This window comes from Phoenix dactylifera, chromosome 3 (genome assembly GCF_009389715.1).
Source record: "Phoenix dactylifera cultivar Barhee BC4 chromosome 3, palm_55x_up_171113_PBpolish2nd_filt_p, whole genome shotgun sequence".
Taxonomy (NCBI): Eukaryota; Viridiplantae; Streptophyta; class Magnoliopsida; order Arecales; family Arecaceae; genus Phoenix; species Phoenix dactylifera.
Window position 1 is genome coordinate 17,933,237 of NC_052394.1, and position 140,643 is coordinate 18,073,879.

At 39.4% G+C, this 140,643-nt stretch overlaps 14 protein-coding genes and 2 long non-coding RNA genes across 26 annotated transcripts in view; 10 read left to right on the forward strand and 6 right to left on the reverse strand.

The window, feature by feature from the left end:
* Positions 1-2,263: 2,263 nt before the first annotated feature.
* Positions 2,264-8,224, forward strand: LOC103709100 (60S ribosomal protein L24). Its single transcript, XM_008794296.4, has 6 exons — positions 2,264-2,404; positions 3,773-3,816; positions 4,088-4,163; positions 4,264-4,365; positions 7,147-7,295; positions 7,794-8,224. Exons 2-6 carry the CDS (start codon positions 3,806-3,808, stop codon positions 7,945-7,947), a joined length of 492 nt encoding a protein of 163 aa, XP_008792518.2. The 5' UTR covers positions 2,264-2,404; positions 3,773-3,805; the 3' UTR covers positions 7,948-8,224.
* Positions 8,225-11,879: 3,655 nt separating this feature from the next.
* LOC103709101 lies at positions 11,880-18,032 on the forward strand. 2 transcript variants are annotated; one of them, XM_008794298.4, is made up of 9 exons: positions 11,880-12,035; positions 12,518-12,639; positions 15,498-15,600; positions 15,737-15,796; positions 16,242-16,304; positions 16,421-16,624; positions 16,715-16,817; positions 16,905-17,122; positions 17,610-18,032. In XM_008794298.4, the coding sequence occupies exons 2-9, from the start codon at positions 12,524-12,526 to the stop codon at positions 17,700-17,702; spliced, it is 960 nt and encodes a 319-aa protein (XP_008792520.2). In that variant the 5' UTR covers positions 11,880-12,035; positions 12,518-12,523; the 3' UTR covers positions 17,703-18,032. The 2 variants fall into 2 exon arrangements, with proteins under 2 accessions (XP_008792520.2, XP_008792519.2); XM_008794297.4 differs by lacking the exon at positions 11,880-12,035 and having other exon boundaries at positions 12,042-12,639.
* A 4,951-nt stretch (positions 18,033-22,983) lies between these two features.
* On the forward strand, positions 22,984-29,694 carry LOC103709102 (transcription factor Pur-alpha 1-like). Its single transcript, XM_039124855.1, has 5 exons — positions 22,984-23,502; positions 23,601-23,648; positions 28,675-28,818; positions 28,918-29,160; positions 29,238-29,694. The coding sequence occupies exons 1-5, from the start codon at positions 23,245-23,247 to the stop codon at positions 29,388-29,390; spliced, it is 846 nt and encodes a 281-aa protein (XP_038980783.1). The 5' UTR covers positions 22,984-23,244; the 3' UTR covers positions 29,391-29,694.
* Positions 29,695-33,394: 3,700 nt separating this feature from the next.
* LOC103709103 (protein SLOW WALKER 1) lies at positions 33,395-35,526 on the forward strand. The gene has a single exon (XM_008794299.4). It carries the CDS (start codon positions 33,492-33,494, stop codon positions 35,109-35,111), a length of 1,620 nt encoding a protein of 539 aa, XP_008792521.2. The 5' UTR covers positions 33,395-33,491; the 3' UTR covers positions 35,112-35,526.
* A 3,513-nt stretch (positions 35,527-39,039) lies between these two features.
* LOC103709124 lies at positions 39,040-45,724 on the forward strand. 3 transcript variants are annotated; one of them, XR_005511154.1, is made up of 5 exons: positions 39,040-40,995; positions 41,867-41,963; positions 43,172-43,394; positions 44,141-44,354; positions 44,467-45,724. XR_005511154.1 is itself a non-coding variant. In XM_039124856.1 (3 exons), exons 1-2 carry the CDS (start codon positions 39,299-39,301, stop codon positions 41,958-41,960), a joined length of 1,791 nt encoding a protein of 596 aa, XP_038980784.1. In that variant the 5' UTR covers positions 39,040-39,298; the 3' UTR covers positions 41,961-41,963; positions 43,172-43,635. The 3 variants fall into 3 exon arrangements, 1 of the variants encoding a protein (XP_038980784.1); XR_005511153.1 differs by lacking the exons at positions 44,141-44,354; positions 44,467-45,724 and adding an exon at positions 43,521-43,635 and having other exon boundaries at positions 43,172-43,422; XM_039124856.1 differs by lacking the exons at positions 44,141-44,354; positions 44,467-45,724 and having other exon boundaries at positions 43,172-43,635.
* Positions 45,725-47,084: 1,360 nt separating this feature from the next.
* Positions 47,085-48,806, reverse strand: LOC103709104 (pentatricopeptide repeat-containing protein At1g09220, mitochondrial). Its single transcript, XM_026805416.2, has 2 exons — positions 48,560-48,806; positions 47,085-48,448 (listed from the first exon to the last, which is right to left on the reverse strand). Exons 1-2 carry the CDS (start codon positions 48,719-48,721, stop codon positions 47,240-47,242), a joined length of 1,371 nt encoding a protein of 456 aa, XP_026661217.2. The 5' UTR covers positions 48,722-48,806; the 3' UTR covers positions 47,085-47,239.
* An 8,441-nt stretch (positions 48,807-57,247) lies between these two features.
* Positions 57,248-59,030, reverse strand: LOC103709105 (NAC domain-containing protein 100-like). The gene is made up of 3 exons (XM_008794301.4): positions 58,662-59,030; positions 58,285-58,565; positions 57,248-58,212 (listed from the first exon to the last, which is right to left on the reverse strand). Exons 1-3 carry the CDS (start codon positions 58,843-58,845, stop codon positions 57,577-57,579), a joined length of 1,101 nt encoding a protein of 366 aa, XP_008792523.1. The 5' UTR covers positions 58,846-59,030; the 3' UTR covers positions 57,248-57,576.
* Positions 59,031-62,085: 3,055 nt separating this feature from the next.
* Positions 62,086-63,679, reverse strand: LOC120110090. Its single transcript, XR_005510842.1, has 2 exons — positions 63,326-63,679; positions 62,086-62,137 (listed from the first exon to the last, which is right to left on the reverse strand). It is a non-coding gene; the product is annotated as an uncharacterized LOC120110090 (long non-coding RNA).
* Positions 63,680-72,192: 8,513 nt separating this feature from the next.
* Positions 72,193-75,878, forward strand: LOC120110290. Its single transcript, XM_039124857.1, has 2 exons — positions 72,193-75,125; positions 75,207-75,878. Exons 1-2 carry the CDS (start codon positions 72,832-72,834, stop codon positions 75,520-75,522), a joined length of 2,610 nt encoding a protein of 869 aa, XP_038980785.1. The 5' UTR covers positions 72,193-72,831; the 3' UTR covers positions 75,523-75,878.
* A 704-nt stretch (positions 75,879-76,582) lies between these two features.
* On the forward strand, positions 76,583-77,832 carry LOC120110120. Its single transcript, XM_039124057.1, has 4 exons — positions 76,583-76,610; positions 76,692-77,040; positions 77,142-77,265; positions 77,353-77,832. Exons 1-4 carry the CDS (start codon positions 76,583-76,585, stop codon positions 77,737-77,739), a joined length of 888 nt encoding a protein of 295 aa, XP_038979985.1. The 3' UTR covers positions 77,740-77,832.
* Positions 77,833-82,575: 4,743 nt separating this feature from the next.
* LOC103709125 (gibberellic acid methyltransferase 2) lies at positions 82,576-85,245 on the forward strand. Its single transcript, XM_026805359.2, has 3 exons — positions 82,576-83,214; positions 83,615-83,908; positions 84,740-85,245. Exons 1-3 carry the CDS (start codon positions 82,669-82,671, stop codon positions 85,100-85,102), a joined length of 1,203 nt encoding a protein of 400 aa, XP_026661160.2. The 5' UTR covers positions 82,576-82,668; the 3' UTR covers positions 85,103-85,245.
* Positions 85,246-92,540: 7,295 nt separating this feature from the next.
* LOC103709106 (NAC domain-containing protein 2-like) lies at positions 92,541-94,506 on the reverse strand. The gene is made up of 3 exons (XM_008794302.4): positions 94,247-94,506; positions 93,835-94,136; positions 92,541-93,460 (listed from the first exon to the last, which is right to left on the reverse strand). The coding sequence occupies exons 1-3, from the start codon at positions 94,407-94,409 to the stop codon at positions 92,900-92,902; spliced, it is 1,026 nt and encodes a 341-aa protein (XP_008792524.1). The 5' UTR covers positions 94,410-94,506; the 3' UTR covers positions 92,541-92,899.
* Positions 94,507-109,799: 15,293 nt separating this feature from the next.
* LOC103709109 (NAC domain-containing protein 68-like) lies at positions 109,800-111,298 on the forward strand. The gene is made up of 3 exons (XM_008794309.4): positions 109,800-110,072; positions 110,169-110,452; positions 110,547-111,298. Exons 1-3 carry the CDS (start codon positions 109,886-109,888, stop codon positions 110,991-110,993), a joined length of 918 nt encoding a protein of 305 aa, XP_008792531.2. The 5' UTR covers positions 109,800-109,885; the 3' UTR covers positions 110,994-111,298.
* On the reverse strand, positions 111,158-121,200 carry LOC103709108 (pentatricopeptide repeat-containing protein At5g15010, mitochondrial). Of its 5 annotated transcripts, none has more exons than XM_008794303.4 (2): positions 118,882-121,200; positions 111,158-111,589 (listed from the first exon to the last, which is right to left on the reverse strand). In XM_008794303.4, exon 1 carries the CDS (start codon positions 120,780-120,782, stop codon positions 118,995-118,997), a length of 1,788 nt encoding a protein of 595 aa, XP_008792525.1. In that variant the 5' UTR covers positions 120,783-121,200; the 3' UTR covers positions 111,158-111,589; positions 118,882-118,994. The 5 variants fall into 5 exon arrangements, with proteins under 5 accessions (XP_008792525.1, XP_026661218.1, XP_038980786.1 ...); XM_026805417.2 differs by lacking the exon at positions 111,158-111,589 and adding an exon at positions 111,596-112,522; XM_039124858.1 differs by lacking the exon at positions 111,158-111,589 and adding an exon at positions 112,529-113,919.
* Positions 121,201-123,293: 2,093 nt separating this feature from the next.
* On the reverse strand, positions 123,294-130,148 carry LOC103709110 (probable apyrase 2). Of its 4 annotated transcripts, XM_039124859.1 has the most exons (11): positions 130,029-130,145; positions 129,183-129,229; positions 127,453-127,861; positions 125,890-126,018; positions 125,708-125,764; positions 125,405-125,497; positions 125,015-125,220; positions 124,759-124,850; positions 124,010-124,224; positions 123,746-123,935; positions 123,294-123,657 (listed from the first exon to the last, which is right to left on the reverse strand). In XM_039124859.1, the coding sequence occupies exons 3-11, from the start codon at positions 127,684-127,686 to the stop codon at positions 123,494-123,496; spliced, it is 1,380 nt and encodes a 459-aa protein (XP_038980787.1). In that variant the 5' UTR covers positions 127,687-127,861; positions 129,183-129,229; positions 130,029-130,145; the 3' UTR covers positions 123,294-123,493. The 4 variants fall into 4 exon arrangements, with proteins under 4 accessions (XP_038980787.1, XP_008792533.2, XP_026661219.2 ...); XM_008794311.4 differs by lacking the exon at positions 129,183-129,229 and having other exon boundaries at positions 130,029-130,148; XM_026805418.2 differs by lacking the exon at positions 129,183-129,229 and having other exon boundaries at positions 127,453-127,831.
* A 4,746-nt stretch (positions 130,149-134,894) lies between these two features.
* The window catches only part of LOC103709111, a 10,110-nt gene continuing 4,361 nt past the window's right edge, over positions 134,895-140,643 (forward strand). The window contains exon 1 of the long non-coding RNA XR_604400.4: positions 134,895-135,086. This is a non-coding gene — a long non-coding RNA (uncharacterized LOC103709111). The remainder of the gene's footprint in view (positions 135,087-140,643) is intronic.

The following is a 140,643-nucleotide window of genomic DNA, read 5'->3' on the forward strand; positions in this document are numbered from 1 at the left end:
GATAAAATTATGTCTATTACTTTTGATAATGCATCTAATAATAATTCTGCTGTTGCATTATTAAAAGACTCATTGCATCCCATATTAGATGGAAATTTACTGCATATTAGATGTGCATGTCATATCTTAAATCTTTCTGTTCAAGCTGGCATGGGCATGATTCAAGATGTGATTTCAAAAATTAGAAATGCAGTTTCTTTTATTCATGCTTCAAGATCAAGACTTCAAGAATTTAAGGAATTATGCATAAATCATGGCAAACGTTTTAAAAAATTTAAACTTGATGTAATTACTCGTTGGAACTCCACATATAGCATGATACATGATGCATACCCATATAAAAACTTATTAAGTGCATATATTAATGATCGTGGATTAGGCTTTACATTGTCTGAAACTGATTGGAATAAAGGAAAAATTTTGGAAGATTTTTTGCTTAGTTTTTATAATGCTACCAATGTTCTTTCTGGTATTTATTACCCTACTTCATGTTCATTTTTACAACAAGCATATATAATTAGTCAAAAATTTGCAGAACATAGATATGATGATGTTTTAATGCCTATTATTGACCTAATGGAATCTAAATGGAATGAGTATTGGGACAAGATATGTCCTATGCATAACTTAGCTGCTGTATTTGATCCTAGAGTTAAATTAAATGGCGTGCTAATTTTACTTGATGCATATTCTGAAAATATGAATCAAGATTCTGAATCTGCTAAAGATGAGGTAAAACAACTTCTTTATGATATTTATGCTATATATGATGAAAAAATTCGTGGATCTAGAACACAAATACAAACCTCTATTTCTTCTTCTAGTAGTTCTCGTTCGTCATCTATTTTTTCATTCATTGCACAGAGAAGACACACACATGCTTCAAGTTCCTCTTCATCTTCTTCATCTTTAAGTAGTGAACTAGAATTTTATTTACGAAATGATCTTCAGTCTGCATATGATGAAAATCAAATAGAGAATCTAGATGTATTATCTTGGTGGAAGAGTGTTAGAAATCAATATCCTGTTATGTCTGCAATTGCACGCGATATTTTAGCTGTGCCGATGTCCACGGTAGCATCGGAATCCGCTTTTAGTGCAGGTCGGCGTGTTCTTGACGAAAAGAGAAGTAGGATGACGGGCGAAACGGTGGAGATGCTTCTCTGCTTCAAGGATTGGTTGGATGCTGAGGCAAGACTTCAAGATAAAGGTGGACATAATACAATATCCTCTGATGATGATGATACAAACACTACTGAAGACTGAAGACTGAAGACTGAAGAATGAATACTGATTCACTGAATCACTGATGATTAGTAAGATTTCTTATTTTTTTATAATTGTACATTTTTATTGTATTCTGGAGGTCAGACCAAGGTTCAAACCTCGGCCCTTTCTTAGTTTCTTATTGTATTCTAGAGGTCAGACCAAGGTCCAAACCTCCCTTCATGTACCATTTTGATTTAAATTAATAAACTGGTAGGGGTCTATGCCAAACCTCCCACCATTAAGGTGGCTTTATATTCATAAATCCTTAGTTTTCAATATTTATTATTTTTTTTAGGAAATTTATGAAGCATTAATTTTTATCGGGCCGGGCCGGGCCCAGGCCCGAACCGTGCCAGGCCCACGGGCCAGCCCGGCCCAAGCCCTTATGGGTCGTGCCGGGCTGGCCCGCGGGCCTAGAGCGGGCCGTGCCGGGCTCGGCCCGCGGGCTAGTACCCTGTGACCCAGCATGGCCCTCTCAAATGGGCCGTGCCAGGCACGGCCCGGCACTCTAGCAAGCGGGCCGTGCCCGTGCCAGGCACGGCCCGCTTCGTGCCGGGCCGTGCCGGGCCGTGGGCGGCTCGGCCCAGTGCCCAACTCTACTCATATACATCAAAGTTTCCATGTGTATTATAAACTTTAGTTACATTCCATATTTATTTATTTATTTATATTTTTTTTGAACCAGCTATCTCACAAAGTTTTTGAATAAATAGATGGAAATGCATTGGCTGCCAAAAAAAAAACTCCATACTTCATGACATAAAAAGTAGCCCAATCAGCTGCTTCGTTGGTTCCTAAAAAAACATATATTTTGTAGTATATAAAGTTATACTCGATTTGGGTTGATCATGAATGGATGTTTTATATTATTTATTTATAGAAAAATGTTTGTAGCCAAAAAAAAAAAAAGTACAACAGGCAGAAATTTTGATATCCTATGTCGTATTTCAATCTCAGGCACATTGCTTATATGCACGTGGATCCAAGGGCCTCATTTAACGGACCGTTCTGATTCATCCGCGGTTCCGTCGCAGCAACTCCAGTGTCGCCTAAAAACCCTAACGAGCGGCAAGTCCTTAAACCTCGTTCTGAGACTTTCCTCCGCCGTCTCTCTCCGCGGCCGGGGTTCCTTCAGGTACGTCTTGGACACTCATCGATCCGTTCTTCTCCGTATTTGTCATCTCATGTCCCAATCTAATTATCGAGTTGCTCGGATTTCTCTTTTTCTTGGAGAATACTATGTCCTATGTATCTTATAGATTCCTGGGTTTCGGTTGATTTATTTTGCTCGAGAAATCGTTAGGGTTTAATCGCATTTTGGTTCCCAATGCTTGTGGCATTTGAGTCTGGGTATTGTCTCGGAGCTTTTGAACTTCTTGTTCATCTTCTTGGCTCAGATCTGCAATTCTGAGACCCACGCGAGTTTAGATCCTATTCTTCTTAGATGCATTTCTCAAAAATCACCGCTCTTTTTTAGATAATTTATATTTTTTCCGAAGAAATATCGGCATATAATGTTAATGGCATTCTTGTCAGGAAATGATTAACTCCCGAAGTCTCGTATTTTATTGGATGAAGTCGATTTCTCAAAGTTTTTTGATTTATTCCTTTTCCTCTTTTCCTTTTAGAGATATTCCTTTTTGATGGATATGAAGTGTTGCGGAACTTGTTTCTGATGATATTGTGTAAGATTTTTGGTAGTCTCGTTAGCGAGGTTTTGATGGAGGCTAAGTTTGTATTTCTTTTGGATGGAACTCGGTATACGCTTGCTAATGAACTTATATAAGTTGGATCACATTTCATATCGACCTTCTATAAGTTTTTTGGGGACTTGCCGGAGGCCGTTTAGCCCAAGAACTGTCCTCCATCTGGTCTTGGTAACAGTAGTGCATTCTAATGGATGATATGTGTCATGTTGAATATTTGTTGGGGATCTCCATCCTTATGCAGACAATCTTTATGAGTTTAATTGAACATGGTAGTATCTTGAGCCACATAAAGCAGCCATTTTATTCTAAAATTTTGCAAATTATTATGCTCAGGTTGATTTGTTACTTTACTAATATTAACATGTTATGTGTCTTATAGGCATATTGGCCTTTGTGTTACTTTCTTTGTTCTAACTTGCATTGCTGGTATATTTGTGGGTTGAAATTCTGCACATGTACTGAGGCTCCATTTCATCATGATTGAATGGTTGCCTAATCTTTTATGTGCAAGAACAACATGGGGGCCCGCTTTGCAGAATGAGCTAATTGTGTTTTTTCTGCCAGTATAGACCCAACAATATTTCAGTTTCTAAGAACATTTCTATGTTGTAACTGTTATACCTAAATTCTGGCAGATGCTGCCCATGTTTTGTGATGCCTACCTATGGTTTCAAAGTAACTTTTGTTAATATTATTTTACCAGTGTTATCAGTTTTAACTTTGAAAATTCTCTTGCAATTTGTTTCGCTTGGTTACTGACATTCTGATTGCTTATTATTATTAACTGTCTTCAGGAAAAGTGGTGAAGTCATCTGAAGGTGAAAAAGATGGTTCTGAAGTATGTGACATCATCCTGATGCATGGATTTATTTTGTGCTTTATGTTCTGCAGAAACAACTGATCTAATTCCACGAATATATCATGGACCTTTTCTTCTTCCTTTTGTGCTTATGTAGTCATAATTTCATTCATCTTGTGACTGGTAGCAGATCCAGTCTCCATAATTCTATTAGTTGCTCAAATTTAAAAAAATACATGTTTGTTTTGGAAGTCTTATATTATGTGGGCGCTGGTATGTTAACTTTTAAAGAGTGTGCTTGAAATTGCAGGACAGAACTTTGCCGTTTTAGTGGTGGTAAGATATATCCAGGAAAGGGTATCAGATTTGTTCGATCTGACTCCCAGGTAAAAAAAAATTCAGATTTTATAGGAGAAAAGAACTGCAACATTAGAACACAATTATATATGATTTTGTGTTGACAACAATCGTTATTCTTATTTTTAGGTTTTTCTTTTTGCCAACTCAAAATGTAAGCGCTACTTCCACAACCGTCTGAAACCTGCGAAGCTTACCTGGACAGCTATGTACAGGAAGCAACACAAGAAGGTACTTTCATCAATTAATGTTTCTACATTTGGTCTAACATATATGCCCCTAGAATAAGTGACCAAAGGCATCAGCTAACAGTGTTCATGCTAAGATTAAAAAATTTTCTTGCGCATAGGGGTCCATCGTATTGTCTATATTGATTTGACATTTTTATTACAATGAACATTTCAAGTTGAAGAGTTCTGGGGAAGTAAATGGGACTGCTTAAGTAGATGGTATAGAGTTTCGTAATTTAGGATGAACAACTCTGCTTGGCCATTAATTAAATTTTTCGGATAATTTGTTATATATTTTCATTGATCAAGTGGTAATCTTTGCATGACAACTAGTGGATGATTCTAATTGTGTTTGGAATGTTGATCGTATATTTGTTTCTTCTGTTGACTTCTGCTAGTACTCTTTATTTCTATTGATTGATTAATATGTAGTTGTGTTATTGGGATATTGCAGAGTTATAAGTTTAAATAGGTTGTGCTTATTTGATGTTTATGCATCTATTTGCTGAAAACGATCTGCCAGCTCCATTAGAAACTGTAATGTCTTGAGGAAGTAGTTGGTTTTCTTTCATCAGTTGCATTATGAGCATCCAAGGAAAGAGTATGAGGAGCTACTTATATTCTTGCAAGCTTCTGTAGGGACATACATGTTGCAGAAGTATTGTACTATTCTACTATCTGATTTATTATTTTCTTATAATATGGTAGGGATACTGTAGTTTCATCTGAAGTAGTTAATTTTAAAAGTTTCTGCCTGCCTGGTTTCTTGAATCAAGTAAATGTCAACTCACCACTTTCCGATGCTGAAATTGTTTGTAGTTCTTTTCAGCATCTGGGGGCAGTTTCTCTCTCTGTCTCTCTCTGTTTTCCATTTTGGCCCTCACCATGCATGAAAACACATCTATAATGAAAGGACCTATAAAAAGAAATATTGATATAAATATTCTATCTTAATTGAAAATTAATCTGATTTTAGTAAAATAATCAGAATAAATTCAACTGGCAAAATTGGTTGAGGGTTGGTAGATATAAGAAAGATGATTTTGAAAAATGATACTCTTCATGTCTGCACTAGTCTTTTGTGAGCTATTGGAAAAGGTTATTGAGGTGCAGTATATTGATTTTGCATTATCTTATTTTTAACTATTTCCATGTTGCTATATGTGTGATGTAAAACTGAATAGAACAATGGATTTCACATTATGAATGATCTGAAATTGTTTTAAGATCTCAATAAAAAATTAAAAGTAGACTTCTAATTTTCTCTGTTTTGCGGTCTAAAGTCTAAAATTTTGTACTGTCAGTAGTTTTTTTTTTTTTTTTTTTTTGCTTAAACGGGTTCTTCATACAATACGTGTACGAATATATCCAATAAAGTCAAAAAACACCAACTCGCGGAGTGCCTGTGGCAGCTCCCTCTCCTCTGACCAGAGGGTGTATTCTGAGTGGTGAGCCGTATAGGCAGCCACCCAGTCGGCCGTCCCATTGGCTTCTCTTAATACATGTTTGGCCTGAAAGGCCACCCTATCCCTCATCATCATCCCTATGTCCCGGATCAGGGGATGGTCTGTGCTCTCACCCCTATGTACTGCTAGTAGTTCATTAAATTACAGTGATGCAACCTTTTATTTATTAGAAAAAAATAATGCCTTTCCTATTCTTTTAAATTGTTGCACTTAATACCTATTAAAGGAATTCTTCTCTGTTTTCTGCAAAAGAAAGAGAAAAGAAATTTAAAAATTTTTGTATTTGAGACAGTTGCTCAAATATGAGTGAGTCATATGGTCCAGCTAACTAGAAATTTCTCTTTGGTCATCCCCAAGAATTATCCTTCCCTTTACTAAATATTGCCAGCCAAATAAAGGCTTCTAATGGTGTCTAGTCCCCTCAATCCTTTCACAACTAAATGGGCCCTGTAATCTGGCTTCTCCTTTGACCTAAAAAACTGGGAGTAGCATAGAAAGAACTACCGAATCATATGATGTCATTTCATGATCAACTAACGGACTCTCGAATGAGAGTGAGTCATATGGTCCAAGCCACCTAGAATTTTCTCTCTTTGGTCATAACTAAGAAATAGCCATCCTCCACTAAATATTGCCAGGCAAATAAAGGCTTCTAATAATGTCTAGCCCCCCTTATCCTTTCACAACTAAGTGTCCCCATAATTCTTTACGCAAGCTGTTTCTTCAATAGCTTGTAAAGTGGCTATCAATAATGTAGAAATATCTTCATTACTATATTAACAGTGTAAGTAGGTAAATGCCTTTCCTCGCAAGAAAAAAGGTAAATGCCAATAGGATCATTTCGGGTGCCACGTCAAATGCTAGGTGGTGCTTGACTGGTTGTTGTCTAGGTGGCCATAGAGAAATTCAGGTGTTGGCTGTAATTACACTGTTCTAGGGAAGGTGTCAGTGGTTCTCCCTAATACCTAAGCAAATTGAGCAGGCAGCATCTGTCACATAAAATTTATATCATATTCATACCCTTTGCAACTGAGCCAGCATGGACAAACTTTTGTTTTGAAAAAAAAAATATTTCTGCTGGAGCAGCGTGGGCCTGCAACACACAGTATGTATTCTTGCTTTTTTCTGCCTTCCTTTTTAAATGTTACTCTTGAGAATGGGAAAGCTCTTTTTAAATTGAGTTTGCATCCTGTGAATCAACATACTATGTTCAATGTTAGTATTGCTGCTGCTGTTATTTTGATAAGCTCAATAATTAACTTTATGTTTAGGTCTGTTAAAGAATTAAAAAAATATTCATCTGGTTGTGTCTGCAGGACCTTCATGCTGAAACTATTAAAAAGAGACGTCGTACAACAAAGAAGCCATATTCCAGATCAATTGTTGGTGCTACCCTGGAAGTTATTCAGAAGAGGAGAACTGAGAAATCTGAGGTTCGCGATGCTGCCAGAGAAGCAGCTCTTCGGTATATTTCTTCCCCAGCTGGTTGCTGTGTATCGTAGATGGGTGTACTGTAAGCTACGTGGGAAATTCTGGCTTCTCTACCCTGCTCAATAAATTTAACAGAATGTTAATACCTGGGAAAATCAATTTTGTTGTCAAGTTGGCCTTCTGTTCCCTTCATAATAACTGATTATCTTATTTCCATATTAGCTTTATTTGCTTAACTTTTCTTTTTTGCCCTTTCTGTTTGCTCTTAAATCTTTAAGTTTGCTTTCATTTTTTTCTGTTCTTCATATGTCAAGCTTTCTTCTGCATAGAACCCTATTTTATGTACTTCGCTAATGCTGTTTGCTTATATTAAAACAATTTTAATTGATAAAAAATTGTTCAGGCATTAGGATCATTATATTGGCAATATTTCCTAGAATATGTATCTTGAATGGATGTTATCTATCTATATTTAGACGAGCACTTGCACATTATCCTAGCATGTAAGTGATATTGGTTCTGCTGTTTGCAGGGAGATTAAGGAGCGTATAAAGAAGACCAAGGATGAAAAGAAAGCTAAGAAGGCAGAACTGATGGCTAAAACCCAGAAGATCCAGACAAAGGGCGGTAGCATGGCTAAGGCTTCTAAAGGCCCAAAGCTTGGTGGTGGTGGTGGGAAGCGATGAAGTTCGCAACTTTGCTTGGAGTTTGCAAAACTAACTCAAATTGATTTTTCTTCTCAATCCCATGAGAAACATGATTGAGACACTTTGTTTTGTTGCTATTTCATTGCCTACAATTTTCGTCCATACTAGTGATTTTTTCTGCAAAGCAGCAGGGGCTGGTTGAGCCATTAGGCTGATGAGGGATTTGGCTGTTGATATTAATTTGTCCTGTAGTTCGTACTACACATTTATTTCCTTCAGAATTGATGTTGCTGAATGGAGTAACATCTTGGCTACAGTTTAGACGACCCCAAGCTCATGCAGACAGAAAATCTGCAGCTTTGGATCACTACTGACATCTAAAAACTGATGCAGACGTAGAGCAGTACCATCAAGACAATGCTGCAAAGTTGGGCAAATTTGGTTTGGACTTTTTGCACTTTGTAGGGTATTAGTGTGGTTCCATGAAGCGATTCTCATTGATTTTGGTCTTTTATGATTTTAAAGCAGTTGCGGAAGAATCATACGTGCTCGCTGGCAACCTGCTTCATTCAAGGCTGAATTGATCGATTGCTTAATGTTACAGCGTTTTGGTGAGGGCATTGCAGTGCGTTAATAGAACAATCTTGAGATCTATGTTAAGACTGTTGAAATGACAAAAACATGCTTGTAGATAGACGGCTGCAGTTGATAAGTATGGTACGTGAATTCAGCTGGGAAAAGGTGAGGCTGGGTTGCTTTTAGGTTTGATTCAGTTTTTTTGGATTATTTGCAACCTAGATCCATTTATAAAGTTCGTCAGGCAGTGGATTATAGATTCGAGGCATGTTTGCGGTACTGTCGTTTAGGTGGCAACATGTATAATCCGTATTTTTTCATATGCTTGAACGATTCTAGTGTAGAAGCCTTTCTTTGTCATCCATGATAGCACTTGCATTTGAGCAAAACCGGAGGTGATGTTGACTAGGTTATTAATTATTTTCATTGTTGCAAGAATTGTCACCTAATGATTTAGGAATTGTTCATAACAAAAATAGCTGATAAATAAGAATAGAAAATTGACCATAAATATATAGTGGTTAATGTGACAGATGATTCTGTTTTATTGAACAGCTCCAATGTTAAAGATCTTATTATTAGAATTATAGAAATTTTCAAGATAGAGTAAGCAAAATAACTGAAAATAGCTCAGGGGAGCCATTGTGGTGGTCTGATGAAACATAATCGAAAATGATGGTAAATGATAACAGGAGAAGGCTTATCCGATGTTGAAAGTTGGGACTTGATGGATATGGATCGGAAATATTTTTTCTACTTGTCATTGCACTTAATTCTTGGGTTGAATACAAGTGACATCAAGCTCTTATGTGGTTGTTTATACGATACTCAATCATAAGAGGAAGGAGTTCTGTGCAATTAATCGAGTCTTGTGACCCATTAACTACATGAACAGGCTTGCAATGTGCCGGCTATTGCGTTCGGCTTCAGCTGTCTATGAGAGGTTGGCTTCATTTGCTTGAGTCTCTCTCCTCGGAAGCAAGTGACAAAAAAACCGAGAAAAATCGTGCCCGCATTGAACTTTTCTATTGCCGTTCGATCGCACTGCCATAGTCATGGCCTGTACTTGACCACACCAATCCATCTCATGCGACCGACCCCTGGCCCTCATGTAATCAGCCATTCTCGTGCCGCCCAGGTAGGCATATCTTTCGAGAGATGGATTAAACTGTTGATTTGCTTGTCTTATTTGTTGCTCATCATTCTAAAAAGCTTCTCTGAACTCAGCAGTTCTCTGCTTCTTCTACTTCGTGTAGTCTTCTTACTAGTGATATAGTTGACTGTATCCATGCAAGAGCTATATGACCAGCTGATGTACCAAAAAAAAATAATTATAATCAGCCGTTCGGAGGGAGAGGATCCATTTACCTACTATCATGTTTTTTTTTTGCTAAACCAGGTGATTCATACAACATATGTATGGACGCACCTAATAAAATCAGAAAACAAAAATATCATAGAGTTTCCGAGGCAGCTCCCCATCTTCTGCCTACAGAGTGCTACTGGAGCCACGTAGGTAGCTATCCAATCTGCAGCCCCGTTGGCTTCTCTTAACATATGCTTCACCTGAATAACCCCTCCGTCCCTCATCATTATTCAGATATCGCAAAGTAAGGAATGGTCAGCAGCAGCGACTCTCAAACCCCCCTGGATCCAGCTAATGACCATAGCCGAGTCACTCTCCAAGATAATTGAAACAACTGAGAGCACACACTGAACGTGTCGAAGACCCATCCATACAACCCTCAGCTCCGCATTAGGAACCGTGCAGTCAAATAACTGACAGCCTTCCGCTGCCACGATCCTGGAGTTCAGGTTCCTAATGGCGAAATCCGCTCCATCCTTTATGCCTCCATCCAGCACCGACCCATCAAAATTAACTTTAAGAAAGCTTGGGGATGAGGGCTTCCAGGTGAAGAATATGGTACGAGAAACTGCCGAGGTAGAATGAAAATCTCAGATATTCCGAGCTGTCAAAAGTCCTTCTAAGAAGGAAGCAAGACTACTTAGGCCCGTTTGGGGGAGCTTTTGGAGGGCCAAAAAGCACTTTCTGGCCCTCCAAAAGTACTTTTAGGTAAAAAATGGTGTTTGGTAAAATTTTGGAAAAGCTGTTTCAGCTTTTCGAAAGCTGAAAATAACTTTTAGGCAGAAGCTCCATTTTGGAGCTTTCCGAAAACGTTGTTTTCAGCTTTATCGGAAAGCTGTATTTTTGACCAAAATACCCTCATTTAAAAGTTTATTTTTCCTCCCAAAAATCTCAATCCCACCGCCTCTTTTTCTCTCACCATTCCCCCCCTCTCTCTCTCTCCCTCTCTATCTCCTTCTCCTTAATGCCGCCGGCCCTCCTTTTTTTTTTTTGGGGAGGCAGCTCGTAGCTGCCCACGGTGGTAGCCACCACGCCGGCCACCCGCTGCGGCCGCACTCCCCAGCCCCCGCTGCGGCCTGTCGCCCTGGCCGCTGCGACCCACCACAGCAAAAAAAAAAAAAGGAAGGGGAGGAAGGGGCTGCCATGGCCGCCGTCTCCTCGGCAGGCGCTGCGGCTCGCCGTCCCAGGCCCCTCCCGAGCCCCCCTCCCCCTGCGATCGTCGGGGCCCGCCGTCCCAGTCCCCTCCCGGGCCTCCTCCCACGGCCGTCGCGGCCCACCATCCTGGCCCCCTCCTGCGGCCGTTGCAGCCTAGCCCCCTTCCGGCGCCGTCGGCCTCGCGGGAGAAGAAGAAAGGAGAAGAAGGAAAGAGGGGAAGGAAGGAGAAGAAGAGAAGAAAAAAGAAAAAAAAAGAAAAAAAGAAAAGGAAAGAAAAAAAGAGAAGAAAAAAAAGAAAAGGAAAGAAAAAGAAAAATAAATAAATAAATAAATAAATAAATAAAATAATAAATAAATATATTTTAATGAAATAAAATAATAAATAAATAAAAATATTAGTAATTATTTAACTAATTTTTTCATGTAGCTAGAAAATTTGTTAGAGAAATAAATGGTCATCAAAAGAGTGAAAAATTAATTTATACTAATAATTATAATATTTTATATATTTATTATTATATTATACTATAAATCTAATATAATATAATATTATGTTAATATTAAATTATTACCCTATAGTATACAATATTATAGTACTATATTATAATAATATTGTATTACATTACATTAATATACTATATCATATATTTATGTATTAATATATATTATATTTTATTATGTATTATTGTATAATACTAGTAATGTACTTTATGGTTATTTTGTCATACAAAAGTAATTTTTCAGTTTGTTTACCTAATAAATTTTAAAGCGCCACGGCACTTTAGAAATATAGCTACGAAACAGCAAACAGTTTTTATAAACAGCTCACAGGGCCTCCTATACCATGCACATTTATGAGGACGCCAGAACACCGTTCTTCCGCTGTTTCCGAAACCGGATCCTCGCCTGTCGAGGGAGACGAGTCCGATCCAGTTAGGGGAAAAGAAAGGCCTATCGGAGCGAAGAGAAGCTTCGAACCCCTGGGCCCTGAAAACGCTAATTCTAGATAAGAAGATCGCCTCCTCTTCAGGTGACATCTCGATGGATATATCTTGATCTCATCTTACTCTCCAATCGGCGTGGAGATCCCTCGATCTTGCCTTCTCTCCTCAAGGATCTTTTGAATTTTCATTTTTCTAAGTTTTTTTAATCAATTATGCGGTTTCGAGAACCCTAATTTCTAATAGGCACGCATATCTTTTGAAAAAATCGTCTTTTTTTGCGATTATAACGATCGATTCATGTCAGCTTACAGTTTTAGTTCCCTGTAGAGATCTTGCCACTGATATGATTTAAATCTGCACGTCTCCGGATTTTATTCATGGCTAACATAAATCAGTTTTTTTTTAAAAAATTTCTTTGGAATGGATTTGGGATTTAGGGATATCTTTATGTCTGTCTTGGTTTCACTTTTGTTTTCTGAAGTTTATTTAGTTATTCCGTTTTCATTCTGTGGGAATTATGGCCTCTCTTTGTCATCATTTGGTTAGCATTAATCTGAATGCTGTGCAGGAAGAGATGAAGGGAGTGAAGGCACTTCTATTAGGAATTATGTTTACAGCTGCACAATTGCCACATATTGTTTCCTTTCCCACCACGGCACCTGCGTTTCTGTGGTCTCCGCACCATCTGAGGTATAAATTCATTCTCTTTGTTGTTTTAGGCTTCGGTAATATGTATGTCTCACTAGGTGGAGAGTCTATGATATGATCTTTGCTAGTTCATTGCAATGGTATTGAGTGATTAGCAGATTAGCTTTGGCTTTTTTTTTTGGAGGAATGTCTTTAATTGATTGAGATCTTGTCTCGACTAGTTAATTTCTGCCTCTTCGTAATTATTTACTCATCTAATGTTGAAAGTCCTACTGCTTGCAACAATTGGTGCTTTATACCTCTATTTTATTAATCTGCCTCTCCTAGCTCTAGTTCTCCATCCTTCCATGTATTATCTCTTCACTTCATGTGTTATTTGATGAGGCTAGATAATCCACTTCCCAACAATGTCATTTCCAGTTTTTCCATTTGAACCAAATATGAAAGAATTCTTAATTTCCCTTCTTTACTTCTGTCCGTTTGCTTGTCTTTCTTTCATTTTCTTTGTAAACTGAAGAAGCCTTGCAATTTTACCCATCAAACATGAGTTGCCAAACTATATAGAGTCCTTGAAGAGGAGGTACATGTGAGGTCCCCAAGAGGTGCTTCTGAGGTAAGTAAGCAAAAAGATGCCAGAAATGCTCTCAAACATTTAACATAGGTATCACTTGACAATTTTTTATGTTTTCATGGCGGATTATAGCTACAAAATGTGCTAGGAAAATTGTATAACTTTTTGTAAATATCAAGATTTTTTATGTGCAGTCTAGGTTGGTGGTTTTTGGAAATGACAATGATTAATTTTTGGGTTTCATTAAGAAATCTTTAAAGAACCTTTTATTACAGCAGTTGGATGCGGAGAATAGTAACTTGCTAATGGATTATTTCTGCCTATATTTGGGGCTGCTAACAAGCCATCCTGCAGGCCTGATTTATATCTTTTTCATGCTGGTTCCTTAGTCCAGGCGTTCTAGAAATTTTGGATTTGCTCACCAAAGGATCCGCCTGATGACAGTGTAAAAAGCATCTGGTGGGTAATTTGATGTACTTGGCAATTAGAATGCTTTATGTGCCTTATGCCTCTTGAGAGGTCTACCAGTTCATGCACTCTCCAGGGATATATAATTTACTTGTTGAATCATTATGAGTTGTGTTGTTTCCAACACTTCTGATATGTCCTTTAAGTTCCATATACATTGCATAATCATGGGACAATACAATACCAACAATTCACGATCATGCGATTGAAACTTTGATTGTGGATCTTAGAAAAATAAAAATCAGATGTTGAGGAAAAAGGTCTGTTTTAGTTTTTGCACACAGACCAATTGCGTGATCTGCTTTTGAACCAATATTGGACATATTGGTTACTTGTAGTATTAGATCCAAGTGTAAGCAGTATGTTGTTGAAATGGAATAATTGAACAGCATATACTTGGCTGAAAGTCTCATGTTTCATGAGTGAATTAAGCTTGTAAGAGTGGATTCCGTCCTTTTTGAGATAAGTTTGCAAGATTTTTTTTTTTTAAATTTTTAGCAAATACCTGGTGTCTTCACCAAACTACTCAAACATTTTTAGAGTTATGGACAAGCATAACAAGTTGGAGTGGGGCACAAATACAATCTTGCATGTATTTAATGGGAAATATTAGAGGGTCAGAAGGTCATTATTGGTATACTTTGAATATCCGTAGTTTTGTAACTTCTTTGCATTAATAGCCTTATTTATACATGGTCTTAGGTGAAAAGTCCCATGTTGCCTTTATCTACTATGTATAAAGAAAACTCTTAAAAGTTGGACTTGCAAAATCGGACTCCTAAAAAAGAAGCCTCTTTATGTTACTGTGCGCATGTGCCCAAACACAGAGAAAGAGAGCAGCTAAAACGAAAAGTCTCTCACGAGCCTGCACCACGAGAATCCCCACATATTATGTCTATCATGTGCATTGCATGTGACAAAGTCTAGCTCTAATGTAATCATAACTGGCCACCTGTTGAGGAAATTATTGCTACTCAACTTGGTTGCTGAATTAATATGTGAGACAGAACTACGTATGCAGCACTGAACCATGCAACCTCCTCTTCTCTCCTTTCTCATTTTTCCCTTCCCTCATTCTCATCTTTGTAATTTTCTTCTCCTTCACTGTATCTTCTTTATGTCTTTATTTTTCCTTTTACCCTCTAAGGGCTGTCTTAAATGCAGTGATCTTCATATTAATGTATAATAGCAGAAAACTCACCTCACCGCACAGTTATTTTGTCTACTGTTGTTGATTTTCTGTTGAAGTCAGATGTTGCTAGTATCATATGAAATAATAAAATGGACAACAGTGATCAGTGATGTTATATTTCCAAAATCCTAAGGTTCACAGTGTCGGTACTAGACCTCCTATTGGTGCCATGCTTATACAGTGTCGGTATGCCCTACTATGGGATCAGTTCGGAGTATCAAGCCTCGCTAGGAGACTAAGTACACCCCTCGTACCGAGTCTCAGTTCGGTATGGTATGCCCAATGTGGGCAGTATGCACAATATGGTGTTAGTCTTTCCCATATTATATGATATTTCATACTTGCCTTTCTGCACATTAGAAGATATCTAGTTCTGGTATTATAGAATGCTTGGCTGTTTGAAGCTCATACTTTTCTGTTTTGATAGCTTTAGTTCTTCCAAACAGAAGGTGAGCTTAGGTGTAATGGTAAAGTTGCTCAATTGAGATCGTGAGGTCACGGGTTTGAAACATGGAAACAGTCTCTCCAGACATGGGGGTAAGGCTGTGCACATCTGACCCTCTCCATACCTTGCAATGGCGAGAGCCTCGCATGTTGGACCACCCTTTAGTTTTAGTTAAAATAGCTTCAATACAAGATACTATAGAACTATACTCTATGCTTCTGCAGTTCGTCTCATTTTGGTGTTAAAGAAGTTGTTGAATACCGCACAATCTCCTCAAAGAATTTAGCCAAATCAGTTCTGTCTGAGGGTGGTTGGTCAAATTTGGTGGTAAGTTTTCCACTTGATAATTGGCTATCCTTACAATTTGATGCACTATGATTTCCTCTTGCTTCATCTGCTATGCGAGATAATGCAGTGCTTAATACTGAAGGTTTTGGTATCTGACTTTGGCCTTTTTCCACAGTGCTCTGGGAAGGACCTTCATGACAATGTGGATGTTGCACTTGTTTTTGTTGGGAGAAAGGTAAAAAAATTCTATGCTTTTACATTTATGAGTTATAGTACGCAGCGACATCTGTATTTGCAATTGTTTATTCTGTAAGTACTTTTTCAGATGTTGCTTTGCCCTACATGTGGGTAGAAAAGAATGGGTTTGTTGCTACACAAACATGGACTGCCTGTTTTATGGTGAAGCACTAGCTTTTTGATTACTTGTTTGGGTGCATTGTTTAGTCTCCATCTTCTGCATATCGCAAGTACACACTCGTTGTTTGGTTCTCACTTAAGGAAGAAAATGTCTTGCATATTTTATAGCTGTAAATTCCCAGAAGTGATGAATTGTTCTGGTTGCATTCCATTGTCCAATGTGTGAATGTGAACTTAGGAGATGAAGTTATGGTTATTGCAAATATCAAAGTAATTAGTTTTCCTGCTTTCACGTACTAACAAGGCTTTATCTTACTTTTTAGTTGCAATCCTCAGACATCTCTAAAACCCATTACCTGGATCCAGCTTTGCTAGACATGTTAAAGGTAATAAGCATTGCTTTATTTGCCTATCTTTTGCAATATGCTTTATAGGTAACTTTAGTTATGTGAAAGGCTTAACAAGTTGTAACATTTGGAGTTATTTTTTTTCTTTTCTCCAGCTCTTGTTCACAAGTTCAAATTTTTCTATGGCATTTCCATATGTGGCCATATCGGATGAAGATGACACATTGGAAAATTCCTTGATATCAGGATTTGCTGAAAATTGTGGGCATGGATTAAAAGTGAATCATATTGCTTACTTGGACTCTTGTTCTGTTAATGGCAAAAACTTTAAGAAGCTTCAAGGCTTGCATTCAGTACATGTAAATCGCTTCTATAAATCTTTAACCGGTAATGCTATTTGTTTGATTTTATATTAGTAACTGATGTTGATTAAAAAAAAAAATCCCAAGGACTTCGTGGGATCAAGGATGGAAACAAGGGTAAGTGGGCAGACGGATCTGATTGTGTTCTGCAATGGAGGTTCCAAGGAATTGGATTACACCCAGTCAGAAGGTATGTTAGATTGAGATAAGATAGTTACTGATGATCTCCCATGACAAATGAAAGGCTATTCTTAGTTGCATGTAATGAAAATTTCAGGGGAGGTTTTATCTGAACTAATCAGTTCACTGGAGCAGTCTGGTGCCACATATACAATCCTCTATGCTTCTGAGCCATGCAGGTCATTTCAGTACCCTACTCACCCGTCTTTGAGTAGGTTTCTAGCAGAAGACACCAGCACCAATGGTTCATCTAATTCTACCCTCTGTGATGGAGTTTGCCAAATTAAAACATCACTTCTAGAAGGGATTTTTGTTGTAAGTTCTGATTTCTGTGATTGATTTTGTTTCATTAAGTGTACAATGCTGATGTTATTAATTTGTACTCTTTTTTTATGTTGATTTTGAATCCACATGTGTAAATGTAATAGGTTAAACAATAGAGTACATGTAGTTTACTTGCTTGAAGAAATTTGGAAGATAACAATATTATCAAGCTAATGACATTCATTCTCTAATCAATTTAGTTGGTCATGTAATTTCATTGGTTTTTTTGCTGTTGGCCAATCACTCAAATGGTTGGCATAGTATATGCAACCTTGCATCTGTGATAGCAAATCCCATTTTACTATTAGATAGTGAAAATTCTATTGTTAATGACTGGATGACTTGTATAGTGTAACCACAGTGAACAGATAGTAGAATGGTTGAATTCAGTATTTGATTTGTTCAAATTCCAGATAAAGTTGGACCTCACAATTTCTACATGATACTGAGTTTAAATTATTTTGCTTTCGGTTTTCAGGGGATTGTTCTGCTTCTAATATTGATATCAGGTCTGTGCTGTATGATGGGTATTGACACTCCAACAAGATTTGAGACTCCACAGGAATCCTGATGTGTCCTGAAAGAGTTCATTGTATTAACCAGGCAGTATCCTCAGAGAGAACACAGATACATGTGGAGTGTGGTTCATATGGGTCTGAAATGTTGTCTAATGTTGTATCTCTCATTTGTAAGGTGCCTTTTGGTCTTCTATTCAATAATCCACAGCCGGAGATAGCCAATTTTTATGACACCGGTATTAACTCTTTATTAAGATTTCAAAATCTGGCAATATTTTTGGCCAAATTTCAGTGTACAGGATTTTGGTTGTACCATGATTTTGTGCTGCTTTGTTTTTAATTGCCAGAACTTGAAGATTTTAGACATTAAGCTCGATTCTCAATTTGATTGTTTGACAGCCAGATGGTTTATAACATATTTGAGCCAATAAAATAATGTTAGTTATCATTATTGAGTGGGTTTGGCCAATTCTATCGAATCTTGGACTAAGGCATTATGTAATTTAAATCCAAAGATAGTTTGAAGATATTGTTGCAGAGGAGTTGTTATTAAGATAATCTATAACTTGTTCTCATGTTTTCTGCCATGCAAAAGCTGAAGACCTTTTTTTGGATTGAAAAGGGAACTATATAGGCTAGTAGGGTTAGGTCTTATGGAAATTTTCCATGGGTTGTAATTTCCTTTTTATCATCTGCCTCTCCTTGTTTTTAGTTCTATTTGGACGATATTCTTAAAAGCAATAGTGGAGTGCATTTACCAGAAAAGGGACTGGTTATTCTCTCATCGTATGGTGAGCCTTGGCTCAATGGTAAGGGGTTGCTCTATCATGATATGGAAGTTGCATGTTCCAAACATGGAAAGAACTTCTCATGTTAAGATAAGGCTGCACATATTTGACCCTTTTCATGTCCTGCAATGGCTGGAGCCTTGTGCATTGGGCCGCCTTATTATTTTCTTATGCTAATATATCTCTTAAAGTTGCTCAAACTTTTATTCTGCCAGGACCCACAATTCTTGGAAATGTTGGCATTCAGGTGAGTTTCCTCCTGTGTTTCTTATTGCCTTATATGATCTATCTCACCTACTTACATTTCCTAGAGTGCTCACTGCAAGCAATGCTTCAGGCATGCAACTTTGTTGGAAATTGTAGTTCTTTTGGTCCCTGTTTATGTTTTTCAACAAATAATATATTACTGTGTTAATATCCCAGCAATACAAGTGCACCCACATAGGTTTCTTCTCTAATGAAGTAATAAGAAAGCATTTTTATTAGCCCAAAACTCTTGTTTCATCGAATATTTGGATGTATCGTGAAATCCTCCCTGGCCTTTTTCATGTTTGTTTATAGATATATATTAATAATGCATAGGTGAAGGGTAAGTAGATCACATTCTTTGTTCACAATTAGATTTACAGAGATTTCTTTTACTGGCCAAAAATTATTTTATTGATTTTAGTGTTTCTTTCAAGATTTGCTTGGCCTGCTTCACTCATGCATCCAACGGTTCGGTAATTACTGGAGAATATTTTGAATTGTCAAGTGAGATTTTGGTGATCGAGACAACCAATCTTTTTATAGTTAAAAAGCATATAAAAAAATCTCTTTATGCATATTTTGAAATATCTGGAGATGTACTCATCGGATGGCTCATTGTACAAAAGTACAACTTAAATATGGAGCATATGAAGCGTCTTCTATTTGCAGAGCTTATCCAAGGTTCCGCAACTTAGAAACCTTCTGACTTTAGGGTTGTGGCCCTGATTTGTCAACCAAAAGCTAAGATCTGAGTGCACACCCGAAACCTAATCTGATCCCCAAGAGTACCAGCAATTATTTCTATAATTTTTCTAAAATATGAGTAATAATTTTCATAAATTATTTTTACACAAATTATATTTTTGCACAAAAAAATGTGGCATGCATAATGAAAAAGGGAAAAATACCACCCACTTATATATCTTACGATGTTAAGATAGAATAAATTATCCTGTTTCATGTTGCTTACTCTCATGAAAGGGGCAAAAATGAAGAATAAAGACTTCAACATTTTTTATGACTTTTATAAAAGAGAAGAATTACCTTGATGAGCAATATATATATATATATATATATATATATATATATATATATATATATATATATATATATATATATATATATATATATATATATATATATATATATATATATATAGAGAGAGAGAGAGAGAGAGAGAGAGAGAGAATCAAGAGTTCTATTCTCATCTTTTCAGCTACACACATTCAAGCTAGCCAAGAAAGAAGAGACCCCTCTTTTTTCCTGAACCTTTACATCTGTTGATTCCTATGCACTTCTATCCAATAGTCAATTTCTATTTGCTGCTTTGCAGTCTCAGTTCATGCAAAGTGTATATTTAATTGGAAAATAAAAAAAAACACACATAATTATTCACCTTGATAGTTTTATATAACTGATGATTAAAGATAGGCTGTCAGCCACTCTATGATAATTAAGCATGAACCAGGGCAAGCATTTTGCAGTCCTTTTCTTCCTTGGTCAATGGTTATGCTTGTTATTAGTATCTAGCATCCTCACTGGCATTACCAAGATTCATCTATCTCAATGTATTGGTTAGAGGTACTTTTTTTTGTTTCCTCGTTCTTGAGGGTAATATATTATTATTAACCACTCATTGCCTTCTAGCTTATCTTTATATGCCATTCTTGTAAGTGGCCCTTGGTGTGGCTGTGTGGATGGATGCCAAAAAGGTGCAAAGAACATCTCTGTACAGTTGTACCCACAATATATAAGCATTTACAAATGAAACATTAGTCCCTTCGGAAGTCAATTTAGAAACCAAAGTCTCAGAGTGTATGACTCGAAACCTGATGATTTTTTTTCTTTATTTTTTTGTGTCCATATCATGAAACTCCTGAAAGTTTCTCGATAGTATTTCTTGTTAAACGGCCAGATTTTTATTATATATCTTGATCATGTCATGGAATATGAAGATTTCTATAGTTTTCTTGTCTAATGACTATATTTGTGCGTTAGTTGAGGATTGATAGAGGATCAAAGCCCAAAATTGTTTTTGCAATGCAGTTGTGTAGTTTATGTGAAGCATCTTATTGTCCGAGTGCACTTCTTGATTATCTGATGGTTTAGCATGTAGTGTTTTATTACTGTTGATCTAAGCAATAAACTTCTAGTTAATTCTAAGATAATAACACATTTTCCTTCAGTTGGTTTTGTATCTAAAAGATTTTCCTTTGTAACGGTTGGGATTGAGAGCTATTGGACCTGTCCTGATCACCTCTCACTATCTACAGTGCAGTATAAGTGCAAATTGTCCAATTATTATGCTGTGCTATTTCAATTTCAAAAGACAGATTAATTTTTGTTTTGGCAGGAGAAACCAAAGTTTTACCAGACTATTTATAAGAACCTTCACTCCCAATCAACTCTATATTCTGTTCTCTCTACCATTCATTGGTTCTATTTCATTTTGTCTTCCCCTCATCATCTTCTATGTCAGAATGCCTTTTCTTCTCACCAAATAATAAATCTTTCCTACCAAAAGAAACCAAATATTAAAGCTTTGTGTATATCCTGTTAATCTCTGGCTTTACATGAGATTCAGAGAGTATGGTACAACGAAGGATGATTTGCCATCTCTTGTTTAACGCTTCTGTCCCTCCTTAAAAGGAAGTAAAAGGAAAGATCCTGGCGAGTTGTTTTGGACTGCATGCTGCATCCTGTTTCTTATGCTAGGTCTTCGCTGATTTATTCTTTTCTTTTGGGATCTCATGGTATGCAGAGTTTAAATTTGTGACAAATAATCATTAAATAACATGTTACCATTCTTTATCTTATAGTTCCAAATTGCTGAATAGTTATATGCATGCAATGATCTGAAAGGTGTTATTTTGTCTAAATGAGCTGGATAATAAAGGAAGCAGTTGTTTTGTTGGCGAAAGGTCTTAATTCTTCTCTCTTGATTTTATTGTCTGACTTTTAGGAATATATGGGGTAGTTATATGATTTTCTTTTAGTGTTGATCGTATGTACCAAACTACATTATTTATATGCCTTTACAAGTATGAAAATCCATACCTTGTAGATAGAACAGATATCAATAAACTCGGAATATCAAAAGAACAACTTACCAAGCGTATTAACAAGCTTGTGTTTTGGTTTCCTTTCTCAGATGCATCATTTCAGGTTTCTGAATCTTGTGTTTGTTTCTTTGGTCCAACTCTCAGTCTTCATTCATTTTGATGATGAATGGGAACTCGAAGCTTAAGTATGATTAATACAACAGTTCTCAAACCCGATGTGTTATTAATACAATCAATTAGTTATCTTGCTGATTCTCCATATCAGCATTGGTTTTGTTACATATTCATCAAATCAACATTTCATAACACTACACATATCCCTTGGTTTTCTATCCAATGGTATGCAATCATTTAAGGGATGAAAATGTGTAAGGAACAGATGAACCTGTAATAAAAACCTATTTTGCAAGTGGTTGCTGTTGAACTAAAACAGAGGAACCATGAAAATCATCAGACCTATCAACCACAAAAGATTAACTTCCTTGTAGATTCAATGTGCCCCTGTCCTGTCTAATTACGGAAAAAGATCATCCATTACAAGTTCTTCGTAAATTATTTCACATGCTGCACGCGACTACTCTAATTCAGCAATTCAACCATTCATGTCCTTGTTTAAAGCAAACATTATGGTATAACCGGACCTGAAAACCAAACATTACAGAACATTGTTCTAGTCTTAGCACATAATTATAAAAGTTGCTATGCCCATGAACACACAAATTTACACATGCATTATAGCATGGGGTTAATCTTGTGCAGAATCCATGTGGCCTATTTCTTGGTAGCGTCCTCGTGACATTAGCATGTAGCATTACATGTACACAAGCATACAAGCGTAGGGCATTTTTAAGATATAATCCCACATCTGGGACCAAAGTAATTGGGTGATGACAATTTGTCACCTAATGCTTTTGTCATATCATTATTCTTTTTCCCTGCCACCTCTCCCATAGCTCCTTTGGTCCGGCATCTACCGTAGCTTATCCTTTGGGCGATGACGCAGTGGTCAGCAACTCATTGGACGTTTTGACCTCTCAATTATTGGCCAATCCAAGCAAGAATCTTTGCTTGGATTTGGAGGAACAGCTCCAGGGTCGACCCCATGAAGCGACGTGGCGCACGTTATCGCCACCCGCGCTCTGAGATTTTACCGTCAGTAGAACCCGTCGCAGTAGAAAAACGAGTGCCGAGCCGTGGTAGAACAAAGGACCCGGCTCCTTCGGAAGAGAGAGAGAGAGAGGGAGAGATAGTTAAAAGGGGGGCGAAGCTGGTGAGAACGATGGCCTCCGGTCAAACTCCATGGCGCCAACCCCCTCCCCACACCCCAACCACAACCCTTATTCCCACCATAACCACCGGAATTCCTCCGGGCCAAACCCTAATTAGTCCCCTCACCCCAATTCCTTGGCGTGGGCTTTGAGAGGGATTGTATCTAGGGATTGGTCTTTTCGTTCTTGGAGGGTTTAGAGCTAGGGCTAGGGTTCTTGGAGTAAGGGATGATGGAGGGGGGTTCAGGGGGGAACGACGTGGAGTTGGTGTGCAAGACGCTCCAGTTCGAGCATAAGCTCTTCTATTTCGATCTGAAGGAGAATCCCCGGGGGAGGTACCTCAAGATCTCTGAGAAGACCTCGGCCACCAGATCCACCATCATTGTGCCCGTGAACGGCATCGTCTGGTTCCTCGATCTCTTTGCTTACTACGTTAATTCTGATGAGAGGGATGCCTTGAGTAAGGAGCTGAAGCTTGATACCAAGGTCGAAGAAGAATCCAATTTGGTTATGTGTCTGTTTCTGAGGATTGTTCTCTTGCGGGGATCTGGGAATTTGACAGTTCTTGTTGTTTTTGTTGTTAGGTATTCTATTTTGACATCGGAGAGAATAAAAGGGGGCGCTTTTTGAAGGTATATTTCTATATGTGCTGATTTTGCCTTATGTCGCTTTACTTTTGTTTATAATTTTTTTGTGACATTTGGTAGATTAAACATCGAAGTTTGAGCCTGTGATTAACTTTTTCTATCGTATAGTGTTTTTTTTCTTTTCCTGGGGTTTGTTGGTTATTGTTTTATTTGAAACTGTCATACTAGCATGAATTCGGTTGTTGATGATAAAGGAACATTGACCAATTATTGGCGAGTAAGGCTCTTGCTTGAATAGTTTGTATGCACATAATTGAAGTGTTGGGCGCGATTTATCAATGTCCTGTCATGATGAGAAAGTATAATAGATATTTGTAATGTTATAGCTATAACGTCTGTGTAACTTTGTGCACAGAAATTGAACTGAAGATCTATTGTAACTTTGTGATGTTGTTCTGTTGAGTTCAACACAAGTTCCTGATTGAGGAAAGACAAACTTTCGAATAAGCATGGATTACCAAATTAAGTTTCTATATGAGTTGACTGCATCGAAAATATGTTCTTTCCTATTAAAAGGATTGATGAGACAGTTTTTTCCCACCGAGAGAAGAGGAGTTAGTTTCATTTGTCTATTGAGAAGGAATCGGAAGATCTTATTTTTTTTCTTTTAAATGCTTTATGCCTTTTCTTTATTTGTGCATATGAAGAAGTAAAACAGGAAAATTGTGATGGTCGTTAATTTGTCATGTGCATGTCATTCTAAATGCATGTTTTATGTAATTGTCCAATGCTATGAATTCTTGTTAATTTCCCCACTTCTTTTTCATGTGAAATTTTATTGTCAAATTCCTGGTATAGAATATATTTGCGTGATTGTAGATTGAATTCGTTTTGTTTACACAGTTAAATTTGTTGCATCAAGTGGTTTCATGAGACTAGCTCTTGGAAATAAGTTATTATGTTCTTATATGATTTTTTGATGTAGTGAATAAACTTAGTGATCATGTTTTCTTATTTTATTTATTGTTTTTTGAATTAAGTTTGAAGTCTTTTTTCTTTAATCTGAGCAATGCATTATTTGAGTCATAAATATAAAGGGCTTTTGATTAAGGTTTGTCAGGTGAACTGAAATAATGCATATCTCATTGGAATATTTTTTATATTTGTGAAGGTATTTCCTAATGCTCTGTCATAATAAGACATTAAAATGCATTTCTGATATCCAAGCTCGAAACCAAAGGTTTGATAGAGTTAAAAAAGAAACGACTGATGGAGACTTAGTGCGATTACTTTGTTATTTTTGGAGCCTGATTTGGTTTAACAAATGATAGATGAGAATAAAGCCCTTTGAGAAGAGTTAAAGATTGCCTAAATTGGTCATTGAAGTGAGAAATGAGATTTCTTGGAATGTAGTGAATTTCTTTGTTTGTTTGATTTTGAAAAGGATAAAGAAACTTGCCTAGCATTTGTTATAGGTGAAAAAGGTGATATGTTTGTATAATCGAATACTTGAAGTTGTGTGTTCTTGTAACTTGTATATGTTTTATGCTTAGTCAGAATATACAGAAAAAAATGAGAATGTTATTATTTTTATTTGATCTCATACCTAGTTATGTTCCCGACACTCCCTTGGAGGGGCGAACTGGGGCAGACCAAGCCTTTGGCTTTTTTATTATTATTATTTTTGAACACAAAGCTTCTGCCCCAAGACTCAAACCTGTGCCATGCACTTGTTAGTCCAAGCCTTTTCCATTGCTCCAAGCAGTGCCCAAAATGTATGATGTTTGATGTGGCCACAGAATGAGAAAATTCATTATAACTTGTTCATATATTATTATCATTTTTCACTTTTGTATAATCTTTTTATACTTTCATCCCCCAAATTTTTGCCGGAAAGCCTAAAACTAAAGATTTTAAATGAATATTCATGAAAGTTGTTTTATAGCAATATGATGCTAGGTAGTGCTGAGTATAAAAATGTGACTCTACAATGTTGTCAAATGCAACTTCAGAGAGTCTGGACATGATATTACATGGAGTGACACAAAGGCAATACTAAGAATAAGGTATTTGTTAGTTGGCAGAAGCAATTTGTGAGATGAGATATTGTGCTACTCAAAAGAAGCTTGTGAATCCAATACTATGTAATTAAGTGCTTGTGTAATTATTTTCCACATACAACTTCGAAGAGTTTGAAACTGTTTTACATGGTAGAAGGCCTCAACTCAAAGGATTTAAATTCTTGTGGTTTAGTTTCCTGTGCATGTATTTAATTCAAGAGGGATCTAAAAAAGTTCATTTGGTAAAGAATCCAGCCTTCAATTAGAATGAAAATAAAAAAAGGGTTTGTAAAGATGGCCTCAAAAAGATGGATCTTAACATGTTGGTAATGACAATTCTTCTGCTTGATCGTGTGTTTGGCTAGTAAGTTTTGGACATAAATTTGAGATAGATGGCATGAATTTTATTAGCACTCCTACAGGCTTTTAGCCTCAGAATTCATAGCAAAGCCTACCTAGACTGTCATGATGTGCTTGAGGGGATAGTTTTTTGGGTTCTTTCCCGGGTGCTCAGAAGATGCCTAGTAGCAAATTTTCACTATGCAATTGACTATTCATGTAGACAACCGCATACAAGTAGACGATCGTACATATTTTCACATTGATATACACATACACTCACTCAAAAGTCCTGATGTATCTAATCTCACATTGGCATCCAAGGTCTAGGGTGGGAAACAAGCAAGATGGTGTTGGGGTAAGGTTATGTCGGGGGTTGGTGGCAGGCTCACAATGCTTGGGAGCCGGCCAAAGAGGTGGAAGGTGCTTGGGGGTTCGAAGAGGGTGGTACAAGGTCCACAGCAGTAGGGGAGTGGTCAAGAGACTTTGGATGTTCTCAAGGTACATGGAGAGGACAAGGAGTGAAAGGGACGAGGCGAGAGGTGGAGATGGTCGAGCAAAGGGAGGAAATGAATCCAACGAGAGGTTTGATTGGATAATCTAAAACCAATGATATTTAATATAACACATGAGCTAAAACCAATAATATTTAGTATATATTAACTTTCATGCCAGGCCAATCTTGGCCTGTTTTTGGGAGCCTGGCACAGTTCAACTTGAAGGCTGATTTTAGATTCTCCAAGCCTTCAATGTCCTGCTGGGTCCATTACCTACCTTTGAAAGTGCTTGTTTTGCATGTGGGTGTGCTCATGTACTAGCATTTATTGGTGGTAAACATATACTTATTTTTCTTTTTCCCATTGATCTTCTGCATCATCAATACATTGACATGAGCATCTACATTTTGCCTTTTAATCTTATGACTTCGCTTTTTCTCCATCAAGCAAAATCTGATTATAGGTATTTATCTATTTTCTGCCTAGATCTGTAAATATTCCCAAGAATTTTTGCATATGGCCTTCAACAGTTTAAATAAATATGATGTGACCACAGTTTAAGTTTATTGAGATAATATGATGTGACCTCAGTTTAAGTTTATTGAGATGAATTGCTTTTGCTGCTGCCTTGACCTATATTCAATATGTAAATAACTCTTGTTACCAAGTTCAAAGGCAATCCTAAAGCAACCACTGGACCTAGGGCTGTAAACGGGTTCGATCCATGCTGTATCTGCATTCTAACTCGATAAGAAAAATCGAGTCTGGATTTGGGTTCGGAACCATCAAAATATGTAAGCTGCAAACTTGCATTCAAACTGGATTAATAATTGGTTTTGAGTTTGGATCCAAGTTTTTTTGGGGTTCAATTCACCACATGATTTTAGTGGGCCAACTTGCCAAGGGTTAATAATTTCCAAAACTGAAAGGACTATTAGTACAGTAGTCCTCCAGATATAGTGAATATGTGGTAGATTACAATAGGAAAGGGCATGGTATAGAAAGTGAATGTTTGCTTTTCGAAAAAATCCAGTCACTGTTGAAACAGATTTAAATTTTTGTTTGTCTATTTTGATTTAAACATATTCAAATCTAAGTGTTCGCTGGGATTTTGGAGCTGAAATAGCAACAAGTGAGAGTTAAGGAGAGCATGCATGAGAAAAAAGTGTAGAACCAAATATGAAGAAGAGGAATTAACACAAGTCATGTAGTATTCCTATACTTGTATATGGCATACATAGTTTGTGTTCATGTATACGGGTTATCGGATTTTCAGATTTGAAAGTAGCTAGATCCGAGTTGGATCAGAGAAGTAATTGGATCCTATATATAGAATCTGAGTTTGATCCAATAAGGTTATTGAAGACTTAATTTGAACCATACCTGATTATTATAAAATAATTGGATCGGTTTATTAATTTTTCGGGTATCATTTGCACTCCTCATTGGACCTCAAAACTGTACAATTGACTGTTTCAGAGAATTATATTTCAACCATTATATTTCTTTGCAGCATCTTTTACAAGTAGAAAAGTACGTACTTTTAAAAATTGAATTGAATTATAGAATTGGGGAGGGCATTATCAGAATCATCAATGCAATTATATGCTAGGTTTCTGCCTCTGTGGTTGTCCTTTTAACATTTGTTGCTTGCTATCACAACCATCATGAAATCCACTTGACATTACAGTTATCCAGGTTTCTGATTTAGTTTTCCTTTAGAAATTTGAGGATGATCAACACTTGAAATGAAAGCCTTTTGGCTATTCCTATTATGGAAGATACACACACACACACATGCATGCATATATATATATATATATATATATATATATATATATATATATATATATATATATATTTATGTAGAATTTTGTGGTCTATCATTTTTCCAGGGTCAACGCTTTTTTAATAGTGCTTCGTTTGTCTCCTAGAACAGCAGCCTTTAGTTTGTGTTCTATCATTTTTTGGGGTCAACGATTTCTTAATAGAGCTTCTTTTGTCTCCTAAAACAGCAGCCTTTAGTTTTGAGGGATTGGTGCCTGTCCATCTCTGCCTAGTTTTCTGATGTAAAGAGCATATCTTGCTTATTAAGTATATGTCTATTTAACTACGGAGCTGAATATAGACTTTCTTGGTCTATGATAGAAGCTGATGAAAGTGCTTGCTGATTAGATTTCAGAAGCATCTGTTAGCAGAAATCGTAGTACAATAATTATTCCTGCGGGAAGCTCGGGTGAAGAAGGATGGGCTGCATTTAGGGACGTTTTGCTAGAGATGAATGATGAGGCTTCACGACTTTTCATTGCACCCAATCAGGTAATCTCTGAACTGTTTTGTATGTATATTCACTCCATGACATCTTACATGTGTCGTGTTCTGACCCATCATGGCTGCTCTATTTCAATGCCAAAATAGCAACATATGGAACCTTCAGAGCGTCTTCCAGGGCTTTCAGATGATGTGGGTGTTGGATTTATATCGGGCTATGGTGCCCAACCAGTCGCAGGGTCTGACTTGAATGTTGATAGATTAGTTGAGCTTCCCCCGCAGGATGAAATTGGAAGCTTGGGGCTATCAAAAGTAATCAGAGCAGATCAGAAAAGGTTTTTCTTTGACTTGGGAAGCAATAACAGGGGTCATTTCCTGAGGATATCTGAGGTATTACCACTAGATCAATTATTTTATTTTCCCGTTCATTGTGTTACAATTTTGCTATTTCCTCGCATATTATGTAGGTTGCTGGAGCAGATCGCTCATCTATAATCCTTCCCTTGTCTGGTTTGAGGCAATTCTATGAAATGCTTGGCCATTTTGTGGAAATAACCAAAGACAGACTTGAAGGAATGTCAGGTCCCAACATTCGGACCGTAGAGTCTATGCAGAGATGACTGAATGAGTTTGGTCGGCTTCTTGGTTGCTCTTGTCAGGTTCTCTAGTTAGCAGCTGGTATATTAATTAAGAAAAAATGTGTTGATTGTGCTCTTTCCTGTTATTTTCTTCCTCATCTGCTCGGATGGGTAATAATCTTGTTTCTCGTTTCTCCATTCCTCGGTAGAGAATGTTGAGTTTTTGGGAAGTTTTTTTTTTCACCTTGGAATAATAGAGGACATAATATCCTGTAAGTTGTGCTTCTAGTGGTACAATGAGTGTTGCATTGGTTGCAGAAGATCACTCTATCTGGGCTTAGTTAGCATCCCTGTGTCTGTGCGTTAATCATGGTGCCAGCATGTTGCTTTCGTTTAATTAGCAGTTTTGGATTACCTTTATGCAGGGATGACTTATTTCAAGTGATATATGATAATAACCTACTGAGGGTCTTATAATTGAGTTTCTTGAATTTGAAGATACCAATTCATCACCATCAACATTCTTTTGCACTGAATTCACCTGTTGATCTCCATGCACTGCTGTAAATAAAGCAGTGAACTCAATGTCCAAACTTATTGGTTTTTCTTGATTGGTTGGAATGAGTTATGGATGAAAATGTTTGGCCTAATGTCAGGTTTCTTAGTTTGATCACCTAGAAACATGTATCTCCAATTGTTGGTTATTTACGTAACCGGGTGGGTTAATGCCATTCTGAGACAAAATTAGTTTGAGAAGCTGGGAACAAAATTCAGGAAGTCTCCGGTTCCACTGTAGGGGATTCTTCTCTCTCCCGATGTGTATTTTAGCATTTATCTGTGTTATAACAGGACGGTGCCTGTATATGGAACTGAAAATAGTACCATGACTCAGATGTTCAATTTTATTAGCATGAGTCTGGGTGGGAAACTCTGTAACGCGATTCTGAAGGCGTATATGTGGTTTTGAGGATTTTCCGAAGCTGGATGCAAGCAGTCATTACTCTAAAATCATTTCATAAGTCTCTGAAAAAAGGAAAATTCGTTCGCAAGGGATTTCATTCATTTCCCTTTCTACTTAGTTTGACTTGACAATTCTTGGAGCAACAGCAAACACCTTTTCTAACTAGCATTTGACTTAAAGCAACAGCAACTACTAATCTTTTTTGTGATTGATGCTGCTAGGACTGCCTTAACCTTATGCTAGGACTGCCTTAACCTTATGTTACTAGGACATATTTACAACCCCGTTATGACACCTCAACCAGAAAAAAAAAAAGCCCACGGAAACTCCAGAAATTTCTGCAAGGTGGGAGCGGAGATTCTTTGTAAGTCAAAAGTAAAATAGCCTGTCTTTTGTTACCTCTTCCATTTGCAGAATGGGCTTTTTTTTTTTATATATTATTTTTATTTTTATAAGACGGATATCTTCATACCATTTTAGTATGAGGAGGTCTAACAAAATAAAAAAAGAGAAGAAGGCGAAAAGAGGTGGTAAAAGCTCCAAACTATCCCATAAGAAACCACTGGAGTGTTGGGTGATGTACGAAGCTACTCAATCAGTTGTCCTATTCGACTTTTGGTATATATGAGTGACATAGGCATCCACACAATTCCGCAAAAGAACACAGATATCATACATAACAGAATGTTCGATGCCTACCCTAGGATGATCACGGATCAATCCAATAACAATCGCCGAAGCCCCTTCAAGATAAATCTGATCAGCTCCTAAGATGAGGCGAACATAAGAGATGCCCTCCTAAGCTGCCCTTATTTTCGCTCAAGAATCAAAAATATTATAAAGCCGATGACCTTCTACCGCAATCAATCTGAAGTCAGGGCCTTTCATAACAAATCCATCCCCACCTCTACTACTATCATTCGATACACTGTCGTTGTAGTTCACCTTGAGAAAGCTCGGGGGTGGGGGCTCCTAGCCAATAAATACCATTCGAGGCGCTATCAAAGCTAAATGGGAGCCCAAGGTATCGCTTGCAATCTCGGTTCCATCAACGGTCTGAGCTTGAGCGTGCTCTGCTACATGTATAAGCGCCATGTTAGCAACAATCTTCAGACTCCACCATCTGGCCTCAAAGACTCTAGTGTTTCTGTCTAGCTAGACATGATAAGCAACATAGGCGTATTTGACACCATTGGCCGAATTGATTGGTCTCTCCATGAAATCCTTCAGGTGATCATGGAACGCCACCATCGGGGTCGAAGACTGTAGGAAACAACAGACCTCATTTGTCAAACGTCACACCAAGGCTGCCCTCGAACATCCAAAAAGAATATCCTGCACTTATTCCTCCATCTCCAGGCATTTGTCGCAAGTAGGGGAAAGCCTCACCCCTTTTCTATAGAGCACACCCTTGGTCGGTAGACAACTCCACGCAACCTTTCATATGAACAAGATGACTCGTGGGTAAATGCAAAGCCTCTATAGCCAGCTCCCATCAATCGATCACATCGCCGTGGCTCTATACAGCTTTCCAAGATCTGAGACCCTCACCTTGGATACTTTTTAGTCACAAGAAGTGCCTTCCAGGTCAAAACAACAATAGTGAGAATGGTATACTTGTTATTCTCACCAATGGTATCTCATGCACCAACATCAAATCTAAGCCAGCAGTGGCAAGGTTCTTATCCTCATAATCATTGAAGGAGAGGCTTGGAGTTTGGGACTTCTGTGACGTACAACATCACATGCTGTGAAAAATAATCCTTATATTTAGTATTCTAGGCAAGGAACTCCTATTTTCTTACCAACATTGTATCTTCTCCATCGCCACTATCATTGTCTTTGCCGATGCTATTATTGCAATTGTTGCCTATGCTACCGCCGCTATTATTGCTTGTGGTACTGCTACTACTGCCACCCTATTATCATCACCATGTTCACCACACCACTGTCACCACAGTTATTGCTACCTCCGCCATATTGTCAGAACCAATACTACCACTATTGTTTTTGCTACCAAATTATCGTTGCTTCCAAGATATGCCAGGTACCTTTGCAATCACCATCCTATCATTGCTATTGTTGTCTCCTCCACATTGCTGGTACCATGTCATTATGTTGCCACCGCCATCATTTTTACCATCTCTGACATACTGCTGGTACCCTCATCACTAACAATATCGACATCTCCACCATCTCTATCTATACTAGTGTTTCCTTTGCCATCCTTGTATTTATGTTTTTCTAAAATAATTGATTATATAAAATATGTTTGTATTTTTAAAAATTTAGAAAAATAAGAACATAATATTTATTTTTTAATTTTGAAAATATAAAAAATAAAAGTGACGTCAAATAGTACCTAAGGTCGGAAAGTAACTAGTTATGACTAAAAATCATAGGAGTATGACTTGACAATGAGGAGATGACTAAATCATAGGAATATGATGAGGAGAGTTATAGGATCATATATAATTTGTGCTGCTTATAGCTAATGCCAATGATTATAAAAAATAGTCCTTGCGAACTGGTTAATTGGAGGGAACTTGTTGCCTTTGTTATCATAGATGAGCTTCAACATTTTTCTCTCCTTTTTAGAATTAAATTTTAAGGTTCAACTATTTCGATTGAGACAATAGATATTAGGATTTAGGATTTGTTGTTTTTTTTTTTGGCCTCAAATTTCACCATTTTGACGATTGATACGGTCCAAAAATTCCATTTCAAAATAGTCTATTATTATTATTATTATTTAAGTCTAACTTTCTTAATTCTGAGAGGCTAAATGATTCCAGATCATTCCAAAGTTTTACCATTATGGCTTTGATAGAGTAAACGACAATCCTAGGAAATTTAGGAAAAATCAGGATATCGTTAATTTTGATAACTTTATGGGGGTTGAGTACAAATGGAACAGGGGACAAGTAGTAATTTTACCTAGAAACAACGGTTGGTAAAAAAAAAAAACAAAACAAAAACAAAAAAACACGACCTGCGTTGCCAAACCCAATTAGCATGTCGGATTCGAGTATACGGATCTTTCCGGATCGAATTCAAACCCGGCTCGTTATAACCCCCACCTCATCCTTCCCCAAGCTCCCAAAACCCTAAACCTTGCACGCCGAATTCTATCTGAGGTGCAGCCAAACTAAATCCAACTCTTACGGTTTTCAAACCTCGCCATGGCCGCCGACCCCTCGAAGCCCCTCTTCCCCGTGGAATCCTCCCACCATCCCAAACCCCCCTCCCGAAAGCCCCAAACCCTCACCGCCGAATCCAAGTTCTGGCGCTCCTTCAAGAACTCCGAGCTCGCCTCCGGCCTCATCCTCCCCGTCACCGCCCTCGAGTTCTCCCCTGTCCCTCCCCACGACCTCGCCGCCGCTTCCTCCGCCGCCGTCTACCTCTTCGACGGCGCCACCCTGTCGCCCAAGCCGTTTTCCCCCCTGTCCTCCTTCTCCGACGTCGCTTATTCCCCCTCCTTCCGCTGCGACGGAGCCCTCCTCGCCGCCGGCGGTGAGTCCGGCATCGTCCAGGTCTTCCGCCTTGACCGTGCCGGCCACGCCCTCCGCCGCCTCCGCGCCCACGCCCGCCCCGTCCGCCTCGTCCGCTACCCCCGGGTCGCCGACAAGCTCCACATCTTCTCCGGCGGCGATGACGCCCTCCTCAGCTACTGGGATGTCCCCTCCGAGACTCAAGTCCTCTCCTTTCCCGGCGCCCACCATGACTACATTCGGGCTGGCTCCCCCTCCCCCGTCAGCTCTGAGGTCATTGCCACTGGCTCCTATGACCACACCGTGAAGGTCTGGGACGTCCGGGTCTCTTCGAATGCGAATCCGGTCTTGGGGTTCAGCCATGGGGCACCTGTCGAGAGTGTGCTCTTCTTGCCTTCTGGGGGTCTTCTCGCCACTGCTGGCGGGAATTGTGTCAAGATCTGGGATGTTATTGGTGGCGGGAGGCTGGTCCACACCGTGGAGGGTCACAACAAGACGGTCACAGCCATGTGTCTCGGTAGAATGAGGAACAATGAGAGTAGCGGCCGTGGAGGCGGGGAATCAAGACTCATGAGTGTATCCATTGATGGGTATTTGAAAATTTTTGATTTTGCGGCATATAAGATCACCCACTCGATGAGGTATCCGGCGCAGCTCTTGTCAGTGGGATTCTCTCCGTCTGGGTTGGCTCGGGTTGTCGGGACTTCGAATGGTACCATCTATATGGGGAAGAAGAAGATGAAGGAGAAGGAGGGGGACATTTTTGGAGCTAAAGTTGTTAGTGAGTTCGATACTTTTGCTCCAGGGCCCGTGAAGCATGTTCTGAGGCCAAACTTTAGGTACTTCCGTCGAGGCCAAAATGAGAAACCACAGGAGACTGATTACATCGTGAAGAGAGCAGCAAAGGTGAAGCTGGCTGAGTATGACAAGCTATTGAAGGAATTTAGGCACAAGGATGCACTTGTTGCTGCGCTAAATCAGAAGAATCCGAATAGCATTGTGGCTGTAATGGAGGAGCTGGTGGCAAGGAAGAAGCTGCTCAAGTCTGTGGTGAATTTGGATACAGATGAGCTTAGGTTGCTTCTGGGCTTCCTGCACAAGTATGCTACCATGCCAAGGTATGCTAGGTTTTTGATGGGCCTGGCAAAGAGGGTTCTCGAGTTGCGTGCTGAGGATATTCGATCAAAGGATGAGTTGAAAGGTTATGTTAGGAATCTTAAGCGCATGATAGCAGAGGAGATCAAGATACAGCATTCTTTGCAAGAGATACAAGGGATGATTTCGCCTTTGCTCGTGATTGCTGGAAGATGAGGTTTCCACTATCACTTCTTCATGGTGGGAAGTGATTTATCCATTGCATGTGAGATACCCTATATCTATATATCAATTATCGCCATTGGGGCTGTCTGCAAAGAGATTTTTTTTCCTTGGATCACACCACTTGCCTGTGGAAGTACCATCTTACTTGCTTAAGAATCTTCTCATGGTTCCTTGTGTGCTAGTTGGTCAGTTCATCTGGTGTTCCAAGTTGAAACTATTGAACTGTCATTGTTTAATTGCTGATTTTGTTTTTTTAGTTAGTTCTAGATGATTGGTACCCATTGTAATGTTCTGTTTCAATGAGTTAGCATCTATATGGAAACTTTTGAACTCTAAATGCAAATGTCTACAGCCTTTGGTGCAACATGATGGAAATATGAATTAAGTAGCACAAATATTTCCTAAACACTACATTGTCTTTTTGTTCTGTTTCTAATAGAATCTAGAAAGGGTAAATGTTTTAATTGTCAAACCATTCTTAATTCAGTAAGTATATATGGTATCCTTTCTGATTTATTTGCTTGGAACCTTGAGGGGTAGAGGCGACATTCTGGGTGATGTTTAAACAAATCTTCCCAAGTTCAAGTGAGGAGGATGACGTGAGAAATAACCAGCATGTGCGATCTAGTTTATTGATCAAGTTTTTTCTTAGCAATTAAAAGAAGACTGCTTCTTCCATTTACCAAATGAAGGGTGTGGATTATTCTATGTAACTGATGTTTTCTTGAATGGGTCTACAATTTATTTCATCTGAGCAGCCATTCATGAGCTGTCATTTTTCAATTAGATGATTGGTTTTGCTATCAGAGTTTGAATCTTCATCTTATGATGAGTATTTCTTCAAAAATCAGCATGAACATGTTTTTCTCCATGACAACAGTGTTTGATGATTTGACTTATTGAGCAACTTTAGCATATGCCTCTTCTTTGTCTGTGATACCATTAATCGTTAATTTGATTAAGTATGCTTTAAGTCGTTCTCATTACTGCTGGATCTTAGTATATTGTCCTCACCTTTTTTTCATGTTTGCTGGTTCTAGATATACTTTCTGCCTCAACTGCACCAAATTCAAATAATGAGGCATTATCATGAAAACTCTTTTTCTTGTCCAAGTTTCTACATATTCCACTGTCTGCTGGAGTCATTCTCTAACCTTCATCTTTCACACCTCTAGTTTCAGTTTGCATAGGTCAAACCAAGATGAATTTTACACAAATATTTTTACATTCCCAGTTACTTATTGATCACCATCATGTTCTCTATGCTCTTGTTGTTTATTAGCTGCAAGTCATGGCAGGCAAAATAGTGGCAACGACTTCAGTGGTGTGCAACATTTTGAGATATTTAGAAGTCTTCAGCTTCTATTTTTGTGGTACACATGTTGGTTGTGTAGTTGTTCCAAACTCAACCATATGAGATTGAAGTAGCAAATCTGCTCTTGCTGGCATACAACTACTGTTTGTGGGGAAAGAATTATATTTGCCAACATATTATCATGCTGCTTATTACTGGAGAAATTCTTTCATGTTGGCCATCTTGTTTATTGTAAATGCAAAGGTGCATGACAATGGAACTTTAACAAGGGTTGAATTATTCATGAAGTATTTTGAAACATTACCAGGTAAACACTATGGGAAAATTTTGCAAAAGACATTTCAGGTTGACCGTATTTCTGTTGTTGTCCTTGAGATCATCAAGAGAGGCACATGGGTTCTGCTTGTAGTACTCTGATTTCACGCTACGTGAAGAAGCCTTTTTGAATACAGTATGAGCTTTTTAGTATGAAGTTGCTGCTTCATTATTGATACAGTATACTGCTCATCAGAGAGTGTGAGTTTTGTTTAAGTCAACATCAGAATATATGTGATATGTGGAGAATGTTGAGATGGTTCTTGCTTCAAATTTTTTAGCAACATTCTGGAGCTTCTTTTTTTTCTTTTCTTTGGTACAATGGCGGCTCACACCCAACGGGTGTGAATGCTTTTTTTTTTTTTGGTATACCGGCTTCTCGAGTACCGCCAACAAAATCAGAAAAAAAAAACTGTTTAAGCGGGTTGGGAACGTCCACCTGGTTCACTCAGAGAAAGCTCCTAAGAGTGATGCGCGGTGTAGGAGGTCATCCAGTCAGTGGCTGTGTTCGCTTTCTGGTAAACATGTGCGGCCCTGAAAGCACCACAGTCCTCGGTCATTCTCCGTATGTTTTGGGACCAACGACAACCTGTTTGCCACGGTGTGCCGCCCGTCGATCCTCTCAATCACAGAGGCCGAGTCACCCTCCAGGTAAATATACTCGACACCTAGAGTGCGTCTTCCTGGTAAACATGTGCGGTCCTGAAAGCGCCACAGTCCTCGGTCATTCTCCGTATGTTTTGGGACCAACGACAACCTGTTTGCCACGGTGTGTCGCCCGTCGATCCTCTCAATCACAGAGGCCGAGTCACCCTCCAGGTAAATATACTCGACACCTAGAATGCGTCTAGCATAGACGACACCCTTCCATGCCGCCCGCAACTCCGCTCCAATGGCCGGGGTGTCGTAGATAAACCCTCTAGAGTGATGAACAGCAAAAGAGGCAACCCAATCAGCGGCATAGTTTGCCTCCCTATAAATATGCGTGGCTTGGTAGGAGTCATACTCCCCCAATAGTCTGCGGCTGTCGTGGAGCAGCGACCTCTCCTCAGCAGCGCACCTTCGACCCCGGATCCACTCGATCACTATAGTTGAGTCCCCCTCAAGGAGAATACAGTCCGCGCCCAACACCTGTCTCGTATAGGTAACACCCTTCCATGCAGCTCTGAGCTCGGCGTACACAATATATGTGTCAAAGATCTGCCGCCCCCTGCCTCCACCAGTTTGGTGTCGTGGTCTCTGATGATAAATTCCACACCTCCGCAGCTCCCTTTCTCGCTCACACTGTCATCGAAGTTCATATGAAGAAAGCTAGAGGGTAGGGGCGCGTAAGAGACAAGCACAGTCTTGGACGCTGCAATAGCAGAATAAGTGCCCCAGATTTTTCTAGCCAACCCAACAGGCGAAACCTCAGTGATGCCGAGAAAGTGCGCCGCATGCAGTAGAGCTCTGTTTGCTACCACCCTCGGGTGAGAGCCTCCATCCTCGAAGACCCGGATATTCCTATCCAGCCAATAGTGGTAAACCTGGTAAGCAACCTATGACAAACATGTTTTGGAGTGTGGAGTGGCTTTAAGTACTTGGAGGTTAAGATGTCAAGATTATGGAAGCTCTAAATCCCTATGATTGTAGCAGCTCAAGGCAGATAAAAAAAAGGGTCATTTAAAACCCTCTAAGGATATTGCAGCACAGATTCATGGGCTGACGACGAGCCGATTATGGTGTTTGTGATTAGATTTAAATGGATTCAGACCCTTAGCTTGACGAGGACGTTAGGATTTGAACGGAAGGAGTATATGAGGACCCGTATGAGCGCGTGTTTAGTTCCAAATCAGTTATTCGCTGGATAGATCTTGGGTATTTATATAGGATCAAAGAACCCAAATAATATCTTCTGGCTAGCCATTTTGGGTGAGGTCCTGGATTGTTACGAATGGTATCAGAGTGAACCTAATCCATAATCTATGTGGACTAAGGGATACTGCAGCACGGATTCATTAAGACTGACCACGAGCCAATCTTGGTATTTGTGATTAGATTTGAATGGATTTGAACCCTTAGCCTGATGAGGACGTTAGGATTTGAACGAGGGGTGTATGTGAGGATCCGTGCGGATGTGTATTTGGTTCCATATTTTTTATTTACTGGATAGATTTTGAATACTTATACAAAATCAAACAATATAAATGATATTTTTTGACTAATTATTTTAGATAAAATTTTAGATCGTTACACCAAGTTTGTGGTGGACCCTCCCTCACGGGGGACACTTTCGGTCGCGTGTCTCCGTCTTCTGTACCAATTCCACCAAGGCGTGGACCAAAGGGTTTTCCCTGTCCTTCTCCCAGTCCCCGGCTGCTAAAAGATTCTATGAATCTTCACTCACGTCCTTAGATGCGCAGACACCTTCGTTTTTTTTTCAGAAAAACAAACTGTAACTCTTCCCGGTGCATGCCTCGTTTCATTCTCCATAAAACAATCACTTGTCAGAACAAAAGCCTAAAATCCAAAACACTTCCTCTTTCCGCCCTTCTTTCTTCTCCCCAAGATGCTTCTCTGCGTTCATCCCACGATCTCCTCCTACCCTGCTGCTACTTCTAAAACGTTCCTCTCATCTCATCTTCATCAAAGAAGAAACCCTATACCAGCTCGGAGATTCCCCATCCCTCGATGCCCCAAACTCTCCAAATACCCCAACCTCATCACCCGAACACCCTTCTCTTCTTTCTCCTCCAACCCTTGTCGCCGTCTTCCAAGTTGCAGAGCCCAGAGCGAGCCCCTCTCGCTCTTCCCAGTCGCCATCTCAGATGAACACGACGCCATTAGCCCGTGCCTGGACCTCGAGGATGCGGGAAAGACTGAATCTGGGGAGGGGAAAAATAAGAACAAGAGCTTCTGGGGTGCTGTCGGTCTGATCATAGGTACTGCTGTTGGGCCTGGAATGCTCGGCCTTCCCTCGGCCACCATTCGATCGGGGCCTGTTCCTTCCACCATCGCTATCATCCTCTCATGGGTCTACGTGATCTCCTCGATTCTCCTGGTTGCGGAGTTCAGCTTCGCTGCCATGGAAGAGGATCGGGTGGAGGAGGTGAGCTTCACAGCTCTGGCAACCAAAACCATGGGGCCGACTTTTGGATCTTTTGTCGCCGTCATCTATGCCTGCCTTAGCTTCTCTCTTCTGATTGCATGCGTCTCCGGCATCGGTTCTCTTGTCGTTCAGCAGTTTCCTTTGATTGATCCCATCGTTGCTCATGCTCTGTTCCCTTGTTTCGTCGGGATTGCAATTGGATTCTTCCCTTTTAAGGCCATCGATGTCGCTAATCGGTTGCTCTGCTCTCTCATGCTCTTTTCGATCACAGCTCTCGTGGCGATCGGTGTTTCGGTTGGAAGAAGCAACTTGTTGGGTTCTCTTGCATATGCTTGTTGGAAGGCTGAGGCAATCTTGCCTGCAATTCCCGTGACTGTGCTTACTCTAGGCTTCCATGTTATCACCCCCTTTGTGTGCAAGATTGTGGGTGATTCAGTGTACGATGCGCGAAAGGCAATCCTTATCGGAGGTGCTGTTCCATTGGCAATGGTTCTTTCATGGAATGCTGTTGTCTTGGGGCTAGCAGGGGCTGGTAATGTGGCCTTTGATGATCCTATTAAGCTGTTGCTCTCTGTGAACTCCTCTGCTTTGCCTGCTGTTCAAGGTTTTGCATTTGCTGCACTGGCCACCAGTTTGATTGGTTATGCTGTCAGCTTCCCAAAACAACTAGTGGATACAGTAAAGTTGATTGCAGAGAGGTTTCATAGGAAACCGATGGAATGCTCTCAAGTAGCAGCTTTTCCAAATGGAAACCAGAAATTTGGGAGTTCTCATGAGGGCAGCCAAGTTGGACTTGCTGTCAACTCAAAGGAAAAGGCTAGGATTTTTGGACCAGCTTCTTGTGCTGGAGGGGAGTCTCAGATGTTCTCCGATGGAGTGAATCGAAAGGAGGCCATGGGAATTCTTTGTGAAAGCCCTACTAGAGGAGGTTATAGCAGTGGGAGCACAAATGGATCGGTCCCTTTGGATGCTAGTTCTAGCATGAGTAATGTCCTTGTGACGTGGCTCGTACTCATCATTCCCATCTTCATAGCTTCTTTCTTCCCTGCAGCTTTCTCCAAAGCTCTAGATTTTGCTGGAGTATATGCAAACTGCTTTCTTTTTGGAGTCCTACCCCCAGCAATGGCTTGGATTCATCGATCCAGGAAGAGATACAGGTATATCAAATCTTAATGCTATTTCATTCATTTCTTATATTATCGTACTGTGAATGAACAACATCCAGAAAATATTATGTATTCATCATCAGATAAACTATGGAGAATTAATAGGGAAAAATATAGTTACAAATGAAAATTTTGAGGGATATAGATCTCTTTATATAACTTCTCTTATGACAGTCTCTGGAAACAAAATATCTGCTGCGTCATTGCATATTTATCTATATCTATTTGATGTCCTGTTCATCTAGCCATGTTACCTTAGGAACCTTTATGTGTGATACTAAATCTTTACTACTCCCTGGAAACTGAAATTTCTGAAGTTCTTAAGTCTGAAAAGTATAGATGCTTTATAGATGGAATAAGAATCTTTTGTTATTAACATTCCGTGGTATTATTCTAACAGCTAGTGAAAGCAATACCACAACAAAATAAAGATGTGTTAAGGAATCACAATCAGCCAAGTAAGGATTAATACTGCATATCATAAAATATATTTTGGTTCTGCATGCATGATGTTATAAGTTTTGCAAGAGATGGCAGATCTCTACCAGTGAATGAAGCTGTCTCATGTAAGAGCAAGCCTTCTCGATATGGAAAAGTACACTGATATTTGAAATGAACTAAAATATGGCTGCATGTATGCATTATTAAAACACTAGAAGAGTAAACTTTTGCAAGGAATGATATGCAGAGAAAAACTTTCTACAGGATTGATATTTCTAATTCTAATTTTACTCCAAGTTTAGCGAGAAGGCCTGAAAGAACTTTTTCCTATATTACAGTGTAACCTTTACATTTTTAGCTGCATTTTTCTTCCTCTAAGACCATGATAACATCACTAATACTTGTTTTTATGCACAAGCAGATTGCCTGAGTCCAAGGAAGATTTACTGCCTGGTGGAAATGTGGCTCTTATGTTATTATTTACCATTGCTGTCATACTAGGATTCTGGCATTAGATGGTAAGAAACAGCATTACTATCTAGTGAGATAGCATTCCTCCAAATAGCTTGTAAAGAAATGTTATATGCAGCAAAAGATTGACGGGCAAAATATTTTGCATCAACTATCTATGCATGTTTTTAGTTTGCACTCCTGATTTAGTGTGCTTAAATCTCAAACGACTATTAAACTCACCTGTTCTCCATTCCATTTTCTATTTATGGATCATTACCATTGCTTATTCTACTGGTTTTTGACAGCACAGGATTGATATGCCACAAAATAGAATTTTGTGTGCAAAAACATGTATAAAAAGACAAAAATTAGGGAAAAAATAAAAAAATTAAGAAAATACTAGGAAAGATAAATGCAAGAAACATGTTACAGCCTATTGACTTTTGTTTTCACTATCACACTGCGTTACCTTATCTAGTTTCAATATCCAGGTGCAGAGCAGCAAACAAGGAAACATCTATCAACATATCACAGGCCAAAGCTATCATGTGCTTATAACTAGGAGACCCTAACAGAAATCTATTTTATACTGAGCATCCCAGCAATTACTTGTTCTCAATACTTGAAATCAAAATGACAGCCTTTTTATATTGAGTGGTATTAAATGGAAGAGGTATATGACATGGTCAAGCAATGCTGTCCAAGATTATAATTTGAGAGTGCAATGACATCATTGAAATACTAATATCTGTAAATTGACAATGTGCTGACAGTCAAGTAATTAAATGGGCATTTTTGCATAAGCATGAAAGCCAATAAACTCTCATTTATGCAATTATCTGTTATTGACACAACTACAGGAACCTTGTGTTAAGAGTACTTAATTTAGCAAGGCAGGCTTGATATAGTCAATTTCTTACCACTTCACAGCAATTCTTCCTAGTATACCAACAGCTGGTAGCTCAGCTGATTAATACCCATGATTGAATGTCTCAAATTCAAACTTGAGCGCTGGTGAATAACCACCATATTCTTGGAAAAAAAAAATCCTAGTACATCATGGATTAGCTCTGGAATGAACGGAAGTTGAGGTTCTGACTTCAGAATTCAATCATTCAAGTTGAGATTTCAACAACTACTTCTGGAGAAGACGGGATCTAACATATGTGAATTTTAACATCAACTAAAGAAACACTTTATCATGGACTATGTTTCCCAAGTAAATCTACCAAACTACAAAGATTGGACTGACTTTATTCTTTTGCATATGCAGGTCACTGTTAATTAGGAGTTCAGTCCTTTGCTTTGTCAAAATGGCGGGCTCTTCTAGTGCTAAAAGTGCTGTGATGCTGGTATTCTTGATGGTGAGCCAATAAACAATAGCAAGCTAATATTCCTGGAACATCTCAAAGAAGAGTTAATATTCCTGGAACATCTCAAAGAAGAGCTTGAGGAATTATCTTATATTAAGTTGCATGGACTGGAGAAAGTTTTCTGTATCCCTCACCAGCATAGTAGCAAGAGGTCTCTAACACTGGTTTTTTTTTAATGCATGTTTGTCAGTTTATTTTGTTCATTCATTGATTCAAGTTATCTAATTGACCTTCTCCCTCACTTGTTAGAACAAGACGTCATGATGGATATTCAGAGTAGGTTTGTCTTATGGGATGGCTTGATTGTCCTGTTCCTGGTGTATTTTAGACTGCAGCTACTAAAGACCAATGCGTTTAGATATGATTTCTTACGCTTTACATATAGGAGCAAAGAGAACTACTACTGAATCCAAGTTTGTTACAAAGACCAACATGCTTTCATATTATTACGTATGAAGCTTTAATGATTAAGCAGTATAATAAGTCTGTAAGGCACTGATACTATTGAGTTGCACAGACATAACAACAGTAATCATGCATACTTTCTTGATGCTTCTTTCTCGGGCTCAAGTTCAGGCAACATAGAAAGCACAGAACCAAGGTTCAGAACAAAAAGAAGTATCATTAAATCTTGGACTGATTCCACTGTATGCTGTATCAAATTTATTTGATACGAAATTAATCTGGATGTATAATTTTTCATTGGCAGTATGTATTACAACAAGAGGTCACAAATCATAAACAGGAAAAATTAAAATTCTGATAATTATAAAAAAAAGAAAGGGAAAGAACTATGGCCATCTTCGCTTCTTCAGTGTCTAAATCCTTTTGGGTCTTCTTAACTGAAAATGCATCTGCAATTGTCACAGCCAGAATCAGAAGTTTATCTGGCTTTCCAGTTTCTGCTACTTTCTGAGTTGGAGACCCCCTTACTCAAACCCTGAAGCTCATGCAAATTTCATTCATTTGGTTGTCTATCAATTAGTATCATGGGCCACAACTATTTCAGACAGCAGCCTCTTGATTCTTTAGCAGCTATAAACTCACCTTCCAAGTTACTCGCTTTGATCGAGCTACAACCAGGTATCTCCTCCACATCAGTCCGCCATTGTTTCTCTCACTTTCATGTCATCATCCCACCTATTTGCACTTGCATAGGTGTTTGATAACAGAACATAGTTTCTTCTGTTACTAGGATCCAACTCAAGAAGCTTCTTGGTGGCAATCTCGGCTAGACTCAACTTGCCATGCACCTTGCAAACTCCTAGCAGTGTCCTCCAACTAATAGGATCTGGTCTCATTGGCATTTTTGTGACAAACCTCTGAGCCTTTTCCAGTTCGCCTGAGCGACCAAGGAGATCCACCACGCATCCGTAATGCTTCTTGTCTGCCAATCAACTACGTGCACAAGCAATCAGGGGATCAACCAAGGTAACATCGTTGCTGAAATCCTTCCTTCAACATATCAGAGAAAACTCCAATGCACTTTCTACATAGCCATTAGCTGGTAACCATAATGTAATTGAATTCCATGACAAGGAATCCTCCTTCATCCCACCAAACACTCTGAATGCCTCCATCACGCATCCACACTTTGAATACATATCTATCAAGATTTCCCCACATAAATATCTGCCTTAATGTTGTTTCTCGGAATATAATTACGAATCCGCTACCCTCGATTACGTGCACCCAAATGTGCACAAACAGAGAGCACACTGACGAGCACGATATCATCTGGCTTTACCTTCTGCTGATTCAGAGAAACGGTTTGCTTGAGATTGAGAATATGCAGTGATCATTGAACTCCAAGAGATCAAGTACCTCTCAGGCAAGCCATCAAAGATTCTCCTTCGTGTCTGTTGTGATCATGGCATTTAAAGTCACAACATTCCTCTCCTTCATCTCACTGAAAATCCTTTGAGCTGTTTCCACGGATCAATGTTGGCCATAGCACCCAAGTAAACATCAACCTCGACGCATTTCTCCTCTACATACCTGACCTTTGACTCGGCCAGCTCCCACTGTCCCAAATGAATGCAAGCTGAAGCAACCTTCACCATCGCCACCTCGTCACCGTTCACTCCTTCCTGCGTTGCTTCAGAAAGTTGCAGTACCTCTCTCAATTGCTTGTTTTGGCTATACCCGCAAAAAAAACCCAGCAAGTCCAAGACACTACATCTCTCACCGCCATTTCATCAAAAACCAAACTTGCGCAGCTCAAAAGTCCATATGAGGCGCAAAGATGAACCAACGCATTCGATATGAGGATATCCGATACCAGACCAAGTTTCAAGGCCATATGAGTGTGTCCTTTTGCCTTCTCTGCTTGCCGGAATTCTTGCGCAAGCCTTGAGTACAGAAGGGAAGGTCAGATTATCTTACGCCAGGCCATACTCTCGCATTCAGTTGGAGCAAAAGATGGCATCTTTGGGCATATCACTTTTGGATAATCCTCCTGTTGCTGGAAATTGGACCCGGGGGCCACCGCGAAGCCGGGGAAGGAGGAGCTCCGCTGCTGCAGGGGGCGGACGGCGGTGCGCCGGCTGGCTGCGTCCTCCGCCGGGGGGCGTGGGAGCGTCCGAAGAGGGGTGGTGCGTCCAGTCCTGTCCTGTTCTGCAAAAAAGCCGGTGGCCGGGCTCCCCGGCGCCGGCCCTCCGATGCCTAAGTCAGAGGGGGCAAGTATGTGGAGAGAGCAGGGAAGAGAGTATGTGGAGAAGACAGGGAGAGCTTCGGGTTTTTCCTCCCGTTTTTTGGTCCCCCTTTCCTCTTCCCCCCAGGTTCCCTTTTATAGGAGGATTCGGTTACCTGGGAGGTGACATGAGGTTTGTCCTGTTATGTGATAATTGGGCACGATTTGGCCCATTAATGGCGTGGTGGAAAATAAGGCCGAATCAGACCGGAACCAGGGAGTTGTCACGGTCGACCGGACCTGTTGGAGTGGTTGAACCGCCGGCCGTAGCGGGCCTGGGGTCTGTGGATGGTAAGTGCATTTATTACCGAATGAACCGGCGGTCAGGTAGAGCCATGCGCTCTGATTGTTCAGTGATCCGGAGATCGTCTTGGGCCGTGTTCATTAAATGACTGAGTGCATCGGAGACTTGAGAGAGTCTCGTGCATTAATGGCAGGTCGTGCCGAATACCTGCGAAGATCTTATGCCTTGATGGCTTGGAGATAGTGGCAGGTCGCAAGCCGTAGGAGTTGTCAGTCCCTTGGACTTTAGGCGGAGGTTAAACATTTGGTTAAGGCATCGGCTCGGCAAGAGTGCCGAGCCGAGCTGGTCGCCCAATGGGGCGCCCTGTGGCGGGGTTGCTTCAAGTACTCCTGGTCGGCGCCCTTTAGGCGAGCACCTTCTAGCAGAGCGCCTTGGCGCTGTCTTTGGTCAGCACTTTCTAACCGAGCAGCTTTGGGTGGGGCACCTCTTGGCGCGCGCTCTGGTCGACGCCCTCTAGTCGAGTGCCTTCCTGGTCGGCATCCTTTGGCCGAGCAGCTTTCCGGTCGGCGCTCTTCGGCCGAGTGGCTTTCCAGTCGGCACTTCTTGGCCGAGCAGCTTTTCGGTCGGCGCTCTTCGGCCGAGCGCCTCTGTGGATATATGACTTAGGGTTTTTCCCCTAACACCTCCGATCATAGGTATTCAAAGTATTAAATAGTGGGGTCTTCTATTTGCTCAAAGACTAGACGGGCATGGGTTAATTAGCTGAGGAATCAAAGTTATATTCTTCTTTTTTTAAAAAAAAATTTAAGAATCAGGTTTGTTTTGGGATAAATTTGACAAGGGCAGAAGAAAAAGAAAAAGAAAAAAATTCTCTCTCTATACAGGTTTTCTGATATCATGCAGGTTACCAACCAGGTCAGAAGTTTCCTTGGTGCCATTCCACTTCACACTGCAAGTTTAGCAGTGGTACAGTAATACATCATTTTTGATACAAAAAAAAAGCACTGCATGCAAGGAATTCTTCACAAAATATTACTGTTTCCCACCAACCAAGCTAAGCCCAGCAACCTTTTTAACATTCCTCTCATCTACAAGCCTTCTTACCCTCTCAGCATCATCAAACCTACCAACCTCAGCGAGCATATTAGACAAGACCACATAGTCCCCTCCATAGCCCTTCTCCAACTCCAGTATCCTCCTCATCACCCTCTCACCCATCTCCACATCCCCATGCTTGCTGCAGCAACCCAAGAGGGTCCTCCACACAATCACATTCACCTGCATGGGCATCCCCACTATCATCTCCTCAGCCTCAGCTAACCTCCCTGCCCTCCCCAACATGTCGATCATGCAGCCATAGTGCTTGATCTCCGGCTCGATGCCATGTTCGTACACCATGCTTGTGAAAAATCTTATTCCCTCTTCCACCAGTCCTCCATGGCTGCAAGCATTCAAGATGCTCAAAAATGTCACCCTGTTTGGCTTAACCTCTGCTCTCCCCATTTCCTCAAACTGTCGAACCGCCTCCTTTGCCATCCCATGCATCGCAAACCCTGAAATTATCGAAGTCCACGACACCAAATTCCTTCGACCGTGCATCTCCTGGAAGGCTTTGGACGAGCTCTCTATCGAGCCACACTTTGCATACATATCAATGAGAGAATTCTCAACCCGAATATCCAGTGCACAAATGCCACTCTTTTCACAGTAACCATGCAAGGATTCACCCATATCGAGCGCCCCAAAATTGGAGATGGCTGGAACGACGGCAAGAACTGTGATTTCCGTCGGATTTATACCTTCAGCCATCATCCGACCAAAACAAGCCAAAGCTTCCTCGGGTCGATGAGCTCGTGCATAACCGTCCATCAAACCAGTCCAAGAGATCACATTGCGAAAAGGCATCTGCTGAAAGAGCGACCTTGCAAGGCCGAGCTCACCCCAATTCGCGTAACCCGTGATCATGGCATTCCAAGCGACCGAGTTTCTCTCGGGCATTTCATCGAAAGCTCTCCTAGCTTCCGCCAAACAACCACAAGCAGCATACATATTGAGCAGAGAAGTATGCGTGTAGACGTTAAACTCGAAGCCTTTCTTGATGACAGGTCCATGGAATTGGATACCAGCATTGGCATGCGACAAGTTAGCACAGGCCTTAAGGAGGAAGGCAAAGGTGAAGGTGTCCGTGGGGAAGGGAGAGCGGCAAATCCCTTGCATCTGCTGGTAGACATGGATGGCTTCCTGCGGATAACACCCCAAAGAATAGTTTCTTATAAGATTGTTCCAAATTCTCATGCCGGTTTCGTTGATGTGGTAGCGGTGGAGAGCAGTGGTGATGAGTTGGGAGTGCACCTGGATTGACGGGTGCCTCTTGGTTTGGTGTTTGAGGAGAAGAGAAAGGAGGGCGTGCTCATGGGTTGGGTGTGGCGAGAGGGGTGGGATGAGATGATGACTCTGGCTTGATAGCATTTGGGGTGGGATCAAAAGGGGGAGGGAGGAGTTAAATGGGAGCATAGGAGGCTGTTCTCCGGTGGAAGAAGTGCGATCTGGTCAGCAATTGCATCGACTGGGAGGCGTCAATTCAATCCTCACTGTTGGTTGTCGGATCCATTCCAGGCGGAGAGATAGAGATAGGTGGAGTATCCCCTCTATGTAGGGGTGGCAAAAGATAACCCGACCCGCCAACCTGACCCGTGTTCGACCCGCCATAAACAGGTTTGGGTTTGGCCTAAACAGGTTCGGGTCGTAAGCAGGTCGACCTGTTTAACATGTTTATTAATTGGGTCGGATACGGGTTTTAGATGTCTGACCCGTTTAAACCGTTTAACCCGTTTAACTGTTGGCAGGTTAAACAGATCTAAACAGGTTAAACTGGTTAAATAGGTTAAACAGGTCTAAACGGGTCTAAACAGGTCTAAACAGGTCGGGTTGGGCAGGTTAAACAGGTTGGGTTGGGCAGGTTAAACAGGTTAAACGGGTCAGGTTGGGCAAACATGTTAAACAGGTCGGGTCAAGTTGGATAAACAGGTTACCTGTTTATTAAACAGGTTAAACGGGTCTGGTCGGGTTACCTGTTTAATAAACAGGTCAGGTTCAGGTTGTAATTTCTGACCTGTTTAGGGTTCAAGTTTATGATTTTCTGACCCGACCTGCATGTGACCCGACCCGTTTATGATCCGACCCGATCCGATTGCCACCCCTACTTCTATGTAACATGCAACGGATGCTATGGGAGTGCCAGGCTATCCAGATCAGGCAAGTCCTTCGGGAGGCGAACCAAGTTGCTGATTGGGTTGCCTCTTTCGTTGCTCAGCATTTCGGAAAGTTTCTATGGACCCAGCAGTTTTTAGTTTCTTTTACTTTCTGTAGTCTTGTTAATAGTGATGTGGCTGTACTTATGTGAGAGCAATTTGAGCAGCGGACCCACCACCATTATTAAAAAAAAAGAAAAAAAGAAAAAGAATGGTAGGTGACTATATGGGGGAGGCATTTAGCAAGAGAATGAGTGCAATAGGAGAGGGAATGCAAGTTGGATCCATTTCTATGAAACGCTGAGTGGGTAGAGCAGCCTTACCATTGATACTCTTGGTGGATAGAACAGCATTAGTTTCATAATTATAAACATCATGTTGTGTTTCAAGATAGTGAAGCCTGATAAGTTATGAAAAAACAAATGGATTTACCTTTGGATGTTTAGCTATGCCAACTTTGATTATCGAATCTAATAAAATTTGGAATTGTGATGTTGCAGCAGTCAGGAAAATATCATGAAAAAAAGATCAATGCACTCGTCAAAACTTAATTCATGCAGCCCTGCGCAGTTTAGTAATACTCGGTAAAATCAATTACTTTAAATACTCTCTGATAATGGTTTTAAGAAATGCCACAAAAGATATATAATTTTGTAAAAGGTCTATAATACAAAAAATTGTATTCCACAAAAAAATTGTATTCTACGGTAATAGTTTTAAAAATTATCGCAAAAGGTCTATAATATTATAATACTTATTTATGAATTTTGATAAGTTTTTTTAATGCTCTGACAGTACCTTGTGAGGATATTATTTTCTGGTTAAATAGAACTTAACTGGTAATGTATATAATTTTGCTGTAGAATACCGACATTTTATCGATGAAAATAAATTTTGTCTTCTATATATCATTGTATAACTAATAGTTTTCGCTGCTAATTAATTATAGTTTATTTTTGTGATAAATTAGTATATTGCAAACTGATTCGGATTTTTTGTGACAAGAATATTTCATCATTAATGAATATGTATTTGAATTTTTTAGAGTTAGATATTATATATATTTAATAAATTTGAGAAGAAATGAGGTTTCAACTAGATATATATATATCAACTATTATATATTCTATTTGTACTTAACAATTTTTAATGGGTTAAGTATGTTATTTTCAACTTCATTTGCACCTGACCTATTTACTAAATAGGTTACATGAACAGTCCAATCAGGCAATTTGTTGGCTTAGTATAGGTTAGGTTCGGCTTGGAATTTTTAATCTATTTAATAATATTTTTATTTACATTAGGTATTATTAATTAATTAAATATATATTACAAATAATTTGTCAATATAAGAGGGTGATACTTATTGATTATTAGTGGGACAACAAATTTAATAAAATTGATGATATATATATATATATATACTTAAATTTTTTGATGGGTTAAATATGTTATTTTCAACTTGATTTGATCTGATCTATTTAATAAACAAGTTACATGAGTCAAGTAGGTTTAACAATAAGACAAAAATAATTTTTGATATGAAATTCACTATCAATCTTACAAATGTTGCACGATGGTGTAAGACGTAATTACAAAAAATTTGCATGGAGATCAATTTAACCAAGAATTTGAATTACTGCTCCGACCTAATTTGCATTAAAAATATATAAAAAATTTAAACTATTTAAATAAAATATAAAATATAAAATATTATAAGTATTTTATACTAAATACTACTAATTTTTAATTACAACATGAATATAAAAAGAATCATGAATTATCTGCTTTTAAAGTACTTTAGAAAACATAAACAATTGTAGAAATATGTCGAACTTATGAATGTTTTTAATTATTTTATAATATGATTTTCAAAATTTTATACATAATAAAATAAAGTTGTTCATTTTTATTTTCTATCCAAAAAAGAGAGAATTGAATTCTTTTATAAAAATAATTAATTATTTAAATATGAAATACTATGATATATACCAAGGACCATGGCAATAACTTTTAAGGATGCTCTATTGTTATGGTTTATCAAGTGTTGGTATAAATTTTACCAACAGTTTGTTATATTTTTTTTATCATAGTTTCGACTGCTACCCATCTTTTTTCTGCTGCAATGATGCAGCCATTCGCCTTCATCAACTGTGTTACAAAAACAGCGTCTGGTGCTGGGGTCACTTGTTTTGATGATTGTTTGCGACTTCAAGGCGAACAACCTGCAGGTTTTCTCCCATTTGAGAGTTACATTAGACTAAAAAATTATTACTTATCCTTTAGCTTGTTACTTGTGTCTGCATGGTTGCTCCCCAACAATGTGCAACCATAATAAGAAACAATTAGCATGCCGTCTCAAATTGGATTTGGAATTTGACCACAGAGAGTCCATTCAAACTTTGCTTGTTCTTGTTGGCCGTGAGAATAATTATTTATTATGGACATGAATTTTTTTTCCTGAACTCTAGTTTGGCTTAGAATAAACTTATACCCAGTCAAGTAGAAGGGTAACTTGGAACAAGTAAGAGAGGAAAAATTATTCTACTGTATTGCTGAAATAATTTTATATGGATTAGATGGAAAACGTGGGTGAGTAGTTTTCTGATGATTTTTTTTTTTTTTTTATACAACGGTAGCTCACGTTAGTCTAGCATAAGTACTACCATCAGCATCAAGAGAAATAAGATGACATCCTTTTTTATCCTACTTGGTCTCCAACAACTTAAGAAAAAATGATATTATGCTAAGATAAGGTGGAATAGAGTAATTAGATAAAGGAAGGTAACCTTAGGAAGCCCTGCAACATGGATTTTTATTTTATTTTTTGGGTTCTTATTAGACCTAAAAACTAACTACTTTGTCATTGTACATAACAAATTATGATAAATAGGAAATCATGTTGTCGGAAAAACGCCACATCATAATTAAAAGTGAGGTGGGGAATCATATATTTTGCAGTCATTTGACATCACTCTATAAAATTAAAGCACAATTTCTCTCTCCTGCTGGTGAGCTTATGCCATTAATAAGATCGTAGATGATAAATTAACCCGACTAAATAATGAAAAGATATTTTTATTTTTATTATTTCTTATTTTTATATTTGTAGTAAAGAATCATTTTTTTTTTCTTTTTGTATGAGAAATTTGTTTTATACCCTTGCCATGATACGAGTGCATATATTTATCTTAATCAATGCACATATATTCTAATCTATTACATGCAAATTCTCAATCGATGCATACATTTAAGCCAAGGCTTGAACTGACTAGTTCTCCCAATTGAATCGATGTTAAATTTGCAGTCCTTGGGTCTTTTAGGACAGGAAAAGATCATGAGACAACCTGAGTTCTGGTGCAGTGTTAGCTAGTCTTAATTTAAGGTGGTTTGGATGTCTAGTATTAACAATATATGGCAAGTTTTGGGGCTATCAACTTCCGAGCCTTGCAACGGTAGTACAACCAGAAGGCAACTCTTTCTTCGCTTTATCTCTTGTGTTGCCATTTCCTTCAAGCCATAAACATGGGCTTGAGAAACTTGTCATCATCTATCATGCTTTCAAATGAAGAGGCCGGTGGCATGCACCAGGTTACTTACCGTGACTGGGATCATGAGAAGAAGCTTCTGTAAAGTTATTACAAAGTGCTTTGATTCAAGCCGACAAGCCTTCAGTTGGACCATAGATCAACAAGACTAATTAGATACGTTGCTGAGAAGCATCTGAGAGTGACTTCTAATGAATAGATCCACTGCACCACTCAACTCGGAAAGCCAGCACTGAGCTGCAAACACCGCCCACAAACTGGTTGGAAAGATATATACCATGCGCTGCTGCAGGAAGTGCTTCCTTTTGACCAACAGCCTCACACCAGTTTGATTTCAGGGATACCATTGGTGAGTCTCTCATGCGTGTTTCTTGAAGACTTAACAAACGTGCAGCTAATCTCAGCATGACAAGGAAATCCGCTGCAATTAATGTGAAGGCCGAAAGAAATCCGGCAAAGATTGCCTATAGTCTACGCATGACTAGGACCAAGACTCCAGAACAAGTGATGCTCAATTTGTTTATATCTACTTCAAAATATCAATTATGGAGGATTTTAGGGTTAGGGTAGTCAAGATTGTGGGCAATTTGCTTATATCTACTTCAAAATATCAATTATGTGGGATTCTAGGGTTAGGGTAGTCAAGATTGTGGATGGTGAGTCGGTTTGATCCCTGAGGTTTGAGTTAGAGATTTTCATGAACATATAGACTATGAGGGATATTAGGATGGTACATATTAATCATATATAGCACTCAAAATGAATTGTGAGAGTTGGATGAGGTTAAAGACTTTTCTACTAGACAAATTTCAGTGAGAGGTCAAGAAAATTATAGAAACTTCTTGATGAACGAAATTAAAGAATTAAGAGCATAGAAAAAGCAACGACCAATAGAAGAACCCAAGAAAAAAATGGCATAATATAAAAAACAACAACAGAGAACAAAAGAGAACCAAAAATTAAACTTAAAAAAACATCAATAAGGAACCAAAGAGAACCGAAAATTAAACTTAAAGAGGAGATAAGGTTGCAGCCGTCCAGTTATGACTTGGCTCTTTCTTCAAATTACTATAGAGTACTTCCCAGAATATTAATTAGAGCTTGTCTTAGAAGAATCATCACCAACTCAAAATGCATGCTCTATAGAAATATTACTTGGCATCCTTTTATAAAATTTAAGAAATAATTTTCATCAAAAAGCATATCATCTTTTACTTGGCATCCTTTTTTTTTTCTCTGACAAAATGACACCTTTACATAAATGATGCCATGATAATAGCATGCGACAAAATCTCTTTTCTCTCTTTTTTGATGTTGACAAATGAAGAAAGAAAAAGAAAAAACCTTATTGGCCTCGTACCAACGGAGCATATCATGTTTTTATCTAATGAATGGATCGGATCTATCACTTGGTCCAATTCATCCCAATCACCTCAACATCTACTTTTTGCCAGATCCAACGGGAAAGTATGGCTCTAATGGAGTCATACCTACGACTATCTCTATCAAAGTATCTTCCTACTGCTACCTTCGTAGCCTTTTGTTAAACCTTTATCTTTCCTTCGGATCGCTTGAAGCCATCTCTTCTCGGGGAGGAAACCAGCGCCGACCGAGAGGCAAATGGGAGATGGGACCCACGGCGTGCGTCGACGGTGACATGGCGGTGAAGCCGAGAGACTCGGTCTCACCATCAAAGGCAGAGGGATGACGCCATCTTGAATCCGGACGTAACGGATGTGGGTCCACGCGGGCAACCACAGCTCGGCTCGGCTAAAAGCTCAACCATCCTGTCACCATCTACTGAAAATTTTTGATTTTTCTTCCGGAAAAAAAGGATTACTTCTAAGCCGCAAAGTATAAATGCAGTCCAGCTTGCATAGGTATATAATCAAGATTGTTTTAGATGATTTTGACACGCATGACTTTATTTAATAAGGCTTGTATCGATAAATATATATGAAGACTTTGTATGAATTGCAGTTATTTAGAGGGTATTTTATGATTGGCATTTGATTTTACTATATTTATATTAAAATTCATCGAAGTGTTATATACATATATATATATATATATATATATATATATATTGCTATTATGCCGTGTATATGTCGATTAATTTTTATTATAATAGTTTAGGCACTTTGTAATTTAGATTATCAATTATCAATTATCAATTATCAATTATCAATTATCAATTAGAATGGCATGAATGCATGCTATGATTTAAAATATAAATTTAGTGGTTGAAAAAAAGAGTATCACAAAAATATAGTTCCTTGCATATTCAAATCTCCGGATTTTAATGACTTTTTACATACATATGTTTGTTTGTTTTGTATGCTTGTACCTATGTGCCTACCTTCTATTTATGATTTTAATAAATATGGTAGTATGACAACTAAGGTTTGCATGGAGAGACAACAGTACAATTAGGTATACATCACATCTTGGATGCAATGACAAATAGAAACACTTCAAGTCATTTCATATTTAGAGATGTTCATGTAAATGATACGAGGAGTTTATGAAGCTTCATGTAACTTTTATATCAAGAATTAACTATGCACAATATCATATAGCAAAACTTTCATAAAATTATAAAATATTATTTCTTCATGTAGCTTCTTTCACTGAATATGTATCCAAAATCAAATTCTACTCCTATGCTTTAGGATTGTCATTTTATTGTGGGTAATGCTACTAGAGGTATCCATCATTCAAAATAGATGTTTGATTTCTAATCAGAAAGAAATTAACCAAAGAAAAATATATCGACATTTCACATGCATGAAGATAAATGTCACTTTTAGCTTATGCAAGTTTGGTATTCATACAAACTTCATGACTTTTGCTAAATCAATTCTCATTTGGATGAAACAACAATCTCATTATCTATTTTTTTGTGGGCCCCACTTTACAACTGACATTCTAATTCAAGACCAATAGAATTAAGAATATGTTGAGTGCACGCTATTATGAATTATTTTCGTAGTCATACTAACCTAATTTTCACTATTTTGGATGTAATTATTTGCACCGATACATATGAGACCTAATACAACTACTATGCTAAATATTTCAAAATTAATCCTTGATACCATTTTTGGGAAACTAATTTTTTAAAGGACATGATTATAATACTTCAAGCAACCAGCAATAACCTATATTGTCTAGGCTTAGCTACCATCAATAACCTAATTATGATTTTTTTTTCCTCTTTTGGGTCAAGGTCCTTCCATAAGCTACAATGGCCCAACTTTTGGAGGCTTGGCAGCTGAAGACCAGCTAGCCGAGCCAAGGTCATTTATAGCATGTGAGGTGGTGTGGATGAGAATATTCCTCTTTTCAAGCTTTTGATGCATGAAAGGAAGTGACGGAAAAGCAGGCTCTTCTGCTCATCTCCTAAAGTTTGAAACAGAAAAACATTCGCTTTGAATGGAAAGAAGGCTTAGAGGCCAAACAATATCACATGAACAGAACCCCCCCGTCCTTCACTTGAACTTCCTGCTGTCTTCACTCACCTCAGCTTCTAGCTAAAACTCATTTCCTTTCCCAACAGCACTCTCTCCCTCCCTCTCTCTCTCTCTCTCTCTCTCTCTCTTCTCTTGTCAAGTTGCCTTCCTTTTGGTAAAAGGTTAACCACCTGAATAGATGGAGGTGGTGAGGATCCCATAATGAGACCTGTTCAAAAGTGGGGCTTTGGGTTGGAGAAGGGCTTTGCAGCCGCATGGGGTTGATGGGTTTTATGATCATAAATGGACCATCATTGCATGTGGACTTGGGACTAGATGCTTTGATCTTGCTGGCTCACATTTATATGTGCCTTTGTACCAATTTATTTAGGTCATAAGGTGCATGCCGTGGGTACATGGACTGGCATGGGACCGGTCTTTTCTGAATCTGAGAAGGGCGGAGAATCAGAGGTTGGATTTAACAATTAACGTAGTAGGAGGAGATGTAAATGCGCAATAAGAATTCAGGCATGATGAAGAATCCTACTAAATTCTTCTAGGGTTTCTACCTGATAAAGAGGACATGTTTCTCAGAAAAATGATCATGGATACTGAGATTTTACGCAAATTGGTTTTGACTGAAGTGATTCATCATATTTTTGCATAACATTCAAATAGCTTCCAAGTTAGAAAAAAGGAAAAGAAAGTTGTGAAGCATGGCAGGTTGGTATGTCGAGAATATCTCCAGCATATGATTCTTATATTGAGATTATAGCTAGTAACATAGTATGCATAAGAAATATTGTCTTGTATATTTCCAATGTGTTGGCTTTTATTGCAAACACCTCACAAATATAAGAAAAACCAAATAAATCAAAACAACATATGCCACTTAAATTCAACCAAAGAAAAAGTATCGAAAATTTCACGCTCCATTAGACAACTATAAAGTGTGATACAATCGCTATGCAATCTGAAGTCCATAAACAGTAAGAATATCTGAAAGACGAGCTCTTTTGCGAAGATAGACGAATGGTCTCGGAAAGAACTCGATGAAGCAAGATTCAACGAGTGTAACTATCGAATAAATTAATGAACTGGTCCAAACTATGGACCCTTCAGTACTTCCACAGATTGTCCAAATCTAGAATTGGTCCAGCAGCAGCCCCGCCATCAGGATCTTCGTAGGACCGGTAGCTGCTCATCTCATGCTTTGATATGGCTGAGGATGTCTCGGTGGTGTTCCGATCATTGCTCAATCCCGTGTCCTGTGAGGCCATTGAATTGGAGAGCTGCTCTAACTTGCAAGTACTCTTTAGGCCATTATTAGCCCCAGATAGAGCTTCTGCAATTGCTTGCTCCTGGTGCAAGTAGCCCAAGTTGGTTGATCCTGGAGGTAAGAAATAAGGATTTTGAGCAGGGATTTGTGGGAAGAGCACTGATGTTCTCTCTTGGTTGTCGATACTAGGGAAGCTGTTAGCCATGAGGCTCTTGTATTGTGGATCCTCTAAGCCCAACATGGTGGAGTAGCTGGAAGGCATCAAGGTATTGTTCATAGAAATCCCTCTAAAACTGGCACCATGTCCACCATCAGTAAAGCTCGAACTAGGCCTGTTGTCAGAATTGAAGTAGGAAGGATCCATGAGACAGTCCATAGTATGGTCTCCAAATGAGTTCATCCTCGCAAGGTCTGCGATTGGGCTTCTTTTCATTCCTGTGTTCTTATGGAACACCCTGCACACAACCCATCCGTCCTGCAATCATAATAATAAATTTTTAAGTCCTCTCACAACTTACATAAGGGAGAATTATGGGAAAGAGGGTACCCTTGGAGTTCTGTGGTGATTATGGTACTGGGTTCTTCCTTCAAGTCTGAATTCATGGATGACCCAGTTGGTCTTCTCTCCTTTGGGAGCTCTTCCCCTGTAAAAGACCAGGGTCTTCTTCATCCCCACAAGTATCCCTTTCCCCCTATAAATCTCCTTATCCTTTCCGGTGGCCTTCCAATACCCATATTCTGTGGCCCTATTTATCCTCGTGCCCGTAGGGTACTTCCTATCCTTCTGACAGAAGAAGTACCATTCCTTCTCTCCCATCTTGGCTTTGCCTGAGATGACAAGAAGAAAAACGCACAAACATCAAAACAACAGCCCAAAAATCAAGATCAAAATATAAAAGAAGAGACCAGAGGTGAGAATGCTACTTGGAAGATCCCAAGGTTCACACTTGTTCAAATCCACCTCTCCCATAGCTCTTGCACTGAAGCTAGGATTCATAACCTTGGCCGAGAGGTAGTGAGTTATTATCTCTTCATCTGTGGGGTGAAATCTAAAGCCAGGGGGCAAGTCCAGGCATTCCTCCTCGGCCGGTACTGAGACCTCTCCCATGGTCGCACCTCTAAAAGCCGAGTCCTAACAATCAATTGATGAACAAAGGCTGAAGACCAAGATGAGGAAACAAGAGTGCAAAGAACTAAAAATCTCAGAAAGGAGGTGGAAGGAAAGGAAGAGATGGAAAGAGTTGGGAATAAGAACGAAGAGAAGAGAAGAAGAAGAAGCCAACTTAAATAGTGGGGCTGAGATCCGTGCCAACGAAGGCACTTACCAAATAAGCCTCTTTGGGAGGCCCACTTGTTTGTTGTTATGCTATTGCTATTGTTATCGTTAAGAGTTATCACAATGATGGAATTTATCAAGTTTTGTCATGGTCTGTCACTTTCTCTTTTCATTTCCCATCCCTTGATCTAGTATTTTAACTCCCCTGGTGTAGTTTCCAGGTAACTGCAGCTCTTTGACAAAACACTACATGGGAAGGTAGTTTCATACTGTAGACGCCCATGGCGATGCTTCTAGTTGTTCTGCTGTGAGGGCATTAACTTCCCGATGTAACAGATAGTTACAAACATGTCACTGGTTTCATGCGGCTTGTATAAAAAAGTTATCCGAGAAATTTAGACTGGATTCATTTTTGTTTATTTTACGCAGGACATCAAAAGTTTGTCGATAGAAGGATGCGAAAGCAGCCTAGCTTGGAATGGCTTGGCTCTTGAGTTGGCTTTTGTCCTACAATGACCCAAGTATTAAAAAGAATCATTTAAGTAGGTGCAGCCTTTATGGCGTAGTTAGCTAGAAAAATCATAGCCATTAAGATTAAATAGTTTTTATGTACGATAATTAATTATTTTGTAAGAAAAAGACTGCAGAGTTCCCTTTCTCCTTCTCAATCCCAACGCACAACTTACGGTTGTACACTTCGATTAAAGAGTACATGAACCGGAAAACTTCTATACCCGTCCATCCAATTCCTTTCTCATGGAAGAAGATCTTCTATATACCCGTCCATCCAATTCCTTTCTCCAATAGAAGGTTCGTTCAGAAAGGCAAAGGTTATATGCCACCTAGATAGTATAATTAGATACTGATACCCTCTACAAGATATTTTTAACCAAGATAGTATAATTAGATACTGATGTCCTTAATTCAGGAAAGAACTAAAGGTCGAGCTTACAACTTAAGAAATAAACATCTCTTTTTTTTTGGTGAAAAATAATGCATGCCGCCCAAACCATCTCATCTCAAAATGAATATAATATGTGGAGGGTAGTATTACGATACTGAAATTTGGGTAGTATTTAAACCTCCTCCAATTGAAAAGGGAAATGAATTAACCTTAACATAAATTTTCAGAAAAGGAGCTTGCTAGGTCCAAATGAGAGTTAATAATATTTAATTATAACTGTTCATATATCCCCTATCTCATTGTCTGCACTAGTTGATTTTAATACCTGTATTTTGAAGTCAATATCATTTTAAGATTTTAATTAATTGTATGACATATTTCACAATGCCAAATAAAAGGGAGCAATAAGAATATAATAACATTGGAGTGACTTTTGAGGTACAATTTTTAGTTGCTAGAGCATTTTTACTGATAGTATGGGTGGCTGGCTATTATCCTCAAATTTATTAAATTTTTTATTGTATATATAGTTTAATAATTACCTTCTTATTTTTGAGAAGCTATTTTTTAAATAAATAAATGGAAAATTTAGCAAATTCATAGAAACAAACTTTTCTTAACTCCCGTCCGTATCAGAGAGTTGAATCAAGTGAGGCATACTAATTTCATACAAAAGTAACCCCAATAGCGAGGGATGTAAAGATGGATGATCAAGTCTCATGTACGACATTTTCAATTTAATGTTATATAGTCCAACTTGGAATGGATTCCTATCTAACACCTAACTCTAATTTTTTGCCAAGTATAAAAGAGCATATATCACCAGACCTTTTTGGCCAAAAAAAAAGAAAGTGGCAAATAGAAATGTTCAAAAGGTTCTTAGATGAATCTTTTGGTTTCTTTTTAGGAAAGCTGAAGGGAAGAAAGATAAATTATGAAAAAAAAAAGAAGAAAGCTCTTATTTTATTACAAAATTAGGAACAAAATAGACAAACACGAGTATCCATAGAACAATGCCTCCAAAGAAAACCATTCAAAATATAAAAGAGGAATGCTCCAGGAGCAAGAAAAAATGAATACACGTTCTCTTTATAATTGCACTATAATAATGTAAATGAATAATGGAAGACTTTAATTTGTGTAACTTTAACACATCTTCACCATGTGTTGTGCGTCTCTTTTTTATTTTTTTTCACATCATTTTGCTTATGCTAAAGGCTCCAATAGAGCTAGCCTTCCCATGGTCAGTTGAGAAGCCATTTCAAGAAATATATTATCAAATACAAGAAAAAAAAGCTCTTATAAATTATAGCTTGCAAGCCTGTGCGTATGGCTTAATTTGAAATGTGATTGATAAATGTGAAAAAAATCAATAAAAATGGAAGGGTTGAACTCAGAAAAATATCTTGGGTAGCTGCAAATGTGTGGAAAATTTAGGTGCAGATGGCCTAACTCGGCTGGATTTTTTTTTCTTTTTTTGACCAAATGACAAGTGGAAACCAGGCAGGAGCCGCAGTGTCGAGCTTATCCCAGCTCACAGACAGCCTCCGGTTCTTTCTTCAACCATTTCGGCCTGACCGTGGCCGGAAAATTCCCACCGGCAACTTTTAACTCTTCTTGGCCGTACATCAAGTCAAACTCATTAAGATGTGTCCCGGGCATACGGTTGACTTTTAAATCCGGCGTTCTCGATTCGTGTCCACCACGTGTGCGATTTCCATTTGACAATGTTTAATTTCAGGAGCTTCATCTCTTCCGACAGATGATAAGCTAGCATCAGTTATTTGACATTCAAAATTATTGTTTCGATAGAAATAAACATTGTTTCGAATTTTAACGGTTTAGTGGCAAAACCTTGTGCTGAAGTAACTCTAAAGTGATAAATGAACTCAGATCACTGAGTATTAGACATTATATATAGAGTAAGTACTTTATATGATGAAAAGTTTGGTGAACTAACAAAACAAGTTAGGCAAGGTGGAGCTTATCCCAGACTACGAACATAAAGTAGCTGTCACGCCCCGAATTCCGATCATGACACGGCCGTGCTATTGCAAACCTTTGCCCGCAATAACACGCAGCCACTTAAAAACTTCAAATGTTTCATCAATAAAAGATTGATTACAAGCATCTAAAAATAGCAACATTTAATGTGTCATTTCTTTTTCCCCATAACCCTGAAGCATGTCACGCTCCTTGTTCCTAGCATCTCCTATTCATCTGTAAGAACATAAATAAATGGGTATGAGTTATAAAGCTCAGTAAGTAACCATGCATAATCTTATCTGATCAAGCATAATATTTTTCATACTAGTGCATTAATTTAAGAAACTAACAGTTGTAACAAAGTAAGATTTCATATAACAAACCAGTCATAAAACTATGCATGTCCATTTATGCAACTTCATAAAGATGGCTATGCATCATAAAACTTTTGTCATTATCCTATGCTTTGAAATACGTACTCATCATTATTCATGCTTTGTAATCCGTACTCATCATTATTCATGCTTTGAAAATCATGCTCTCAGATGGTAGTGCAGCTATGGTTATTATTATTACCCGTGACAGGGCCATAATCTTTACCAACTATTATTTCCCGTTGGCAGGGTCTAAGCCAAGCTATTATAACCCGCTGGCGAGGGCCGTATGCCGAGCTACTGTAACCCGCTGGCGAGGGCCATAATCTTTGCCAACTATTGTTCCTCGTTGGCAGGGTCTAAACCAAGCTACTATAACCCGCTGGCGAGGGCCGTATGCCGAGCTACTGTAACCCGCTGGCGAGGGCCATAATCTTTGCCAACTATTGTTCCCCGTTGGCAGGGTCTAAACCAAGCTACTATAACCCGCTGGCGAGGGCCGTATGCCGAGCTACTGTAACCCGCTGGCGAGGGCCATAATCTTTGCCAACTATTGTTCCCCGTTGGCAGGGTCTAAACCAAGCTACTATAACCCGCTGGCGAGGGCCGTACATAGCGATCTGAGAGTTCTTAAAAACATATCATGCTTTTCATAAATTTTTCCTCATCGGTACATTGGAAAGTGAGTAATGGCATCATGCTGAATAAAATTCATGATCATGCTGAAAACTTTATTTTTCTTTCCATGCATCTTTCTACCTCATCATAATAATGTGTAAATAATATAATAATCATTATGGATGCTATTTATCCAAAATCATGCAATCATTTGCTAACACATGTTGGATCCTAATTTTGTGAAAATATAAATAATCATATACAATTTCATAATCAAATAGTCACAAGTATTTGATAAAACATAAGATTATATCCGGGTTACTTATATTTTCCACAATTTATATACACAATTCCAATTCTATAAATAACACTTTTTCACCATGTAAAACGTGATACAGGATCCATAATAAGATTAAGACATGTTACTTACCTTAATTTGCCCATCAAATGCCAATTCTTCAAGACCTAGCAAGATCATTAAATTACATGTCACTTACATATTTAATTTCTATTTATTTATAATCTTAAAGTCATTTACAACCCATCCATAAGACTCAATTTCATTTTCGGGTCCATAGCCCAATTTAATTTCTGGTTCAGGCCCATGGCCCAATTCAATTTCTGGTTCTGGTCTAATCTACTTCCTGGTTCAGATTTGGTTAAATTCCTGGTTCAGGTCTGGTTCACCTTCTGGTTCGGGTTTGACCCAATTGCTCTCTGGTTCAGGTCAGGGCCCATTTGCATTCAGGCCCAAAGTTTAATTGGTTTCTGGATCAGGCCCGTGGCCTGATTTAATTACTGGGCCCATTTGTATTCAGGCCCAGAAACACAATTAGTTAATTTATAATTAATCCTTATCAGTTCTAATTAATTTAAAAGGGAGCCTAGCCTCAAACTATATTCAATTTAATCTCTATATTAAAATTTGAGCTCTTCAGGCCCAGTTAGTTTTGTTATTAAGAACACTGAGCTCGGATCAGAGACCAACCCGACCTCAGGCCTTTAAAGCCCGGTTCATATGAAGCCCACCGCCAGAATCAGGCCCAATTCGGCCCACAGCCATTTTTATTTTTTTTCTTTTTTTTTCTTTTCTTTTTCTTTCTTCTTTTTCTTTTCTTTCTTCTTCTCCCTTCCCGAACCTTCCTTTCCTCGTCTTTCTTCTTCCCTTCCCGAGCTCCTCTTCCTCTTCTCTTCTTCTCCCATGACACTGGGAGACGAGCTCGGGAGGCGCTCGGGAGGAGGCCGGCCCGAAGCCGGAGGTGCTGCGACCAACCGGCGGCACCTGCGGCGGCCGTGGTTCCACCTGCAGCCTCCACGGCCCGACTAGGAGCTCTCCTCCTCCACCTCCGGTGGAGGAGATGGGGCACGGCCACCCGTCGAGGAGCGGCAGAACCGGCCGAAGCCGGTGGTGCACGCGTAGCGCACGGCCGACACCCGCGGTCGGCCCGATGGCCTCCACGGTGGCCCGAGCCGGTGGCGTCCACGGCCAGCAGGGAGATCCCCTTTGGCTCTTCTTCTCCGATCCTCTCCGGCCAAGATCAGACCGGTTCCACCCATGGAAACCCGATCTGTCCGAGCCCAAAGACCCTTCCGTGCATCAACGGTAAGTATACATTTAGGGTTTTAATGGGAGGGGAAACTACAATCGGGTGAAAGAGGAAGATCCTCGGTCAATGTCGGATCACAGCCGATCCTTGGTTAGATCTTTCTCCTCCCTCCTCTTCATCTTCTCCCTACCCTTTTTCCTCTGTTAACCATCCCCTAGCTAAGCTAATAGCATGTAAACCATGAATGGAGGAATGGGTTAAGGGTTTACCTAGCTCCGAAGAGCTGTGAGGCGTTCCGGCGAGCTACTGTGCATGCTCCGGCGGCTCAGTTGCAGTGACGAGCTGAGGGTATCTACTCCTCCGTCGCTCCCAATCCAGCTCCTTGTAGTAGGAGAAAGAGGGAGTGAGAGGCAGTGAGAGGTGAGGGATGAAGCATCCCTGAGAAAAATCCCTGGATTCTTATAGCCCTCGGTGGGAAGAGAGGAAGCGTGGTGGTGGTGATCGTGGCTGTCAGGCGGTTGTAACCGCCTCAGCTGATGATCACCGCCTCTGGAACTCCAGATGGGCCGGCCACGTTGAGCTTGGCCCATTAGCCCACTGTTTGTAGGCTGGTTCTCACAGTAGCATTCAACAGGCCGAGCCCAGCCCATGTAGGGAATAACCTGAAATCCTACTCCACCAAGCCATCAGGCTCTGTTGGCTGTGTGCAGTAAGGGCATATTTGGTTTGGGGAGAGGGGAATGAAAATAGAAATAGAAATAGGAATGAGTGGATTCCGTTCTGGCTGTTTGAATAGAAGAGTCCCATTCTCATTTCTGATTTTAGAGAGAAATAGGAATACCACAATCCCTTAAAACTTAATCTCCACTCTCTCTCCTAGTATCTAAATTGCATTTTAATTATGGTCACGACCCGAACACGTAGATGGATATGGTCATTCCGATTCTCATACCAATTCATTTGGATTCCGATTTCAATCGCGAACTAAATTAGAAGAAGAGAAATATGTGGGGGACTCCCAAATGGCATAGCCTACACTTACAGGACAGGGTATTGTAAGGCCTAGGGCCAAGTAAGCCCTGGGGAGTATGAAAAGCCACCAAGTCCTTCACGTTTTTCTCGATCTTTATATCAAAAGTTTGACTATTAGGAAGAGAAGTTCATTTTTTCTTTCCATTGACTTATTCTCGTCAATAGCCATATGAGGAATATTTCATGGTTATGTTAAGCGAGCATCCAAGTGATCCTCAAAAGTATCAATTGGTAAAAATTCTTACATAGCTAATCAAATGATTGAAATATCAAGCAACCTGTCTATGGCATATGCTTGCTCTAGGTTTAAGCTTTTAAATGACAAGTTGACTACAAAATTTAAATTTATACTTTTTTCAGCAAATAAATATTTTGACTATGAATATTTTATATTGAGAACTGATTAGACAAAGACATTAAGGTCATATCATGCACAAAATATAAACTATCTCGACAAGTTTAGAATGATCTAGTTAACTAGTAGTTACTGTTAAAGCTAGAGAAAAATAAAGATGGTGTGCAACGATGTGATCACCATGTAAGTTCTAGATATGCCACGGTACAATCTTGGAGAATTTGTTTGTACCCGAGATACCCAGATTTTCAAATAAATAAATAAAATCAGTACAAAATATTTCTATTTTCTAGCTGATGGTGGAGATAGAGGTGGTACGGAGTTCATGATCAAAGGGCCAAATTCTAGATTCATTGCTACTGACAGCAATCAAGTTTATGATATTTTTGTCCTCAAAGCGAAGCTGAGATGGGCATGAGAAGGAATCAAGTATCCGGGTCTTATATTGCAGATATACAATATTCTCTTGGAGGGCGATTCTTCAACTGTGATAGGATGGATTTCAAGACAGACATAGGGCACTTATTACAGCTAGATATTTGGAGAACCATTAGGAGCTACGCCTCATTTCAGGCTATTTATGTATACCATGAGGCGAACAAAGTTGTAGATTGGCTGATCTTCTTTATGGCGGAGCATTTGGATGGCACTTTTTGGATGGACTATATGACAATCTCATTCAGTTTTGTGATATTTTTATTTTCTAATAAATGGTTATGAAGCACCCATTTCAATTAAAAAAATTTTGAAAGAGAATGCAGAACACATGCCCCTTTCTTTGGAGTGATTATTGGTTGGATCAGGTCCACTGCTCAGTTAGTAAACCAGTTCAATCGACGAGCAACACGCATAAGGATGGACAAATCGAAAAAAGCACAATACACACTAGCATGGATCCTCATATACTCATCTTGTTTAAGCCCTATCATTCTCACTAGGTTAAGGGTCTAAATCTATTCAAATCCAATCATAAATACTACTAATTTAATCTAGACTCATATTACAGTTGTCCTTTAGTCCATATGGGTCATAGGCCAACATTGCTCTAATATCATTTGTTACAACCGAGGACCTCTATGTAAAATCTTCCTAGCAAATAACTAATATAGGACCAAACATACATCCGCATGGATATAATTGTGTGTGTTGCTTTGCAATAAGACTAGTCTACTAACTTAGTGATGGATCTAGTCCAACTAAATTTTATACCTTTCTCTTGCCTCTCTTATTTCTCTTCACATGATTCTGCGCCCCTCCGTATCCCTTTCTCTTGGTGCACACCCTATCAATCTCCTCCCCCTCTATCTCTCCTTGCTACTGTTGGATTTATTAATGATTAAATGATTTATTTTGTCACCATCCTTTGGTGGTGCGGTTGGTTTGTGTGTGGGGTTGTTCTCACAAGGATGTTAGATTGAGTCCTTCTTCCCGTGGTTTTTGCGTCACCCTTCTTCCTGCGTTTTTCCTCAATCGCACGAACGTAAAGGCTTTTACGTTCCTTGCAAGTGCTTTTACGTTCATGCAAGCACGAGGCCTTGGAGTCGCGCCTGAGGGGCGCGCAAGGCCTAGGAGTCGCGCTCGTGGGGCGCGTTCTTGAGGGACATGAACTCGCGTTCATGCGAAGGATCGCACCCACAAGGGGCACGACCGTGGTTTCGCACCTCACGCGAAGAGTCGCGCCCCACAGGCACCCCTCGTGATACGTCTCGTAGAGGTCTATAAATAGACGACCTCTATAGATTAGAAATATATCATATTAGAAGCAGAGGATTCCTAATCTCTCTTCTTTCTCTACTCTCTCTACCGGTTAAAATATTTCTTCCAATTTTTTTTTTAAACGGGCTTGTTGCATATTGATTCTGGGTTCAAAGACTTCTTTGATCCGTGCAAATCATCGAGACAGAAGGAACGAGAGACTGTTGTATCTCAGAAGTAAAACGCCATCCAAGCCTAGTGCACTGTAAGGTGGCGAAATCTACTTCCAGAAAAGTGACCAACATACCACGCCTCAACATCTCGGGTTCCATTTTTCTACTTTTACTTTTAATTTTTTTTTGTTTTAGCCTATTACTGCTTATTATTTATTGAAGTAGAATAGTTTAATTTTATTTCTGCTTCAAATTTATTTGCAACAGCTACTTGAGTCAAGCCCTAGCCCGATATTAAAGCCATACCCCAGCCCATCCTAACCATACCTCACGGTGCCTACTTCCCTCTCATCACTCACTCACTCTCTCTCTCTCTCTCTGTCTCTCCCGATTGCATTTCTCCCTTCTATCCTTCTTTCTCTTGTGCACGCTGCCTCTCTATCAAAGCTCACTCCCTCTTGAGCATAGAAGCAGGAATCCGGCACTTTACACGACTTGGCAAGCTCTATTTGCATTTCAAGATGACAGTATCCAATTTCAAGTGGAAAATCATGAATAAGGTAATTCCTACTGTAATATCTTTTTATTGTGATTAATACAACGAATTTTGGTGTACATCTTGGCAATTGAGTGTTAGGCGACTTGATCTATTGCAATAGACAGCCTATAACAAAGTTATTGTCTTCTAGAAAATAAAACTATAATAATATATTTCTTGAATGATTGTCCGGATACACTAAATTATTTCGGGAATTTCTAATGATGTAATCTCAACAAAGATTTAATTTTAGCAATTAAATTATGTTTTAAATTTCTATAAATTGGTTATCGGATTATCATGCTCGGGTTTCAAATTTCTGATTATTAGATTTATCATATTATATTATATTTCTGTAACTGAATTTCTGCAAAATAGAAAATTCTGTGCGTTGGCTTTATAGGAATTAAACTTCTCATTATCAAATTCTCTATGCTATCTTCTCTCACCCAAATTCTAAATATAATAAATGCTATATTTTCTAAAAATTAATTTCTACAGAACTAATTAATGTTATACATTAATTTCTAATTATTGAATATTGTATTTCTGCTAACTAATTTCTGCAAAATTATATTCTGTGTATTAATCTCTGATTTTTACGTTCCATATTATGTTATTAAATTCTGCAAATTATATTCTAGTAACCCAAATTTCTACAAAATAACATTTGAAACAAAATTTCTATACAATCAGGAAAATGCCAAATCAGGGTTCAAGTGGGATACTTGTATTGGGTAGTAGCTATATTTTATTTGGGGCTCAACGTGAATCTTTATGGTCCTGAGGCAACTCTTAGGTTCTTAGAAATAAATTTAAGAAAAAAAGAATTGAGAACTTGAAGGATTTTGGATATTATTCCGGAGTATTTGATATCGCTTTTTATCTAATTTGCAAGGTAAGAACTTGTCGCTTTGAACCAGTATTTGTTTAATCACTTAATAGATGATGGATTTGGACCTTTTATTTTATTTGAGATTATGATTATTTGCTTTATATTATTGTGGGTTGTATCTCTTGGTAGCATGATTGTGTTATGTCTCTGATTTAAGGTCTGAGAGATTGGCTACTATGCTTGTAGGGCTTGCAATGTAGAGTCGATCATGGATCAGGCTAGACCTATTTACAAGTTGACATTTTCAGTATCCAAGCCAGGCCCATAAGCAGTCTCTTTGCCATACGAGCATGCCGTGGTTATGATGTCTCAGGTCCGAGGCCCATGGGTCAAGAGCATCTCACCGAACACTAGTCCGAACTCATATGTGTCATCTCATTACCAAACGCCATCTGTATATAATAAAATATATATTTTGCTTGTAAAATGGTCAAACAAAATACTATAACCTATAGACAAAATAACCATCAAAGGAAGCATCTTTTGATATATATATTTTTTTTCAAAAAATACAGCACCAATGCCAATATCTAAATTGGAACCCCGGATTCCCTATGCGAGTGTTGACGAGTATTTAATCTCTCTCTCTCTCTGCGTGTCTATGGATTTACTGTAACAATCTAGGATCTCACCCAAAATGGCTAGTCGGAAGTTATTATTTGGATTCCTCGATCCTGTATAAGTACCCAAGATCTACCCAGCAGATAACCGATGTGGGACTAAACATACGCCCGCACGGGTCCTCACATACTCCCCCCGTTCAAGCCCTGACGTCCTCGTCAGGCTAAGGGTTCAAATCCATTCAAATTCAATCACAAACACCATGATCGGTCCGTGGTCAACCCCAATGGATCCGTGCTGCAGTGTCCCCTAGTTCACATAAGTTATGGGCCGGGTCCGCTCTGATACCATTTGTAACAACCTAGTATCTTACCCAAAATGGCTAGTCGGAAGTTATTATTTGGGTTCCTTAATCCTGTATAAGTACCCAAGATCTACCCAGCAAATAACCGATGTGGGACTAAACATACGCCCGCACGGATCCTCACATTCTCCCCCCCTAAAAAAAGGAATTGATGTATGTATGTAAATTGGTTAAATGAGTAGGGACTTTGGGTTTATCTCGTTAGTATTGATTACCCCATCACAGGCTGGAAATGTGATATTATCGATTGCCCCATCACAGGCTAGAAATGTGATACGTTCCACTACCAGAAAACACGCGTATAGTGACGGGAAATTAGTGACGGACCGTTATCAGTTACTATTTGTGACGGCTTAGTGACCGACAGAAATTTGGTCACCGTGGTGTAAACTTAGTGACCGTTTAGTGACAGACCGGTCACAGAATGCGCGGGTGGGATGGGCGCCAAACCTTAGTGACCATCATAGTGACGGGGTATCTGTCAGCAATATGATAACCAAAATTGCAACCAGACAGTGACAAATGTAGCCGCCACAAATATAGTAACCCTAGTATTTATAAATTTTTAAAAGATTATTTTTGGCAGTAACAGATTATTGACAAAAATTTCTGTCACCAAATTTAATTTTTAATTCCAAAAATATTAAAAATATTATTTTTGAGTAAACCTAAATTAAAAGAAAAGATAAAAGGAGGAATATCCAAAATGAAACTAAGTGTGCCCGCCGTTCCGCCCAAATTTCTTCGATAATCCAAATTCCAATCGCTCTCTATAAAACTCAAATTTCTTCTTCTCATTTTAAAATCTCATGGTGTCGGCCATGACCCATTTGCACCCCTATTGCAAGTTTCCTGCTTTATAGAATTTTTTTACCATGCTTTATAGTTCAAAAATATTTTTGCCTTGCAAGTCCCGTCCAATCAGCCTTATAAATAAAAAATAATTTGATATGAAATTTGGCTTGCAAACCAATTTAGCCCAAATCAGCCTTAGATATACAATTTGGCTTGCAAACCAACTTAACAAAAACCCTAACCTTTTCCTTCCCTTCCCTTCCCCTCCCTCGCTGAGAGCAGCCGCCGAACCCCCCCCCCCCCCCCCGCCCCCACTCCCTCGCCCCCCCGGTTCGGGACCCCAGCCTGGCGCATTACCGCCCCTGTAAACCTTCATCGGCGGGGAGAAATCACCACCATCCGCTGCAAAGCCGGTCGTCTCGACGCCCTTCGCATCCCCTCGTTCCGAACCCGCAGCCCGCTCAGACTCCCGCGGTAAGAACCTAACCCCCCCCTCCTCCCTCCTCTTCTATGGCCATCTGGCGATTAGGTTTAGGGTTTTCTCTGATCCAGTTATCCAAGTTCTTCAGGCCGCCGTTGCCCTCTTCTTCTCATTCTTCGATCCGATCCAAACCAACCGGGCGTTTGATCCCTTGATTTCTCGAGTTCTTCCCCACTCCCTCGCCCCCCCGGTTCGGGACCCCAACCTGGCGCATTACCGCCCCTGTAAACCTTCATCGGCGGGGAGAAATCACCACCATCCGCTGCAAAGCCGGTCGTCTCGACGCCCTTCGCATCCCCTCGTTCCGAACCCGCAGCCCGCTCAGACTCCCGCGGTAAGAACCTAACCCCCCCCCCCCTCTCCTCCCTCCTCTTCTATGGCCATCTGGCGATTAGGTTTAGGGTTTTCTCTGATTTATCCAAGTTCTTCAGGCCGCCGTTGCCCTCTTCTTCTCATTCTTCGATCCCACTGCCATTTGTATGTTGATTAAACATATGATTCCCGAGAGGAGGGATTTTTCATCCCTTCTCTTTTTTGGTTTTGGTATGTATGTATGTAGGTGTTCTTCTGGTTAGTAAATGCATCTATTTGTTACTCTGCTGATAGAATTAGAATTTTCAAAATTTTAATTGCTACTTTGATTTATGTTCTCCTTGTTGTCCATTTGCAGTCCAACTTGCTTGAGTGGAGAGACTTGTCTAAAATAAGCTCTGTTTAAAAAAATCTTAAACCCATATGCCAGCTCTGTTGTAATTTCATATGAAAATAAGCTCATGTATTTTAGATCTTTGATGGTTTCTTTTGCCAGCTCTGTTGTAAATTTAAAATAAGCTCTGTTGAAAAATAAGCTGTTGAAATTTTGAGGGTTGATGGGTTGGGATTATGTAAAGTTCATGGATTTTAATTTTTTCGTCATGTTATTCATTTTTACAATCATTGTTCATCTGCAAGGAATAATGGAAAGTGGTGGAAAGTGGTGTTGCTTCATGGTTGTGAGTTATTTCCAGTGTGCAATCAAGAAGCTGGTCAAAAAGCTTGCTAAGAAGTACCATGCTTTCCTAGCATCAGAGGCGATCATGTATATTCACATTTGTTCTATGTGAAGCAGATAGTATTCCATATGTAAATTTGGATGATTTGACTTGTATTCCTTGTCTTTGTAAAGATTAAATGCTTTTTGAATATTGCTGGTATTAGATGAATGAACAGATAACTTGTAAAGGTTAATTCCTTATGTTCAGCTTTTTGTAAAGATTGAATGCCTTCTTAATGTCAATGATGCTGGGACAAGATTGAATGACTTATTTTTGTCATGCTTATGATAACTTCTCATCTTCATAAATATCATACCAGTTTTTGTTTCTTTTACATTTTTTACGATCTTGCCTTTCGTGTTTTTAATGGTTCGGTTTTTCTTATGTTGTTTTCTTTTTTTATCATCTCTCTAATATTTTCTAGGCTTTCTTATGTTGTTTTATTTTTTTGATTTTTAGAGGAACTATGTCAGTTGATCGTAATTGGATGTACCACCGACTTAGTGAAAATGGTTATATAAGAGCTGAGTTCTGTGATGGAGTTAAAGGGTTCCTTGAGTTTGCATTTACTCAGTTAGAGTATTGTAGTGGTGATAAGATTAGATGCCCTTGTATAAGATGTGACAACCAGAAATTTCTTAACCGTGATACGGTCAATGTTCATCTGTTGAGAAAGGGGTTTACACCGGGATATTCAACATGGTTTGCACATGGGGAGTTACTTGGTGCAGTTGCTCCTGTAAGTACAAGTGCAGTAGAAGCATCCACATCAATGGATGTTGGTTGTGAACATGGTCAGCAATATAGAACCATGGTGATGGAAGCTATGGGTCCAGAAGAGGAACTTCATTTGAGAAGTGCATTTGAAGTTAATCATGAGGAAGAACCAAACAAGGATGCTGCAGATTTTTATTCTTTGTTGAAAGATGCAGAAGTACCTTTGTGGGAAGGGTGTAAAAAACACTCTAAGTTATCTGCTATTAGTCAATTATTAAATTGCAAGTCTGAATTTAATATGAGTATATCTTGCTATGATCGAATCATGAAAATAGTGAAGAATATGTTGCCGGAAAGTGAGAAGCTGCCCTCTGATTTCTATCAATCAAAGAAGATGCTTCGGAAGTTGGGGTTGGAGTATACAAGTATTGATGTTTGTGAGAATAATTGTATGCTATTCTATAAGAAAACAGAGAATTTGATTGAGTGTACTATTTGTGGTCATCCTCGTTATAAACTCAGAAGAAATGATGGTGGTGGTAGAAGAAAAGATGTTCCTTATAGAAGGTTGCGATATCTTCCAATAACACCAAGACTTCAGAGGCTTTTTATGTCAAGCAGAACGGCTGAACTCATGTCATGGCATGTGAAGGGAGGTGATTCAGATGAGATGGTGCATCCTGCTTGTGGGGAGGCTTGGAAGCACTTTGACCGCATTCATCCATCCTTTTCTACCGAGCCTCGTAATGTTAGACTTGGGTTATGTACGGATGGATTTAACCCCTTTAGCCAATCAGCTCGTCCTTATTCTTGTTGGCCAGTTTTCGTAACAGTTTACAATCTTCCACCATCAATATGTATGAAACGACCCTACATTTTTCTAAGTTTAGTCATTTCTGGACCTAAGAGCCCTGGCAAAAGTATTGATGTCTTGCTTAGGCCTTTGATTGATGAACTTAAAATATTATGGGAAGTAGGGGTCACCACTTATGACATCTTTAGAAAAGAGAATTTTCAAATGAAGGCAGTTTTATTATGGACTATCAATGATTTTCCTGCATATGGCATGCTTTCAGGATGGAGTACGCATGGAAAGTTGGCCTGCCCGTATTGTATGGAGAACTCAAAAACATTTACACTACAACATGGTGGGAAGACTTCTTTTTTTGACTGCCATCGTCAATTCTTGCCCATGGACCATGCATACAGATACCAAGTTGATAGTTTCTTCAATGGTAGAATAGAGACAGACCCCCCACCTCGTCGACTGTCTGGTGAGGAGTTGAAAAATAGGATCTCTGCTTTGCCTAATATAACTTTTGGTTTGAAAGCTCCTAAGCACACCATTCCTGGATTCGGTAAAGATCATAATTGGGTGAAAAGGAGCATATTTTGGGAGTTGCCCTATTGGCATACACTACTTATTCGACATAATTTAGATGTCATGCATATTGTTCGGAATGTGTTTCTCAATATATTTTACACTTGTATGGATGTAAAAGGGAAGACTAAAGATAATGTGAAAGCAAGGCAAGATTTGGAGTTGTATTGCAAGCGTCCTAAGTTGAGGATTCAATTTGTTAATGGAAAGCTAGTTAAGCCTCCAGCTTCCTATGTATTGTCCAAAGACCAAGCAATGGAGGTCTGCGAGTGGGTGAAAGGGTTAAGACTGCCTGATGGATATGCTTCAAACATATCGAAGTGTGTTAACCTGGATGATTATAAGTTTTACGGGTTAAAAAGTCACGATTGTCATGTTTTCATGCTGAGATTGCTTCCAATTGCATTCCGTGAAGTATTGCCAGCACCAGTGTGGGATGCATTGACAGAATTAAGCTGTTACTTTAGAGATTTATGCAGCACAACTTTGCGTGTCCAAGATATGGAGGTTCTTGAGAAAAATATTGTGGTAACTCTCTGCAAACTTGAGAAGATATTCCCTCCTGCATTTTTTGACTCAATGGAGCACTTACCTGTTCATCTAGCTTATGAAGCTAAGGTTGGGGGGCCCGTGCAGTACAGATGGATGTACCCCTTTGAAAGGTAACAATTTCTGTAAATCCATAATATAGTTTCTTTGTATCCATTAAATTTGAGAAATTAACATATTAATCTTATTTATAGGCTTATGCATGATATAAAGCAGAAGGTAAAGAATCGAGCATCGATTGAAGGTTCTATTGTCGAGGCTTACATCATAGAAGAAATATCAACTTTCTGTTCGCATTATTTTGAGCCTTCTATACAAACGAGGTTAAATCAAGTTCCCCGTAATGAAGATGAAGGGGAGTTTGATCTCGTGGATCGTCTATCCATTTTTACTCATCAAGGTCGACCTTTTGGAAAACCTTCTGCAAGGCATTTGACTACTCAGGAGTTTAATGCTGCTGAGTTATATGTTCTTCTTAATTGTGTGGAGGTTCAACCTTTTGGAAAGTAAGTTACACAAGTACTTAATTATAATCATGCTTAAAAATGCATATGGAGTACAATATATGTGATTATAGCTTTTGTCTTGTAGGTATTTTGATGATTATATCCGGCAATCTTGTCCAAATATAAGCCAAATTGATTTGGAAAGACGACGCGAAATGGAGTTTCCGGCTTGGTTTAGATCATATGTGAGCTGTAAATTCATAAATATAATAATAAATTAGACTTTCACTTGATTTATTCTTACGATATTATTTTTATCATGCTAGGTTAATGACAGTAAAAATCATGTTGATGGGCGCTTAAAGGACCTATCATATGGCCCTGGGAATAAAGTTAAATGTTATAAAGGCTACTTTGTGAATGGGTACAGATTTCACACCAAAGAATATGGAAAGGATAAAAGAACCTTCAACAGTGGTGTGTGCATTAAGGGAAGCAGTTACAATGACTTTGAGAGTGACTATTATGGGATGTTGGTTGACATTATCGAGTTAGACTATTTTGGGATTGGTAATAAAGTAGTGTTATTCAAATGTGACTGGTATGACAGAGATAAGGGTATGAAAGTGCATCCTCAACATGGCCTCGTTGAGATCAATTACAAACTAAGACTTCCAACCAATGATCCGTTTGTATTAGCTCAACAAGCACATCAGGTGTTCTATACTGGTTACCCAGGTAAGAAGAAGAATCGAAGATTGTGGTGGGCAGTAATTAAGACAAAAGCTAGAGGTAGGTTCCTTCCTAGTGGGACAGAAGAAAATTTTTCTGATTTTTATCAAGAAGAAAACTACAGGATTCCAACCCCAATCTCGATGACAGATGAGCTTGATGACCCAGACATTTTGGTTGGTGTTAATAGAGATGCAGAAGATATTGATGCAGCAGAAATTGAGTTGACAACTAACCAAATGGAAGAGGATCTTGAGGATGAAGAAGAAGATTTTGAAGATGAACAAACTGAGGAAGAGGAGCATGAGGCTGAGGAAGATTAAAATACAACATGCATATTTATGAATGCTAATATAACTAATTTTAGACTTATAAATTATAGTTGTGCAGACATGAGAAAGAGCAAAGAGAAAGCAACAGGTCCACTGATTGTTCTTTACTTTGATTGAATTTGTTGACATTTACATTGTGAAATAACTATAACTTTTTATTGTTGTGCAGTTATGGCCAAGAAAAAAGGGAAAGCAATAGGTAATGGGAAAGCAGCTTTAATACTGGCTGCTACTCAAGTTCCTCCTCAACCTCCTAGGTTGCCTGAGCGTGTCGAGGAATGTCATGATGATGATGATTACATTCCTGATGGGGACATGATTGAAGAGTTGGATGCAAATGAAGAAATAAATGATGAAGAAATGAATGGTGCAGTGCAAAATCATGAGGATACAATGAATGAGGATCAGATGAATGATGAACTTGGAATTGATCCAAGACAGAGCAATGGCCCAGAACCAACCCTTAAAGCCCCTGTTGATGCAAATGGAAAAGTGATTGTTAGGTGCAAAAGAGGAATGTATGAAAATATCACTTTCTTATATCACTAATTTGAATTTATGTGTTTGTTGCATTTAAAGTATTTAATTTATTTTCTAATGAATATTTTTTAAATTGCAGGTTTCTTGATTATGAGGTCAGTCACAAAGCTGTTGCTATCATGCGCCAATTTTTTAATGGTCCGTGGTTGTCATGGAGGGAGGTCCCTACACATGCTAAAGTTGGAATGTGGAACAAATTTGAGGTGATGTAATTAATTTATATTTCTTATCATTAACTTTTGCCCTTCACAAATAGTAAGTCTGATTACTTGCGATCTATATATTGTTAGGAGATACACACAATTCTTCCAGGACAATTGCATCATGTGCATGAAGTTTGGAACAAGCATTGTCAGCGACGATTGACAACCTCATTAGGGAAGGTCAGAAGCCAAAAGCTTCTGAAAGCAAAAGGAGATTTAAACAAAGCCCGTGATAAACCCCCTAATTGGATCTCTAGAGAAAATTGGAATAAGCTAATTGATATTTGGATCTCTCCAAAATGGAAGAAGAAATCAGAAGCCAACAAAAATAATAGAAACACCATGAAGAACGGTAGCATCTCTAAACACTGTGGAGGATCAATCACATTTGTGAATCATGACGAACGATTGGTACATATCTTTATTCAATTAGATTTCTATAATAATTTTTATATTATTGTTCAGTCATCTTAAATTAGCCCATTATATGTTAATGAATTTTTTCTTTTCTCTTTTGTAGAAATTAAAGTTAGGCAGGGAGCCAACAATAGTTGAATCTTTTAATCGGACGCATAAGACAAAGCAAGGCATGGGAGGATATGTAGATAAGAGAAGTGAAGCTGTCATGGTAAGTATAATTTTTTTATGATTCATAAATATTATTGAGCTTGCTCATGTTTATCTCTTGTTTGATCCACCATAATGTTTTTCTCTTCTTTTAAATCAACTGGCAGGCAAAGTATTCAGCTGAATACTCCAAAAAATATGGTGATGCCTCCACCTCAGATGCTCCTCCACGTGATTATGACTTGTGGTTTGAGGCAACTGGTGTCCCAACTCATGGCCATGTCTATGGCTTTAGTCCCCTAGAGGATCTCACTGGAATTATTGGGCAATCATCATCTGCTTCCACCTCTACAAGTCAAGCTCCAGAGCTGTACACTCATGAAGACCTTCTACGTATTCTTGAGCAGGAAAAGAAAAAATGGCAAGAGGAGGTTCTTCAAAAGATGAGAGAAGAGATTGGCTTTGGACCAAGGCATGCAGATCGGGGGAGTAATGGTGATTCTGGTTCTGCTGATCATGCTTCATTATAATTGTTTTTGCCTTAGATGATAGGTCTTTGCATTCCTAGGAGGAATGAAATCTCTGTTGATCTTTATGACATATTTTTAGACTTTGATTTTGATGGATTCAGGACATGTTGATGCTAATTTTGAATGACATTTAAAATGACTTTTGCGTAATGTTGAATGCCTTTGCTATTAATGATATTATTGTTATTATTATTATGTGCCAATCAATGTACCAAATGTACCAGGTTATTAGATTGTGATCGGTGACCAAATTTTGGTTACTAAATTGTTTACCAACTATTGTGACGAGCAGTCATAAACTTAGTGACAGGATTTTGGTCAATAAAAATTGATTTTGCTCAGCGCGTTTGTAACCAATTAGTGACCGTAAACTTATCACTAGGTCAGTGACGGGATTAATGACAAATGTAGTGACAAAATGTGTGACCATGTCTGTGACGACTAAATCTGTCACTAAAGGTCGTGACAGATTAGTGACCAAACTTGTGACCGCATTCTGTGACAAAATCAGTGACCAAGTTGCCTTCGTCACTAACTCCGCAACTGGATAGTGACGGGAAATACATAATTTCTTAAATATTTAATTCTTGAATTTGTAACGGCTTAGTGACGGCGGTTCTGTCACGGAGGTTAGTGACGGGAATCGCCGCCGTCACGGAGAATTTAGCGACGCGTGTTTTTGCAACGAAGTCAGTGACGGGAGCTCCGGTCACAAATTCCATATTAGTAACCGGAAACACGGTATAGTGACGGGAATCTCCGTCACTATACGCGTGTTTTCTGGTAGTGTTCGATTGCCCCATCACAGGCTGGAAATGTGATACCATCGATTGCCCCGTCACAGGCCGGAAATATGATACTATCGATTGCTTCGTCACGGGCCGAAAATGTGACCGAGATGTAGCCCAAAGTCGGAAAGATAATTGATCCGGATTAAGTTAATAGAGAATAGAAAGAAAAAATATGGAAAACATTAATTGAAGATTTTGAGATATCGTATGATGTATCACACTTGAGTGGTTGGATTTTTGTTGACAATTGACTTGCATGTTTATACTGATTATTCGAGCTTTTGATAGCCGGTATATGCTTTTATGATATGTGCATCGAATTATCGTGGTAACATTTACTTCCTCGTTTCAGGTGATCTGTTAGAGGTACATGATGTACATGTTCAAAGGGCAAGGGGATAGCCTAGGTGAGCACGGGGTACGAGAAATATAAGTGGCGTGAGAGGGACTTCCAGTTTGGCCAACAAAAAGATGCTCTCCCTCACAAAAATGTTCTCAAGGGTGGCAGTTGTCTGATATGGAGAGACTCTTCCATGCAGGCCCTCTTCCTCTCTCTCTCTCTAACCAAGGGCAGCGAAAAGTGAAAAGTTGTACAGGATCGAGGAAACGACTCAGCATTGACCGTCTGGTCAAACCGTAGATCTAAGCCTTTTAGGTGATAGTGCACCATTTTGATCAGGGCTGCTAACCCTAGATTGACATCCTGAAGGTCATGCGACTTTTGCTGCTGTTGATAAGAGTTTGATAGGGTACAAGTATTCATGTGGTGAAGTGTATTTGTGTCTATGCACTGAGAGAATCATCCCTATATGAAGTATGGTAGAAGATCTATAACTCGATCCAGAATAAAAATAGGAATGAAGAACTCCGGCTCCAGTCATTTGGTTTCATGAGTCCCATCCCATTCTATTTAGGAGAAAATGAGAATGCCCTAATTCTCCATACCCAATTCTAGATCTTCTCCTAGTATTCAAATTTTCTTTTACCAGATTTACTTTTAAAAAGTAATCTTTCGAAAATACCCCTCTATTTAATTGATTTTTCATAAATTTAGTTAAAAAATTTTCGATTCCAATTTCGGTTACAAACCAAACACGTCAACGAATATGACTATCCTAATATATTTAAATTGTGGCCGCGAGCCAAATGAACCTAAAAAATTTCTCAAAATAAAGATGCATATTTTTTTGTGCTTGCAAGTGGTCTGCGACATTGATGAGTATAGCATCTATGTGTGGCTCATACATCCTTTCTTTGCCATTGATTTCCACCAAGGAATACCTCCGTCGGTAATTTTAAACTTCTTTAGAGATGAGCCATGTCATATTTATTTCCATGATGTGTACAAATGAAATGCGAAAAACCAGCATTTATGTTCTCAATGGATAAGCCAGCATATATAACGATGCAAGTTTTGTGAGGATGTTGTTGATGGAAAAGAGAACAAAAGGCACCTTAAGCAGCCAAGAATATTTGTCTAAAATATTATCATGAACATACTTCAACTAGTCCACTACTAAGAAATAAAACAATCAAAAGATCAAATTGCGCCTTCTAGAGTGCCAGGAGAGATACTGATATCAACTTGATATATATGCTGCAAGAATATTCAGAGAATAGAATATATACTAGAAAAACTTGTGCAATCAGATCCGCCAATATTATTTTTTTTCCCTCGAGAAAACAAGCAGCCAATTCAGTTAGGTGGCTGATGCAAGGTCTTCTGAATATAACTCAATATACAACCTCATCCATTTTAATCTACAAAAAAAAAAAAAAGATTATCTGGTAAACCAATGGTCATCTATTTCACTTAAAAGACAAATAAAATTCTTCCCAAAGTCTAGATGATCCCATAAATTGACCTGTATCATAGCTTTGATCGACAGAAAAACCAGTAGAGCCAACCCATGGGATGGATTATGCAAGAAAAATCTCATCCACCAATGGTCTTAATTGATCCATTTTTGGATCCAATTAGAATATGGGAAAAATCTCATCAACCCTGCCTCTCCTATTAAAACCAAAGTACAAATCAGTCCATCAGAAACAACAAAAAAAAACCTTGTTCTCACTCCAAAAGTCCAAACATTACCATATCCTCTTGTTTTGCAACAAAAAACAAACCACACTCTTGTCTGAGCTCTTAGTTTCCATCAAATTGTCTTGCTCTTAGGGATCTGCACCAAAGGCCTATTCTAATCCCAGTTTACATGCAAAGCCAGGTTAGCCAAATTCTATAGCTCAATTTTCTTCATCTATTTCTTTGTCAATTAAGTCTTGAAGATTTGGAGATCGACAAGGGCCTCTTGACCTACACTAGAAAGAGTCTACAAATCCCTGTTTCTAGCTAGGCCAAATTGGAATTAATTCATGACACTTTATTTATGCACATTGTGTCACATATACATCCAGTTGCATTCCAACTGCAGTAATTCAGAAATCGTAGATCTCTTCAATAAAATTTAAACTTACGAGCTCCTTTGAACACATGATCGGCACCGACAAGTTTGAGCTAGGCCCTAGTCGATTAAGCAATTTTATTTTCCTGTAACTTAGGTTTCCTTTTATTGACTATTATTTTATGTTGTCTTTAAAAAACAATGATCAGTATCTTATTCTTTCTTTATCTCCACTATAGGAAACCAATGAGGACAATGTATCATATCCAGCCATCTAGTTCAGGAAGACTTGAGGCCCAGAATTGTTCGTAGATTGCAAGGTGGAAAATAAACAAAGACAAGAATAAAGCTGCCGACTAAGAATTGCTGTTCTAATATTTTTTGTTAGATATTCTCTGCAATTTAATTTACTTTTTAATATTTATAGATGACAACAATTTTCAAGATAAGACCTAGGGAAAATGACATGGTATCTCTTCATTTAGTGACATGGTCCACTGTTCTTTTATAAGACAATAATTTGCCTATTAGTATCCGATTCTATAAGCATGTTGGACAGAATCAGTTTTCTGCTTAAATAAAATCATTATAAAATGAAATGAAATGGAGTAATAGCCAAATTAATGGTTCATATACCAAAAATAACCAAGAGAGGAAACAATACAAGTAGAGGATCATGACAGTAAAAAGAACTGCATTCCTTTAGAAATCTACAAATAGGAAGGCATTACTTAGGATATATATACATCAAAATTACTTCTTTTTTGCCTTCAAACTAATATCTTGCAGACCTTTTTCTCTCTCAGATAAATAAATAAATAGAAAGGAAAAGAGAAGGAAGAAAAATCATTTATCTTCTTTGTGGTGACTTTTCTATACTTCAAAAGTGGGACCAATACCAGCACCAATTATATATATATATATATATTACAAGCTTCTTTCTATGAGGTGCACCATGAGAGCAGGAACCAAGAGTTTCTAAGTTCACACGCTCTTTTTTCCTCTTACCATCACCTCCATCTCCTTATTGGCCCTTTCCATAGTTTTGTTCTTCTTCACTGCCATCTCCTAAGAGCTCCCCGTTCCTCAAAAAGAAAGCGTAAGAGGTCGTGCATGGACTCCACGAGATCAGTCTGTGCCGCAGCCAAGAAAGAAAAAATCGAACACATGTTCCCGGGCAACCGGTGCCGAACTTGGACTAGAGAGCTCCATAGGATACTCTGTATGCAAGGAGGAGACCACGACGGTAGCTATGCGAAAAATTCTGAGGCTCCTGCATCTGCCCTCGCCTTATGTAAGCCACTGCTTGCAGGGACCATACGCTCGATGGAACTTTTCCATGGCGAACCTTCCATTAGGATTGCAGACTTGGGATGTGCCACAGGACACAACACACTGTCAACAATGGAGTTGATAGTTCGGAGCCTGAGGCAGCGCTACGAGGAAGACTGCGATCATGTGCCCGAGTTCGAGGCCTTCTTCTCTGATCTCCCATCAAATGATTTCAACTCACTCTTCCGATCGTTGGCATCCTTCGCCGATACCATGAAGAGGCCATACTATGCGGCAGGTGTGCCTGGTTCCTTCTATCACCGGTTGTTCTCCAAAGGGAAACTTCATATGGTCGTTAGCCTTAGCGCCTTGCATTGGCTTTCTCAGGTGAGGTGCAACCTTTTTCATCTTTCACTTTGTATTTACTTCACAGTAGGCACTCTCTTATAAAGCAGACTGACTAGTGTTAAGTCCTAGCATAAGTTTATATCATGACTAACATTTTTTGTATGGTAACTTTGTGCTATGAAATCAGAAATCTTGATCCATATATGCGATGAGTCCTATCTTGTACTTGCATTTCTTGTTTCAAGCACCTCTTGCATGCTAGCAACTTTTATCTGAACATTATTTTTTAATGGGGCCTTCTTTTCTCACTGTTCTCTAGGCTAGTTTGTTTTCTAGAAGACCCAAAGTTTGCCGCAAGAACCATATTATGAGAATTTTCCCTCTTTATCTTTTTCTGTCACAAAATTTAAGAGTAATTAATTTCCTTTGGAGTGAATAGATACCGGATGCCGTTTTAGATAAGCAGTCACCATCTTGGAATGAAGGTCGAGCTTGGATAGATGGAGCGAAGAAGGAAGTCGTCGACGCCTATGCAAAGCAGTCGGAAGAGGACTTGAAGGCCTTCTTGCAGTGCCGAAAAGAAGAGATTGCGGAAGGGGGGATTCTTTTCATACTGATGGCAGGGAGGCCGGACTCGCAGCAGGCAGAGAACCAGTTAGGCGATCCAGACTCGAGAGCCAAACACCCTTTCACAACCTCCATGGATCAGGCATGGGAAGACCTGTTGAATGAGGTATGTATCCTACTAGCATACGGGACACCCAAGTGCACTGTAAATGCTCCTCCCACCTTATAAAAACCAGCATAACATAACATCCTTGGATATTTTCTTGCCACCTTTCTTCTTCCCATCCCCATGTCATTAGTAGGCATGCCACTTTTTGTTTTGGGACTTAGCAGAAGCTTACTCTTCAATAGGCTTTTTGCTCTTCCTATGTGTCCAGGGGAGCTTTTTGGTGCTTGCCGTGTGCTTTCTTCCACAACTTGGGCCTCCAAAATCTCTCCTGCGTCATTAGTTTCGCATCTCCCGTCTCATGAGCTCATGAGATTTCGGTAGAAGACTGTCTAAGGACCTCCGGTAACTCTTTCAGGCAAACTCTTTCAGACAAAATCTTTCCTGTTTTTCCATGAATATACCGTCCCATCCCAACACTCGGGACAAGATGTCTTAGGATGTGCCGATCAGGATATTGGGACAATGATGGGATGGTCCCTTTCTGACACTCGGGACAATACCTCTTGGCATCTCATGGGACGTTCCGTCGGAATATGAAGCCATGCTTTGAAGCACTATCTTTTGCGCTCATTGCTTTTGTTGTTTCACTTACAGAAAGCGTTGGTATTTTCGCTCAATGAAATGAATCTTGTTTGCTTTACTTCTTTATTGTTGAGGTAACAGTTGGGCGCCATTAGGCTCAAAATGAAAACAAAAGGATTATAAGAAAGCCAAAAGAAAACTAGGAAATATACAGTATTAAAATCGAGTACAAAACGCAATAGGATAACTTGTTTGTTGCCGATTAAGTTGTTTTCTTATGTTTATCTGCTATATATACTCCAATAGGGATTGATTGATGAAGAAGCACGAGACATGTTCAACATCCCTGCGTACATGAGGAGCATAGAAGAGATTAAGAAAGCATTTGATCGTTGTACCGGATTTGAGATCCAACAGCTAGAGTTTTTCAGAATCAGCGAGCATTCAAAGGAGAAACAAGAAGAATGGATGAGGGATCCGGCGTCCTATGGCCGAGCCAAAGCCAATCTGGTACGAGCAACACTGAAACCAATTGTTGAGGCCCACCTTGGGCAAATCCTCTCAGAGGAGCTATTTAAGCGGTTCGAAAAGAGGGCCGCAGAAGACATTGCTATGCTCCAAAAAACTTGCTTCTATGGTGTGATTGTTGTGTGCGCAATTAGGAAGTGAGATTCCCCACCCCAAGTCAGCGCCATCCAAGGAAAAGGTCCCAAGATCCCATGCATATGGTTGTTACTGTATAAGCAGTCTTTGTTTGCTTAAAAATATAAGTTATCTTTCAGAATTTTCTCTGGAGAATGAAAGCCTTTGAAAATCTCTTGGAGTACATATATAATTCCAGGTAAACTGATGGGCCATGATGAATCAACCGCATGACAGTACTAGACAAAACTTTGGCTTCATTTCCTTGTTATCATGGTCTTGATTCCTATGCATGCTTCCATAAAAGGCAACCATCAAACAGAGAACAACATCTCAACTAACTTATAGACTAAATTCGCGCCACCATTGGAGAAGTCACGCGTCGTATGCTCGAAAGGCTTAGTCAATGTAGTCATCATTATAATTAATCGTTTATATTCCAAGGACTTGAATCTCCTACAGGCATGATCAAGGAGGCCCAAAATACGAAGGAGAACATAAGATTAATTCATTGTCTTGATGATATTAGTGAAAAAAAAAGATGCATCTTTGTAAACATCGACACAATATTTGCTTGAGACAGTGACTATGAGCCCCTGCACTTCCCAAAGTCACAAAGATGGCCTGCATCCTAGTGTCCTATAGGGTACAACATTTAGCTGTGATGTACTTAGGAGTAGAACTCAGTGGATACAAAGAGAGTCCTCCTAATTGGAGCTTAAAGAGAGTTGAAGTCTACCCCGTAAGCTCTAATTACCACAAAGATTAGGCTCTTAGTGCCATTCACTTCCCACCGAACTGATCTGAACTTTCAAAGCTTGCTGTATTAATCTACCACCTGCTTTACATTTCAAGGAGATTCTTTCATCACCATCATCTCTACTTTTTTCTCGAGACTAAGATAAGTTTACCAGTCGAAGGAGACCTCCCACAATTGTCTCCTTTGATGTAGCCTACTTGTTTTGAATGAGGAAAGTGCTTGTCAAGTGCCACTGCGGAGTGGAACACAGCTTAAAAATTTTTGTTGTAGGCATCTAGTTGTGAACTTATGGGTCTGACATGTATATAAATTATTTTTATTGTAAATTTTAAAATTAATTTTAGGGGACAAGCCATTTTATGGGACACAGGCTGGATGGCTGAGAAAGGGGTGGGGGTTGGTATAAATCATATGCCAGCCTTGGTTGGTGGAAATTGTGAAAGATGATTCTGGTGGGGGCCACTCTATCAGCCATCACATCAGATCTGTTATTTAGATCCCATGACTTTAGGTTGCGTCAAAGGCCCAGCTGTCCTGCCTGCTCCCTACCTTCCCCGTGAGATGTCTCCAATGAGATAGCCTCCCCTAAAATACCTATGCAAAGCTTATCCTTAGACCAGGTCTCATTGGCCTCAAAGAGAGCTTAGCTATGATGATCGGCTAAGATTTGAAGCCAATCTAAAATAGATGATAGGCATCCGCCCTTGTAAAACATCTGCAGGCCGACAATAGATTGCATCGCCTTTTGTGTCACCCACGTATATTGAAAGAAGAATAGGACAGCTGATTGGATTGCTTCCTATGTGGCATAACATTCCGGCGGCATTTTGTGAGCCATGCAACTACGATACTATCCCTCCTTCCTTCTGTCATGTTTTATTTTATGATCTTCTTGGATATACTCTAGACCTATATAATCTAGCTGAAGCTATAATAGTCTAATTTGGAACATTGACCAAGTTTCCAATGCATAGAACTCCGTCGTCGGTTAATTATGTGTGAGAAGAGGGAGTGTATATGGGGGAAGGATCCTGCATCACTGCTGATACAACCCAAGTTGAAGTCTGTATCTCTCGCAGTCATGATCCCAGGCCTTCCACGTCCTTTTGATAAATGAATAGCACTTCAGTTTTGTGGTTAAGGAAACATTCTTGATATGGGATTCATGAATCATATACTCTTGTTGATCTACAATTTAGCAATCAATTGAATGATCGAAGACACGACAAACATACTGCTGCCTTAAGTTTATTCTAATTTGCATTTGATCACACTGAACTGAGATTTGGTTACAACCTTGTCGACCAAGTTTATGGATCAAACTCAAGCTCATGCCAATATTTATGAGTGCCTAGCACCTCTAAACCCTGCCAGAACTGTCATCCAGTTCTCATGTGCCCTATGCTCTGTTTCCTTAGAATTGCACTGTTACAGTAGAAAAAACATATTGCGATTGCAAGTTGTGTTTCTTCAGCACTTCTTGGCTCAATTCACATGGCATGCCACTGCTATAATGGGAAGCTGAACCTTTTTCTACTTGGAGTAAGCATGGATAGAATTCCCAGCTTGTGATGACACACACCACTGGCAACACCCTGAACTGGATCCCGATCTACAGGTTTCACAAGGAGAGTGGCCTTAAAAGGCCATGCAACGACTAATAATTCATTCCATGCTGTGCTGGCCATTCATTTGGTACCCACCTGGTGGTCCATGATGCACCCTGCATCACTGAGCTCATGCCTTGCTCATGCCTTATGCCACATTGCATCATAGCCAATTGTTTCAGGTAACTGTTTAACAGCATCTTCAGTCAATTCCACCTCGAAATAGTGTCATGAGGCCATGCCAAGATGACGGCTGCCGATTTTCTCAACGAAAGATGATCCCTTTCCATTGCAGTGACTCGAGGCAAATGCTGCGGCAGTTGCAGCCTTTGGAACAGAATGCCCACGCCCAATCTCCTACTGGGTTGTGGGCATTCAATGGTGAAGTGGCATGAGAACAAATGCATGCAGCCAACTTCTGATTGAATCGGGTGCAAGATTAGTCCAATAATGATCCATTGCTTCCTAGGTTCCATTGACTTATCTTCTGGTAAATTGGGAGTGGATCTGCCGTCGGCATATTATCAATATAAAGCTTTGGAAGGTTAAGTTTTGCTTGAAAGCCCCACAACATCAGAATGGTAGGAAGATTGATATCTAGGGGGTAGCTAAGATCTACTTCCTAGATAGATTGCTTCTTGTCCTCCGCTATAGAAAACCCTCCTTGAATATCAGAATCTCATTATTTTCATGTGTGTCATGAAATTTACTCTTGTTATTCTTCCAAGTTGAGTACCTTCGGGTCATTGCAAAGAAAACAGATGGTTCACAACATCAAACCAATTTACCTCACACAAACACAAAACCAAAGTCGACTCACTTCAAAACAACAATTTGCAAATTATATGCTGAAAACTCAAGCCTAGTTGAGAAAAGCAAAAAACAATGGACTAGTTTTTTTTTTTTTCTTCTATAAAAATAAACTAGGTAATCTTAAGACACATTATATCTTTGTGGTTGCTAAAAAGAGGGTAGGTACTAGTCAAAAAACTTTTAAACAGTCTAGTCCGTCAAACAAAATGAAACAACTGCAGAATTTTAGCATTGTGAACTGTGAGTGTGCTCGCATGCAATTGTAGCATATCTGACAGCTCTAAAGAGGGCTCGAGCTCAAAGCTCGCAAGCTACTCCATGCCACTGTGAGTGGGGAAAGCATGGCAAACGGTCCTTGGTAGGGGCAAAAGCAATTGAAAACAGCATAAGTGCAACATTTACTTCTTCGGTTGTCTGCAAGCTTCGCGAGTCTTGACTGCCAACCTTGAATGCTTTAGGACCACCATGTGCATGCAGAAGGATATGATTGACCTGAGAAAGTAGATGTTGAGGAGGAACTTCTAAAGATCTGTAGGAATAATCAGAAGAAAGGGAAATGCAAAGAAGCACCACAACTATTTACTTCTTTCTTTTCAATCATGTGTGGTGAAGCCATATTCATGTTACCTTCTATTTTGATACTCCCTACATGATTTAGGAGGTCTCATTACCTAGCAGGCAGCTTTTCATCACAGAATATGTGAGATTGTTGTGGTTACACCATTGGCTTCTTATCTATACATGTAAATAACCAAGTGTTTTGATTTATTATTTTAATTATTTTTTTATGTGGCCCTTTTTTTTTTAAAAAAAAAAAGAGAGAGCCAGGCCAAGCCTAACTATCTTCCTCTAAGAGAATGATAGAAGAGGACACAAAATGAGGAAAAAGAAAACAAAGAAATAGAAAGAGGAGACAACATCCAACCAGAAACAAAAGGAGCAGAACAATTTATAGAAATTCAAATCAACAGGCTTCAACATCAGCAACATCTTCACTGAAGAGGATCTTGTCCGGTCTCTGTATAAGAAAACTGTACTATCCATAACCTGGTGTGATGATGATTATTTATGGTCGAAAATTTTTCCATTTCATTCCTGCCATGATCTTTCATGTTTTCTGTGTATTGTGCTTCTTCTTACGTAGATATTAAATTTTTGATACTAAGCAAAATCATGTAGATATCAAACTCAATATCTAAATACTTATTTAATCAAAAAATTAATTCCATGCAACCTTTAGAGTTAATTTTCCATGAATGTATACAGGGAGACTCACAGCCTACTAAAGTGATTATATACCTGCATCAGTTTGTTTAGATATCTTGTATTCAGTTGTTACATGCCCCTCATATATACATAATAAATAATGGGCTTGTTTCGAGAGTGGGGACTATTAAACGTTAACATGAGGCCCTGGAAAAGGCCCAACTATAGTTTGAGGCCAGGGCCTCTCTTCCAAATTCTTGAAGTATCTTGATAGGTAGTGAGCTCACATAAATCTTTGATTCTTTATACATGTTGCTTTACTTTCTGCAATGATTTATGTTTCTTTTGGTTGCAAATAATTCACAATTTAGAACATTTTTAGAACTGTTGAAGTATCCAAAGCAAATTTGTGGGACACAATGTCTGTCCTAAATGGACCCCTGTTTGTGAAAATTATGATGCTAATTGTGGCAAGCCTAAGGTTTTGCAACATGACTCTTCCTATAACGGACCCATATCATGCTAAATTACTCTTGATCAAACTCTGTGAATAGGAACTCAATTTATCATGTCTGCTGCAATACTTGATACATTTAGCTATAATGTTTTTGTTGCAAGGTTTTAGTTGCTTGCAGGATTACTGTGGTTTATGTTTGACCTAAGCATTAATTGACTTAGGAATAGTGCTACACAGAATAGCACAGAGATCTGGTGCAGTGCATTACTTCATTGTCTTGATTGCTTGCATGACCTGAAATTTTGTTAACACTTGTACACTACCTGTTCGATTACATGAATACGGTCAACCTAGTTATCAATTACTTGCCATTTTCCACACCATGTACTTGGCAAGTTATCGGAGAGAATATGCTGATGTGAACACTACGGGCTTCATCGAGGCCCTCCATGCCACTGGCCTCATATTTTTCAGTCTTCATTTAATTAAATGCATGATATGTATCATAATATCTTGATCACAAGGTTGCAATGCGGACATATCATTTCTCCTTCCTCCTCAAGAACCTCTTTATGATGTATTCAAAACTTTTGAAGGAATGAATTGTTTCTGCACTTTCTACCTCTTGTTTTGATTCTAATTAGTAGCCTCTCAATTTGAGATTGGTGACTAAAAATTACGAGCATGTTTAGTTCATGCCTGAGTTGGACTGTCGATATACACCATTAGATTTGATGCATAGATATCTTTCAACAATTTGCTCCTTTTGCAATAGCCTATGAAGTTATATACACATGCGATATCAAGTGCATGTATTTGTAACCCAGACCCACAAACAATCAGCATACCATATAACTAGAAGCCAACATTGGAGCCCAAAAGCCCCAGAAGCTAAAAGAAGCCAAGAACTAATTCCCTATACATGAAGAGTTGCATGCAAGGGAGAACCTTCAGCTAAAATTGCTCATCCAGATTGTGATTTATCTTTAACCTTCAGATAAAACTGCTCCTGGTTCTGGTAGCCTTCAAACCTCACCTTCCCCCAGAACAATCTGTTTCGTTTATTCACATAACTCTTTTCTGAGTTATTCGATCTTTAACCTCTTTCAAGAACAAGACAGAGCAATTTTTAAGATGCTCGTCTTTTCAACTTTTATCAGAACGAAAAAAAGCTACTAGAACCAGTTTGGACCATGGAAGAGTTAACGACGTACGTAGAGGGTTTCACAGATGCAAAGGTAGCAATACCTTAGCAACTCCTTTTGTTTTTTCTCATACTTGATGATGGAGCCACCTCATGAGAGCATTGGTCTGAGCTGAACTTATCCACGGCTAAACTAATTAGCGTTTAATGTGATTCTCCGGCCAAAGTCCCCAAAACTCGCACATGGTTCATGCTGGCCTCTGTCACCCACACGCAAAGGACACAAGAAATGCTAATTAGCTTTTCATCCGGATGAGTATCCACTGTGAGAACTTACCATTTCAAGCACAGAGCATGCGTGACGATAACTATTTTTCTTCATTTTTTTTTTCTTACATTCACGTTGTCTTCCACTTGCTTGTTGGAAACAACTGTTCTCAACATCTCACATGAACGAAATGTTGGATGATTTGTTGAGGTCATACTGGTTTAATCTGGTCAAACTTAAACCAAGTTCGGCGTGCCTGAGGCAATGATTATTGATGACTCTTATCCCACGTAGGATACCTATAAGAGAGGAGTTAATTTGTTGATTAGATACCTAAAGCAGGTGCAGAGATAACATATAATAACTTCATAGATGACTTATGTCACTTGGTGGGACATTCATTCTTGTTTCCTTAGGTTTAAGCATTGTTATGTAAATTGAATCTGATTAGAATATTCTATCCTACCATTTAAAAGTCAAAAACTATAAGCTGCGATTCATTCTTAGCTTCTTGATTGTCTCAAACTCTCTGCTCATTGCATGAAAAGACTTTTGTTTCTTCCGATTAGGTACTTATTATATTGAGAGAAAGGAGAGAACTTTCATGAACTAAAAATTACAAATTATTGACTCTAATGAGGAAGCTGCACTAGGTCAGCAAGCAACAAAATTAACCATAAAAAAAAACATTATCTAATAAGCCAAGTCACCCACTCTCATCGGCAGAACAAGTAAACGGAATGCGCCATCTCCAGCTTTTTGTTATTATATAGTCCCTCAAATTACATATTATCATATTTAGCATGACCACCTTAGAAATTTTACTTTCTTTTCTCGTACACAAAAGTTTATTAAGTATATTATGTTTCCAATTGAGGTTGCAACCAACATATCGAAACGCATGAATGATTTTTCAATAAAGAAATATCTCTTCCAAGAAGCAGAGAATGCGCAAGAGATGGAGGATGAAGTAAGTGATTTGTGGACAGATGGCTGATGGTATATTCCAAATTCCTATAGAATCCTCTGACTAGCCTGAGAGAATCTTTTATCCTCTCCTACCAAGTTAAGCGAACCTATTCCTGTCTTCCAATGGTTCCAAAGGAAGACCCATGCAATAGCTTTCTTCAAGATAAGGATCGGCGTACATTCCTTTAGGTACATTTATTGTACAAAGCCTTGGTGACCCATTAACAAAGGACAAAAGGCATGTGACAAATAATTGGATGTATTAATAGATTTTAATTCCCATAGTATCCTTGGACTATTACTGATGAAGTTGATAACTCAAGCTTCCATTCCAAACTACATATAATATGGACAAACCCACTCTTCTAACTCAGCCAATACATTGTCTTCATTGTAGCCTTTCTAACTTACACGCAGTGGCACCTTCATTTTGGCACCATCCGAACCCACAATTTTCTCTCTCTAAACATGTCTTCTTCAAACCATACAAAGCCATACAATATAAGGGCCCATATCACTAACCGTCAAAGCTTTCATGTTCTTCTTTTTTCCTTCCATGTTATGTTTTGAAAATCCTTTATTCTACTGATAACTGTGAGGTCACCGCAAGTTCAGGTTAGAGTTCAATAGCAGTTGCTGATTGGAGAAATGATGGCCTATCAAATTGTATTGAGGGCTATCAAACTGGCTGGTGAAGTTGGTAAAAATGCTTGAATCAATAAGCCTCTTTGATGGGCGGGAAAGTTGGCTGCTGTGTTCCAAGCAGCTGTCGACTGTTCGGTGGCGTTTCAGAGCATTCTCAGCTGGCATAACAGGGGACTCTGTTTGGGAGAGCTGTTGAATAAAAACGTTGCTGGAATTGCTGCTGCTGCCGTTGTTGATGAAAGGTTGATTTGAACTTGGATGAACAACTGGATCTTGTTGAAAACTTGGCATATCAGGAGTGTTCTCCAGAAGTTGAGATAGTGCAGAGAAGTCTACATTGTCGAAGAGCTCGGTCAAAGAGCAAGACTTGGGAAGACTGGGAGGGTTGTTTTGTGGTGTGGTGTTTGTTAAGCCTGGCATGAAGACATCCTCCACAGCTATTTCCCCTTGTTCAGGATCCATCGATAAGGTGTGGTTGCTCTTCTTGTAGATTCGGCAAAGGACCCAGTCATCCAACTGAAATTGCAACAGAAACAGGGGAAGTAAGTTATGAAGAAAAAACATGCAATGCTAAAACAGAGGAGTTGCACTTTATGCCTGCCCTGTTGACCACTCATCAACTACTTAATGGGCATCTTCCTAATAAGATCAGCAAAACTATCTGTACAAAAAAATGGGTTAAATAAACTGCTTGAACTTATAAGTCCAGCAGAACTATTGTGTGGGATTAAATGAAGATTTTATCTATTTCTTAACCTGCCATGGGGCATATCTGATTTTGTTAAAGCAGGGAAGACCATATTAAGCATGCGATTATCATCCCGAGAACCTTGATGACATGTTTTGTCACCTACAAAGGCACTTTGGTCAGCAAGGCAAAGATCTCTTACCCTCATGGAAGAGTCTCTAAGCTTCATGGGTCTGTAAATATTATTGTTCTGGGCTTCGGCGAGTCGGTACTCATGCATGATCCAATCAGTCTTCAACCCCTTGGGAGGTCTCCCCTGGTAAAACACAAGGGCCTTCTTCACCCCAATGTTCTTATTCTCTTTGCTGGAAATGATCGGCTTATCAGTCCCGGTCGCCTTCCAGTACCCCGATGCAGCTGCCCTGTTTGGCCGGATCCCGTTCGGGTACTTGCGATCCCTCGGGCTAAAGAAGTACCACTCTCGGTCCCCAAACAAAGCTTTGGCTACACAAGCAATAACGTGACACCATATCAATACTAGAATTCCAGTCATTATATATGTTGCTTGAAAAAACATGACATGCAAGAACCCTAACGTAGTGGTTGGAACTAACCAGGGAGGTTCCATGGATCAAACTTGTAGATATCGACTTCCGCGATGATAGAAACCGGGCATGGAAAAGACGCTGCTCGGTTCCTGAGGTAGTGGAGGATGAGCTCCTCGTCGGTCGGGTGGAACCGGAAACCCGGCGGCAGCGATGTCGCAGGGTTCGACATGGCTAAGGTTAGCTGGTTTTCTCCCTTGGTCACACTAGGAGGAAGGGGGTGGACCGGTGTGAAGGGAGATTAAGAAGAGAGAAGGTGGAGGAAGGGAGAAGAGATGAAATTTCTGGGAGAAGGGGATGTGGGGGTGGTTTTATCGTCGTAGATTTTTTGTCGTGTAGTAAGGTTCTTAATTGTTGGGCCCTTGGGCTAACTGGGCCTGCCACGTGTCTCGTGTTTATCGTTTTTATTCCAAGTATGGTAAGGGAGGAAACGTGGGCCGTGAGGTTGATCCGACGGTGTGACCTGGATTTTATGACGTCAGCTTCAGGCGTCCTGGACGCGTGTCGTCCTGGAAGCGGGATTGCTCATATGGCTCGCTCGACGTGGCTTGCATGAGATCTAGTTCTGGTGTCCCTTCAGAACAAGTTAAACAAAACCAAACCCTACAACTGAGCCATTCGAGCCGTTGATAGGATAATTCCAATTGACGAGCCGAAGTATGGATTGATTCCTGCTGCAAAGGACAAGAAAGTTAGTTGTCCGTATGAAGATACTTTCGCAAATATCCAATACTTTCCTTGTTTAAATTATATCTTATGTTATTTTAATGGAGCACGCGAGTTTGGTTAGCTGGGATTAGGGGGGATAACAACGTCTTTGCCACGGTCAAGCTTGACGTGGAAAGGAAAAAAATAGTATGGAATGTCGATTGGATTGGCTAGACCTTGTAGAACATAGAACACAAGTACACACAACTGGGTATGCAAAACATGCCATCACTAATTAAAAGCAATATTTCTTGTAGTTCTTGGAATGACTAGATTAGATCAAGGTTCATGCCCGATATTAATTTGGAGCGAAACAGTTTTATCCACTAAGATATGAGACCATGTTTTGTCATTAAGTTATATTGGTTTATGCATCGAAAGGATTAAATTTGACAGCTCATCAGCTAGGTAGATAGCATACATAGTAGAGAAACTTAGTAAGGACATGCAGTTTTGACGAGAATACTATTTGCACTACTACTTTATATATACTTGCCAATGAGCTCCCGACAAAGATTAGTTCACTTAAGCTTGTATAGGTTAAGTGGCAAATAACAATTAGCTGCCCTCTCCAAAAAAAAAAAAAAAATCAAATCTAGTACAAAGTGCACCATAGGTATAGGCAATATGCTTTATGAGTGGATGAACATTACGCTATAAAGAAAACAAAAATAGTGAAATCAAATTCATCATAAACACGTTTACTGTTGATTTGTCGTTGGTAGATGTTCCGTGTTTTGAATTTTATAATCGATCAACTCACGTGCGGGTAAGAATAACTTTGACTAAGTTTCACTCTCTCCTACGAGACAAATTTCTTTTCCTAATCCATTTTCGGGGCGTCTTTCACTAACCCACATATTTGGTGGCAATCCACGTGGCTCCAACGGAGCCACCAAAGGCGCACCCTGTTAGGTTATTGCGGCGTGTAGTCTCTTGGATCGGCCCAATCACGGCTTAAGGTGCAATTAATCCGGAAACTTAAGAAAGACCTATTAGTGCCTGTCATTAGGACGTGGAAAGTTTGAAGCCAGCTTACGGATTCTTAATAAAGGAAGAGGAGCTATCACCAACCAAAACAAGGTGTGGAGGTATGAAACAACGGGTGATGTACATGGTGATGAGAATTTCAGTGTAAAAGGTGTCATCCTCATCCCCAAGTACAAAGTTATAACAAGCAAAAAGAGCATGGGTCTGTCGTCCGTTGATTCGTGTGCAGTACACCGTGATAGGCTGATGGATAAAACGGGGTGTAGATCCATGGTGGAGATCGGAGAAGTTTGGATTTGGAGGCAGCTTGAGCCTTGCAAGGTGATGAGTGATGATGACTTGGCATGCGTACTGACAATTAGGATGACGATAAATCCTCGAACTCTTCGAATGGTCCATGCAGTTAAAAGAAAGAAGATGACACCCAAAATTATTGGTAGACGACCGCATGCACACTGTTGTTTGCCTTATGCTCATTATCCTTGCTCATGTTACGTAATATCTGAGGAAGGGAAAGAAAAAATCATGATATAAAAAAAGAAGAAGAAGACATGAATATGCAGCTTTGGCAGCTAACTAATTCTGTAAGATATCTTTATACCGCACTATATATATTAAAAAGAAACTTTTGATGTATGGCAACATAATATTAAAATATTTTAGTGGTCAGATTAGTCTTACTCTACTTTCATGTGAAAAATATGGGAGGGCCATTCAATTCAATATTTCACGATGAATATTGATCTAAAAGAATAACGAAACTCGATGTAGACTATTTTGGCTATTACAAGAGCTAGACAAGATTTGATGCTCAATTGAAGTACTCTTTTTTTAAAATTGAGTAAACTTTTGAGCTTTAAAATTTGGTGCCATACTTCGGTGCATCGGGCGATCAACAATAAATTTAATTATTTAGTCCTTGAAATGAACTAATCAAAAGAGATTTTTTTTTTTAAAGAAAGATTTTGACCGAATATATCTTTCAATCTATAAAAAATTAGATAGAGCAGCTAAAGCAAAGTTAATATAAAAGTGGAGATTTACCTCTTGTAGCATTTTAGTCTTCTTATGATTATTTTTACTAGTTATGCCTATTTCGAGAATTGTGTGCTCTTCAACTAGAAGAGAAATCTAACTTAAATTATGCAACAAGAGATCTTACTAATATAAATAAAGCTTAGTTTATTAGTTTTTTAATAAAAAAATTAAATTCTACTTTTGTCAATTTTTGTTATTTTTTAAAAAAAGAGATTTAAGTTGAATAGGTTAAGAAAATTACTACTTTCTTTTCCTGTTTGATCAGGCCTAGTTCTCTAATAATTTTGTAATAATTAAGGCAAGGCATTAATTTGAGGAGAAATTTTTTATGCATAAAGTTTGAGCTTTATGTTTCCACTTCCTACCCTGTATGTCAATTATTTGGTTTGTTTTCCAATATAGGTGGGTCCAATAGGCTATTAGGCCACTCTCAAACCCAAGTTTTCGTGATCTAACCCTTGGACGTCCTCCATGGGAAGGAGGGCATCAAAATGAAAAGGCTAAGCTTTGGTTGGTGAGTTTGCATCTGTTCGATTAACCCTATCCAAATTTCCATTTAAGATTCCAGCTCTTTAGCTCTCCACCCCCCTAGTTTCAGTTCCCAATTGCATTCAATCAGCCTACAGACTAGTTGTCATGCAGAACTAATTAGGTGGTGGAGATATACAAGTCGCACCTCTTATTAAATTGAAGTGAAAACCAAAGCACATCATAGGCATGTTTCGTAGCCAAATTAAACCAAGACAATAAAAGAGCCTGCATGAAGTTTTTGACATGGGCTATTCTAGCTGCTTCCACTTTTCACATGGAAGTTTGAATTTGTACACCTCCAATTGTGTGTAATTAAAGGGCAGTGAAATTATCAGAACAGGTTTTGTTATTTCGAGAGCAATAATCTAGGGATGGACTATGATTCCTTCTAGTGCAATGAATCATCATTCAAAATTGCAATAAAGGATATAATGGACAATTCATCGATTATTGCTCTGGAAAACAACAAAGCATGCTCTGACACTGCCCCCATCCATGTGTGAAACCATGAATGATGCACCAACTCTTCGAATTCTAGTTGGCCATTTACAAAATCTCATGAATTCCTATCAGCATGCGACTAAAAAGTAATGCACGTAAAGAGCGAGTTTTGCAATAAATGATTTCCTTTCACTAGAGATTTTTTTTTTTCTTTTGGCACAACAACGTTCACACCCGATAGGTATGAAAACAAAAGACTACAAAAGGCTCCGACGCAGACACGTGGTCTACCTAGATAAAACTCTCTGAATAATAAGCTGCAAAAGAGGTAACCTAGTCAGCAACACAGTTTGCCTTTCTATAAACATATATTGCCAAGTAAAAACCAAACACCCCCAATAACTAGAGATTTTTTTCAATGGCAAATTTTCATTCCTAAACCAAATCTATGTAATAGTTTTTATGAATGCCATGTTATAACCATAATATTGCAAGGTGTAAAAAAAAAAAAAAGCCTAATCTTGCGAAATTGCTATACATGTGCTTCAGTAAGGAAACTGCAAGCGTGTATCTTATAATTGCTTGCTGATGGTGTCGCAGGTTGCCGGGCCCCCGGCCATGTTCTCATGTTGATACCTCTCTTGTTACTATGTGCACGTGGCCAAACGCAACACGAGTTTGACCGGTTCCACCTCCTATTTAAGGGCTTATTGATGGCAACCTTTTCAGTCTCGAACCACTCCCATGCATGCATGATGCAATATTTAGTTTTTCCTCTCGTTCATGCATGCCGACGATGCCGTGCCATATAGTATAGTCACCAACTTAAATTTGACATGTCCAAGAGATAGTTTTTGGGAGTTTTGCTATTGGATAAATTTCCTAAGATTGGAAGGTGGGCATAGAAACTTAAGACAGCTCGAGAGTGGAGGTCAACAATAGAGGGCTGTCGGCATGCCTGCAGAGAGGAAATGTTTTCTTTGTGGGGTGGTGGAAATTGTGAACAGATATCAAATATGATGGTTATCCGAAAGAATTCTCCAATGTTTTCCTGTGGATATATATCCTAGAAAGGATATTGCAGCCCTTCCATGTTATATTCGTGTGGGGAGCGTGGTTCATACTAGGCAGCTTGTGCCGCATGGGATGTCGGAGGGAGGGTTTCTTGGAGCCTGCATGTACCTTCTTCTTTCTTTCTAACTTCTTGGTGATAATTACTCATAGATCCTAAAAAATGTTTCATATATACATACATAAATATGTCGTGGAAGCAGATCCATGTCCTTGATATTTTTATCAAGGAGATCATGTGCCCTTGTTTGGGCTCACTTGTATTTTTTCTTTTGGGTAGAAAGCCCTTAGTTAAAGTTTTAGTTAGAAACAAAAAAAATATGTTTATAAGCATACAAAATATGTGACTGCCTCAAAGATCCCACTTCACCAGCTGTAGCTCCAATGAAAAGCTTAGTCTTTTGAAGCTTAATGTATCACTGAATCATGTCTAACTATCTCGATCCAAGTGTTTCTTTATTTTTGTTAGAGCGGAAAAGTGATTGCGTCCCGATCAGAGGGATTGTCCGCTTTGGAGAAGTGCGTACGTATTGTGCAACGCGTGTCGTGTGCAGCTCTTAATGGACAATATTCCCCTCACGGCTTTGTCCTTCTTAAAAGAGCCCTCTGGAAAGAAAGGGGTGGTCCCTCCTTATAAGGCACAATCCTTTCTGCTACTATTCCAATGTGGGACTAAAGTTCCGGATTCCCCATCCGCCCCCCAACACTATCCCCAGCGAGAAGAATTCGTGCGAGGACCATAGGTATTGTCTACTTTGAAAAAGTGCATACGTATCGCGCGACGCGTGTCGTGTGCTGCTCTTAATGGGCAATATTCCCTTCCCGGCTTTGTTCTTCTTAAAAATGCCCTCTAAAAGGAAAGGGGTGGCCTCTCCTTATAAAGCACAAGCCTTTCCGCTACTATTCCAATGTAGGACTAAAGTTCCGGGTTCCCCATCCGCCCCCTCAACAATTCTCATCCTCTTCTCTAATCATTTGGATTGTAACATAAATTTGGTTCCTTTTTCTTTTACCATTGAAGTGTATCTTTTGTAGTCTTTAGTATGTTATTGTCGTTTGCTTAATGTTCTGCAATTTGATGTTGTGCCTTACAATATATTAATGCTATATATTAGAATGTGCTTTGAATTGAGAAAACAGTTTTCATTCACCACCCCTCAAAAGACGGGCACCGACCAACCAAGCAGCCTGCTGTTGGCGAACGGGTGAAAAGTTTTCTTAGTTCTTATTGCAGGAATACCTAAAAAGCACATAGTAAAACGTTATTTAAAATATGAATTCATATTATTTATTTCTCAAATAAGAGAATATATATTTAAGTTTATTTCTACTGTTAATCCCCACAAAAAATTAACATAACATAGCATTATATATAAAATGGCTATGAGTAACTTAGCGGGGCATAGCACTGGCCTCTCACTGGACCATCTTAACTTGTATATAAACAGATTTTTGAGGAAAGGGAAAGAAAGCATAGTGCCAAAGAAATGTCAAAAACCTATGCTTGTGCAAGAAAGTAGGCCACCTTTTTGCGTTAACTTGTACTCCAAACCAAAGAATATATAATCATAGGCACATAATCCTTCATGTCTTCTCCTAATTATAGCTAATCAGCAATAACAAGTCATCCATGTTCTCCTTGACTTCAGATAATGGAAGCCTAGCTACTTGTCACCTATGAAGTTAACACAGTAATATTGACTATAGTTTGGAACTTATGCATTGTCTTGTGCGACTAAACATTCGAAATTCTATTGACAGATATGTAATCGCAGCGTGGTTTGCGCCATTAAACAGTAGTTTTCCACGTGAGATCCGTGGACTTCGATGGCTTATACCGGCCCTCTAGCTTTCTAAGTCTTGATCTTGACATCATGTTCCAACTATCTTACAGATTGATTCCTTGGCTAGATAAGAAAGCTTTAGAAATGATGGAATTGGTTATGAGCAGAAGAATAAGAAGCCTGTGGTAGAAAGTTGAAAGGGACATAAAAAAGTTGCATACTACAAAGAAGGGTGACTTGCAAGCATTCCAAAGGATGGTTAGCACCTAAAATTTTCAACTTTAGCGGCCAACAAATGGTGCATTAGCTGATGTCAAGCTCATGTAATCATTAGCTTATGAAGTTTTGCACGAATGGATTAAGTTTAGCCTTAGGGACCTCACCAACTTCCTAATCATTTCGTCACCCTATACTCTGACCTGTAGCCTGTAGGTTTGAATCAGTATAGGGGAAACCCTGGTTAATTTATAGTTGAAAGCTATGAACCCATGTTGAAAGCTACTTTTTTTTATTAAAAAGATTGAAAAATTAGGAAGGCATTTAACTTTTAAATATATGCAAAATAAAACAAAAATAGAACTGATCAGGACCTAATGTACAAGTATTATTTTTATTTTTCAGAAAACCTAGAGATCCCAAAACTATTATATTATTGATGCTGAATACTTTATAACATCAAGCACTTAAATTTCGGATCAGCAATCACCAAGCGAGCTACCATATAAGAAAGAAAAGCTAGCAACACAACTAATCCACAAGCCTACCATAAGGCCCCATGATTAGGATTCCTTGGGGGCACCTACCTTGGATGCTAGGTCGCCTCATCAGATGAGGGTTAGGTCTTGGGCACACCAAACTAGGTGCCATCACTGCCTCCGCGTGCGTCAGATTAGTACCCGAGTTTGACGTATTCTTACAAAAAAATATTGCCTTCAAGGACAACAAAGCAATTTAAGATGATAGAAGTTTATGCATCAAGGACAACAAAGCAATTTAAGATGATAGAAGTTTATGCATCAATTTCGCCATTGTTTCTCCTTACGTTTGTGATAATAAAGCATTTCTACTCTACGAGAGAGAGAGAGAGAGGTCTAGCTTCTAAGTTTGAGTCTAACATCATGCACTAAGATTTCCATTAAAACAATATAAATATACTCTCGTAGAAATACAATAGGACATAAATATATTCTCATAAAAATACAATAGGACATCAGAGACCGAGCACTATGGCTGTGAGGGTCTGGTCCACTGATCGGCCCGCACTTGGTGTTGGCCCCATGGGCTGACTCGAAGAAGCCAGCGAAGCCCCGATGAATCGAGAGAGGAAGACTCGTCACTGAGAGTCTCCCTCCTCTTCATTTCCAATTGGGATCACGATTAGAAGAGATGAATCTAAGCCTAATCGAACATCAAGAGCTTGGATCTACGCCTATAAAGATCCCCCATCCTCTCCTTTTTTTTTTTTTTTTTGCTTAAACGGGCATTTCATACATCACGGGTACGAATACACCCAAAGAGTCAGAATACAAAATGTCCCGAAGTGCTCCGGGCATCTCTCTCTCCCCAGCCCATAGGGTACCTCCAGAGTGGCTCGCAACAAACGCGGCCACCCAATCGGCCGCCCCATTGGCCTCACGATATACATGCATAGCCTGTAGCGTAACACCCTCTCTCACCATCATCCAAATGTCACGAAGCAGAGGATGGGCACCTCCGTGACCAACCGGGCCCCTGCGAATCCAGCTAATCACCGTAGCCGAGTCGCCCTCCAGAAGAACCGAACTCGCTCGAAGTACACGCCGCACATAGGACAAGCCCATCCAGGCCGCTCGCAACTCTGCCCCTGGGACCGAAGTATCAAAAATCTGACGGCCTCCCCATCCTCTCCTTTGAGATCCATCAAAGAAAAAGGGTTATTTTGTTCTCGATCTCAAGCCATCTTCTCGAAAGTCTTTCTTTGTTTTCTATCGGGAAAGGTCATCGGAGAGGCTCGCCGGACCTACGTATGAGCTCTCCATCCTCTCCTCTTCTTTCCTTTGTAATTTGGGCTTGGAATTCCATGGTTTTGAGTCGACAATCGCTGAAGTTCTTTCTGAAGTAGAGCACCTCTGTTTCTATGATTTCCACCGAGTTTTGGCCGCTATCAGCCGCCAGTTTGGCAGGGGCTGCGACCGCTTGTGGCTGCTGACGAGTGGGGGAAGGCCACCATAGCTACCCACTTGGACTTGTAGAGGAAAGGAGAGGAGGATGAGCCTCCCTGGTTGTGAACAGAGGAGAGAGTGAGGGGGTTATAACTGGCAATACATATTATAATTATATGATTATTGAGTCCAATTCTGGTGCAATTTTGAAGCATACTATCACAACCGATGATCTCATCTAAAAAGGTTAGCCGAAAGATATTATTTGGATTTTTTGATTCTGTATAAGTATCCAACATCTATCCAGTGAATAACCAATGTGGGACTAAACACATGCCCACACAAGTCATCATATACTTTCTCCGTTTAAGCTCTAGCATTCTCGTTGGGCTAAGAATCCAAATCCATTTAAATCCAATCACAAATACTACGATCAGCTTATGGTCAACTCAAATATACTTGTGTTGTAGTGTACCCTGGTCCACATAGGTAATGGGCTAAGTCCAATCTGATACTATTTTGTCACAACCCAAGATTTTATCCAAAAACGTTATCCAGAAGGTATTATTTGGGTTCTTTAATACTTTATAAGTACCTAAGATCTAGCTAGTGAATAACCGATGTGAGACTAAATACACACCCGCACGGTTCATCATGTGTACATTGTCCTAAAGCTTGAATGAATCCTTATCCTTTGCGCTAAAGTCAAGCGAAAAAGAAAAACAAAGAAAGAAATTGGCCAAAGTATCATGGAATCAATTGAAACTCATGCGCCGATGAAGAGAGCGGATTCATTTTTAACTAGGTCAAAGGATCAAGAAAAACTCATGTTTGAAATATCTATGCCTATCCAGCGCGTGGCTTAAGCTCGAACACGAGAAGTGGATTACTTTTCTTTGTTTTTGCTTGTTCAAGTTGGAATTTGTTTTGCTCTTTGTGGCTCAAAATGACATGCCGGACAGCTAATATTCTCTTCTCTCCTTTCGCACGAGGCGTCTCAGTCCCTTAAGAGGACCTTGCTCCTCAAAAAGATGATAACGTGGCCCTCTCTCATTTCAAACGCTCTTAAGCTTTGCATTAAAGGACATAAAAGGACTGCAAAGATTTGACAGCTTTCCAATGGCGAATGGAGAGGAGGAATTTGGCCATTGGCATTAATCAACCACGACATTGGTCGCTATTCTGACCGAGCTCGAAAGGTGTTGGAAAGGTGAAAGGTGGTGTGTCAAGTAACTTGTTCCGACGAACTAGTTGTCAGCTTCTTATGATATCCCTTTCAACAAAAATCCTACTAATCCTTAAGGGTTCGATCTCTCATCATTCCCACTACCTCAGGGACAAGATCTGGTGCAATGATGCATGTCTCTGAAAGCAAGAAAATCAGTGTAAATCTGAGAGGGCATGATCGGGTTAACCCACAAAAGTTTAGCTATTCGTTATAAAGGCTGCTAATGGGCTGGCTAGGATGAGAAGCATGGGCCTAGCCCAAAGACCTTTAAATAAACCTAATGTTGGCCCATGTATCCTTAGCCATAACACTTCCATTGTCACAGAAAAGCACTTTCTTTTCAGAGGTTTAAAGAAACCGCTTGTGTTACAAGTGGCTTGGATTTTTTCTGCAAGCCTCTGAAAAGATTTAGAAGGTAAGCCCAGCCCTACCGCATCCTGATGATAATTCTAGCTTACCGCAAGGCATGTTGAACCTTATTAATTGAAACAAATTTGTCATTTTCTTTCTCCAAAATATTATTGTTTCTGACTGGATTACAACTAAATAATGTCATAACTAATAATAAGATTTCAGAAAGAATATTATTTCTTAGGAAAATTTAATACTTTATTTGCATAGTTTGGCATGGACAAAAAGATTCATGATACAATGCCCAACCCATAGAACAATTTGGGCCCATCAAGCTTCAAGGCTTGCCTGGTCCTTTACCTCCCCCTGGCAACATCTCATTTGATCATATTTTGAGGGTCCTGCCTTCAAGTCACTACTCATCTCCCCACTCACAGTAGGTTTCCCAAGGAAGCAGGGGATCGATATGATAAAGAAAGTCACATAGGTGATAGAGGAGGGACAGGGATTGTATCTTTTGCACAAAAGAAGGATTTATCTTGCTTCGCACGAATCCACTATCAGACCATGCAATGGTCACTTTGAGATCTGTATAGGCAGATGAATTTGAGAGTTTGGAGTGCTTCAAGATTAGATCTGTGCACAGTCTGATCTAACGGTCGATGTTGTGAAAGAAGAAAAATCATTCTTTCGTGTGAAAGATACGACATGAACAACGCTACGCTGGTGCCACGGGCAGGGACTTAGAGTGGTTTTGTTTTACTTTTTCTTTCAAATACAACTGCAAGAAAGCTAAAATGGCACTAATCTTGAACTTCCTGCGCATTGCAGCATCAATCCTCCTTTTACCAAGTTTTCTCTTTCTCGCCTTCCATAGTTGACTCACCATGTCATCACCTTTGTTCCTTTCTTCTAATCAAAAACAAGGTTACTAGACATGTGTCGGTGTCGCCAATTATAATAATCATGGCACATTACCTTACTATATTGTTTTTTCGAGAAAACTACCTTGCTAAATGTATTTATTAAGGCTATCATCCTGTCAAACAAATTGTCCTTCTCTTCGATATTAATTCAACTTGAGACACCTTATTACTTGGTTCACTGTGGTCTAGAATAAATTTATTAGTTCCTTGATTCCTCCCAAAGACACCATTCGGTTTTGCCCCCCTTTCATGGATGATTTCTGGCATTATACATGCTTTACAAACTTCATAAACATTAAAATTTTCTCGGATGGCATGTGATCATGTCACAAATGAAATCACCAAGTGACGGACTTAATGCCTTGATGATAGATATTATTATATATATATATATCTTAGGCTATAACAGTAGAAGAGGCATGCAAGACAAACGCCGCAATAGCTAATACAATGTACTGGAATAAAGAATGAGAATATCATATTCACAGGTTCTTATTAGATTATCTCAAGCCATGGAATTGTGTAAAGAGGGGATAATGACAAACGGCCCTGTCTTGTCAAGCTAGTCCAGATGCATTGCAAGCTGGAATGCAGAAAAATGTTAATCCAAGCATTCATATCCCTGTTAATCCCTCTTCGTCCAATATATAGGAGCCAACTCATTAAGATGAGCACGATAATGCCGGAACAAGACTGGCTTTGAATTGCCAATTGTGCTAATGTAATAGGATTTTGACTTAACCATCTGAATTGGCCCTTATCAATCTCATCACAGTTTCCTCTGCTGACTGCTTAAAGTTTTTAAATATTTCTCAAATATTTAAAAGATACAAGCATGAAGACTGATCACATGGCAGTTTGATTAGGCAGAGGGGAGCAGTAAAATGCAAGCGGAAAATACAAAAGGACGGTTTTGATTTTTTTTTTTCTATAAAAACTATCTACACCAGCAACAGAGTACCATTCTTGACAATCTTAATGGGGTCTATGATGCATTTGGTTCGCGACTAGAATTAGAATAGAAATCAGAATGTCCACATATATTTCGACGTATTTGGTTCGTGATTGGAATCGAAATAAAATTTGAATATCAGATAAAAGTAAAAGTTGAATCTTGGAGGATTGGATCATTACCATTTCTTTATGGAATCAAAATGAAAATGGAACGCCTCTTAATCAAACGACTAGAATGGGAATCACTCGCACCCATTTCTTTCTAGAGTCTAACTGTTCACAACCAAATATGTTCTTAGTATTTTGGATTGCATAAAATGCTAGTTTTGGCCATTAGCAGGATGCTATTTGCAAGAATTAATACTCGACGTATCTAAATATATTAAAAAAAAAAAAAATTTGCATGCATTAAGCCAGCTGCTTTTGCCCCTCTTTCACTGGGAAAAGATTGGGGATCCAAATCCAGATTGGGGGCCATTCCCTCACCCTTTTTTCATTTGAAAAAATGCACGGGCATATACCCACAAAAGGCTCACGTATATAGGATTATTGATAGCATGCAAAAAAGGCATCAGTCCAAACCGGGATAAGGATTCATGAACAGTGTTGATATGCCCAATTAAGATAATGGCATCAGTTCCCGGTAGAGGCTTTCAATCTTATCTTACCCAATCCGTCGCTGTAACTTGATTCCCGAGCCCCTTTGGCACCTTTGTTCATGTTCCTCATTATCGTTCCAATATTGATAGGGTTGTGGAAAGAGTGACCACCATGTGGGAGGACACTGAATCATCATCTCGAATGTACCACCAACTGACCCGCCGAGACCATAACGCAGCACTCAAGACACATTTCCCACACTTTCAAATGCTTTCATTTCATTATCACCTGCCTCTCAACTCGGATCCACTCCACCTAATCCCAGCATCAACTCGGAGCATTAATTCAAGCTTCAGATACATCACTTGTCCTAAAAGCTTAGAATAAAGTAGATTTATTTATATATTTTATATTTTTTTACATTCTATCTCATATGTAGGCCGAACTTTTTTTTAATAGGTAAGTCCAACATGTGAAATTTTTAACAATAAAGTTAAAAAGTGCGGATTTTGAGTTCAAACTCAAGACCTCTACTCTAATACCATATTAAAATCACCAATTATTCTAAAAGCTTAAGCTTATAGGATGAGATAGATTTATTTATACATTTTATATTTTCTTATAAAGCAATCCAAAGTTCTAGCAATGTTTCAAGGCTCATCGATCCATGCCTGAAACTAGTTTTTCTTGTTCCAAGGAATATTATAATGGAAATATCACCATCTAGTTCAAACCCGAGACCTCTCCCTCGTGCATGCAGCTGAGCAAAGGCTCACGAGCGAAGCCATACAAGTATATGGCTTCGCTCGGGCTCGACCTTTATCGGCCTCTGGGCACGGCTTGGCTCATTTGCATCTCCAATTCTCCACCGTTCGTTTGGTCTGACAATTTCGTTGATCAATCCAAAGCATGCAACAATTTAGCCTCCGGGAGTCGGCGGGGCGGCAGGATGATGCTGGCTGTGGTGAGGGCGAAAGCCGTCACGTGGTGTGCAGAGTCCAAGGTCCAGCCCAAGTTTGACCTGAATGTGGGCCAAGTTTCTTATGGATTAGAAGCTGGCCCTTTGGAAGGAAAAGGCCTCTCGTGCGGAAAGGAGGAGTTGATGGAAAGAGACCGGGAGCAGTTTGTTTGCCCGCTCGTCCTCATCCAATTCGGACCAGATCGCGTCGGCGGACTCTTCGTTTATCCGAGCCGCCGAGATTATATTATGGGCTTGATCGAGGCACGTGCTGGTTTGACTCGGAAAGGCAGAAAGTTGGCTAAGATATCGGATTACGGCTGAGTCATTTTACCATTAGGATGAGTCTGGACTCCATCACTATTATTAAAGCATCATAATTAATTGTAGAACATGCCATGTGCCATGTACATAAACAATGGAACATCATATTCACTTAGAAATTTTGTCTAAATAGTGGAATAAATGTAATTATAATTATGAAGTCTTATCCCAACTGCTCATACTTAGCTGTGTACGTCTTAATTTGTCGGAATTTTGTATTTAAGCTTTAATCTATGCCGCGAGTCTTATTTTAATGCGATGATGGCACGCTCTGTGTGTGAGGCACGTTATTGTATTTCTCAAAAAAGGAAAGTATGAGTGCATCATAAGATAATTAATTCTAAAAAGGATTAAGAAGATAAGCATGAGAAACTAGGATAACATAATTTCTTTGATTTTTGAGAAAGATTAGGCTAACAACCCCAGCAACTCCATTAAAATAATGAAATTATAAAGCAATCCTTTGATCTTTTTAAAAGATCATCAAAATGCTCTCATTACTTTACTTTTCATATTGACCTTTCTTCCATTCATGGAGACCAACAAATAGAAACATGCTGGACGAGAAAGTTGGAAAATGTTATTCGAGCAGAATATCTTTGAACAAGATTAATGTTGGGTAGCTCAAAAAACATGTGCTTTCAAGCATAATTCCACTGAGGAGTAGATGCCTCAGCTAATTTGACATACCATTCTCATCCCAATAAGCCAGGAATTCTCCTAGTCCAACAAGAATTCTCCACAAGAAAACAAGCTTTGCAAGTTCCCAGAAGGCAATCAAGCAAGAGACCCGATCGAGCCAACTCGAAGCTGAGTTAGCCCAACCTGATGACCAGTCGACACTCAAAACCGAGTTAACCCAGCTCTTTGGCCGACAGCACCGGTTTCTTTCCAAACACGTAAGGGACCGAGAAGGAGACAAAACAATTTTAAATACAGAAAGGACTGGAGCCTGATATTCGGTGCGTGAACGTCGGCGCTGACATCATCCCCAGACCCAGCGTTAGCTGCCCCAGAATCCACCGCCGGTCCTCGCTGTGGTCCTGGTTCAATGGATCCTATGTTCCATTTCTCTCTCCTTCATCACGTGCCGAAAATAGAGACGGAGATAAGGGGAGGTGCACCGAGCCACGTCCTCCCGTCCAAACATTAATCCCGACAATTAAATTATTCATACCCACAAGATACCAAAAAGGCGTTCTCTTTGCAAAACTAGTCGCACAGACGCTCTCTCAGGGTCGCTCCCGCGAACTTGCATCCCATCCGTCCGATCCAGACAAAATATGATGGATATGGAGCTCGCAGAGGAATTATTCTGTGCGTGTCCGTAGGATAGCCCGGTCCATGAGAACCGATTTTGTCGACCATTCGAAGTCGGCGGTCGCGTCCTTTGACTCCCACCCACGGGAAGCTTCCGCGAGCCCACGTGTGGACCGCGGGGCCCAGCGCAGCCGAACCCCCGTCTCCTTTCCCATGGAAGCGTTTATAAATCCCCCTCCCATCTCCCAAGCCTGAACAAATCTCACCGCCTCCCGAGCCATTTCCAAAGCTTGGTACAAGGAATAAGCCCCAAAGCCAAAGGAAACAGTAGAAAGCGAGGACGATGACAATGGGGAGTAGGAAAAGAGATGCTGAGGCTGAACTCAACCTGCCGCCGGGATTCCGGTTCCACCCGACCGACGAGGAGCTCGTCGTCCATTATCTCTGCAAGAAGGTGGCCTGCCAGCGCCTGCCCGTGCCCATCATCGCCGAGGTCGATCTCTACAAATATCACCCATGGGAGCTGCCAGGTATTGCACCCATTACAACTAACCATAGTCTTCTTCTGTGTTCATGATTCATATATAGCTGTGTTGATATATGACCCGTGTTTGTGATATGAACAGAGAAAGCGTTGTTCGGGCAAAAAGAGTGGTATTTCTTCACCCCTCGTGATCGAAAGTACCCGAATGGCTCCAGGCCTAACAGGGCCGCCGGGGAGGGATACTGGAAGGCGACCGGGGCTGATAAGCCCGTGACCCCGAAGGGGGGCCATAGGCCTCTTGGGATCAAGAAAGCATTGGTGTTCTACTCTGGGAAGGCACCAAGAGGAGTGAAGACAGATTGGATCATGCATGAGTACAGGCTTGCCGACGCAAACCGAGCCGCCAGCAAGAAGGGAACCCTAAGAGTATGTCATCAACAATCCGAGATCCATAATTTTTTTTTTTTCGTGGCTTCTTTGTGAATATAGATCTGATGAAAAGACTCATGGATTCATGCAGCTTGATGATTGGGTTCTTTGCCGGCTGTACAACAAGAAGAACACCTGGGAGAAGATGCAGCAGCAAAAGGAGGCGGCATCATTTGGAGAGACGATGGATTCTGTAGATGACACAGGATCAGACAGCTTCAGAACACCCGAATCGGACATAGATAACGATGTCGTGTTCCCGGACTTTGATGATATGGCTCGCGTTGGAGCTTACCCACCTCAAGCTTTCAATGGAATGCAAGGAGTACGAGTCAACAACACAACTGGGTATCGGCCAGCAATAGAGCAGCGTCCGAAAGAGGAGAATGAGTGGTTCACGGACCTGAATCTGGATGACCTCCACAGTTCATACATGGCTTTTGGTTCAACACCTGCTCTCGATATGTCGAACCATGATTACTACTTCTCAAACCTTCCACAGCTGAGATCAAACCAGAGTGACTTGCTACCCTTCTAAAGCTAGGAATCACAGCTGTATATAAGAAAAAATAGGCAGGAGGAGGAGAAAATCCAGTCGTAGAACTCTTTAGGATTCTTTTGTTTGATTCCATCAATTCTACATAGGCAAATCCATTCATAATCAAGGGTCAGTCGTTGATGTACATGTGATAATATTATTTTGTGGTGGAACTTTTGTTTGAATTAGTTTTACAAATTTTGAGCATTGTCTGGTGGTAGAACTATCTTGGTTTCAATTACAGAAACTTGCCTCAGGATCAAGAAATATATTCTACAAGCACGCGCGCACACAAAAAAAAAAAACAGAAAAAAGTCATAGATAGTTGGATAAACTTAACAAAGTCACAGTGTGTAGCACTGTGCACAAAAAGATGAGCAATAAGAACTCGAAGGAGAATCAGCTGTGGCTTACGGTCATAGTTATTCTTTCAGAAAGAGAGTTTACAGCATCTGCTTAGGATCTTTGTTTAGAGTGACATATCCAACAGTAGGAACAAAGTATACGTGCGGACATCCACAAGTCCAGGGTAGTGTCGAGGAAACAAGCGATTTTGTGTTGATTTAACAAGAGTGACCCTCTCAATGCTAAGTTTTCTGGAAGAGGGGAAAAAAGTGAGAGCGTAAATGCATGCATGAGCAAGCATACCACCAGAGGTAAAACAAAAAAGCAGCAAAAAATATGTGCAGACATAACGAACAGTATATGTGTTTAATTCTTTTTTAATGCATGAGCCATGCACGGTACATGAAAACTTTGGTGGCAGCAACAGATTTTTACAACTGTTATTGGATTATAATGTGGTATAGAACATGGGTGGAATCCAAAGCAGAGAGCCTTGAGAACATATTATGGTATCAGATACAGAAGCAACAGATAAGTACAATTATATTTGAAAGAGACCTTGAGAACATATTATGGTTGTCAACTTAAGGTATGAGCATGCGAAAACAAAGAGAATAGAGAGGGAAATAAGGAAAATTTCATTATCATTTCAAGTCACCTTTGTACCGGTGAGATCGTGATGCGTGGTAAAGAAACAAGAAAAATATAAATCAGAACAAAGTTGATATGTTTTACCTTTTTTCTCTGAAAATGGGAAGATTACGTATGTCAGACAATAAGGCAGTGATGTCAAGTTTCGTGTACTTGAAAAAATCAACAAAGCTAACAGGCTGGGCTTGGCCCTTGTTACTCCAAAGTTTGTCATCTGAAACTTAATGTAATACCAATAACCGCATCATATTAAATAGCTATAAATATATAATAATCCTCGTATAATTTAGAGAAACATGTACCGAGTATAAAGTTGATTGATATACCAATATGCAAGTCATACCTACTCCACGGGCCATCAGATGCCTATCCGTGATCTAGAAATGTAAACAGCATATTGGTAGAAGAAACACATAATATTTACAACCAGGACCAGGAGGAGCTATATTGGGTACATATCCTCTATTTGTCTAATGGAATTTGATATGGTCCACAAACAAGTTACTTGAACTCTGAAATCTCCAAAAGAAATGCTGCAATCAAGATTGAACCACATATCAAGAGTCACAAAGTTGGAAAATCATTGCAGAGGAGCCCAAAATTGAGGATTCATCACATGGGGAACCCATCATGCAAAGATGTTGCAATTGAAGATCTATTGATTGAAAATGCTGCAGATAATAATCTATAAGGAATCCTGAGTGTAGAAGATCACATCAAAGAAGGTCTATGAAGAGGCATGGCGAGATCGAGTCATAGTCCTAAAAGCAATAACAGAGATAGAGCAATACGAAGATCTATTCCTCATTGGTTTGCTAGAAACATCAAGGGTTGTGATCAAATCAATGATTCACAACTTGCTGGTCACCAATCAAAGAGCATCTTATCGCATGATAGCATGGAAGTCATACATAGGCCTCCATCATCAAATGTTGAAGATTCAATGGTGGATCAAGCTTCAGAGTGACATCATGACAATCTCAAGGACGAGATCCGTGCAGAAAATGATGTAAGATCATCCTTTGGATCCATAGAGTCAACAAAAGTCCAACAGCCCAAACTCTTCTGTTTTATTTGGTTTAGAAATTTGGATCTAAATTATGTCTTTTATTAGTTGATGTGTTTTCGATAAAAAAAGCAACTAGGAGTTACCGTTCACTTTAATATAGCATGAACAATACGTGCTACAGTAACCATGATCCTTTAGGAGTCCTAGTAAGAGTCAAATAGGTTGGTAGTTATCAAGGGGATTTTTCTTTCTAAGAGTCCTTGGTGACTCAAACTAGGGAACTGGTAGAGCCTACAAAGAGTCCAGAAAGGCTATTGAAAAATAGGGTACGCTAAGTTTTATGAAGGAATGAAGAAACAAGGACCGGCCATCTCCTCTTCTCTCACCCTCTCTCTCGTGCTTCTCTCCTATCTTTTCTTATTATTCTCTCTTCTACCTCTTCTACTTCTACTTTATTATTCTTTGTTCTGTTTATTGTTGACTGTTGATGTTGCATAATTTTATATCAGCTTTCTGTCAACAAATTCTGCAACTCCATATTATGATTTATTTGATTAATATATCAATCTGTTTATTATAGGATTTATATTGATTCCTCTCTTGGTGTTTTGCTGCACTTGTAAATTTCTGTGCTCAATATTTACTATAATCTATTATAAAATCCATAGAAGACCTTTCAGTTATGCCCTAAAATCTCTGTGTTGTTTTCTTCCTACCAGCTCCTCACTCAAAAACATTAGACAGAATTTTTGTGTTTTCTGCACTACCATTTGCTGATAAATTCAGTTCTATTATTTGCTGTCCTCCTCTCATAAATGCTTCACATCCTCAACCACATCCTATCTCTTGGAACCCCTCATGCAGCTCGGGCCAACCCTGAGTGGTGCTGCATCATCAGTAAGGTTCGAAGTATACCAAATCCTGATAAATAAAATCCAAAATCAGGCCTGAACATTCATTCAGCAATGTACACAAAAAAAAAAAAAATCACATGAACACACTGCTGTAGAAAGGACTTTGTGACACTTCACTCTGCTGTATTTAATCGGCCCTTGGTCTCATCTACATGGCCATCTGAAGCAAGTTTGTAATACAGCCTCTAACAGCCATCTAAAAGGCACAATCACATATTGTCTAACTGTGGGTCAGAACTCATCAATTTTCATCCTTCTTTTCCCTAAATCACTATCCTGTTCATATTCATGTATGTTTACATCAGATATATATTTGCTCATCTGATTTGCGTCCATATTCTTCTCTATCAAATATGCATTGTCATTCCAATATTATTTCACAAAAATTTCTGTATCTACATTCATGAACAAAAGGCAGCCATGTATATGACTATCTATGCATGTCCCCAAACTTTGTTTACCATGTTGTACTTCTACCAATAAGAGACTGAAAACAATTGAATACCTTCCAGGTTCAGGTTTTATAGAGAATCATCAGGATAAACTAGAATATCACCTCTCATCATGCTGCAGATTTTCCAACCATTAACATCTGAAACTCATTTGATTAGCCATTTCGGCCTTGCAAATGGCTGATGAGAACATAATGAATAATAAACAAAGGAGTGACTGGATCTCCCCATCCTAAATGACAACTTGGACTGAGAATACTGATTGGTTTCCATTAACAAACACCAAGAACTTCAAGGTGGCAAGATAATTTCCAAACCAAAAACACCAAAAAAGATGGATCCTAGTAACCTGAGGGAACCAGGCAAGATTTTCCATTCAGAAATGTAGCAAATTGGCCATCAATGTCCACTCCAGCTACAGCATCTATTTAAGGAAAATGAAATGGCCTCCGTATCAGTCATCAATAGAATTCCAGCTTTATTTCAGATGAAATCTTCTAACCATGTCAAAAGGAGACAAATCTAGCAAGCATCTTGTAGAATAATTAGACACCCTCTGTTTCAGGTAGAAAAGAATCATATTTAGTGCCATAATCACAAATCAAGCACCGAGATGAACTTTCTAGCCTCTGTTTTGAAAGTTTAGTCTGTCCATTAGTTAGAATATGAAATCCACTGCACCATTGCAACTGAGTTTCCATCATTACCCATATTTTGTGTAGTAAGTTATAAATTTCATGTATGGGTCAGAACAGTTAACCATGGGACTTGATGAGATTAATACATTCTTATAAGTCAAATCAGCAGATAAGAACATCAGCTGCCTCTGTGGTGTGCATTGTGCCATTCTCAAAATCAATGTGCACTAAATAATCGTAAAAGAAATTCATGCTCCAGCTCCATGATGAGCGCTTGGAAATAGATAATGAAAATCATGATTCCACACTATTGTTTCATCCTCTGCCAAGCATGATGGTAAATCTCATCAATAGTCTTCGATACATCCCTCTTAGACTCAACCAATAGTACACAGTGGTAAGAAGACGAACACTCACATTCCTACTGACTTACCCAGCTAAGCCAATGGCATGAATTAGCTATATAATTTAATCTCTCATGAGATTGTTGATGTACATACCTTGTAACTCTATAAGGAATCTATCGTGTGACAGTCATTGTAAAACTCTTCGATGATGAATATGCAAAATCACCAAAATTTCCATCAGCGAACTCATGATTATTCTCATGGAAGCCAATCACAGCCATAGAGTGCCTACTGAGCAGCTTCAAATGTTCAGGCACTTAATTCTTTTTTTGGGGAGTAAGGCACTCGATTCTTGATTATTCGTGGCTTATATATAAGTCCTTATGCAAAAGATAATGAAAACCTTCAATTTCCTGAAACCAAATCATAAACCTGAAAATATTATAAAATATCTATCTTTGCATCATTTGGTCTCTCACTAGAACAAGCCACTGTATGTCCATCTAGATTTTACAATGCTTGAATTACAATGGTGCTTCATGTAACTTTTCAAAGTTTGGTTGCTGCATGACATTCAAGATCATCTATGATTGCACCTTTAGACGCCAGGCCTGTTTCCAAGTAAATTGACTAAGTTCTCTGCACTGAATAGCTATTTCCATGAATATGCAAAATTCCAGCAAGATTTGCAAGAGAAACCAGCAAAGTCCGGAATATATATGGAGCAAGAGACACATTTATATCCCATATAAAACAACACAATCAGCATTTGGAAATCTAAGCTATTGCTTCAAATTTAAGCAGAGTTTCTCTGGGTACAGGACTCTCATGACCTCCCAAAGGGGTCCTCTATAGTCCCCATAAGATTACCTAGTTTATCCATGTGCGGAGAGCAACTTCCATCTTTAAGAATCAATTGGGTTGGAACTAACAAGCATGCAGCAATTGTAAGTAAAGCTATGTTTAAAGATCTTATACCTGCCTTTAAACTCATATTTGGTAAAATTGATAAAATAGCTGACAAGTTAGGTAGCTCACTCCAGGTACAAGATCAAAAACTCAAGTCCACAATATGTACTTATCGGTTGGTCTTAACAAACTTTATCGGACACAACTACCAACAGTGGCAAGAACAGAGATTATAGCCCACACCAGTTCACCTTGCTTCATGCAAAACAAAAGATTCAGTAGAAAAAAGTGGATGTTTTTCTTGCTTCTGCTAGCTTAAGCTGTGAAACATCGTTCATGGGTTTTGAAGTGACCTCATTCCCAATGGGTCATGTAACACAGATTTGGGCATGAGCATGATGATATACAGTTTTTACCAGCAAAAAATTGCTACTTTCATAACAACATTGCGTCACACTAAAGTCTGGCCTTGACCTGTTCATGACAAAATCATAGGGAAATTTTATGCAATAGGATATTATCGTTTGCCAACGAACATGAAAAATTCAAAAATGCATCATGATATTGGAGCCCATAGAAATGTGTTTGCATCCAAATCCACATTTTGGATATTGCATTGCTATAATCAAATGGGAGAAAGAGAGAGCGAAAACTTTGGGGGTCTGTGGATTTAGAAAAGGTGCTAATGTGGTGGAGTTGAAGGGTTAGGGTCTCGGATGAAGGAGGAACAAGGTTTTGTGTGGAAAATGCTTCTAAAACTTAAATTCAAGAAACCACAATTCATCTTTCTGAACTTTTATACAATTAAGAGGGCTCAGAATATTCTAATTAAAATCCTCGGTCAGAAATGGCGAATCCTTTACTCTTAAAGGTTCTACCATCCTTTTTTTTCCAAGCATATAAAGAAGCACCTCTGTATTGCAAATATAGAAATTTGTTTATTATCAATTTAAGGCATTCCCTCAATTACTGTTAACAGATTTTATACTAGATTACATACAGTTCAGTTTTCCGCCTTTTTAAACTTCTCTACTAATTGTACATTCTAGGAAGTGGATGTGGTATTTTACATAGAAGTTTAGTTTATTCTATTGTGGTGGGGTCTGGTGTTGGAAAACAATGATCAAAAGAGAATAGAAATAAGCGAATACTGTGAATGTGCACAATGTGCAGAACTTAGAACAAGAACAAAACAGCACTATTGATGCGAGTAAAGATGAAAATCATGACCTCATGTTGAGATTTCATATAAGTTACTACCATCCAGAAAATAATCATATGATAATGTTTATCTAATAATTTTAGAAGAAATATTTCATATAGTTAACTAAGTTTTCAATGCTAATCGACTTACCTCCAAATTTTGAGCCTGTTTGGACAGATGAAGATCTTATTGGTCTGATAAGATCTTCCATCTGGACCTCTCTTTTCAAAATATGGTGGAAACCATGTGGCTGAAAGAGATTGGCACTGCTAGAGGGGGCAAGTGATCCGTATTTTTTAGAGATACTTAATCCCTTTTTCCAAGGTAATTTATCTTATCCTAACAAATAAGGATAAATTGCTCCCTCCAGGTGCACCGATCTCTTTTAACCATCCAGTTTCCACTGCATTCTCATAAGAGAAGCCCCACCAGAAGATCTAATTGGACCAATAAGATCTTCCGGCATCCAAACAGACCCTTCATCTTTGAAAGATCACTTAGTCAATGATCACTTTGGCTGGTCTTCTTTTGGTTGCAAGTTTAATGATATTCAAGAATAGATGAAATATTGTTTTTCACATATTATTTGCAATATAGCTTCAGTAAACATTATATTTGCAATTATATAATAGATCTCCTAGAGGGTGCCAATCTGTTGAGTTGGCAAGTCTCCTTGCACAGATACAAGAAACCTGGGTAGAATAATGCCCTCACCCCAATTTTCAGCAAGGCTTCCACCCATCTAGTTCTTAAGAGAGGAGGAGGAGAGGAGAAGATCCTAGATCTTGGTCAGAGAGAAAAAGATTAAACTTCCTTCTCCCTCCAACTAGATCTTACATGGACACTTGGTAATGCACTTCATATAAATCATACCTGGGGTTACTTAAAAGGGAAATAATATCTTGCTAAGATGCCCATTGAAGCCCTACTTGGCAACTTGTAACAATCATATATGTGGAAATAGTGGGGTCACTGAAATTCATCCGGTGTCCACACCTAAATCCGTATCAGCAAGAAAAGCCTTTCCAACATGACTGTAGCAGCATATCATTGTTAATGTGATGAAAGCAATAATTATTTTAGTTTCTTCGAGGAGATAAATTCAAGCTATAATTTATATGGCTTTACAGTATTTTAAGCTATAAATTTTTATTGGGCTTTGCAGTATTTTAAGCTATAATTTTAGTGACAGGCACATCCTATAGGGAGCAAGTAACATTAGTTGTAACTTGTAAGGCATGTAGAGCGAAATCTATATGTCCATTTACCCGCAATTAATGTAACAATCCAAATATATATATATACATAAAAACCATTAGCAAGACATAAAAGGAACATTCATATGTATAACTTTTGATGAATAACAATGCATGTGTCATTCATTTGAAACATGTATAACTAAAGACTGAATAAGCTTACCAGGATACATAGAGGTTCAGGAACTGATAGAGGGTTGTATAACGGTTGATTTTCTTAAGAGCAGAGTGCCCTTGTAGAGTGAAGGATACTCATTTGAAACGATAATAAATATTTCAGCTACCAAAAGAAGAGAAGCTCCGATCCCTTGGAAGACTTATTGCTTCAGGTTGTTTTAGAAAGTCTCTCCAAGAGGCACCCCTGGGTTTCTTGTCCAAGGGGTCCCGAGTAATCCTCTTTCCTCCCAAATCCACCACTGTAGATTGTTCAGCAACTTCTTTGGCAGAAAGCCATGCTTGAATCATCTCCTCAGTCTTCGGCTCGGGCAGAAAACCTTTCATCTTCATCTCCTCATAATATCTCGAAGCCTCTTCTAACTTTCCATTTAGAAACAGACCATGTATCAAGACGATATATGCACTTCTATCCGGACTCAATCCGTTCTCAATCATCTCATTCCACAGCCTATAGACGCCGTCATGCTGCCTCCACCGGCAAAATTTCCTGGTTAGCATAATATATGTTTCAATCTCCGGGCTGCATCCCTTTTCCTTCATTCCATTCAACAGCTCAAACACCTCATCTACACTCCTCGCGGCATCAAAGAATGCATGATAAGTCCTAATAGAAGGAGTGAGACCCCTCTGCAGCATCTCATCGAACACTTGCCTTGCATCATCAACTCGACGCGCCTTACATAGCGGTCTAATGAGAGAATTATAAGTAACAGCATTTGGAGCGACGCCCTTCTCCTCCATTTTCTTCACAAGACCCTTGGCATCCCCCATGCACTTGCCTTTGGCCAGAGCATACACGACCGCATTATAAACCTTTATATCAGGCTCGATGCCAACCTCCCTCATCTGATTATACAGCTTCAGGACATCGGTGAGATTGCTGGCTTTCGAGTAGCAAGAGATCATACTCCCATACGACACAACATCCTTGGGGATGCCTCTGTTTTCCATGTCCCTCCAAAACCTCTTAGCCTCCCGGAGATAGACCATGATATTGCACCACCCATTGAGCACGATATTGAAGCTCTTCGTCTCGAAGGGGAATGCGGACTCGTTGCACAGAAGCAGGTGCTCGGCGTCCTCCACATTCTTGTACCTACAGAGGGCACTCAGGAGGCCATGGAAGTCATCGATTCCTGGTGCGAATCCAAATTTCTTGAACGCATAGAAGGTATTGATCGCCCTCCCGACATCGTGGGCGGCGCAGTACCTCCTGATCAAGATCAGCAGGGTCTGGCGGGTGACGAGAGAAGGGCCGTGCCTTGAAGGGGTCCCTCCCTTCATCTCCTGGACGAGGGTCCACGCGGTGTCGAACCGCCGCATCTTTCCAAGGATCGCGATCATGCAGTTGTACTCGCGGGCGGAGTGGGCATAGCCCGGCTGCTTGCCGGCCCACAGGAAGAAGGTGAAGGCGGGGCCCCAGTCGTTGCGGAGCGAGGAGAGGACCTCCACCACCAGTTCTTGGGAGGCACGCACGCTGCACTGCTCCAGCCTCTTCCTGGCCTCCGCGCTGTTCCCTCCAAAATCCCTAAGACAGGCCATGACCGTCTCCACATCTTGGAGGAGCTCACCATCCAATTTATTAGCAGATTCTGCTGCTCCGAGATCATCGTCATGGTCATCCCTTTCGCTGTCATCATCATTCGCAGAGTAAGTGATTCGGGTGTTGTGCTGAGGGCTTGAGGAGAAGAAATTGGAACGGGTTGCCACAAGAGAGTTGCTGATGGGAAGGTATTGCCTGAGAAGGAGGACGGAGGGCTTGGGAAATTGAGAAATATGGGGTATACTGTTGAATGGAGGGAGAAGATGGGATTGAGGGAAGAAGGAGGAGGAGGAGGAGGCGGCGGGAAGGAGAGGAGTCCATGACCTAAGGCTCTTCCGCCACATGGAAACTGCTCCAAGAAGCTATTGCCGATGGATTGATAGATTACGAAGTAATCATAGTTTGGGGAGGCATATCTTTGAGGAGAGGAGGAGATTGAAAGAAGAATAAGCGAGGGATCCACAGTACTGCTCGTGTGCAAGCTTCAGAGAGGACTGGGAGAATGGGAGCGGAGAACCAGAAGGGCTAGAATCTCGAAAGATGGAAACGGGTCGGGTTCGGGTTCGGGTCCGATGGACCGACACGAACCGCCAGTAGGTTACCAATCTCCGGAAAACAGACCCACCGACGTGTCCGACCCGGATCCAACCTGGGTTGAGCCGGTCGAGGGGAACGGGGAGGTAGAGGAAGAAGGGCCGAAGGGGGGGACGAGGCGAGAGGAAGGGATGGGAGGAAAAGAGAGAAGGTTTGCAATTTTGGTCCCTGAGGCTTCCAACAAAGTGCTGAAAAGGGACTCCAAGACAGCAACTGGCTGCTTTCCACACAGATTTACATGGATAATATTTCTCACCCTATTTGGTGGATATAAAAATCGTATGAGGCGGGTATAGAGAAAGGAATATAGGATGAGTTTCTTATTTTGACGTTATTTTTCTAGTACTTATTTTAAAAAAATTTAAAGATCAAAAAGTCTTCCTACTAATGAAGTAGTCCCATAATTAAAAAAAAAAAAATGTTGCCCTCTTTCTTCCTTATTTTTAGAACATTATTTTTATCGGTACTTAATGATACATACCAAGTAAATTAATTATCTAGAAAGTTAATACATATCTCTAAATAAATTGATACATAGTCTCTAAAACATGATGCTAACTTTTATACAGTATACGACTAGGTAATACCACTTAGCAAATTAGATAAAGTTAAGAAATTTTGTTCTATATATTAGTACTAATAAATATCATATTCTGAAACTATGTATCAATTTATTTAAAGTTGTGTATTAGCTTGTTAGATGACTAATTTATTTGATGTATATCATCTGGCTATTTAGTGCGTACTGATAAAAAAATATTTTCTAAAAACTGTGTATTGATTTACTTAGAAGATGTGCATTTGATCACTGCTGGATGTGTATCAAAGAGACTTACAGTACGTATCAGAAAGTCGATGAATGTGTATCATCCGACCATTTAGTATGTGTTGCGGAAATGAAGAGTCTCGGACTTAAAGGGCAAAACCGTGAGAGAGGCCGACTTGTATCGTACCCTACCCTAAAGTGGACAGTACCTCCTGTGGGGACGCAGTATTCTTTTCTTGTTCCAGTTCAGTGGGGGCTAAGGTCTCCCGACCTCATCATTGGCGTGCCAGGTGTGGGCCCTTGACCTCAACTCAGACCTTCTCGCTGGGGGGGTGATGTTGTGGGAATAAAGGGTCTCAGACTTAGTCCCACATCGACTGAATAGTGGAAAGGTCTGTGCCTTAAATGGAGAGCTCAATTACCCTTCTATCAGGAGGCGCCTTTTAAAGGGCAAAACTATGAGGGAGGCCGACCTGTGTCGTACCTTCCCCAAAGCGGACAATACCTTCTGGGGGGATGCAGTCTCCTTTCTCTGTTTCAGTTCGGTGGGGGATAAGGTTTGAGGTCGGGGGAACCCCGACCTTATCAGTATGTGCTGGTGAATATAATGTTTCAAAATTATGTATCAATTTGTTGGGTTACTACTAAAAAATCTTTGGAACCGCCGGTAGGTTACAAATCTCTAGAAAACAAATCCACCGACGGGTCCGACTCGAATCCAACTTGGGTAAGCAGGGTAGAGACCGTCGAGGGGAACAGGGAGGAAGAGGAAGAAAGAGGATGTCATGCATGATTCTCTCTCTCTCTCTCTCTCTCTCTCTCTCTCTCATTTTTTTTTAATCATGAAAATGATGCTCCATTAGAGGAAGAAGCTCATGATTTTATGGTTACTTTTTTAAGATAGGTGTTAGAAAAAAAGTGGCAAAATAAAACCTACTCTATATTTTTTTTCTTTGGTGCCCGCCCCATATAAATTTTGTTCCACTACTATAGAGAACCGGTAGCTTTACATGTTCCTTGTCACTCTGGATTGGTGCTTTAGAGATATAGTGCATCGGTGCTTTTAATCTTTGAAGTATTTTGTATTGTGATGCTAATGCTTGCATCTATACCAGAGCTACATAACTTAGACGTTCTACCAAAAAAAGGGATGTGATTAGATCATTAGAATTGGAGAGGCGAAGCAAGTGTTTATGGAAAAACGGGTGGGAGAAGTCCTAGAATCAGGACTAGGCGGGTTTTGTAGAATAGTACCCATAATAATGATGTCATAAAATTGCTTAATCCGTTTAGTCCAATTTCAAAAAGACAGGACCAGACCAGTGGATCCAATAGGTTGGGTTAGAGACTTAAGAGGGCTGGATCTGATTGGTAAATGGAGTCGTCTTAGAGTTGACTGAAGGGAACGAGAAATTAAAGTTTTCTTCTACTAAGAACGCTAACATGAAGTAATATCACTTCAGAAACCATACCTTTGTGGGAAAAGGTAGAAGCGTGGTGGAAATATCATGCCTCTTTATTCTCAATAGAAATATTATCTCTTTATAACACATAAGAAGCAGAACATGAAAAGTTACAACAAGTCACGTAAGATTGAGATGTCCACATGATCCATGAGGGTTGGCCTCACTATAATATTTAAGTAGAACCAATAAAGTCTTTTCAGCATGATAGGCTAGAATACTAATCACGAAATCACCATTGAAGCCACAAGGGCCGAATTTTCTTCATTGCAAGTGATTGTGTAGATTGAGATGACACAACTTCAATGGCACTACCAAGCGGCCATGCTGCCCCCACATAGGAATCGCCATACTTCACCTTGCTAACCAGTGTGATCTCTTGTGATGGCTCCAAGCCTATTATTTGAGAACCAGCAAGGGAGAATAATAGAATATATCAAATTTCTAAGGAGCACGGCAAAAGCCTCATCATGTAGTTACTTACCAAAACCATTCACGAGCAATGTGTATTCATAAGCAAGGTCCATGCATATGTATGGCAAGTCATCTGCTGCGACATTAGGATAGGTGACATTGGCTTCCTCAAGACTCAAATTGCAAGCAGTCTTGGCAGCTTCCTCAAAGTCTGAAGGTGTAACCAGAGCACTTGGCTCCTCGGGGTCTATAAATCCAACCTGTGTGCCAGTTGATGCACAAGAATTAGTGAACTAGGTTACCATGGATAAGAGGAATACTCAAAGAGTTTAACCTGAGCAGCTCTGTCGTAGAAAAAGGATGCCACATATATGTTCTTCTGCCCATCTCCACCTCCACCACTCCACACGCCACCAAATGAGCAGTCCTCGTATGTACATGTTTCATTTATTTTTAGAGTTTTTATTGCTTCAGTCCTACATTTGTTGTAGCTAGACCCTGAAGGTGAAGCTGAAGCATTGTACACCTCACCATTATACTCATAGGTACCTTAAAGAGACAGCCATCATAAGTTTTTAGCATGTCAAGAACTATATCAGAAGGCATAATGGAATTAAATTGTTCGAGCCAATTGTAAATGTATGTAATATTTTTGTTGGAAACATAGCTTTTTTTGAGCTTCAGCACAGGAGTGAATCATATTTTTTAAGCAAAACTCAAAATCAGCTGCCAAGTATTTAACTTATGGCTATGAGATCTTTTTACGACACCGGCAAAATATGGACCTGGTATCAGCCTTATCACCTAACATATCATAATATATCAGTGAAATTTTCTTCCCTTATGCATTACCAGTTGATCTGTCAATCTTCACATTTTCAGCAGAAGAACTTGAGGATTTTGAAAACATGCAAGTTACCAAGAGGATAGGAACAAAATGCAAATTAAATGGTTTAAGAATCTTGCACACGATATGTTAATTTTGGAGGAAGCATTTTATATAATGTATGCATATGATAAATGGAAATGATAATCATCAGCACAATTGGCTGGCAAACTGTATGAATAGAAGTGGAAACATACCAGTATAGCCACCCAACATGCAATAGCTGTAAGGGTCATCCACAGCCTCCAGAATCTCTGCTCGAGCAGCCAATAAGCCAAAATTCAAGTAACTACAATACCAATTTCATAATCTTGTTATAGTGGTTCTGATCTTTGGAGCTTTAATTTCTTGAGTATGAAGGCCACTTGACTACATAATTATATTCTACATATATAGACATCATAGAGAAGAAAAAGAAGAGCACCAATAGTTCAGAAATAGAAGCTATGAAACCTGTAAGCATAAAGGTAGTAATTAGTTTCATTAAGAAGTTGTTTGGTCACATATGGATCATCTCCATTCGAGATATTTGGAGCATTTGCGGCAGCCTCTTCAGAGACAGCATAAGCCATTTGGACAGAGCCACCTCCTAAATCAACCACTCCAACTGTGTCTGAGTATTTATTTCCCAAATTCCCCAACAAATAATTCATAGCAACCTGCAAATAATAAAGGACCTTTTCACCATATCAGCCCTTACACAAGAAGCAATAATGCTCTGAAAAGTAAATAACAAAACCTCAATTAGATGTCACTATCCCATGATTAGCTATTGCAAGGAGGTTCTGTAAATTTCAATGTACATCAAAAATTTTGTACGTACATGAAGTTTACATTCCATACCCATAAATAAGAACCTTCTTGATATCCTTCAAGAACAGTGACCCACTCCGACTCGTACTCTAATGAGCTGTTGGTTTGAAGAAGATCCCTAACCTGAAGAGTGCAAATGACACTTAATCAGGCTACTAAACTGCTCAACTGAAAGCCATATTGTGACTTAGTTTGTTGAATTTGCTCCAGAACAATTTTTAATGTCGTAATTTAAAATTCATTCAATCAAGTAAATTGTAGCACATTGAACCACAATTGATTGTTCTATTATTTCAGCTGAAATTCACACTAAAGTTATGATAGGAAGTTTACAGCTTGCAAAATTTCTTCGGACTTTTCATCGCCTAAATTTCTCAGACCAGCAGTTGCCTGCAGATGTATCAAAATGTGAAGAACACTTGGAAACAGCATCAAACCACATGTCAACAGCAATTTAGCACTACAAACATTACCAAAGATCAGTTAACTAGAGTGTGAATAAAGATGAATTATACCCCTAATCTAACAGGTGTTGTGGGTTGCAATTCCTCAGGAACCACACTTTCAGCCTCCTCCAGGAGAGGAATGAGTGAATTGGCTGCCTCTTGGGGATCATCAGCATAAGAGCTCAAACCTGGTTTTACCTGTATATAAGGTACAAAATAATGGTGAGAACATCACTCTTGGGTTAACAGAAACTAGTGACCTCTATATGGCCATTTGCACTAGTTTTAGCAGGAGAATTGTACCCACCAATATCAAGATCAAAACGATTTAGGTCACCACATACTGCAATTGCAAGATATGGCACAGGGTGAAATAAAGACGTGAATTAAAATCCTAGGACTCTCTCACAGCCATCCCGTCTCCAAAGACTTTACTAATGACTTTTAACATCATAATGACTATTGAAGCAGTTTCTGGGTACCTTCATTAATTATTTTCAACAATATAAAATTGTAGCTAAATGCTAGATGATTTACTAGAAGTAATATAAAATTGTCAAAATATAATAGTACTTTGGTAGACAAATAAAAATATCAAAATAATATACAAGTAATAGCTAGATACTGGATGATTTTCTAAAAATAATATAAACGACCAATAGCCAAAGGTGAAAAAATATATGGATCATCAAGGATATCATTTGATGTTTTCATTGTTCATAAGAAGAAATATAATACTTTGGAAAATAAATAGAAATGCTAAACCAAAAAATGTATGAACAGTGTCTAAAACTTTTTGGGTGTTATCAGCCATTATTCTCATTATGCAAGTTAAAACTATCTGTTTTAGGAGTTAGGATCTCGATCCAAAAAAATTTTAATAAAATGTTAAGAAAGGGGGAAAATGGTTGTTGTTTTTTTTTTGTCCCGTTATTTATAGCTGTAACAAAATCCGGCAAGGGTGTGCTTTTACGCAACAGTTAAATTTCTCCATTATAACATAAAGGTCGCAAGTTTGGACCACAGAAAGTCATTTCATATGCAAGGTGAAGCTGCCTACATCTAACTTTTTGCCCAAAAGTTTGGAACATGGAAATGATCTATCCTTGTGCAGAGATAAAGCTTTATACTTCTGACCCTCCGTAGACCTCAGAATAGTGGGAATCTCCTAAACTAGGCCACCCTTTTAACAACAACAGAACCTGGTAGATTATATCGTTTATGGATCACATACTCTCCTATCAACAGTTTGTAACAAGTCCTTTCTCTTAAATCACCCATTATCTCCTATCAATGGATTCATAGTCTACTCCTCTCCACCTATCTGTCCAGAGAGAGCACTCTCAGTGCAAGGGACCAAGATTAGGACTTTGGTGAGAGGTAATACCATCCAAACCAAAGTTTGATGGTGGTTTATGACATCTATTCGCATAAATTCCAAAATGAAAGCCAGCTTGGCTGGTGCTCTGTGTCAATTTCACTAACGGCACTGAGATTCAAGTTAATGGGAAAACGGCATTTCTAAAATCTTGCAGCTTAACATGGTCGCATTTGTCTTCCCTCCACCTGCTTCCGTACACTGGAAAACTCAATCAGAACGGTGTATATAAACAAATAAAACTGTGTGGATACCGCAACGTAGAGCTCGATGTCGTCGCCGATGTTGACTAGGTTCATGTTCTCGTCGAACCGGAAGACGTGGACCCGGCTCCCGGTGCTCCCGGCGTCAAAGATGACGGCGTAGCTCTCCGTTTCTCCACGGACGCCGCCGCCGGCGGCGGCCTTCCGGCCGAGCACAATGCCGCCCGCTACGTGTGGCACGAGAAGCAAGACGAGGGACGCGTATAGGACGAGATCCCGCTCCATCCCGGCGCTGCAAGAGGGAAGGAAGCGAAAGGAGAAGCACGAGAGAATGGAGGGAGCCCTAGAGGCGATGCTATCTGGGCTCTGCTCCCGCTTTTCAGGCGACTCCAAGCAAGCTATATAGACTGTGTTTTGCTTCACAAGCAGGCTGCCACGCGTGGCAGAAAATTATTGGACACTGGAAGAGGGAAGAAATGGAAAAAAATAAACATTAATATATGCATATACGCACATATTGTAAGATAAGAGAATGATAACAGGTAGCCAGAGCTTGTCAGAGCTGGATCACATCCTCTCCAACAAGTGCTTCTAACCAGGCTTCAGGTTGAAAAGCCCACCGCTGAATAACTCGTTATTCATTATTGGTGTTTAACTGAATAGATGGCAGATTATTTAACCGAAAACTTAGTATGTGATTATTGTTTCCCGTTAGATGTTTGCTAAGTAGTAATTACAAGCATTAGTATGTGACATTCAAACTACCTTTGTCGTTTAAATTTTGGTCCATAAACAGACTTTCGGTCCTTTTCAAGTTAAGTGTTCAAGTGTCGGGGCACATGCAGCACCCAATGCCCACATGGAAGCCATATGAGAAGAGAACATGAAACTTTCTTGCCAGATATTGCTCTGTTTCGGGGCGCTTTGGAGACACCCGCCTCATATGTCCAAACTCTAGAATGAGTCTTTCCAATGTGGAACTACTGAGCCTCACACCCTTTTCACTATCGGACAACAGCTGTCCTCGGCTCTAATACCAAATATCACGCCTCCACTTCCGCGGGCACATGCGGCACCCAGTGCTCACGTAGGAACTATGTGAGGGAGGCACACGCGTCGCACGCACCGCTCAAACTTCTTCTTAATTTTATTTTCTATCCAAAATGCGTCTATAGAATTTGCATGTGCTCACCTCATATGCTCAGATTCTCAAACGAGTCTTTTTACTGCGCCTACAGAAGAGGACCAATCACGGTCATCCATATATTGCATGGCAGCCGGGTTAGAGTTTGGGTGAGCCTCTCATGATATGATACAATATGCTCTCTCCGTACCATGCGGGCCCTACTCAATCATAGTCATAGCCTGAGTGAGGTAATAGACCTTGACTTCAACTTCAAGCTGAAGAGGGTTCCAACTCACGAGTGATGGCTATTTTACACTCTGGAGTTACTTAAATCCAGTAAAAAGTTAACTAGTTCCTTTTATGAAAAAAAAAAAAAATCTACTACTGCACTTGCCCTTTCCTAAACAGTAAGCAGATTCGTAAGCGGGATACCTGCCCTATCATAGTCTTGCATGCAGCTTAGACGGACAAATATCATGTCGATATCTCCTCTACCAACCGAGCATAATTTATGGAATTACTATTCAAAATAAAGCATAATTTTTATAATATATATGTTGATTCTTTGTTTAAAACAAAAAATAATATCATCAATGGCAAATAATATACATATAAAACTTATGATAGTTTGATAAAGAGGATAAGGTCTAATTACCTCTGCTGCTTTAAACCATCAAAATTTATTGGACGAGTTGACTAAACCTATTTAAATAAATTAAACATGAAATCAATTCCTCGATAACTTTAATAATAGTAAACTAACAAGAAAAAGAGGATGATTGGCCAGGGGATGACATTTGGTATCTTCGAATGAATTATGTCTAAGCAATTCAATCAATGAATTAAAAAGCATGGACTCAATCAAAGCTAAGATTGTTTGACAGGATTCGTCAATAGTAGCCTTCAAGGATTCGCAACAAGGGCCACTATGAATGATTCAATAGGTTGCTCGGGCATTGAGGCGGCCCAGGGTCTTTTTACGGGAGTCAACTTGGGTCCATAAGAAGATGGAACCGTTCATTGAAGTCCAAGGGTTTGCTTAGAGAGAGAAAGAGGGAGAAGAGAAAGGGAACAAGAAAGAGAAAGAGTCTTCACCTCTCCTAGAAAAGGATGGGGAGGCCAAGATCGTCGGAGACTATGCTAGAGGGTATGGTTGGCGACCGGAGGCAGTGGACAGCTGGCAGCGACCGATCGGCTAGAAATCAAAAGAGGGTTGGAAAAATAGGAAAAGAGAGTTTTCTTTCTTATTTTTGGTCGTTGGCCACTCACGGACAGCCATAGCTCTGCAGTGGAGGAAGGTAGGGAGGCCGAGGAGTCCCTCTAGATGTTCGACGTCAAGAGGTAAGGGCTTCAGTGGCCGAAAAAAGTGAAATAAAATGCGAAACAAGATGGAATATGGGTTTCTTTTTCTTGGTGGATTTCTAGCAAAATCAAAGCCAGTGGTGGTGCTTTAAGGTCATAAGAAAAAGAGAGCAAAAGAGAAAAAAGGTCGGGGCTTTACCTTGGCTCCTATAGCATTCTCTAGACTTGTTTTCCGCCGGCCATAGTGAAAGAAGAATGATAAAAATAGAAAGAAAGAGAGAGAAAGGAGAAAAAAAAAAAAAAAAGGAGCAGTGCTGGTGGTGGAGTGCCTTGGAGGGAGGAGGAGGCTACTTTATGGATAAGCCCTAAGGTCCAGACCAAACTAAGCTATCACAAGCGGTCCCCATGGCAAATGGCCTTTGTATTTGTATCTGTATATGGTCCTACATTGAATTCTCATGCATCTTGATGCATGATTGATTGTTTGCAAAAGCCATGGTCTGATGAGCATCAAAGGCAATATTTTTTTAAAAAAAAATATGTACGAGCTGATCAAGATTATATTTATCAGAAAGAAAGTCAGCTAGCTACATTAAAAGTTGTGGAATAGGTTTCCGTGGGCAGTAGGATCTAATCACTTGTTTAAGCCGAAGTTAGACATGATCTAATTTAGTAATTATCACGATAGCATATTTTCTTGCCTAATGTATTGAGTATTACTTTTGCATTGTTTTTTCTTGCCAGAATTAGTCAAAAATATTTATTTCATTAGAGGATCTTATTTTCGTCTTTGGGCTTTCCTTGCTCAGCAAATTTTGTTTTTTTAAAAGAAAAATATCTTTATAAATACTTATTGTAACCACCCAATTAGGATAGTTTAAGGATTAATAAATTATTCAGAGATTTTTCTAAGTTTTCAGGTTTGTTTCAGGCTTTCTAGTCCCATCAAGATGCTGTTTTGCACCGGTTGCTATGTTGGCAACCAAAAGAGTGGTTGAATCTGTGAGTGGCCCACCTTGTCGATGCTGAGGTGAGCCCAAATCTGTGAGTTGTTTGTCCATGGGCAAAGGAGATGGGACACTGACCTCATCACTCATCTCTTTGGAGTAAGAATCCTTACCTATTCGATGCCCGAAATAGGAGGGTGTGGCACTTCACTTGTAACCCGAGAGTGAGGCAAAGGACCTATATAATATCTACAGAGTTGAGCCTGACCAGAGATTGGATGTTGCTTGGATTTAGAAGCTGAGGGTTCACCCAAGGATGGTGTTGTTCATTTGGAAAGTGGAATTAGGTCGGCTGCCATCCAAAGGAGTTTTGAGCAGTTGGAGGATGAGATTTCCCCCGAATTGCAATGTTTGCCCATTGGTGGAGTTAGTGGATCATGTTTTGTTCTAGCGCCTGAGGGCACGCCAGGTTTGGGGCCTCATCCAACCCCCCTTTGCTTTCCTCTAAGCTGGGTTCTAGTCGAGTCTTTTCTTTCCTATCTAAGGGGTGCAGGAGCAGACCTCACACCAGAGGCCAAGGCATTAGGTTACATATTTGGCCTACCATATCTGGCTTGCCAAGAATGGTCGATCTTTGAAGATAGTACTCAGCCAACGAGAATCACTTCGGAGAAGGCCTTCACTGGGGCTGCTAAAGTCATTCACTCACCTACTGTGGGAAAGATCTTGATAGTTCTGGACACCTAAGACCCCACCTCAGCTTGCATAGAGTTTGGGATGCGACTCATCTCCTAGGAGTCAGCACCCCCAAGCTTCCTCAAGGTAAACTTCGATGGTAGTGTGAGCGGTAACGGCATCAGAGGAGGCGCAGGCTTTGTGATCAGAGGCCGGAATTCTCATCTCATCGTTACTAGTGGGAGTCGGATTCATAATGTCACTATGCCTGGTGCTAAGCTAAGGGCAGCCTTGTCAAGCACCATTTATGCGAGGTGTTATTTGCGGACGGATTCCATTCACCTAGAGGGGGACTTAGTGTTACAGTGATTAGCTGGGTTCAGGAGTAGGCTGGGGATGGGGACCATCTACCTCTGCTCTACGATATTTGGTGATGTACTAGTGGTTCTACATCCCTTAGAGCAACTTATGTCTACCGCGAGGCCAATAGAGCGGCGGACTGGGTTGTTTCTTTTGTAGCAGTGCACTCTGGCGAGGTGGTGTGGACTGATAGTGAAAATGTGCCCACCCTTCTTTGGGATATTCATTTTAGAGCGGCGGACTGGGTTGTTTCTTTTGTAGCAGTGCACTCTGGCGAGGTGGTGTGGACTGATAGTGAAAATGTGCCCACCCTTCTTTGGGATATTCATTTGAGATCCCCCCCCCCCCCCCCCCCCCCCCCCCAAAAAAAAAAAAGAAAAAAAGAAAAAAGTTGAATCTATTTTATGAGATTTCAATCACATCACGAATAAGTAATGGGGCATCACAGCTCGATGATGGCTTCATAGAGCATCTCGACAAAATGACATAGGGTCCATGACTTTTTTTTTGTGCAGAAATCTCGCATTTTTACGAATCTTTTAAGGTGCACGCGTTTCACGAATGAAAATATTTTATATGATCATTATTGGCCCTCTTATGATGGGGGGATAAATTAATGACATCTTCTTTGGTTCCATATTCTTAATCTGTGGTAGGAGGGTTGTCCGTTCTTCGTTCTGGCCCTACTATGGACGTATAAACCATTAGGTGTGTGTGTGTGTGAGAGAGAGAGAGCATTGCTCTTTCATCCTTGGAGGACAACTAATGGATGATATAATATGATTCAAAGTATCACTGTTATTAAGCCAGAATTATTCACCAAGCCTGATTAAATATGTACCGATATTCTGCAAAGAGAAGCAGCCTACTGTGGACAAGTCTGAACTTTTAAGTAATTATTAGGCCACTTTTCGTTGAGGTCTTTTCTGAGAGTAAGCCTCCAGTTCTTCCTTCCGAGAGCAGGTCGTTTTTCTGGCAGGAGTACTGGCTTGTGAATCTCGGCAGACTCGCTCATGTTTCTTCTTTTTGGCGGTCTTTACCCAAGGACAATGGTGCAGCAGTCTCATACCAATTAGGGTCGCTTGAGCCACCCTATAAGAATTTGAACTAGTTGTAGCTCATTCTTTGACAACATATGCAATGGCCAACTGTATAGGAATTAACTATGAGTTAGCACTCAAATAAGCAATCAGATGTCAAGTTCCCCTACTTAGAAATTTATGTGGCAGAAATTACTGAACCTGTCAGGAAAATGTAATATGTGAAGCATATAGCAACATCCTTGTCTTGGAAAGATCACTGAGCCATATGACCTGAAATGATATATCCCATGCTTGCTCGAATCTCCTCATGGGGGCTCGCACGAGAGTTGATTTAGTTTGGGTCCCAGATGATTTACTAATGCATTATTGAAGTACAAAATTGCCTTTATCTAGTCAAAGAAGAAAGGGATTATAAAATTTGATATTTAGATAATTTTTAGTAGAGGTGGTAAATGATTTGAACAGCTTGCACTTGGCCCGGGCTTGACTTGACAGGATTCTAGGGTAGTTCGAAGCTAAATAAATCAAGCTTGATCTAGTAATGTAGGTTCTAAATAATTTCAAGCCGAGCCAAAAATAGACTCGGCTTAAACAAGCTTGACTTGCTGAGGCTCAAAAATATATGTTTTATATATAAAACTTTAGATAGTGGCAATTGGATTTTAGATCCACATGTCCATGGTATTAGGATTTTTTTAAAAAAAGTTTGATTTTTCATTTAATTTTTGAATTCAGTAAATGTTAATTTGGATTGAACTAAGCTTGAAAATAAGTTTTAATTTAAGCTTGAACTAAGCTTGCTTTAAGCCTGAATTGATTTCTAGCATAATTTAATTTTTTGAGTAGATTTTTCTGATTAAAAGAATAAAGCTGATCAATAGGTTCGTGTCCGGCTTATTTCAACACTAAGCTCAATTTAAGCTCTAAATATTGGTAAAAAAGTCAAGTTTAATATCCACTTTCAAGCTTAAAATTAATTTCAAACCAAGCTTAAATAGACGTAGGCTCGATCAAGCTCAACTTGATTACACCCCTAATTTTTAGTACCATAATTAGGAATTATAGTTGGTCTTATGTATAGTGGTGGCAATGGGTCAGGCTAAGCCAGGTCTGATTTAGGTTAGGTCAAGTAAGAACAGCAATACAAAACCTTGGGTCATACATGACCCGATCCAATATCAGGTCAATACCTTTTAACCCATACACATCCATAAGTCATTTCAAGTCACCTATATTATCCTTGCCTAATCTACTTTGTAAGGCTTAATCCCTAATAAGTCTATATTAATCTATCAAATCTAATAATTACAATTTTAATTTATGAATTTTCAGAATGATTTAAATAAATAGTAATAAGAAAAAAATTAAATATTCAAAAAATTCTTATCCAAGACTATGACTCGAGCAAATATATATTATTTCGACCCAAATAGAGCTCTACTCTCATGGCCTAAGTTGGGTCAAAACTTTGACTCATACTTATCTCCTTTAAAGTTCGTGTCAAAAAAATCTAACCTACATCCAACCTAACTAAAACTCTCTTCATCCAAACTCGGCCCAAATATCATCGCCTTTGGTTGGATTTTTTAGGTTAGCCAATTTTGTCTGCCCTACTTGGATGTTTATGAGCTCATGAATCTCTAAGCTTAAGCTTACCAATCCATGTTTGACCACTCTAGGTAAGCAAGTGGATTCTAATGCTAATTTTAATTCAAATGCTTAAACTAGAAGGTAGACAGGTGTCTGAGCGTATAAGATCAACAAAGATGCTTAACCTACTTAAGATTGTTTCGATTATCCAACAAAAATAAATAATGTCGATATTGCTAAAATATGGCCACTGGATTATGATCTAAAAATGTTGGTATTGCTAGGACATGCACCAAAATAAATTTGATATCTTGTGCCTAGCTCTTCGGTAAATCTGCCAAGAAAGTTTAGGAAAAAAAAAACGTCATTCATTAGACATTTAGACTCCCGTGCATAACAGCTATCTGCCATTCATTTATGCATCAAGATGCAGATGCACAGATCTCAACACGTGAGCTCTCTAATGCAGCGTGAAAACGCCCCTTCCAGAAGGCCCAACCAAAGCAGCTCTCCCGCCGCGCTTGCGGTCAGCCACCGGCACGCTCGCCGCCCACGGGAACCCTAATCTCTCCGTGTTCTCGCCGTGGCATCACGATAAGACGGCGATACCCTCGAGATACGATTTGTACTCATGTCTCATTAGTATGCTCTTCTCTCTTTCCCTGTATCAGGCATTTAGTATCATAAAAGGGTTTCCAAATTTGGTGGATAATATTTCTGTCTTCAAGTTGATCATTTTGGATTGGAATGGTACAGATGCTTTTGGGTCTTGTTTTCCCTATGATTTTACTCTACTTTTTTCAATTTACCCATTTGAACATTTTGAGTTGCTAAGGAACTGGCTGTTTACAGGTGACGGAGAATGGAATGGTTCTTAGAAAACTTGCTACGAGAGTGCATGTGATTAGCTGCTCATCTTATGTTATAGGGACGATTTGGATTGAGGGAAAAAAAAAAGTTTTTTGATGGAGCTGAATATGATATGTGAGAACTGGGAAGGTTAAATTTGCTTTTCTTTGAATGGATACTTGAACTATCTTGCTGCAATAGGAAGGTTAGCTCGAATTTACTCGTCTTCTAGAATAAAGTAATCAATTACGAGGAAAGGCCCACTGATCTGGGTAGCTAGAAAGAGAACCTATTGATATGTCTTAGTTAGGGTGCATAAAAAATGGATTTCACGGATGTATGATAGCTGGGGTAATTATGGAGATGAGTTAAATGTTATGGCTATGAGATTTACAATAAGCGGGTTTTCACGGAGGAATTCAGAATCTGAAAAGGGGAGGACTGATGCAAGGAGATTTAGAGAAGCATTTTAGAGGTTGGAGGTTGATTCCCCTTGAAGGAAGCCCCAACTCCTTATGTTTATAATTCATATAATGTTAGAAGGATTAAATCAGCGGGTGCATTGATTGTTATACTAAGTGTTTACAGAGGAGATGGCTGAGTGGAGTAGGGGTTAGGAGATGTGGTTCATGTAGAGATAGAGATTGACATTTAGCTTCCAAGGAAACAAAAACAAATTTTAGACCTCAGCAGCCATGGGCCACATGATGCTGCACAAAGCCTTTCTGACTATAACAGTGGAATGTTTGTATGACTCTTGGTGATAGACTAGCCTATAGCCTAGACATAGTCTAGGCAATCACCTAATTGACGGGCTTGGTACAAATTCTGCCAAATTATTCTTTGACTCAAGTACTTCATTTTCATAATTAGATCTTTGAACTGTTTCAAAACGTTAACTTTTAAGATACCTTGAAACATAAGCAATCAAGACACTTTCAAGTCATCTTATAATTTGTTAAACTTTCGAATTATATTTTAATTTGTTAAATTTATACTGAGTTCGTAATAAATGTAATAGAAGTAATGACATATATTATTGTTGTTGTTTTAGCTCAAATTCTGAAGTTTGTCAAGCTTCCTTAGTTGTCTATCCTGCTAGAGATTGGAGCTAAGGTTGATATTGTTGATGAAAGATCCTTTTCGTGCTTACTTGTTTAACACTTAATTTTAGGTTTTTTTTATTAAACATTATAATTTTTCTTTGAGATTTAATCGAAAGTTTGTCGCTCCCTTATATATGTGTCATGTAAGAAAAAGATTGCAAGAAAATACTTTATACCATATTTATGTGTGCATGTACATATTTAGATACATACATGTTTAAGAATGTAGCTCTAGGTACACACGTGTTTATGTGTTTGCACATGTATGTTTTTACCTATACAAACTAATGTCAAATAAACTAATGTTATGTTTCTACATATGAATTCATATATAGAACAAATTCATTCATAAATGTATATATAGTACAGATATAGTTACATGTACACATGAATGTACACGTGGATCTTTGTCAATGTATAAGTATATGTGCATGATAGTTTAGGCAAGGCTCACCTAGGAGTTTGCATGCCTGTCTGTCACCCATGCAGTAGCCTCGTTCCTAGGCAACCATCTGTAACGACTTTGGTTGTAACCATCCTAAGATTTAATAGTACCGGTACCAAATAGATGCTCGTGTATTGTCCAAGCTCTGAGGTTCAGAGAAATTCAATATCATATCAAACATATCAAACCTCTTCTATTCCACATACAAAACGAAAAGTAACCAATTACCACTAATGTTAATGTATATACAATTATAAATGGAATCTCAATTGACTCAAAGACAAACTTGCCCATGCAAACAGTACATTAAGTATGGCTTGGCATCAATACTCAAGTAATAAGGCTGAATCAACAAAACCTTTGCAGCATTCATAGGCCAGAATTCTAGTTGCTGAATAAATAAAAGACAAGCCAAAGGCATTGACGATTCTTCATTGCAAGTTAAGGAATTACCATGCTTCACTGTGATCCCCTGCTATGGTCCAATCCTATCATTAGAAAATCAGTATGGGAGGACAAGTTTCATTTTTGAAAAAAATATTAGCATAAAATTTCAACATCTTTTTGACAGTCACCAAATCCACGCACGAGTAAAATCTACAGATCAGCCAGGTTCATGCATATGGATGGAAAGTCATCCTTTGTAATGTTAGAATAGGGGACATTGGCTTGCCTGAGTCTGAATTTGCAAGCAATCTTGGCAGTCTCATTGAAGTCCGCAGGCATTTTGGTTCTTGGAGTCTATAATTCCAATCTAAGTAGGTTGACACACAAAATTGGAAAATGGCGTTTATATGGCTAAGCTATCTTTAGAGAAGGGTAAGATTGTGTCACCTTAGCAGCTCTATCATAGAAGAAAGATGCCCCATATGGGTTCTTCTGCTAACCTCCACCTCCACCATTCCACACACCAATCTCATGATTTAGCCTTTGCTGACCATATAAATTCTCAGTTTCTCAAAACTTGAAAAAAGAAGCAGAGTGCCTTGATCAGATGCAACCATCCCATGATTTAGCCTTTGCAAGGACTTCTATAGATTAAGTGAAGGAGAAGAATTGAGCTGAAATTTTAACTATTAGAAATGTTAAAGTCTAGATGCCGATAAGTTATATGAACACAACTTTGCAACTTGAGCAGCATTTCATGAACCGTGCCTTTTTTGGCATATATTTGAACATAAAATATACTTTTCTGCATATCTAGGTATGCGCATCTTAGACCTTCAAGCATACTCTCTTTTGTGCTATCAATCTCTTCTGTTAGCTAACCAATTGAACCCCAAAGCTTAAGTTGGTAGAGATGGGTTAACAATGTGCATCAGGCTTAACAACCACCACCCACGGGGCAACCTGGACCATGCATGTGGAGGGACCACAATGAGTCAAAATAACAATTGGGTTAATTAAATCAGTAATTAGCATGGAGGGGATTCCAACTCATGACCTCCAGCAAACCTGTGCCAGATACCATGTTGACTAACCAATCAACCCAAAAGCTTAAGCTAGTAGAGAATGTGTCGACAATGCAGATCAGGCTTCACATCTTCATTACAAGTAAAATTTCATCCTTTCTCATGCATACATCGTAAAAGGATAAAACCAAGCAGATGAGTATGACCCTCTTCATTCCATGGATGATAACTTATGGTGAGCTGTCTGGGAATGTGGTTCTTTCCTCTTTCTTGTTTATGTTTCTGTTGTTATTTGAGATTGTGCAGATAGGTTTATCTGGTTGAGAATGTCTTGTGCTGTTTTGTTCTGTTTGTTTGTGTTCCCCCTCTCAAGGAGGTTTTGGCTTCTGAGGTTGTTTGTTCTACATCTGGTAAAACGAAGAAGTGCTCAAATGCATATAATAAAAGAAAATCTGACAAAATTTTAAAGCTTTTGTTGATTGTGTTCATATGCATATAAAATAAAAAAAAAAATCTGGCAAATTACTCCTTTGTGTGCTAATAATATTCATATGTATCTGAACCTTGAGTAACAAAGTTGGTGCCTGCAAAAGTGAGTGATGGAGCAAGAATGCCTAGGCAATGACGGAGTAAAGCTAGGAAGGACGTAGTAGAAGATCATGTCTAAGGAAGAGTAGAGATTGTCTCGCTAGAGGATAGATGAATTGATTGGTATCATTTATTCATATGTAGAAAAGTTGACATGAAGTGATCGTAGGAGGGCATTATTTTAATATGAAAGCCTAAAGACTGTGGTAAGATTGAAGGGTGGGACTTGAGGAAAACTGGATGGCTATTGAGAGGTGATTCAAAACACCACCATTAACTAGGCTTTACCCTGTGATAAAAATGATTGATGTCATTTGTGAAGCCAACAAATTAGATATGATAAAGTTTATAAAGTTTAGGCAGTAAATATCTGTGGTAATTTCTGTCACAGTTGTTTCACTTGTTTAATTCTTGTAGGTTTTTTTATTTTTTGCCCTATACAGAAGACTCTCAGCTATCTGCTTCCTTGTGCAATAAGTATGTCTGCTTGCAAAAATGTTATTGAAGTCTCAAATAATCTGTTTTATTCACATAATCTGCCTGTAACTGATTTGAGTTTCATGCATCAGTTGTGGCGCATATGTAGGTTTCTAATTTTCTATTGGTTTTTGGTTTTTGGAGGTTTCTGATTTACTACATGTAATTATCTATTGCTTGAATTAATGACTCTTGCATTAAGTTCTCTTGAACTAAATACAGACAGATTTGACTTGACACAACATTTTCTAAATTTCTGACATCAAGAATTTTGGACTCAACCCAATTATGAATTTGTTGTACTCATATTCTATTCCAATTATTTTTATATCTCACGGAGACCCCTTTTTGACCATTACATTTGTGAGTTACTTTAGGGTGTTTTTGAACAACCCGATATGAAGGCCATCATTTGTCTCAAACAGTCCTTTTTGTCTACTCTAGCATGCCATAAGGGATTGAGGAGCTATTCATCCCAGATGGTACATGCCATGGGCTGCCGAACCGCGCGGTTCGGCCCATACCGAGCCGAGCCGACCTGGTAGGGGACCGAGTCGGTTCACCTGTGGGGTCCCTGCTGGGTCAGTTCACTTGTGGGGTTGGAACCAAATCCGAATTGGTCGGAACCGGTCCCGAACCGCATGGAATCGGTCCGAACCGGCAGTTTGCACCGATTCGTACCGGTTCTGAACCGGTTCTACCCCTATCTCCTTTTCTTTTTAAACGATGGGATGTTGGGAAAGCCTAAGAACATTCTTAGGCCTTCCTAACATTCTCCTTCAAGCCCCCATGCATTGCGGCCAAAAACGTGATGATTCAAGAAGGATCCAACCCAAAATAAGGTATACTTTCTTTTCCCTACCTCATTTTCTTCTTTTTTTTCAAAGTCAAAAAATGCCTCAAAATTTGCAAACTGAGCAAAGATCGTGCCAAAATTTTTGATTGTGGCATGATTTCATGATTTGTTATAGATATATATGGATGATCTACATAATTCCACAAAAAATTTTAATTTTTGAATTATATAATTTTAAAAATTAAAAATATATATTTTTTGATTAAAAATAAAAAAATAAAATTCAAAAAAAGACTGTAACATTATAAGTGTATTTACATATAGGAGACGGGCTCCTCGAGGTTATTCAAGAGGTCATAATGCAGCTACAAATGACTTCGCACATGGAATAGGATTCATAGACGTATCAGCTTCCGAGTCATATACTGGTTTCTATTGCTTACAACCACTGGCGGCCTATGATCCATATGGATACAAATATAGATATGGTGCATTTGAGATATCGTCTTTCGATGGCTATTATCCT

Excerpts from the sequence above, each read along its gene's own strand:
- LOC120110290 (XM_039124857.1), top strand. The coding sequence starts at position 72,832 with ATGTCAGTTGATCGTAATTGGATGTACCACCGACTTAGTGAAAATGGT. Across the intron at positions 75,126-75,206 it reads TGGATGTACCCCTTTGAAAG|GCTTATGCATGATATAAAGC; the intron begins GTAACAATTTCT and ends TCTTATTTATAG.
- LOC103709125 (XM_026805359.2), top strand. The coding sequence starts at position 82,669 with ATGGACTCCACGAGATCAGTCTGTGCCGCAGCCAAGAAAGAAAAAATC. Across the intron at positions 83,215-83,614 it reads CCTTGCATTGGCTTTCTCAG|ATACCGGATGCCGTTTTAGA; the intron begins GTGAGGTGCAAC and ends TGGAGTGAATAG. Across the intron at positions 83,909-84,739 it reads GGGAAGACCTGTTGAATGAG|GGATTGATTGATGAAGAAGC; the intron begins GTATGTATCCTA and ends ATACTCCAATAG.
- LOC103709108 (XM_008794303.4), bottom strand. The coding sequence starts at position 120,782 with ATGTGGCGGAAGAGCCTTAGGTCATGGACTCCTCTCCTTCCCGCCGCC.
- LOC103709110 (XM_008794311.4), bottom strand. The coding sequence starts at position 127,686 with ATGGAGCGGGATCTCGTCCTATACGCGTCCCTCGTCTTGCTTCTCGTG. Across the intron at positions 125,498-125,707 it reads CCGAAGAAATTTTGCAAGCT|GTTAGGGATCTTCTTCAAAC; the intron begins GTAAACTTCCTA and ends TGCACTCTTCAG. Across the intron at positions 124,851-125,014 it reads TACTACCTTTATGCTTACAG|TTACTTGAATTTTGGCTTAT; the intron begins GTTTCATAGCTT and ends TTGGTATTGTAG.
- LOC103709104 (XM_026805416.2), bottom strand. The coding sequence starts at position 48,721 with ATGCTCCCATTTAACTCCTCCCTCCCCCTTTTGATCCCACCCCAAATG. Across the intron at positions 48,449-48,559 it reads AGAGGCACCCGTCAATCCAG|GAAGCCATCCATGTCTACCA; the intron begins GTGCACTCCCAA and ends TGTTATCCGCAG.
- LOC103709103 (XM_008794299.4), top strand. The coding sequence starts at position 33,492 with ATGGCCGCCGACCCCTCGAAGCCCCTCTTCCCCGTGGAATCCTCCCAC.
- LOC120110120 (XM_039124057.1), top strand. The coding sequence starts at position 76,583 with ATGAGAAAGAGCAAAGAGAAAGCAACAG. Across the intron at positions 76,611-76,691 it reads GAGCAAAGAGAAAGCAACAG|TTATGGCCAAGAAAAAAGGG; the intron begins GTCCACTGATTG and ends ATTGTTGTGCAG. Across the intron at positions 77,266-77,352 it reads GAATGTGGAACAAATTTGAG|GAGATACACACAATTCTTCC; the intron begins GTGATGTAATTA and ends ATATATTGTTAG.
- LOC103709106 (XM_008794302.4), bottom strand. The coding sequence starts at position 94,409 with ATGTCGAACCCTGCGACATCGCTGCCGCCGGGTTTCCGGTTCCACCCG. Across the intron at positions 94,137-94,246 it reads TGATCCATGGAACCTCCCTG|CCAAAGCTTTGTTTGGGGAC; the intron begins GTTAGTTCCAAC and ends TTGCTTGTGTAG. Across the intron at positions 93,461-93,834 it reads TTAGAGACTCTTCCATGAGG|TTGGATGACTGGGTCCTTTG; the intron begins GTAAGAGATCTT and ends TTGCAATTTCAG.
- LOC103709105 (XM_008794301.4), bottom strand. The coding sequence starts at position 58,845 with ATGGGAGAGGTCTCAGTACCGGCCGAGGAGGAATGCCTGGACTTGCCC. Across the intron at positions 58,566-58,661 it reads TGAACCTTGGGATCTTCCAA|GCAAAGCCAAGATGGGAGAG; the intron begins GTAGCATTCTCA and ends TTGTCATCTCAG. Across the intron at positions 58,213-58,284 it reads ATCACCACAGAACTCCAAGG|GACGGATGGGTTGTGTGCAG; the intron begins GTACCCTCTTTC and ends TTATGATTGCAG.
- LOC103709102 (XM_039124855.1), top strand. The coding sequence starts at position 23,245 with ATGATGGAGGGGGGTTCAGGGGGGAACGACGTGGAGTTGGTGTGCAAG. Across the intron at positions 23,503-23,600 it reads AGCTGAAGCTTGATACCAAG|GTATTCTATTTTGACATCGG; the intron begins GTCGAAGAAGAA and ends TTTTGTTGTTAG. Across the intron at positions 28,819-28,917 it reads TTTTCATTGCACCCAATCAG|CAACATATGGAACCTTCAGA; the intron begins GTAATCTCTGAA and ends ATGCCAAAATAG.
- LOC103709101 (XM_008794297.4), top strand. The coding sequence starts at position 12,467 with ATGGCCTCTCTTTGTCATCATTTGGTTAGCATTAATCTGAATGCTGTG. Across the intron at positions 15,601-15,736 it reads GTGGTTGGTCAAATTTGGTG|TGCTCTGGGAAGGACCTTCA; the intron begins GTAAGTTTTCCA and ends CTTTTTCCACAG. Across the intron at positions 15,797-16,241 it reads TTGTTTTTGTTGGGAGAAAG|TTGCAATCCTCAGACATCTC; the intron begins GTAAAAAAATTC and ends CTTACTTTTTAG.
- LOC103709109 (XM_008794309.4), top strand. The coding sequence starts at position 109,886 with ATGACAATGGGGAGTAGGAAAAGAGATGCTGAGGCTGAACTCAACCTG. Across the intron at positions 110,073-110,168 it reads TCACCCATGGGAGCTGCCAG|AGAAAGCGTTGTTCGGGCAA; the intron begins GTATTGCACCCA and ends TGATATGAACAG. Across the intron at positions 110,453-110,546 it reads GCAAGAAGGGAACCCTAAGA|CTTGATGATTGGGTTCTTTG; the intron begins GTATGTCATCAA and ends GGATTCATGCAG.
- LOC103709124 (XM_039124856.1), top strand. The coding sequence starts at position 39,299 with ATGCTTCTCTGCGTTCATCCCACGATCTCCTCCTACCCTGCTGCTACT. Across the intron at positions 40,996-41,866 it reads CGATCCAGGAAGAGATACAG|ATTGCCTGAGTCCAAGGAAG; the intron begins GTATATCAAATC and ends ATGCACAAGCAG.
- LOC103709100 (XM_008794296.4), top strand. Across the intron at positions 4,366-7,146 it reads ACAGGAAGCAACACAAGAAG|GACCTTCATGCTGAAACTAT; the intron begins GTACTTTCATCA and ends TTGTGTCTGCAG. Across the intron at positions 7,296-7,793 it reads GCCAGAGAAGCAGCTCTTCG|GGAGATTAAGGAGCGTATAA; the intron begins GTATATTTCTTC and ends TGCTGTTTGCAG.